Source organism: Dermacentor andersoni, chromosome 3 (assembly GCF_023375885.2).
Source record: "Dermacentor andersoni chromosome 3, qqDerAnde1_hic_scaffold, whole genome shotgun sequence".
Lineage (NCBI taxonomy): Eukaryota > Metazoa > Arthropoda > Arachnida > Ixodida > Ixodidae > Dermacentor > Dermacentor andersoni.
The window spans coordinates 208,404,143-208,548,321 of record NC_092816.1 but is presented as its reverse complement, the minus strand read 5'-3'; positions in this window follow the sequence as shown (position 1 = coordinate 208,548,321).

The window sequence follows — 144,179 nt, the reverse complement described above, 5'->3', positions numbered from 1 at the left end:
TCCAACGGCCTCACGACGAGAGCATCGACGTCTATCAATTATTTCAAGGATTTGAACTTCTTTTGACCTTGCAGGGCAATTAGGCTCATCTGCGGGGTGGGGACCACGGCAAAGGCAGCAGGACTCATTTCGGGAAGAACAGTCAGCGAAGTCTTTCGCGCTTCTTATTCCAAGGAAGGCGTCGTCATCCTCGTCATCATTCAGCGGCGGATCAATGGGGGCGCGTGATATGCAATCGGCATCATAGTGTTTTCGTCCCGACTTGTAGGTTACAGTGATATCATACTCTAGCAGTCTTAGGCTCCACCGTGCCAGCCATCCTTAAGGGTCCTTTAAATTCGCTAGCCAACAGAATGCGTAATGGTCGCTTCACGACTTTGGCCTGCCATGTGAGTAATGGCGAAATTTTGCTGTAGGCCAAACGATGACGGGGCATTCCTTTTCGGTTGTAGAATTATTGCATCCCGCTTTTGACAACGACCAGCTAGCGTAAGCTATCAAGCGTTCAAGTTCGTCTTTTCTCTGCAGCAGGACAACAGCGAGGCCTAGGCTACTGGCGTCAGTGTGTATTTCTGTATCGGCGTTCTCGTCGAAGTGCGCAACTACCAGTGGCGGCTGCATGCGCCGTTTGAGTTCTTGAAATACGTCCTCCTGCGGCGTTTCCCACTTGAACTCGACATTACCTTTCGTTAGAAGTGTCAGCGGCTCAGCGATGCGTGAAAAGTCCTTCACAAAGCACCTGTAGTAGACACACATGCCAAGCAATCTACGCATTGCATTCTTTTAGATGGGTTGCGGGAACTTTGTGATCGCAGCTGTTTTCTGCGGCTCAGGGCGGAATCAAGATTTGCTGATGACGTGTCCCAGTAGCGTAAGCTCATCGTAAATGAAGCGGCATTCTTCCGGCTTCAGAGTCAACAACCCTGATGGCTTGATGGACTCTAGTGCTATAGCAAGCCACCTAAGGTGATCGTCGAAATTTCTAGCAAGGACGACGACGGCATCCATATAAACAAGACAGGTCTGCCACTTCAATCCTGTTAACACCGTGTCCATGACGCTCTGGAGCGTTACAGACGCCGAACACAGTCCGAATGGCATGACCTTGAAACCGTAGAGGCCGTCGGCCGTGATGAATGCGGTATTTTCAGGATCTCTCTGGTCGACTTCAAAACTCACCTTCATCGTTCATGATCTAGGCGTTTCGCCTATCAAGACAGAGGAGTCCCTGATCAAAATTATCCCCAACTGCTCCAACAAAGACAGTATTGACATTCTCAATGTCTATAGTAGCCCGAATTTTCTCAGGCAACGATTCAAAACCATCATTACCAGATCAGTCAAAATGGCGGGCAACTCTCCCCTCATCGTGGCGGGAGACTTCAATGCCCCGTTTCACGGTCGGAAATACCCGTACAATACGGACAAGGAAAAGAGCTCATGGCAGAATACTAACCACCTCGGCTTCATGCTTGCAACCGATCCGTCATTTCCAACGAGACAAGGCACATCCACCAGCAGAGACTCTACACCAGAGCTCACTTTCACGAGGGAGATAGACACTGCCAAGTGTTTCAATCCCATGGTTGACTTAGGTAGCGATAATTACATAACCGCAGCCACCTGCGAAGTGGCTCAAAAGAAGCTACGTTCGCCCACCGTGCCAGAGTGATACCAGTTCCGTAACATCAGGCGAGAACGCGCAGCACATGGTGAAAAGCGAGAGTGCCTTGAGCAATGGGCTGAATCTATCTCACAGGCTGTGAGGGATTCTACCAAAACGATTCAGATAGGCTTGCAGAGTGAGAAAATGGACAGGCGGCTCGCATACCTGTTAGAAGCCAAGCAATCACTCCTCAACAGGTGTAAGGGGCAGCGGCTCCACCGCCGACTCAGAAAAAAGATTTCGGCCGTCAGCAAGCAGATTGAAGAACACTGCTGAACACTCTCCTGGCCGCACTGGGACGATCTGTGTAACTCGATCAACGGCCAGATGAAAACGGGGGGCAAATGGAACCTCTTCAAGCATTTCCTCGTCGAGACAAACGCCAACTCTAACCAACGAAGTAACTTGGCAAGGCCACGAAAGCCTCAACAGAAGACGAGGCCATTGCCAGATTGATCAGTAAATACCTTCCGAGAAAGACGAGCGACAACGTCAAGTGCCCGGAGTATCGCGGAAGGCCAAGTTCAATCTTGACCAGCCGTTCGGAGTCGAACAGATCAGAAGAGCTCTGCGCGACCTTAATGGAAGGTCTGCGCCAGGTCCCGGTGCGGTCACAGACAAGGCCCTTAGGAACCTCGTGGACGAGTCAATAGGATTCCTCACCGACGAAATCAATTGAGTATGGAGAAAAGGTGCGGTCCTGGAGCAGTGGAAGACTGCGCGAGTCATCCTCATACCCAAACCTGGCAAACCCCCCTAGCTTTTAGAACCTGCAGCCCATATCTCTCACGCCCTATGTGGGGAAGGTTTCAGAGCACGCCCTACACAACGGAGTCTCAGAATTCATCGAGGACAACGAACGGTCTCCTACAACATGGTGGGTTTCATACCCGGCATCTCCACCCAGCCCGCCATGAAGCTCACCAAGACTGGATATTGGACAACCACACCAGGGACACAATACCATCCTTGAGCTTGATCACGAAAAAGCATTCGACAACATTCTACACTCATTCATTCTCAAGGCTATCTGAAACCTCGACCTGGGCTCGTCCTTCCACTACTTCGTCTGGTCTTCCCTCGAAGGGCAGCGTGCCCTGCTAAAGGCCGGAGAGATCGAATCAGAGCAAATCGAACTGAGCCACAGGAGCACTCCGCAGGGGCCCGTAATGTCTCCGCTATTATTCAACATGGCGACGGTCGGACTGTCCGAGTGTCTGACCAAGATTCACAACATCGGACACACCATATATGCTGACGATATGACAATATGGTGCAGTGGCGGCAGTGACGGGCCGGTCAAAACCGCCCTTCAGGAAGCCATCGATTGCACAGTATGTTTTCTAAAGGATACGGGCCTCAGATGCTCACCGAGAATATCGGAGCTACTTCTATACAGGCCAAACAGGCGGGGTCTCAAGCCAAAGAGCTCGAAACCCCTGTCAGACAGCAGCATATCGCTACACACAAAGAACGGTGACCCAATTTGCTGGGTTGAGTCGATCCGCATCCTCGGCATGACCGTGAAGGTATCTGGCTCCAACAACCAGACGGTCCTCCAGCTCACCAAGACGGATAGCGCCCTTGGCCTGATCAGAAGGGTCACCAATAAACGTAACTTCCTGTGCGAAGACAATTTGGTGAGGCTCATCCATGCTTTCCTACTCTGCCGCTTTACATAAGTCGCAGCAATGCATAAATGGCAACGATATAAAAAAATTATGGGGTTTTACGTGCCACAACCACTTTCTGATTATGAGGCACGCTGCAGTGGAGGACTCCGGAAATTTTAACCACCTTGGGTTCTTTAACGTGCACTCAAATCTAAGTACACGGGTTTTTCGCACTTCGCCACCATCGAAATGCGGCCGCCGTGGCCGGTATTCAATCCCGTGACCTCGTGCGCACAGGCCCGACACCATAGCCACTGAGCCACCATGGCTGGTAATGCATTACTGGCACAGATCATAATGAGTTAGTCTGAGTGCCCTAATTAGGAAAGGCATCAAAAGTGCCCTGGGGCACCAGCACACAGAGCGTTTGCTCCAGCAGGGTATGCACAACTCGGTAGAGGAGACCGCGGAGGCCCAAGAGAGGGCGCAGATTGCCAGACTGTCGGGAACGACCGTCGGTCGGCAATTACTCCGCATTCTACCAATGCCGAAAGAGCGCCACTTCCGCAGCCTATCCAGGAATCGAGGAGAACAAATTAGTGTCTCCCCCATTCCGCGCAATATAAACCCACAGCCCAACATCGGAACAAGACGAGCCAGAACCTTGGCCCTTCTTCGCAAGGTCAAAGAGAACCCTAAAGAGAACCATTTTGTCGACGCTGCCCGCTACGGAGATAGCCCAATATACACGGCCGTCTCAGTTGACCACGCGGGAATAATCATCAACACGACTTCGGTCGAATGCGCCTCCTCAGGTGCGGCCGAGCAAGTTCCCATAGTCATTGCGTTAATCGAAGGAGAACGTCGAAACGTTTTAGCGACTCCCAAGCTGCCATCCGAGGTTTTCCGTCGGCTCCATCACCAAGGAAACGCACCGTATTCTGAAGGGCAAAGTGATCACCCGGCATACGCTAACGTGGTTTCCAGCACACATGAGGTCCTTTAAAGAGAGGCTCACCAACCTAAATGAGCTGGCTCACTCGAAGGCACAAGGTCTCACGTTCCGTGCCAATTGTAGAATCACACCAGCCCACGACACCCTACAGTGGAGATTGTCCCACCACCTACAACACGGTCACGCAACACTTTGATCTTAGTAGGAGGGTCTATCCGCTCTCATAAAATGAACTGGCAAAAGCGCATACAGCCACCCCCAGACTTTTGCAGATGGGGATATACCCCAACCCATTTTTTTTCACTCGATCCATCCACACAAGTATATTAGCATTGCGTGTCCTCAGTGGAGCGATTCAGCCAACTTAGAACAAATGCCCTGGGGATGCCCCTTCTTACCAGGCACGGATCAAGGACATCAGTCAAGATGGCATAACTCAATGCGAAGCCCCGACTACACTTTAAGCAAAATTACACACTTTTGCCAAACAACAATAATCGCATTTCCTTTCTTTAACGCGGCAAGCCCGGTGCTTCCAAGCCATTAGCGGCATGCTCATTATTAGCATGACAGAGCATTATCGACAGGAAAGTAGCGAGCGCATCGTTTTCATGGACGGAAACGCAAGCAAGACAGATGAGGACATTGTTGCGTGGCAAATATACACCCGAAAGGGTGTACATTTGCTTATGAGTGCACGGGAACCACATCTGAGCCGTCCAGAGAGCCCAGGATGCGGCGGCCAGGCTCGGCCTGCCCGTCCCAACGTGGGAATGGCCCGCTGCGCAATAATCGCGTATTTCAGGACTGTCAATAAAGTTGTTCCACCTATCCATTCATTTCGAAAGGGAATTTCGGTTGAGAGCATGAATTATTTCAAGAAAATTTTGAGAAATTTTTCTACTTGAACAAATAGAAGTACGAAGCTTACGAACTCGCAGTTCTGCACAAATAACAGATATTGCAGTACTGTAAGCAGCATCCATAAGACCATCTGATGCGGACAGATTTCATATGTCAATTAAAATCTTACTTGAATTCGTTAAATTATTTACAAAGGTTCGCAGAGCTCGACGCACACATTTCTCGCTTCCTTTAAAACAATTTGATATATCAATATTGTCCGCTTCCACATGTGCTATCCGCTATCACATAACTGTGATATCGTATTTTATTGCTGAGATACGGAGCTGATGACATAACAAAAAAATTTGCACCCAAGAATACCCACATTTTAACTTCTCTTGAATGTAACGCACCTCATCAAATTTGATGCAGCGGTTCGCGATAAAAAGGATTTATCATTTCCTATGTATTTATCTGGAGCCCCCGAGAGAAAAACAAAATGCATAGTACCAAAGCAAGCTAAACGAAAGAGGAATGTACTAATGAATATCCAGAACGTTGGGCGTACCTCTAACTTCATGTGGTAAAGAAAGTCGTCCTTACTTGTGAAACGCACTTCGCCCTAAGTTGGACGATGTCGTCTCCAATTAATCGATACGTGTTAATTACATGGTAAGCAGACACTGAGAATTCGCTCCATTGCAGCCACGAAACTTGTCGTCAAGCACACATATCTTCTTGAAGGAAGTCGGAGCCTGAACACCGTGCACATGTCCTGCCAATGAAACGTCCACGCACACAGACACACACCGCGCGCAGTACGAAACCTGCGCAAACATGTACAGCGCAGCAGGCAACCCACGAAACACAGAACCACTTAAAAACTTCTTGAAACGGCTACAAACGGCTACAGACGGCTTGGTCTATGATAAGACTGAAAATAGAATTTCTTCTAAACATAACCTCAGCACTTGGAATATGCTAGTATATATTCTATCTGCGGCAAAACCCAATACTGCTGTCACTAGAGTCTATTTTGGTAAACACATTCAGAACGTCTAACTCAAGAACTTCTTTAGATCTTTTTATCTCAAAGTGCATAAAATGCCAAACGACGTGTTAAAAGTGCGGTAACCGTCGGCCGTTGGGGTCAGCGAATAAAAGACGCCACAGACAAATCAAACTCGTTGGAAGCAACACAATAAGTTGGCTTTAATGTTAAATAATTTCGTGCCAGAACTTCAACAATCAAGGGCGTGTTATTTTTTCCATACGGGGCGCACACATGACGCCTGGAAACCGTTCTATGCTTGCGCAGGTACTGACAGCAGCAGGAGCGAAACGCCGGTGCTGCAGTGACCACACGGTGTCACAGACCCACTGCGCTGCGATCACTTCGGCGGCAGTCAAGTATAGGCAAGCTCCAAATTTGTCATACATCTCATTCCGTGTTGGAAACACTCGGAGGCAGAAAGTTTGAAAAAACGGCCACTGCCGCCACAATGTCTCGGTCGTGGGTTCGTTATGCCAGTTGTGCGTCATTCTAAGCCGTTCTCTACATTTATACTGAATATTAACTGGAGTCATTTAGCTATGCTGTTGCTGTTTGCCGTGTGTTTTGCATCAGTGCTTCGTAACACCGGCTGTATTGCGTGTTTTCGCCCGCTGCTTACTACCACAATGGCGGGATCTACGTTCGCCGCCTTCGTGTCTCGGTGCGTCTTTGTATGTCGCATGTTCGGATAGCACCATTTCCGGTAAGTGAACTACATTGAACTTCGTTTTTCGTCAACAATGTGAATATTTTAGGTGTTCCCGCGCCAATTCTTGATGGATGGGCTCTTCCGCCCTGCGGGTTTTCGTCATCTTTACTTTTATACGAGGGTTCTACTTGTGTTTGAAGGAAAAACCAGTCAAACGATTTCAACCCTTTTGCTTGTGTTCAGCACTACCGCGCTCCACGACTTCCGCAACATCAGTCAGAACTTTGCCCGGCTTGTTAGTCTTCGTGGTTAACGTAGCACGAACCAACCGAAGTGAGTACATTCGAAGACGATGCGCTGGCTGTAATCCTGAACCAGACTGAATTCGCCCTATTTTGTCTTTTTGTTCTTGCATGGGTTACAGCGTTGCGAGAGCGCGCACGTGTGTCAGTGACTATGCAGCTCGTAGCGTTCCCACTTTATGGCAAAAGAAAAATGTAACTCCAATGCTTACTTCATGTATACAATTCCAAATGCAATCGGTTGCTGATATACTTAGCCTTACGAAATTTAGCTGTAGGTATTCACTGCTATGTAAGAACTCACAAATTAACTGTGTTGTGTCGTAAGAGTATTCCATCAGCATCGTATGTATTCCTTGTGTTTTGTTCTAAATAAGCAGCAAAACGTTTAGCGTAGTAGGTGCTTCATCTTGGAGTGCAATCATGACTGCTTGGCGTTTATTAATGAATGGCAGTGACTGGGTCACCTCATTTGTAATTGAAAATCTGTCTTTCAACTGACTTGATGATCTCTTATTTTGTTCCTTTCACTCCATAGACGGCTGGACATCCTTCTTGCACCTTGGCGCTAGCTGGATGACGGGACCTCATCATGATCAGTGTAAGCCAACAAACTCTACACTCTCTGGTCCTCCCAGTGCTTCGTATATGGGTTAAGGCCAGGAAGCGCTTCGTGGTAAAATGGCTCGTTGGTATCTCACAAACGGGTATTTTTTGCACTGGTCCCTTATAAACTGCCACTATTATAACCAATTCCTCAGTGCCAGTGTACATACACAATTCTACTAAGAATTAGTTTCCCTAAGCCTTACAAAATTTACCTGTAGGTATTCACTGCTATGTAAGAACTCACAAATTAACTCTGTTGTGTGGTATGAGTATTCCATGCATGAGTAAAAATTTGCTACGAGAGTGTACATTACACCTTGCTTCCCTAATGCAAAAATGTATTCAAGCCAGTATGTGATAAGTTCTATATTCTGTTTTCTGTGTGATTTAGTTTTTTACAGGAATTTGCTTTACAGCATCAGCAAGCAGTATTACTTAAGATCTATGTGTGCTGTAAAGCGTATGCTTTGCCTCTACAATTGTCGTGCGTGTAGAACAGGCATGATGCTGAGGGGTCCAGCAGTTTGCAGAGGTGCTTTTAAAATTTTGTCATAACTATAATTTTACCTGTGCTGTATTTTTGTCACCGGTTTCAATAATGTCATTGGAGGTGTTATCAGAATTTTGCAATTTATTTGCCCTGGCCCATTAGCCTGCCCTTATGACTTTTCACTAGGTGGGCAATTATTCAGCAGGGACCATTACTTGAATACTCCTTTTGGTGTGCAGCGGCTTCTCAATAGCGGGTCATTGTAGATGCTCAGAATCACCTGAGGCTATAGATGGACTGATGAATTTGCTACTTATACGAATCACTTTGCACTTTCTCGGGCAAACAGCATATTAACATTTCCGAGACAGTGGGCGATGTTATCGTTTGATCACATCATCCAAGTTGATGCGTCATTTGTGTGAGGAATCGCCCTAAGCCAATTAGAGTCAAATTAAAATGTCAACAAAAGTGATTGATCCAGCTATGAGGATTGCTCTGGAACAATACTTTATCACCAGTCCTCCTTTGCATACTACCTGCTTACTCTGTACTGTGTGATGTGTGATAAAGTAGTGTTCCAAAGCAATACTCCTAGCTGGATCAATCACTTTTGTTGACATATTTATCCATGCTCACCTTTGTTGCTCTTTGTCACTCTTGTTAATTATACTTTCTGCATCTTTTCTAATTTATTAGGTAATAAAGTATCACCATGTGACATGGTGCGAAGTAGATGTCTTGCTGCATTTTCGCTTGCAATCATCTTTTGTGCATGAAAAAACTCATCGTACAGTGTATGAAAAAAATAACACCATATTATGATTTATCTTTCAGTTCCGGTAACATGCAGCGCGCAAGGCATTCGCTAATGGATGGTGTATCGAACTGGCCATTATTTCTGTATGATGCTGTACAAGCATGAGGAGTTACCTCACAAGGGGCACCCCCATAGTAAGTTATAATTTACTTTTAAATGAAACATAGAAATCAGAAAAAATATATATTTTTATTCCCAGTTAGAGTGGTTCGCAGAGTGTTTTTCCAGATGTGTATTATCCTTTATTCCTTAACAATTCATTGCAGCACAGCGTTCTGTTTCGTATACTGATGTCAGGCTATTGTGCCCCCTGTAGCTGAAACCATGTAATTTTTACCTGAACTGCAGCATCACTGACAAAATGTTTCCCTGCTAGAAACTATGTCAATTTGTTGGAGACCCAGCAGCGTGAAGTTTTGTCAATAATGACGTGTTTCATGCAGAGGTGTTCTTGGTCAGGTCAATGGGCATGATATCAATGGACAGAACATTGGCATTATATCAGCACACAATACAGATCTTGTTTTATTTCCAAAATAATTCTTACAAGCGGCATTCAATTGATTGGCCTAAGAAAAAGGCACTAATTGACCAATGAGGCTGTACTACGCTATTCCCATGGCTCACACCTTGAAAATGTACTTGTGCATCCCTCTATCCGACAATATAAACTTTCTTTTTCTGATGTCCGTGCCTCATTTAAAATAAATTGTAACTGTGGGCAAACCTCGTGTAGCTGTAACAGCTGCCACAAAAATTTGAGAGCTTGTCTAAACGAAGTCTTCAGCTGTTCTTGTCAAGCTGTCCATTAGCCAACTTTTAGCGTAACGTTGGCAGGGCTTACTAAAGTACTTCTAGACGTCCATGGCTACAAAATGTCTTGATCAAGACAGCTAATAGACTTTTTAATTACCCGTTTAAGACATCTTTTAGACATCAAATAGCTGGTTGCGTGTTTCGTAGGAATCCAGGCAGTGTGAAGGAAAACATGGAGTCATGTACACCCGTTTGTTGAAATTTTCTCTCACGCTGACGCAGCAGCGCCTTCAGCGGTGCCGTTGTTGTCTTTTGTCATTGCTGTCGTAAAAAGGTGCACGGAAAACAGGCAACAAAAATCGTCTTTATTTATCGAACTGCAAAAACGAAAGTTTAATGCATAAACATTATCTATATTCGTCGCTCTTGAAAGTGGCAAAGATGTAACAATCTGCTTTTGTTAAATATTTAGCATGTTGAGAAAACACACATTCGGTAGTTTCCCTAGATGTTTGATAACAGGGCTAAACTTTCACGTCGGTGTGACGAGTGTCTGTGTGACGGTGTGACGAGTGTCGGTGTGACGGCCGACGTTAACTAAGGTACAAAGCACCACCGCGAAGCCAACTCATAGGAACTTTATGCGAGAAGGCACCTCGCGACTTGTCTGGTTGTCGATTTCTTTGAACAGCTCCACCACGGCGGTTGACAGCCGGTAGGTGTAGAACCAAAGGGCCAGAATCAGTGCGGCGCCCACAGCGGCTGGTACGGCGACAACTAGGGCCACCAGGGAACGCTGCGCGAAGAACTGCACTTAGTTTTCAATTCTCCATTACAACTTGCACGCATCATGTAAGTCCAGCACACTAGCCAACATGTAGCATCTGTCTCAGTTAAGTCGGCGGTATGCTGCACAGAATGCAAAAATTTGAATATGAGGCACGACGTAATGAGGGAGAAGCATTCGGGGCGTAATGGCTGCAGTGTCCGGCTTCTGCGCTAGATGTGCGCTGTTCGAATACGGTCCTCAAATAACCTTATTGAATTATTTATTTTTAAAATGACAGTTTCGCCATAAGGGCAAAACAGTGAATGCGATAGCAACTGGTATTAATATTACACGAAGTAAGACTTTGTAAGGCATACAAAGTGGCCGTATGAGTTACAGTAAACCTAAGCTGGCTAAGTAAACACGCGTGGCGTGACGTGCCCAGACACACATAGAGTCAAAGGGCTCGATGTCCGTGAGTAGCATCGGCTAGAACTGCAGGGTCTTGATAGCGTTGTCACATAGCGTGGGCTTCGCGTTTCTCCACTGCGACACGGTCACGGCGGGCACGATATGCTTCTGCTTCGCGCTTTTGAATTGCGTTGTCGCTCATTAGACTCGGTTGCCACGTCTTGTCATGTCTCGTCACCACCGGCGTCGAGCTGTAGCATGTCCCTGCGTCTGGACCCCAGAATTGTCATCGCGAGTACGCGGGCCTGGCTTGCTTCAGTGCGATTAAAGTTGGTAGGAGCTCCTCGGCAGGCGTTCGAGGGAATAATGCGGGGTGTATGTTTGCGCCATGTTAAGGACGCTGTGCTTCGCTGATGAAACCACGCACCAGCAGGTTCTTTCATGGCTACTATACGTGAGAAAAGGGTGTCACAAGCTGGCAGGGTATGCATATATTCGGGGACAACATTTCTTGGCAATAAAGCGAAGGGTACAGACCGAAAGTGTGCGAGTGCTAGCTTTAAAGAGTGTGGTCCCACAATTGCGTCTGTGTTTTCTGTGTGAGAAATAAAAGAAACAGCATTGATTTATTTCTCACCGGAAGCTTTCTGAAAGAGACCGCTGCACGCACCAGGGAGATATTGATTCCTTTATACTTTCTACTTTGTCATATCATGTTTTGAACGTGTGAGCACGACGCACCTTTTACGTGCACCGCAAAGGCAAAACGGCGTCTACGCCTTGAGGTAAGGGTTCGTCACCTTCAAGGTCTGCCGTCGATTTGTCGCAGAAGCTTGTGACGTACTTCACCTACAAATCGCTGTCTAAGCGGACGAAGTAATTGTTATGCGACGTTTATGCCATGACCACTCGTGCCCATCCGGACTTCACCATCGCCGCTATGCATAAAAGAGTGAGCCAGCTGACCGGCGTGAGAATGCGTTCCGTGATTAAGATAAAAGCAGAGGCCCTTCGAGATCCACTGCTATCTCTAAAGCGGAGAAGACTGGGTTCAAGCGAGGAACAAGCACAGAGAAAACTGGAAGGACAAGAATGCAGCTGTATGACAGCTTCACGCTTGGTGCCTTGAGACGAAAGGTGCATTGATATTTCATGCGTAATGAGCTTCCTACGTCGGCGATAATCGCTAAGGGTGTGTCAACTGATCCTGACATGCAGATGATTGGTGTGAGTGAGCGGACTGTGCGCACATTGCTAAACGACATTGGCTTCGTTTTCGGAAAGACGAAACAGAACTCTACGATCTTGGAAAGGCTGGACATCATCGTGTGGCGCAGAAATTACCTGCATACCATGCGGGAGATGCGGAAGAAAATAGGTATGTTCACCAAACCCTCGTTCATTACGCTTCAATCTGTGGAATATGGCGGAGTTGAAGTAACGCCGTAGAACGTTGCGTCATAGAACGCGAGGCTGAAAAGCTAGTTATCACTTTTTTATTGTAGGCTCTTGGTGTCTCGCGACGCTGTCAATTTTTGTAGATTGGGAGACCTTCGCTAACGTGTATGCTAGAGAAGGAAGAGCGATACAAAGTGTGCGTACCACTTTCTCTTCAGGACTGCACTTTATAGATAAGACTTGGTTAACTGCGGGATACACAAAAGAGAAAGTGTGGGAAAACAGCCATGTTGCCACACAGAAAAACGCTTTCTCGCCAGGAACAATGACGGGTATTTGAGCTCCATCTGGCAAGGGTGGTCGCCTGATTATGCACCTTGCAGGCCGCCAGAAAAACTACGTAAATTGATCGCGCCTCGTTTTGTTCTGCAAGGAAGAATGTTTGTGATTACCATTCACCGATGGAGGGTCATCGTTTTGCGAAGTGGCTTATTGAAGAATTTTTGCCGAACATTGAACCGGCAAGTCTTATTGTCATGGACAATGCCAGTTTTCGCAGTGTTCGGCTTGTAAAGGCGCCATCTACATCCACTAAAAAAGGCGATATTCAGTCGTCATCGAGAAGCAAGAACATTCCCTTTTAAACTGACAAGCCAAACACGCAGCCGCTAAAGCTTGTCAATGAGCAAGGGCACAATTGTAATGTATACAAAACTAACACGTTCACCAAAGCTGCTGGCCTTATAGTTATAAGGCTGCCGTCGTATCACTGCGAATTCATTCCAATATAGCTAGTTTGGAGCTAAGTACGTGACCGCAAGAAACGCAACCGTTAACCTTGATGACGTAGAATAGCTTGGACATGCAGGAATTCGCTTAGTAAGCGATGCAAACTGGAGGCGGAACTGCGCTCATGTGAAAAAAATCGAAAAGTATTCAAGGGGTAGGGATGGCGAAATTGACAATATTCAAAGCCTGATAATGGAGCTTGACTTAGACTCGTGCAAAAGCTCCAAATGTAGTGGTAGTGAGAGAAGTGCCTGGGAAAACAGTCTGAATGTTTGCTTCTCTTCTTTGTGTCCTATTTGGCAAAAGGCCTTTAAAACTAAACTTCTCTTATGATTTTCACGACAGCTTTCTTCGCGCTCTCACTTTTGCAGCTATTTATGATCTTGTCAAACTTTGTTTTGTAGTTCATGTTTTTACTTGTGTGTCATGAATTTATTCTCTGCTGCTGACTGGAGGCGTCAAATAAAATAAAATAAAATAAAATATGTATTCAAGCCTCTCAAGCGTTCTTCCACTAATAAACTCTGTATTTTGTCTTGAGTTCAATGTAACTTCAGGCCATCACTTCAAACAGCGTGAGTATATCGGCTTCATCCCTGACGAAACTAACCTATCCTTATTTAAAAAGAAACCAAAATATAACACTAACTATGGCACGCGCCACATCATCGTGAACATCACTACGACATAACTATTGCATGCGCTGAAACGTTCCTCATAAGTTACTTTATTTACTTGAGGCCAAAACAACTGAGAAGTCTAACATCGTTGGTTCGCTATCAGAAATGGTTAATGAATTATGTTGTTCTTCCTTCAAGCATGCTCAGCTTAGGAAGGTTCACAAAGCGAAACTAAAATTCAAACGCGCGCCAAGGCGGACTACTTCGCGTAGGAGTACATGTGCTCGTAGCTTTCCCTTCATTGCCAAGAAAAGTTTTCCGCGAGGGTAGCTGTGTTAAAATGCGTCCTACCACGCAAAGCTGTATATCTTGAGGTGTTATAGAATGCAGTTGCTTCTGTCCACCAGTCTGTCCGATTGCAACACGAACATGCCTTAACATTGTTCGCCACCTCGCATTCAAATTCGGAGAAAAAAAGAAAGCTTACAGTCAGAAAAGTATTAAAAATAATAACTAATTATTTCTATGTGCAACTATTTACGACGACAAGAAATCGCATAGAGGGTTTAGAGAATTGGTATAGCAATAAAAAGTGCCAAGTGCCTGAACGCGCTGGCTTGCATGTGGTGAACGCTTGAGGATGTTCTATTTCGTCTTCCGACGCATGCGCCTATGGCTTAATCACTTTGCTTCTTAGCGCCGTGCGGCACGGGCACATACACGAGGGCTCTTCGAGAGTGGCTAGAGAAGACGATGTTGTCCGTGGTGCCCCGTGCTCTGCGCTCCTCAAGGGTTATTGCCGTGTCTTGCCGCCGTTACCAACACGTGAAGGACAAAGTCCCACAGTTGTATTGTACTGTGACGTCAATGGACACGCATATAAAATCTACCGCTTCCGAAAGCCTTTGAAGGAGGCTGAAGCAATTGAGCCGGTAGGTGGAATTTGTGCATACTACTTGTCTCACGTGTGGCTGCTAAACATGAAAACCGATCAGGCAAAGCAGACGCTGCTTGACGCCGGACGGCTACTGGCGAAGAAACGGCCGTAAATGGTGTTCCTCGGGACTCAATTTTAGGACCCTTGTTATTTAATATTTACGTCAATGATATAACCTGTCTTCCATTGAACTCACAACTGTTTTTACACGCGGATGATACTGCCCTGGCGATACCAAGTGAATCGAGCTGCCGCAGCGCCGTTTCTCCGTCCACTTTCTTTTGTAATTATATTTCCTAGTAGACCCTGGGAGTGTTAGCCAGCGCCACCACTGACAAATCTTGGCGGTGGATGTCGAACATCCTTTCTGCCGCAGGCGTCAAGAGAACGTGATCATCTTCGGCGAAGGCAACTCGTCAATAAACCCACACATTCTCCCTGAAGGCATCAATGTTGCCGGATTCGAGACCCTCTTTATGTAATAAACGAGAAAAAAGGGGGGCCGAGGGGCCCGATTTTGATTAGTCCTATCATAAGAAGCCAAAAAACACTGACACCAAGGACAACATAGGGGAAATAATTTGTGCTAGGGGCCCTTGACGGGCCCCTCGGTTAACCCCCTTTCTTCTCGTTCATTACATAAAGTGGGTCTCGAATCAGCCAACATTAATGCCTTCAGGTCAAGCGAGTGGGCTTATTGACCAGTTGCCTTCACCTAACTATATCACGTCCTCGTGAAGCCTGAGGCAGAAAGGATGTTCCACATCCGCTTCCAAGGTTTGTGAGTGGGGCGCTGGCTAACACTACCAAGGTTATCTGCAGTAGTAAAAAAACCTAAATACCCAAGAAGGTGGATGGGGAAACCGCGCCGCGCTTGTTCACTTGGTTAGAGCACCGCGCGTGTAAAGCGAAGACGCGGGATCGTTCCCCACGTGCGGCAAGTTGTTTGTTCATCCACTTTCATTGCGATTAATTTATCATTTATTTAATTCAAATATTAGGTACAAGTAATTTTCCCTATGTTGTCCTTGGTGTCATTGTTGGCTTCTTATGATGTGTCTTGACTGAAGTATACAAAAAGACTAAATAAACACCTGCCATCCTTTATTTTCTGCAAACACGGTCATATTGTTACGCGCGAAGGAGACCGTTTATAACCCTTACGGAAGAAGGGGACCATTTACTTTAAGTCGCGAAGGTGAGCGCAAGAGCGGTCAGCTGGTTGATCAACTCAGCGTCATTCTCCTCTTCCTTCCCCACTCGGGTCCGCAAGCACGTTCACCGGTCTTCGTTTCCTTCATGCGTAACATTCCTCTCGTCGCAGACGAAGCCCGCCGGGCGATTCAATCCATTTGTCGTGAAGTTAAGAATTTCAAGCGGGCGACATGCACCTCTTGTGTCTTGGCAGCTCTTCTACCACTCGCGGTGAGGCGAGCTATGTTATACGTGACTTCCGTGAGTCTGTTAATAATAACATACGGTCCATCCTAGGTGGCCAAAAGCTTTTGGCATAATCCGCGTTTCCGTACTGGAGTCCACAGCCAGACTAAATCACCAGGGCGATAGGTTACCGGACGGTGGCGAATGTCGTAGCGTGCTTTTGATCTGTCCTGCGATGCCAAAGTGCACAAACGAGCAATACGACGAGCTTCTTTGGCAAGGCAGAGAGTCTCGGCGACAGTGGGATTTGCATGACTACAGCAAGGTAAAACAGTGTCGATTGTGTACCGGGGTGGCCGTGAGTACAGCAGGAAGAAACGGCTATAGCCGGTAGCCTCGTGCTTGGCGATGTTTTCTCCAAATTTCTCCAAACCGCGCCTAATCTCGTTAGGAAACACACCAGTCTTGAATATCAAATAAGTTATATGCCACACCATATCAGAAATTAGGTGCACAGTTATTTAATGGTAGCAGGTAGAACTTAATCAATTCCCGCACTGATGTGTTTTAGGTGACATATCACCTTATATATTCCTTCTGGTGCTGTGGGGTAGTCAGGGAGATGATTAAGTTGAGTGAGTTGTGAAAGAAAGGGTGTAAAGGGCGTTGGCTGTTTGGATAGGGGAGTGATATTCCGAGTTATTGTACATAATTTTTTATACCTATTCTGGTGGAGAATTACTGTTTAAGAAGAAGTTGATGATGCTCCATTCCTATTTGGTATTATTGCCTGCTTGTAGGACTTTTCAAGATATAATCGTTTTGCCGGTTTTAGCGTGCTGTTTATAGAGTCACGTAACATTTTATATCGGGCAATTAGTTTTTTTAATAAAAGGCTAGTTTTTGTGTTTTTTGTACAAGTAATCGCTTTTGCGCGAAACTGCTAATACCTTTTTTACACATCCAAGGTTTGTGAGAGAATGCAGTGGTTTCTTACATTTTCTTTTACAAGTGAATTTATGAACAAGTGATATAGGGAGGATCAGGTAACAGCAGATTTGTTGAAGGATGGTGGGCAGATTGTTCTAGAGAAACTGGCCACCCTGTATACGCAATGCCTCATGACTTCGAGCGTACCGGAATCTTGGAAGAACGCTAACATAACCCTAATCCATAAGAAAGGGGACCCCAAAGACTTGAAAAATTATAGACCGATCAGCTTACTGTCCGTTGCCTACAAAGTATTTACTAAGGTAATTGCAAATAGAATCAGGAGCACCTTAGACTTCCGTCAACCAAAGGACCAGGCAGGATTCCGTAAAGGTTACTCAACAATAGACCATATTCACACTATCAATCAGGTGATAGAAAAATGTGCTGAATATAAACAACCTTTATATATAGCTTTCATTGATTACGAGAAAGCGTTTGATCCAGTCGAAACCTCAGCAGTCATGGAGGCATTGCGGAATCAGGGTGTAGACGAGCCGTATGTAAAAATACTGAAAGATATCTATAGCGGCTCCACAGCCACCGTAGTCTTCCATAAAGAAAGCAAAAAAATCCCAATAAAGAAAGGCGTCAGGCAGAGAGATACGATCTCTCCAATGCTATTCACAGCGTGTTTACAGGAGGTATTCAGAGACCTGGATTGGGGAGAATTGGGGATAAGAGTTAATGGAGAATACCTTAGTAACTTGCGATTCGCTGATGATATTGCCTTGCTTAGTAACTCAGGGGACCAATTGCAATGCATGCTCGCTGACCTGGAGAGGCAAAGCAGAAGAGTGGGTCTAACAATTAATCTGCAGAAAACTAAAGTAATGTTTAACAGTCTCGGAAGCGAACAGCAATTTACAATAGGTAGCGAGGCACTGGAAGTGGTAAGGGAATACATCTACTTAGGGCAGGTAGTGACGGCGGATCCGGATCATGAGAAGGAAATAATCAGAAGAATAAGAATGGGCTGGAGTGCATTTGGCAGGCATTCTCAGATCATGAACAGCAGGTTGCCATTATCCCTCAAGAGAAAAGTGTATAATAGCTGTGTCTTACCAGTACTCACGTACGGGGTAGAAACCTGGATGCTTACGAAAAGGGTTCTACTTAAGTTGAGGACGACGCAACGAGCTATGGAAAGAAGAATGATAGGTGTAACGTTAAGGGATAAGAAAAGAGCAGATTGGGTGGGGGAACAAACGCGAGTTAATGATCTCTTAGTTGAAATCAAGAAAAAGAAATGGGCATGGGCAGGACAGGTAATGAGGAGGCAAGATAACCGATGGTAATTGAGGGTTACAGAATGGATTCCAAGGGAAGGGAAGCGTAGCAGAGGGCGGCAGAAAGTTAGGTGGGCGGATGAGATTAAGAAGTTCGCAGGGACAACGTGGCCACAGTTAGTACATGACCGGGGTAGTTGGAGAAGTATGGGAGAGGCCTTTGCCCTGCAGTGGGCGCAACCAGGCTGATGATGATGATGACGATGATGGTGATAATGATGATGATGATGATATAGGTACAGTAAAGAAATTTTGAAAATGCTGTCTGAGATTCATTAAATGTTTTGAATTCAGACCAGTCTATATTAGCAATGGCAATTAGCACTGATGGCAATGGCAATGATAACAAAACGTTAGAAAGCAAATTTTATTACACTTTTAGCTTAGTGTAAGCAACTTATTGCACGCGCTATACGCTATAGTATAGCGTACGCTAAGCAGCGCACGTTTATTACATCTTTAGTTGCCCTGCTAGATGTTCCGATCTCAGAGGCCATATGCCGTCGTTGCGGCTATCTCCCGACTGGAGCGATAGTGGCGCTGACATCTCGCATGTTTTTTCGTTAGGCTTCGACTCGTTCGAAACGCGAAGCGATCTCGAAGACTATGTAAGGTTATCCACAATACTTTTTAATCAAAGTCGCCTGAGGCTAACCGAAAGCAGTGTACACAGCCATTTGCTACGAACGAGGTGAATCTAACAAAAGCAACGGCAAATTCAATTCGAACCCAACAGCATGGTCAGCCGCCATGTTTGCCGCAAACTACGCAAACCACGCAAAGACGCTAACGCTAAATCTGAGAAATAGCGTGTGTACGCTATACGCTATAGGTCGTTTAGCGTTCTGGGCATGCGCAGTAACGACCCGCTATATTATAGCGCACGCAATGGTATAGCGTACGCTAAACTAAGCCTGTCTAATAACGGCAGCGCGCGCTACGTTATGGCATCACAAGGACAGCTTTCACCACCACAGCCGTGCGAACTCCTATCTTACCTTCAAGGTAGAGTGGGTTTAACGTGTTGTGTAAAATCAAAGAAATGGAGTAATGGTTATAAAAATTCACGCAGAATCACCGACGGGTGTTGTCTAAGCACTCGTAAGCATTGGGCCACTTGCTCATCTCCATGCAGCCCGATGTCATTATCAATGTTATGAGACTTGATGCAACTAGTAAAAAGCTTATCAACCCTTATGTCATTATCAACCTTGTATGACTAAATCCGACCTTTGTGAAGCCTTATCGGTTGTTAACAATCATATCGAACTCCATCCGACCCTTATCAACCGTTATCAATGGTTATTAACATTATCGAAATTGAACCGACCATTACAAGCCCGTATAACTCTTCAATACTTTATCCATCCGCTTCGAGCCACTATCGATCGCGATGAGACCCATATGCACCCTCAGCACTCCTTATCAAGTCATTCACTGGTTCTCTGTCTATGCTGCGCGACGTGAAGTCCATAAGCCCTCATAGATCGGTGGCCTTTTGGCCGGTGAAAAACGCGCCAATAAAAAACCGTCCAGCGACAACTGAAGCGCAACGGCAGTGTGGCGTCCTTGGCATTAAATTTTCGCAAAGTCGTAATTTTCTTGATGTCTACAATGCCACAAGTCGGCACTACATATGGTTCTAGAAATGGCCCTTATTCCACTATCACCAACTATTTCAACAAAGCCTGCATTGAAATATAGTTTTATACACTACTTTGTTTACAATGAGTCGTCTTAGGTGAAGGACAAGATCCTTTTTTGGGTAGGCATAGAATTACTTACGCATTTCAAAACCACACATTTAGGCAGTCTATTCAAGTGACCAATATGCAAGGCAACATTTCTAATATGGTCATTTATTATTTTGTTAGAAATAAAATTCAGAGCTGCGGTATGAGTCGCATTGCATATGCATTTGATATTGACCACGCAGTCACACGCCAGGCTTCATTATCGCAAGCAGAACTCCACTTCATTGCTTTGTTGGGAAAAGCGCAGCTATTCTGACAAAAAAGTTAGTGTTGCCGTAAGAGCATAGCAGTGACAGCGGTGGCAAGGTTTAGCGCAGCGCTTGAACGTTTCGGGAGCGGTTCCAGCAATACTTGGTTGCGACAAGCTGTCGCGATGGAGCCCGCCAGGCCGCTGCTGCTGGGCAACAGTGGCGCTGCTGGCGAGGTGCGTCGCTGGCGCATACAGGGAGACCAACGGGAAATTGTCAGCGTTAGCGAGCGCCCAGGGAAACATTCGATAAGGTTAGATTGGCGATGTCTGCCCGTTCCATTCAGACAAGTGCGTGCGCTCGTGCCAGCAGTGGAAATCCTGTCTCCAGCACTGAGGTCATTGAGCCGATGGTTGGCGCTGCGTTCGTGTGGCTTGTTTGCTTTTGCAGCTAAATGCAACCTGCGGCTCTAGATACCCTCGAAACAGGGGCGGATTATCCAGCTGGGTTCAAAGGGTTCAAATCAACCGGGCCCTCCGGGCTTCGGGGGCCCCCCGAAGGCTTTACCGTTGAGTTGAACATGGTGCCTCCTTGTACTCTGATGTCGGCATGAAAGGACCAATTTTTGGAGCCAGATTGGTTCAGTTCACGGAAAAATTCATACGTGAAGTTAATGACACACAAGGAAAGTGAGTGTCATATAGACAATGCGTGCTTGACCTGTGCAAGCAATGTTCTCTTAGAACCTCAGTCATTCGATCCCTTGAAGAGCACTGCTCGGAACGGGCAACTTACTGGAGGAATGAGCTTCAGCGCGTAGTTGTTGTTGCTATATTTCCGGTAGAACGAGGGCTCTCTCCCAGGGGATCTGATGACTTGATGATGACTTGACGACTCTCTCCCAAAAAATGATAACTTCCTTGGGTGTCTTGAATTGATCGCCAAGTTTGATCTTTTCCTTGCTGTCCATTTAATGAACTTTGGGAACGCTGGACCGGGGAAAGACATCCTACCTCTCCTCAACCATGGTGGAAGACGTTGTAGAAGCTCTTGGAACCGATGTCCGAAAAATTAAATCGCTTGTGATATTGCAAGTGCCGAGCACTTCACTCTCTCGGTTGATTCTACACCTGATGCAAGTAACAGGGACCAACTTACAGTGGTCATTCACTACGTCGCTAACAAAGAGCCTGACGAACATTTTCTCGGGTTTTTACCTATAACCAGTCACAAAAGGGAAGACCTCACGAAGACAACGCTCGACTTCTTTAAAAAATCTTGTGAGTTAACTTCCCAGACTGTCGTTGCCAGTCATACGACAACGCGAGCAATGTGGCTGGCAAATACTCCGGCAAGCAGGCTTATTGAAAAATATGCAGGCAAATTTTATCCCTTGCGCTGCTCACTCTCCAAACCTGGTCAGGGCTAATGCTGTAGACTCTTGCGGGCAAGTCGTTAGTTTTTTCGGACTTGTACAGCGTATATACATTTTCTTTGCTGCGTCTACACATCCCTGCCCTGTACGCCAGGCTCATTTGAAACAAAACGTGACAGCGGTAATCCGAAAGCAAGTCTCAGACATGCATTGGCTCACGCAAGGGGATATAGGGAGAGTTCTCGTGGCAGGTTCTGAAGAAATCAACGCCACCTCAATGAAACTATGCGAAGATCATGATCAACGAGCACAAACGAAGCATGAGGCAAGTTCTTCACTGAAGGCAATGGCAACGTTGGAAACCACGCTAATGACCGAGATTTAGGATAGAGGTTTGCAGCGCTTCAACGCGACCAGCAAGGTACTTCAGAGCCCACCACTGTCATTGAATGCTGCCGTAAGCCTGATGACATCCTTGTGCAATTATGTATCCGGCTTAAGAGAGAGCTTCAATGAAATTGGAAAGCTTGCGAAGGAAGCGTCGGACAATGCTTCGTACAAAGCAAGCACGCAGCGAAAGCGAAAAGAATCGACAGGAGATGACGGCACTGAAGCCACGAGCATGACAGAGGCCACAAGATCCTTGAGCTAAGTTCCGCTGTGAAACCTTTTTCGCCATGATTGACACTCTCTTGCAATCTCTCACAGCTCGCTTTAGCGCTTGAGCTCGCACTTTGCTGTTATTCCAGATTGGAACTACTTTTTCCCAGTGCAAAGGTGCCTGCAGGCAATGTACCTCGTGAAAGGTACCCTTCTGATCTGGCTGGCACATTTCCTGAAGAGCTTGAGCAGTTTATTTCATTTGCGAGCAACAAAGGCTGTTCTTCTGTGGCAGATATGCTGAAACTTCTAATGCGTGAAAATTTTTAAAGTTCATTCCCAGATGTTCATGTTGCTGTTAAAATTTTTCTTGCTTGATGGTCGCAAATTGCACTGGCGAATGATCATTCAGCAAGTTGAAATTTATCAACAGGCTTCGACCAATGATGACTGACAGCCGCCGCAGCGATTTGTCGCTGCTGAGCGTGTAGACGGAGATTCTTAGGAGGGTCAATGTTGACGATCTCATCAGCAAACTGTTCCAGCGAAGCGCACGAGAGCGCTTGTAGAAACGCACATATCTTTCTTCCTTTTCTTAAAATATGAGTAAAAAGAGAAAACATATTAATACGTATGCACGCTCCATTTAAATGTTGAATTTCTGTGAGACGCATAACCTACTTTCTTTACTGAGTTGAAGTAGAAAATGTTTTGAAAAAATGTTAATTTATTCTGCAATTTAATAGCAGAAAAAGCATGTGCAATATGAATGTGCTTCCTTTCGTTATGAAAGCCTGCAAGAATGTAAGTTTATTACCTGTTTGAAAGTGAACAATCTGTGCATAAAGGAAACTATGTATAATTGTTTATTCGAAAATGTTATTAAAAACATTTACCCTTCTTTCAGCATGAAAAATACTATCCCGACAAATCTTAATGCTGTATATGTCTCTTCGTCTCCAGGTATAGTTGAATTGCGATGACAAGGTCTCCGCGTGCTCTGCGAGAAAGTAGACGCCCAGGTGATGTTCATAAACACTCCGGAGATTCTTCGAGTAAATACGGCATTTGATCTTTGTTGCGAATTCTAAAAAGCGTCAATCTCAAGAATGACGAGGGCGTGAGGCAGGAGGGGAGAAGGGTGGGGGGGAAGGGGCCCCCTTGCTTTTTTGAACGGGGCTATCAGCACTGTTAACCCGGCCCTGCCTCTTAACCACTACGTGCAGCCAACGCATGCACCATCGAAAGCTCAACAGCGCCACAATGGCGGCAGCGTCAATGGGCTTGGCGCGTCTTTTTAATTGTTATCAAATATCTATATAAATTATCTTGTAAATACGTGCGCTGAAGCCAAATATATATTGTACGCCGACGATGCCAGCATATTTTTTTCCGCTGCAGACTGTGGGCAAATCAGCCACATAGCGAACTCCGCTCTTGTAAAACTTCGGGAATGGTCCGTAGCAAATCAGTTAGGGGTTAACACCAACAAAACTAAGGCTGTGCTGTTTAGACTGAAATCAAAACAGGTAAATATAGGAACATAGACCTTATCTACGGTACCAGAAAGATAGAAATAGTAAGTAGTATTAGAAGTCTTGGGGTCCCGTTTCCGCAAAATACGCTATGGGATATTCATGTAGATTCTGTTTGCACTAAGCTGTCAACTTTCGTTGCTATTTTATCCAGGTGTAGGTCGATATTACCATTCAGCGTAAAAAAGCTGACATATAATTCTCTTTTTTTTACTCTCACCTCTCATACTGCTTTTTAGTATAGGGATCTATCACAGTAACTAACTTAACAAAGGTGCACATCCTACAAAAAAAGATAATCAGGCTTCTTTTTCATGACCCTACAATGCTCGTACACATAATCTTTTCATTACAGCAGATATAATGCCTCTCTGGAAATTATACAGCTATAGACGAATTGTTGCGTTTATGCGCGAATTAAAAGAAATTCTCAATTTTTTTCGCAACCTAGCCAAGTTGCAAATGAAGCCCACATCCTATACTTTACGTCAGTCTGAATACTGGAAGGTGTTAACTCCCCGTGCTAACTATTCCATGGGTACACTATCGCATATTTTGCCTAAACTTCTGAATAATCTGATTAAATGTGGATTTGATTTAGGGCGTACTCCAGCTCGTCAACTGCGCCACGTGATATGTTATGTCATTGAACAATTTTAATATTGATTGCCTTGTAATGCATTAAATCTAATAAATTTTGCGTTTGTATTTTCTTAAATTCCTGTATGTTTCATGTATGCTCCTGTATTGCCTTGTAGAGGGGACCATGGGCTCTAGTCAAGCTGTTCAGCAGCTTTTACCCACGGCCCCTCCATCGTTTTGATGGAAATAAAGCCTATTATTAAATTGGATGAATGGATGTGCGCATGCAAGGGATAGCGATGACTTCTTCGCAATTGAGGAAGCTTACAGATGGTATGCAAGACTCGTTGAGAAGAGTGCACATAGCTGTAACGCAGGCAGGACGTTGCCTCTATCGGAGATCTATCGCAAATGGTCTTTGACCGCTCGAACAGCGCATAACATTTAGATGCTAAACACTAAAGGCAGTGAAGATACATTGCTACACAGCCATGAACTAGTGCGACATGTGGCTAGGCGTACTATTTCAATATTGGCGCTTAGGTGGGCGTAAGCAAGTCCCCGATTATCTTTTCTATGAAAAATGGTCATTTCTCAAGTGCGCACAGTTGTTTATGATTAGCCATTTGGCGCTGCTTCCGCAGAGCATAACGCGATAGATTTCTTTTGTGCTCCGTTTTTCCGCTGAGTTGTTGCCTGATAATCGACATTGGTGTAGTCTTTTTCGTTCCTCCTGCAAGTTCTATGCATAACTTCTCCTTGAGAACTGGCAGTACTAAATGCTGTCCTCATTTTTGTTCGCATGTCGTTCTTCGAGAATTGCTCATAAGGGAAGCTGCCCGAACAGCAGCTAAGGAGAATAAGTGCAGCTTCCGATAGCTTAGACAGCCTGTTAGGAATTCAAAAGAAAAATTGAATGCAGCGGCATCGGGTTTAGTGGGTGCTGTGGCACACTGCCTGACAGTCGTAGTAGCTAACACTATGGAAAATTATTTTCGTCGCAGACATAAGTATGCAGTGGCTGTACCGGTCGAAATCTCTAAACGCTTGAAGGTACCACAAGGTTCGAACGTACCTGCCGGTCAGCAGGCTGTCTGGTTGCTAATGTTGCTACCAGAGATGCTGTGGAACCCGGAAGAACCAATTCTTGTTTTCTGGGGCATTCTTTGGTATCTCTACTCCCCGAGTGGCCTTCAAAGTGGGTAGTCACGCTCTGGAAAGCGAGTATTTTTGCTTGAGCCGAGAAAAAGAGAGATAATTGCAAACGCCATAAATCACATGTATAGATTTCATGTTTTCTTTTATATGCAGAATTGAGGAAGGCGCTGCTATATGTTGCATCTTCATTCAAAGCTTAGTGTACGAGCACTGGAACACCTGAGGTCATCAATAACTGCTAAAAGTATATTTTTAATCAAACTGTGCGCTAATACTTTGGAGGAAAAGTAAATGAGCACTAAAGAAAGAAGTTCAGCCAGGCACGTACCCACGATTTGTTTCAGGGGGGGGGGGGGGGGAGGAGGAGCCATCGGAAGGTAACTTTTCTGTGCAAATGCCGAGGTGGGGGGGTATCTTTACTAGTCCAAATGTGAATAATATCCACTGTTCGCCATGAAGAGGCGTAAACCCGCAAAAGAGAAATAAAATAAGGAGTACCTTGCCGTTATGCGCCTGTGAGATACACCTCTCCTTTGCATGACATATAAGAAACCACATCAAATGGACTCGCGCAGGAAATAAGCGCAGGAAAAACACTGCCAAGAACAAGTAAACAAGCTTAAGTGTAAAATAAAGATTTCTAGTAGCATTTTCTTTATTATATCTAAGAGAACTATAGAGATACATATATTTTCGAAACAATCACAGTTCTTTTGGATCACTCACTTACTGCTCTAACAAGAGCCATAATCGGCTCGTACTGTTATTGCGGAAGTAGCATAACCAGGTGTGGCCACCAGTCTTATACAAGAGCGTATGGTGCAGGACGCTGCGGCGCTAGACGTACTGCTCCCAGCGCGGAAGGTTAGAAAAGCACCTAAATAAGGTTAGCAGAGAAGTGGCCACGTCAGGCGGTTAGACTGATAACGGTAACAGCGTCATTCAAAACGCACGGAATCCTTCTCCACTGCCGGCAGCGTTTTCTCTACTTCCGTTTTAAATAAAGAAGTGTTTAACCATAAGTATTTTCAAAAACAATAGTTAACTTTGTTAATCTTCGTAATTGCATCCTGTTTGGATGTTGCCTCGGCTCTCTAGCTTGGTAGATCGCTTAATTTTTCAACTCCTTAGGATTTTTTTTCCAGTTGCTAATTTTGCATGAAAAGTGCTGTACAATTGGGGTAAAACTAAAGGAAGTAACGAGTGACATTCTTGTTGCTTATAGGTTTACGAGCAATTGTAGGGTTTGATGATGGAAGCAGTTTTCCATTATTTTATTTTCCACCTTATGTAACCTATATCACGGGTATAGGGTTCCGGGGATCTGCCAGCGTCGGGGCTACCCATCAGTCAAGGAAATAATAAAGAAAACGGGAAAGTTAAACGCAACTGGCGGAATCTCCGGCCGCAACTCGTTTCACGAGCACACAGACCAGCTGACTACGAACTGAATTCCTTTCCCGGTCCCTGAATCAGTTTAAAAAAGGAAGGTTAAGCTAATGAAGCAACAGCGATGCGCGTGACCGATGCAATAGATTGTGACAACTGAACGCATACCGAGTTCATCGCGCGGGCACCGAATCAACAACAAAACTGGGCTTCACCCCCTAGGAGATGCCGATAACTACCGCCATCCAAAAGGAGTGAACAAGGCAGCAAAATGTTGACCGCCGAATAGCTGTCAAGTCACAGAAAGAGCAGCGCTTCAAGGCAGGACACGAAGGAGGAACCACGCACGCACGCACGCACGCACGCTGCGCTGACACTGCATTGCTCCAGTTGCTGGTCAACGCAGTGTCTGTGGTCCCTCCTTTATGTCACGTCTTGAAGAGCTTCCGGTTCTGTGATAATGAACCGACTAGCCCTCCAGTCCATCCTTGCAAGCTGTCAAGTCTCAAGATTGATTTGGCGGCGCTTTAGGAATGTTTGTGAGGAGGGGTGGCGCGTGTGGGGAAAGTATGCCGCCTAGTTTCGGGGTGGGCCCTGGCCACGCGGGGCCTCTCTCTACACTCTGGGTACGTGCCTGAGTTAAGCTAGGCAGGTGGCAGGAATTGAAAACAGGAGGATGAAGTGCCGTGTCTGGCATGTGAGGACGTAGTCAATGCCTCTTTTGCAAATCTTCATTGAGCGTGCTTCAACATATTCACATGCGTACATTGTTTACCCTTTTCGGTGACTACGTTTAACCTGCTAACAAAAGTCAAAGTTATCGTTTGGTGCACAACACGTCTGCATGTAGTGGAAGATTCTCGAAGGTTGTCATAGATTCTATAGCAAAAAGATATATATCTGACCAAGTTGAGCGCGCAACCGTGGGACAGTGGCAACAGCGGGACGGACGTCCCGTGCAGTCGTTCATAGAAGGGTACGCGCAGCTACTTGTGCCGATCAAGAGTCGAGTACCTGAGGCATCAAACCGAGTAGTGTGACTGCACGGCAGACAACGAACAAATCTGTGGCGATTGAGGAAAAATTGCGAGAGAAATGTGTTATCATTACATATATTGAATGCTGTACGAACCTGCTGTTACAACCATTCCGTCCCATGCTCGATATATATGTGTATGTATAAATATATATATATATATATATATATATGTATATATATATATATATATATATATATATATATGTATATATATATATATATATATGTATATATATATATATATATATATATATATATATATATACGTATATAGAAACTGGATTTTTCCATGGGCCACACGTATTTAGAATGATGAGAAGCGCAACTTCGTGGTTATGTATGGTTTATTTACCGAACAGTGTCGGTCGGTGGACCAACTTTTTCAAGGGACACAAGAAATTATCGCAGCAGTATGTTTATATATTTAGGTTCAGAAAGACAAACGCGCAAAAAAGAACAAAAGGCCAGAAAGAAAGCGAGGGGAAAAGAAAAGGAAAGTAAAAGGCCTGACGGAGAGAGCCTAGGATCAAAGGGACCTAGGACCTTCGTAACGGGAGCAAAACGAGAACAAGCTAAAAGCGGGAGCTAACGTTGCGTCAGGTGTACTTCTCTTTTTGAAGCCTACACAGGCTTTCCTCGGCACGGTACATATAGGTAGGGTTCATCTCGAGGGGAGAGAGGGTAAGACGGGAGGGCGAGGCAACAACCCAGGGTGCGTTAGCGGCGACGGCGTCAAATTAAAAAGAAAGGTATGCTATTCAACGACGGTGAAGATATGTGCGGTATCGCCGCGTGTCAGCCGGTTGACATGTCACTGTATGTTTCTCTTTTCTTTTTCGCGGAATGGGCCTGGATGGTGTATGTGTGTGTAGTGGGGTGTGGAAGGGATTATCTGTTCCGATGTAGGTCAGTGAACTATAGTGTCTATAAAGGATAGAATAAAATAAGTCACACAAAATGAGGCTCATGAAATAAAAAATAATAAACTGTCGAAAGGCGTTTTAGTAACTGGCGTTTGGAACCGACCGTTAGAGAAGGTCAGGGACTCCCAGCACGAGCGTCCTTCACGAGAAGAGGACAAACCACTATATCGTTCCAATCCTCCTGTACAAAAACCCCTGGAAACGAAGAGGGAGACACTCGGTGACCTAACAGCTTATCACTTGGAGTTGGTAATAGTACGTCTTGAGGCGGGCGAAGTTGACTATGTCTCGTCCATGACGGCGCATGTCCGAAGATGGCTCAACAGGCTCCATCTCGTAGTTGACCAGGGATGTGCGTTCGACGATGCGGTAGGGGCCTTCATACTTGAGCAGTAGTTTCGACGGGAGCCCAGGTGCAGTGGAAGGGACCGAGAGCCACACAGGCGCTCCGGGGAGTAACGCAGGCACAGAACTGGTGTCACCACAACCAACCGTTAGAGCAGCGCATGCACTCTCATCACGAGCGGCCTTCACGAACAACAGCGCTGAAGAGGACGACCAACACTATGGTTCCAATCCTTCTCTATAAATGGAATAAATGTATAAATAAAATAACAAAATAAGGGGAGGTAAGAAAAGAAGGAAAAAGAAAAATACTCAGCAAATCAATAAGTAAGCTTGCCTATAGCTTGAATTTTACCATGCCGAATAGATTCTAAAGCTGCCTTTGAAATGTTTCTGCCTATTGGTTGCAATGTCTAGAACTTATGAATTAGATGTGCTTCTTTGTATTTCCTGTTTTGCACAGAACAAAAATTTGTCTGTAGGACATAGAGTTCCACAAAGTTATGACCTGATTAGTTGAAATGCTCAGCGACGGCTTTGGGAATCTTTGTAGCTGTTTCCGCGCGATGTCTACTTAACCTGACCTTCATTGATTGTCCGGCTTCACCGACATATTCTTGTTACAGAAGAAATATTCGATCATATAAATTACATCGGAACTAGTGCATGTAAGGCTAGTTTTCACTTCGTGTGTATAAATATTTGCCGTACTTTTAATTTTAATGTGACTTTTACGGTGCCGGCACGTTTTGCACCTGGGACGACAACATGCTTTTATAAACGGGGAATGATGTTGGCTGACTTGCGCGCACTAAAATATATTTAATGTTTCTGTTGTGGTGATGATAGGTAAGCCTTGGTACTTCTGGAAACGTTTTTCTCAAACGCTCGTTACTTTATAATATTGGGTGGTATTTTCGCAAGATGTCCTTCACCTTTGAGAGGGCATTTGAATATGTTGTTATAAAGGCTGGTTGTCTCTCACATTCCGATGCAGGCTGTTACTTAGCTAATTGAGACTGCCTCTCCAATCTTGACGCAACGTGATAAGCTCTGTCTACAGGAACTTGTGGATAGTTTCTTGTGGTGGCGTTGCTTTAAGGTAATTTACGTGGTGTATATAGTCGTTGCCTTCACGGCAGATTCTTCTCATTCATTTCACTTGTCAGAGAAAAATTGCTCGCTTGCATTGTCGCGGGCTGGCTAATATTGCTGGCTATCCATAGGCTTCCGGTAAAGTGTGATTCTCAGTTTTCCATTTTGTATGTAGACCATCGTGTCGAGGAATTTTATTCGATTAGAGGATTGGTGAGCATTAGATTACTTGGTACTCGGGAAACACCTGTTTAATTGACTAATCAGGGCGGTTAACGCACTTGTGCCATGCTCCCATAGTATAAATATGTCGTCAATATAACGCGGTTAGTTGTAAAGTTTTGAAGGGTAAGATTTTATCAGCTTTGCTTCAAGATGCCCAATGAAAATTTGGGAATACGTGGAAGCGAATGGTGTTCCCGTGTTAGTGAAGAAAGTTTGAAGGTAGTGAATAGAATATAATTCGATATAGTTAAGGCGTGAGACCTAACCTAAGGATTGACAGGTAAGCTTTAGCAGCGTGCGTTTCGCGATTGACTGGGTGCACTGCGATATCGCTTCAATTGCTTCACTCATGGGTATGCCAGTGTAAAGGGAAGTAGCATATAACGTGACTAGAATGGCGCGGTCGGAAAGGCATCGGATGGCGTTCATGGCGTCGATATTTCGAAGGCAGTGGGACGTCTCTTGAACAAAAGATGGGACGGTGGTGTGGATGTTTGACAGGTGGTGATTAATGTAGGAATATATCGTGTGGCTCGATAAGTGCCTTGTTATTACACAATATAGACCAACCTGGGATTTCTGCTGATAATATTTCTTATATGGAAATCTTATGCATTTTAGGAAGAAGATAAAAGCGGCCTTCTTTCGTCTTGAACATGGTGAAGCGATATTCAGATTGCGTAATTAGTTCCCTGGACCGGAGCTCCGCGATTGCGCTGTGCACAGGATGGCTGCAGTCTGAAGTTAGATTAGAAGGTAAGATTGGAGTTTTCTATAATGGTTGTTGTGGCTCAATTGTTTGGAGGCACCATTTTTGGACTTTTCTAGGGGCGAGATTACGATACTGCCGCCTTTATCTGCTGGTATTTATTACAATATGATTTCTTTCAGCGAATTTATTCGCCGGCGGCAATGCCGCGTAAACTCTAGAATTGCCTTTGTGATTAACTTTATGTATAAATCAAGGTCTTGGCGCTGATTGGCTTTCGAAGTCCATGTCCTAGGCTGTCTAAGAGAGTCTCTATCCTGTATTCCGATGTCTGCTTTATCGGAAAATAATTCCTTGATGCGCAATGCGTCTTCAAAGCTCCGTTATATCTTCGTGGAATTCGTAGTCATTTACTGTGTTGTTCGTTTTACAAAACGTTATACCTCGTTTAAAGAGATTTATATATTTATTCCACTGTATTATTTTACGCAAGCCATTTTCAGCCACTTCTTTTATCCTATCTCGAAAAGAGACGATAATTCACTGACCTCCAACGGAACAGATAATTCTCCCGCCCCTTACGTCGTCCAGCGCCTTCCATGAAAAAAGGAACCTACAGTGAACCGTCAACTGGACGACACACGGGGCTACCTCACATTCTTCCACCGAAGTTGAATACAACGCCTTTCTTTTCAATTCTGCAGCTTCACCGTTAAGACACCCCCGGTCATTGCCTCGCCCTCGTGCCTTACCCCTTTTCCCTTTAGAAGAACCTTACCTGTATATACTTCACTGAGGAAAGCATATGTCGCCTTGAAAAAGACAAGTCCGCTTGTCGAAACGTTGGCTCCCGCTTTTTTCTTGTTCTCGTTTTGTTCATGTTCTTAAATTTCCATATCCCGCCTTCCCGTTTTTTTGTTAGTAAAGAGGTTGTCCATGGCGCATTCGTCACCCCCCACATCACTGACAGCATATAGGTCGTTGACACGGTCCCCATTACGCGTGGTTTAACATGATGAATGAACACACAAGCCATATTTATGCAATGAAAAAAAAAAGCACGAGGACTATAGAGCTTACTCGTTGCTAACGGCATTATTCATGGTGAATTCGCGGGGTCATTCCCATTATCATTGGTAGTGTTCAGATATTCGACACATTTCCCACGACGGTCTGCAAGGGGCCATGGGGTAAGAAGCGTGAGATTTTAATTCGTGACGTGTTCTTTTACATGGGAGACAAATACGCCAGAAAATTGTGCTGTGTCTTGATCAAACGAGACATTGCAACATTAGTAGAATGACTGAAATAATACTAAGAAAGACAACGTTCATTTTCTCCCTGTATATACACTAGAATAATATTATAGAGTACCAGAAGAAGAGAAAAAAGAAAGATGCAGGCGGCGGAGTTAGTTCCGAGGACTACTAAGAAGTGATCGTGGCAGAAAACGAAGAGACAAAAAGAAGAAACATGCTAAACAAATCGACTGGTCGTGATTGGTCCACCGACCGAAACTGTTGGGTATGTATACCAAAGATAACCGTGAAGTGGGGCTCGTCATTTCTCTCTCTCTCTCTCTCTATATATATATATATATATATATATATATATATATATATATATATATATATATATATATATATATATATATATATATAGTTACAAGCACGGGAAAAGGTGTTTATGTGGGCGTGCGAGAGCGGAAACAGCAGGCTACGAACAGCAGGAATGGCCGCTACACAGTCTTCGTTCTCCTCTTCCTTTCTCTTCTTGCTCCCCGCGTCCCTTTTACGCGCTTGGACGCAACATACCTCTCCTCGCAGGCAAAGCCCACTGGGCGAGTCTCCCTAGAAGGAAGAAACTAGCTTGTCGTGGCGTGCATGATTTCAACCTTGCTACATGCGCGACTTGTGTACTATCAGAACGTCTGCCAGTGTTCGCTTAGCTGACTTTGTCGATGGCAACATACGGTCCATCCTACTTTGCCAGCAGCTTTTGGCACAAACCGCCCTTCGTTGTGGGAGTCCAAAGCCAAACGAAATCACCAGGGTAATATGCAACAGGCCGATGTCGTGCGTCATAGCAGGCTTTGGAGTTTTCTTGCGATGCCAAAGTCCGCAGACGCGCAAGTCTCCGAGCCTCTTCAACGAGGCATAGCGTATCGGCGAATGTAGGAATGTAGGATGTAGGAATGTAGGCGATGTAGGATAGCGTATGGATGTAGGATTAGTGGTAAAAATGGAGGACAGTGTCAAGCGTATACCGGGGCGGCTGAGCATATAGAAGGAAGAAGGGGCTGTAGCTGGTTGTCCCGTGTTTGGCGGTGTTGTAGGCGTAATTAATAAACGGTAGAACTCCATCCCAATTCCTATGATCGGACTCAACATACATGGAAAGCATATTGGTGATTGTTCGATTAGTGCGCTCAGTCAGGCCGTTCATTTGCGGATGATATGGCATCGAGTGCCTCAGGTGCGATTTACATAAACGCACAAGCTCTTTCACGATATCCGCCGTGAATTGACGTCCCCGGACGCTTATAATATGTCCATGTCGAAGAACAATAACGTGAAGAAGAGCGACACTTAGGTGGCAGTGGCTGATGGTATAGCCGCCATCTCGCACTAGCGTGTGAAATAGTCGACGCAGACAATTATCCAGCGGTTCCCCTTAGATGATTGAGGAAAAGGGCCTAACAGATCAATTCCCACTTGCCGAAGGGGTGAGATGGGAGGCGGCACTGGTTAAAGGAGACCAGATGGGGAAGTGTTTGGGCGTTTCCGACGTTGGCACTGTATGCAGGTGGCGACATACAACTCAACCGAATGTCGCATCCGGGCCCAGTAAAAGCGTTCTTGAATGCGATAAAGGGTGCGCATCGTCCCTAAGTGATCGGAGGTAGGGTCATCGTAGATATTCTGAAGGATTGCTAGCCGAAGACGCTCCGGCACCACTTGAAGGAAGCGTGCACCCGTACTTGAGTAGTTCCTTTTGTACTGGAGCCCATCACGTACACAATAGCTGCTTGTTGCACTTGAATGGGCAGAAGTGAAGGGTGGCTCCAATTTGGTGTCTGTCTGTTCTGCTTTGAACGCATTGATATCTGGACAAGCGGATGTCACAGAAGCGACGAGATGATCAAAACTGTCTGCGTCGCAGTCCGTCGTAGTAAGTGGCCTACGGGAAAGGCGGTCAGTGTCAGCATGTTTTCGTCCACTCTTGCAGGAAACGGTGAAGTTATATTCCTGCGAACTCAAAACCCAGCGCGCAAGGCGACCACAAGGGTCGTGAAGGTTCACGAGCCAGCACAGGGAATGGTGGTCTGTGACAACTAGGAGTGGCCGTCCGTACAAGTACGAGCGAAATCGCTGAACCGCAAAGATTACAGCGAGGCATTCTTGCTCTGTCACCGTGTAATTGCGTTCAGGTTTGCTTAATGAGCGGCTTGCATAAGCAATCACGTTCTGACGGTCCTCATAGCGTTGGACCAAGACGGCACCCAGACCAACGCCACTAGCATCTGTGTGATTTCTGTCGGCGCAGTAGAATCGAAGTGGCCGAAGATAGGTCGGGAGGTCAGCAGGAACTTCAACTGACGAAATTCACAATAGCACTCGGGTGTCCACTCAAAACGCGCGTCTTTATGCAGCAGATTTGTCAGAGGATAAGCGATGTCAGCAAAACCAGGAATAAATCAGCGAAAGTAATAGCAAAGACCCAGAAAACTACGAAGTTGCTTCACTGACTGCGGTGCACTGAATGCATCTACAGCTGCCGCCTTGGGGGGATCACGCCGCATACCGTCTTTGTCAACAAGATGACCCAGCACAAGGGTGTGATGGTCACCACAGTTACATTTCTTGGAGTTCAGAACCAGGCCAGCGTTTTTGATGCAGTCGAGGATAATATCCAGGCGCGTATTGTGCTTATTGAGTGTGCGCCTGAATATAACAACGTCGTCAAGATAGCACATACAGATGTTCCACTTTAACGCACGCAGAATGGTGTCCATGAACCTTTCAAACGTTGCTGGAGCATTGCAAAACTCAAATTGCATCACATTGAATTCGAATAATTCATCCGCGGTTATGAAGGCTCTTTTCTTCTTGTCTGCCGGGTGTATCGGGATTTGCCAATATCGTGAGCTTAGGTCCAGTGAAGAAAAATAAGAGGCCGAATGAAGGCAATCAAGTGCATCATCAATCCGGGGCAGCGGATAGAGATCCTTCTTAGTCACGGCGCGTAATCTTCGACAATCGACGCAAAATCTCCAGTTACCGTCTTTCTTTCTGGCAAGTATGAACGGAGCTGCTCAAGGACTCGAGGACTCTTGTATTATCCCATTTTTCATCATGTCACTCACTTGTTCCCCGATTATCTTGCTCTCGTTAGGTGACACGTGATAAGGCTCTTGCCTGATCGGGCGCGCAGATCCCTTATCGATAGTATGGCCTGTTCCCGACTCGGAAATCAAGAACGCTTTGTCCGGTTGAGCAAAGTCGAACATTGACAGATGCTTAGAGGCGTATCAAGCAACGTATGTCACTCCCTTGTGCTGAGTGACTTGTTGATCACTGACAGAAGATTTTTGTCTGAGACATGTCGAAGGTCAGCAGGTTCACACGGCGGGTCTGTTAGTACGGCTTGGGGTGAAGACGTGTATTATTCTGTAAAGTAGGCAGGTTTCAAGCCGTCTGGAAGCAGGACGGGTTCTGCCGATCAGTTGGCCCTCCACAAGCCAGCACGCCCATTGCCGATGGATAGCACACAATGAGGGACAAAAACGTTCTTCTTCACACAATATAGATGCAGTGGCTCTACGAAGGCATCGAAACTGTCTGGAACTTCACCGCGACACACAACCGGCACGCATACAGAAGTGGACGCAGGCACAACAGTATCTGCAGATACACAAACTTCCCCTTGATTGCAAGTCTCCTCTAAGAGCCCGGACGAACCATGGTCATCGATGCAAACTTCCCCCGTGCGACAATCGACGGTCGCACCACACTGTCGCAAAAAGTCGATGCCCAAAATCACTTTGTGCGTCGGTCAGGCAATAACTACAAATTCTGTCGCGAAAACTCCATCAGCCAAGGATACTTCAGCAGTGCCCACACAAACAAGGCGTGACGACTCGCCGCTCACACCACAAAACGCTGCAGCCTGGTCCCATCTAAATAAAACATTGCGCCTCAACCAACCTTTAAAACCGAGACTCATTACGGACACAGTTGCTCCGGTATCCACTAAAGCCATTGTTGAAACACCGTGAACAAGTACATGCACTTTGTTCTTAATCATAGCAACTGCAGGGGGCATTTTCGTCGATAGCACGTGTCGAGCGACCTCACCCCCATCGGCCGCGCTAGCTAGTTTTCCGGTTGCGAAGGTGAGGCGGAGCTGCGCACTTGCGATGGAGATTGACGTAAACGCGGTGCACGAGAACGCGGTGCACGAGCTTTCAGATGCCGGCGAGCGGCTCTGAAAGCTTCTCTTCCAGTAATCGTTGTCGGGAGCGACGCCAGCTAACCAAGAGGTGGTGTACAGCTGTTGAGTTGTCCTCATAGGAAGTGCGGTCCTTGTTGAAGACCCGGATCCACCATTCCACGTTGTTGGGCGACGATTGCAAAACCTCGCTATGTGGCCCGCGACACCGCATTGGAAACACACCGGCAGACGCCGCAAATTTCGATGTTCCTTAATGTAGTCACGGATGTCGCTGTCGACTGCATAGCCAGCAGGTGGGTTACATTCATCATGGCTAGGCATCGGCCACCGGGAGGCGTGCGTGTGGCGAGGGCGTTGGTCATAGTCATGATCCTGATAGCTCATGGTTCCTCTCGTTTGTGGGTAGACCTATACTCAACGGTCGCTTAGTGAACAATGGGTTGCCATGCGGTTGAAACGGCCGTGTTTATCATCTCGTTTGGCGAGTACGCACCAGCGATGTCGGGTGTGCAACGGTACATCTCTTCCTGATGGCGCAACTCTTCGCGAACAATCTGCCGTATTGTTGACGTAAGATCAACACGCGAGCTCGGGTGTACACGTGCCACCGTTGTGACATAAGCCAGGCGATCAAACTTTGGTATTATCCGTCGCATCTTCAGTGTTTAAAGGTCCTGCAGTGGCGAATGACCTCAGACATGGAATCCAAGCTTTCCTTGCCAATCAAAAAAATAGTAGACGTCGTCGGCTGCTCCTTTCAACAAACGTCCAACTTTGTCATCTTCAGAAATTCGAGTCGAAAATTTTACATAGACATAGTACTTCTTCAATATAAGTCGTACAGGTCTCGCCGGGAATCTGAGCTCTTTGACGAAAAGCTCCCATATATATATATATATATATATATATATATATATATATATGTATATACACCTTTGCGTCGGGCCAGAGGAATCGTTGAGGCATATCATATCAGAAAGAAAGAAGTGCCTGTGTAAGCGATGCGTCTGTTGTTTTTCGTAGCACATAAAAGCAAAGCCCTGATGGGTCGTGCGCTTGCGTGATCCTAGTCTGCTGGGTACTTAAGTAAGCGAAGTCTTTGCGTCTGTATCTATCATCTGTCCCGTCTTAAAATGGCCCTTACCAGTATTCAGTGGTTAAACCAACGAGCCCAGCAACAAATTTTGTTAACGTACACACACACACCTCCCCCCACGCGTACATTTTATATATATATATATATATATATATATATATATATATGTATGAACGCGCGAAGAATGAGGTTCCTTTTCGTATTGACGGTGTCTTCACCATGGCTTTAGTCGACACAGGGGCAACTGTTTCCCTCGTATGTGTGCTGTTTAAAAGCCTCCTGGGACGGAAGTTTACGATTCTTTGGGACCAGAGCACTAGTTTGCGTGTAGTGAGTGGGGACTCATTATACCCGATTGGTGTTTGCAATGTAGATGCAGATGTGTCCTTGGGTGGCCGAGTTTTTAAGACGCAGTTTACTGCTCTTCCCTGTTCCAACCACGGTGTGATATTAAGGATCAACTTTTTGCAATTCTGTGGTGCTGACGTTGACTGCCGAACGGGTGAACTCAGTGTGGGCGGGATTGTGTCGTCCGTGATCTTGGATGACTCTTCCAATCGAGAGAGTGTGTTTTTTGTTTCCCAGGACACAGTTGTGCCCACTTTATCTGTGATCCGTGTTTCTGTTGTTTGTTCAACTCGCAAGCCGTTTGATGTTGCACTGGGTCCTGTACATGTGAACTGCCTAAAGAAAAGTGTGTTGGTTCCGCATTGAATGGCATTGTTCTTGAATAGATTCACAGACCTGTGAGTGATAAATTGTTCTACTGAAGCGGTGGTGCGGCTTCAAGGCTTAACGCTTGCCACATTTTAAGAAGACTAGCCGATACCCATGGCAGTGCTTACAGAACATCCGGACACAGGAGTAGCCAGTAATATGCTATCTGTGGACTCAAATATCCTTTTTATGGTTGCTAAATCGCTCATTGATCATAAGCGAGAGGCATTGGTGACCCTCCTTGCGAAACACTCCTCGGTATTTGACTTCACGCCACACGACAGCCCGCTATCGATGCCTGCGTCTATGACTCGCCACCACATAAGCGAACAGCCTACGCAACCGATTCGGCATAAAAACTGTAGTGTGTTGCCGCAGAGCGCAAGATAATTAGCGATGAATTCGAAGAAATGCTAAGCAACGGAATCATTCAAGAATCATCTAGCCCTTGGGCAGCACCAGTGTTATTGGAGAGAAAGAAAGACGGTACATGGTGATGCTGTTTTGGTTACCGACACCTAAACACCATTACTAATAAAAATACGTGTACCTGCTTCCGCGAGTTAATGACGCGATCGATTGCCTTTTTGCTGCCTGTTACTTCTCTGTGAATCTGCGCTCAGGTGACTGGCAAATTCCTATGCACAGTGAAGATAAGGAAAAAAAGGGCATTTGTAACTCCCTATGGATTATTTCAATTTAACATCATGCTTTTCGGGCGCTGCAACGCGCCCGCAACGTTCGAAAGATTCATCGACACTATATTGTGCGGGTTGAAATAGGAAGTTTGTATGTGCTACCTGGACGACCTTGGGATCTCCGGGCGAACATTTAGTGAGCATAACAAACGTCGGCAGTTGGTGCTTAAGTGCTATAGAAGGACGGCCTTGTCTTCAACTCTAAGAAGTGCCATTTTCCTGAACGACAAGCGCTTGGGCTGGGACATCAGCCCAATGAATACGGCATACCACCAGATCCACAAAAGGCTGCAGCTGTATACGCATTTCAGGAACCTCAGGTCCCCCATTCCCGTAATTGCCGCGTGGACCTTCCGTTTACAATGGAGGAGCTCAAAGCGGCACTAGCTCTCTGCAGGCGCTCATCATCTCCGGGTCCAGATGGTATATCATACCGAGCCTTGTGGTATCTCGGAGAATCCGCACGGATAGAATTTTTAACTATTTACAACTCCTCATGGCAGGAGGGAAATGTTCTTGACGAATGGAAAGTAAGCCGCCTGGTGCCACTCTTAAAGCAGGGCAAATCCCCACTACAGCTCACCTCTTACCGCCCAATAGCGCTGGCCAGCTGTGTAGGAAAATAACGGAACGGATTATCCTTGCCCGCTTGAAATGGTACCTTGAACACTACAAGATTTATCCGAATTACATGGCTGGTTTGCGACGTGACCGCTCTTCCATCAACAATGTAGTTGATCTCGTTTCATATGTCCAGCACGAAAGGTCCCGTAAGAGTTTATCTGCAGCTTTATTCTTAGATGCGAAAGGGGCATACGATAACGTATTACATGAAGCCATTCTCGACGCTCTTGCGACGGTTGGTCTAGGTGGTCGAGTCTTCTTGTGGATTGCAAGTTACCTATCTGCAAGCTCATTCTATGTGTTAACTGACGATGGCCCAACTAAGCGGCGCTATACCAGCAGGGGCGTTCCTCAAGGCGGTGCTCTCAGCCCGACGCTATTCAACCTCGCTCTTGTTGGACTTGCTGAATACTTGCCAACTACCATCAAAATTTCAATATACGCTGACGACACCTGTGTCTGGACTTCGGCACTCACACGTCCTCAGATACGTGCGCGGCTTCAAAGGGCGGCACCTTTTACAATGAACTACTTGTGTAAACAAGGTCTCAGCACATCACCAGAAAAATGCGCACTAGCTGCATTTACTCGCAAACCGACGACGCCTTATATCATCTCAATCAATGGGCGGACCATTTCATACGTCAGAAACCACAGATTTCTTGGCGTAATTATTGACCCAGACCTCTGTTGGAGCCCGCATGTGGCCTACATGAAACGGCGCCTGACAGCAACTTCCCAGTTGTTTAAATACTTGACAGGAAGGACGTGGGGGATGTCAGTAGACGCAATACTGAAACTCTACAGAGCTCTCTTTCTCGGTTTTTAAGATATAGTCAACCTGTACTGAACAAGACCTGCAAGAAATATTCGTGTTCTGCAGGCAGCACAAACTCAAGCAATTAGAGTTTGCCTTGGGTTGCCCAGATGCACGTCAACAGAGGCAACTATCGCGATTGCTCTGGACCATCCAATGCGAACTCACATTACGGTGGAAGGCCTGAGAACGCACGTCAGACATTTCGCACGTACCCCCTATAACCACCTTGCAACACTACCTTCCGACAGGCACCAAGCATCATTCTATAAAACTATCGTAAAGTACGACAAACTTCCCTCGGGCTTCACCGCTGCATCTAAACCATCGATACCCCTTGGTGTCTTATCAGCCCCACAGTCCATCTCAGTGTACCAGAAATCGGGAAAAGCTCTGAACTGCCGTCGCCTGAGCTAAAACAAGCGTCTCTGCTTCTTCTGCGCGAGAGGTACGCGGACAGTGAACACATTTATACTGATGGTTCCACAAACATCCAGTGTTCGCCTGGTGCTGTGGTTGTCTCAGCAAGAGCTATTACCATCAGCTTTAGGACTGACCACCCAACGACATCGACATCTGCGGAACTAGCTGCTCTTCGCGCTGCACTTTTCAATCGGCAGCCACCTTGACAATGGTCAATCTTCAGTGACTCAAAGGCAGCCCTACAATCTGTGCTATCAGCTTTGCGTCGCGGGCCATTCGAACACCTCGTATTCGATATTAGATGCCTACTCCATGCATCACAGGAGAAAGGCCACCTCGTGACGTTTCAGGGGCTGCCAAGTCACTGCCGCGTCATAGGAAACCAAGACGCCAATAATTCCGCTCGGGCTGCTCTTGAACACGCACAAGAAGAGGCCATACGACTTTCACGGTCCGACGCAGCTAGCAGACTTTGAGTACTTGCCCAGGAGATCACGCTCTCTCTCTGGTGCACACCAAACAGCCAGACCAACCAGAGCAACCGTCAATACCACCTGCCCTCTTTGATGCATCTCTGTATGCCAACTGGACTCCGTCGAAAAGAGGCGACTCTGCTTTATCGCTTATGGCTAGGGGTCCCTTTCACGAAATCTTACTCATTTCGCATGGGAATGACCGACAACGCTTTCTGCAATGCCTGTCTTTGCGAGGAGACGCTGTAACACATCCTGTGCGACTGTCCTGAATATAACGTTCAGCGACAGTCCCTGGCATCCGTTCTAGCGCACCTTGACACTAGACCACTGTCCCTCGAAACGATTTTCACATTCAGCCAGCAGAAGGCATCGCAGCTGAAGGCGACGAAAGGACTACTTCGGTTTTTGAAAGAGACGGAATTGGACAAGCGGCTGTGACAGTAATATCGTGTACCACGCAAGAGTGATGGACTCTAACGGACGATGTATGTGCTGTGCTATGTGCGCTCTCTCTCTCCTTTCCCCATCTTTCATCCCCCTATCCCGCTCCCATGTGTAGGGTAGGAAACCGGTTAAGCTAAGCTGGTTAACCTCCCTGCCTTCCCTTCTCCACTTTTTTCTTCCTTCCTTCCTTCCTTCACGGCGTCAAATAAGCACGAAGCTTTTTAGGCTGATGCTCCTACTTTCGCTGATTCATTCCCACATTTGCTGACTTGGCCCATCCTCTGACAGGCTTTCCCCACAAAGGCGTTCCTCTTGAGTGGTCCACAGAGCGCGACCGTTCGTTCCGTAAGGTTCCTCTTGAGGTCCTGGCCTATTCTTCGCCACTTAGATCCCTCAGCATCAACATAGGTTCACGCCGACGCGAGTGCTGTTGGCACGATCGCTGTGCTTCTTCGGTGCATCAGCAAAAACTTGCACGCGATCCCCTACGCTAGCTGGTCGTCGACTCGCTCTGAACTCAATTATACAGTGACCGAGCAAGAGTGCTTGGCGGTCATCTTCGCAGCAACACGGTTTCATTCTTACCTCAATGGGTGCCCTTCACGGTGGCCACGGATCATCATTCACTGTGTTCGCTCGTGAATGTTAGGCACCCTTCTGGTCGACTTGCGCGTTGGGCTCTACGCCTACAAAAGTACGATTTTATTGATTCGTACAAGAGCGGTCGACTACACGCTGATGTTGATTGCCTCTTTCGGATGCCTCTTCCAACGACTGAATGCGACCTGGACAACCTGGATAAATACATCGCTTTTGTATCTCACTAATTTCCTGATACCTTGATATCCGAACAGTAGAAGGACGAGAACTTGCAACCGCTCTTCGAGACCGCACACGAGCCTTTAGTAAATAGCCGGTTTTGCCTACGTGACGGCGTCCTGTATAAGACCTACTCGACCACTGACGCGCGCTACCTTTCAGTAGTCTCCAAGGGCCTCCCCATTCAAATACTATGCGCTATGCAAAGCGGTCCACCTTCTAGCCATCTTGGCTTCACAAGAACGCTCTAAGTGCACAAGAGCACTTTTACTGGCCCAAGATGAGTCACGATACCGAGTGGTACATCGTCAGCTGCAGCGAATGCCAGCGTTACAAGCAACCTCCAAACACACTGCATGGTCGACTTGATCCAGTTGCGCCTTCTACGTATCGGACATGTTCGCATAGATCTCCTGGGCCTCTTCCAGAGATGGTCGAACTGCAATCGTCGGATTGCTGTGTTTGTAGACCACCTGACCCGCTAATGGGAGACGGCAGCGCTGCCATCGGTTACAGCACCAGAAGTCTCTCTTTTCTTGTCATATTACATCATTCTCCGTCATGGGCCCCGCCGCATGATAATCAATGATCATGGGAGACAATTTACAGCAGACGTTGTCGAAGTGACCCTTCGTCTGTGTTCATCTAGTTTCCGGCATTCGACGTCATACCATCAACAAACTAGTGGTCTGGTTTTACGTGCAAACGGAAGGCTCGCCAACATGCTGTCCATGTATGCTGACTCCGAACACAACAAGTGCGACACTGTCCTGCCTTTTGTCACCTATGCATTCAACACCCCAAGACAAGAGACCACCAGTTACTCACCCTTCTTCCTTATTTATGTTCGTCCGCCTTGCTACAAGCTCGACACTGTTTCCTTAATTCGCTCATGACAGTGACTCTATCACCAAGATCATCTGTCTAGCACATGAAAGGCGGCGCCTTGCTCGCGACGCCTTGCATTTCGAAAAAAACAGCTTCTTATGTAGGTTAGGTAATGCGTTTCTAAGCTACCTCAATAGCGAAACTTACCCGCCGCGGTGACTTAGCGGATATTGCCACGTAGCAGATGGTCTTGTTCAGCCGCTCCGTAAGACCATTCGTCTGCGGCGGTACACAGTTGTCCTCTTGTGGCTCGTCTGGCTGTATTGCCGAATGGCTTGGGTGAGCTCTGCAGTAAAGGCCATTCCTCTGTCGGTGATGAGGCCTTCTGGAGCACCATGTCGCAGTAAAATGTTCTCCACGAAGAAATTTGCCACTTCCACAGCACGGCCTTTGGGCAGAGCTTTCGTTTCAGCGAATCATGTGAACTAGTCCGTAGCCTTGACGATCAACTTATTTCCCGATGTTGACGTCGGAAACGGTCCCAACAAATCCATTCCTATTTGCTGAAACGGTCGGCAAGGAGGCTCGACCGGCTGTAGTAATCCCGCTGGCCTTGTCGGTGCTGTCTTGTATTGTTGGCAGTCACGGCACGTCTAGACGTAACTGGCGCCTTCGGCGGTCAGGCGCGGCCAATAGTACCTCTCTTGTAATCTTGCTAAAGTACGAGAAAATTCGAGGTGCCCATCTGTCTGATCGTCGCGCCGGGCGTGCAGGTCTTATGCGTGCCCGTTGCAGGTACAGCGAAAAGGTAGTTCGCGCGGAATGAGTTCTTTTTTTTTTGTTTTTTTACGAGGACGCCGTTGCGTAAAGAGAACGAAAACAATCCAGGCGTAAATCCCCTAGAGGCAACGTCGGTTTTGCCTTCTAAGTATTCCACAAGGCTTTGCAACTCCGGATCTGGTCGCTGCTGCTCGGCGAAGTCGTCTATGGTTATTGTCGTCGTCCACGTCGCCTTGCGGTGGCAGGTCAATAGCGGACTTATCCCGGACTTATACACCACGGTGATGTCGAGTTCCTGGAGTCTGAGACTCCATATCATGCTAGGTTACCGAAAGGATTCTTTAAGCTCGCCACCCAATGCAAGGCGTGGTGGTCGCCTACTACTTTGAAGTGCCTGCCGTACTTGTAAGGTCGAAAGTTTGCCCTGGCCCAAATTATCACCAGTCACTCTCTGTTCGTTGTAGAATGATTCGTTTACGCTTTTGACAGTGATCTCCTAGCGTAAGCTAATACGCTTTCAACTTCATCCTTCCTTCGAAAGTGCACAGCCCTGAGGCCTATGCTATTTGTGTCGGCGTGGATTTCAGACTCGGCGTCTTCGTTGAAGTGTGAAAGCTAGTGGTGACTGCAGTCATCGTTCCAGCTCTTCAAATGCGTTATCCTGCTCTGTTTCCCATTTAAATTTGATGTCAGATTTCGTGAGATTAGTTAATGACTTTGCAATTCTTGCAAAGTATCTTACATAACGCCCACTTTATGCACGCAGGCGAAGAATCTGCGCACTGCTTTCTTGATGACGGCCCACGGGAACTCAGTGAAGTCAGCTGTGTTCTTTGTGTACGGACGGACTACAGACTTGCTTATAACGTGCCATAGGAACAATAGTTCTTCCCATGCGAAACGGCACTTTTCCGGCTTCAGGATAGGTCCTGATGACTTGATCGCCTACAAAACTGTCTCGAGCCGCCTGAGGTGATCGTCGTAATTCCCGGCGAAGGCTACTATTTCATCCAAGTAGACAAGAAAGGTCTGCCACTTCAACTATGCTAACATCGCTTCCATCACGCGCTGGAATGTTGCGGGCGCCGAGCACAGTCAAAATGGCATTACCTTACACTAATAAGGGCATTCCGGCGTGATAAACGCGGTCTCTTCTCGATCCTTTCGCCGAATTCAATTAGCCAATAACCAGTCTTGAGATCCATCGACGAAAAGTACTTGGCAGTGGCGAGTCGGTCTTCTGCGTCGTCCATCCGTGGGAGAGAGCATACGTCCTTCGGTATTTTGTTCAAGCGGCGATAATCCACACAGAAACGCAGGGTTCCATCCTTCTTACCTAAGACTACAGGAAATGCTCAGGGGCTTTTCGACGATTGGATGATGTCGTCGCACAGCATTTCGCCGCTTCTCGTTCTCGCGGTGACACTCGGTAGTGACCGAGCGGATTCTTCAGTTAGGTGTGATGCTTTGCAGCTGGTGTTTTCCGAATCCTCCACAACGTAGAAAAGCAGTCTTTTTATCGTCGGAGAAGACTTTCGAGGTTTTGTTGCATACTCATAGGGAAGCTTGGATTTATGTTACAGACTGGTTCGGTTACTACGGTCGTCGAGGTAGATGCGCCAGAATTCGAGAGGACAAAAGCATTGCTGGTTTCCACAATTTCCTCGACGTATGAGATCGTCGTGCCTTTGTTAACGTGCCTGAACTCCAGGCTGAAGTTGGTCAGCATTACTTTCGCTTTTTTTCGGCGCAGTCGAGCGTTCACTCTTGCAACGCAAATTTCACGACCAAGGAGTAGACACTGGTCGCCCTCGATGACGCCGTCTACGTCTGCGGGTGTATCGGCGCCGACGGAAATGAAAATGATGGAGCGAAGCGGGATGCTCACTTGGTCATCTAGCATAATCAAGGTGTGGTGACTATGAGAGCACTCCGGTGCTATCGCGTGATTTTCGGGTAGCGTTATCGACTTCCACTTCAGGTTGATGATTGCGCCGCGTAGGGTCAGGAAGTCCATGCCGAGAATTACGTCTCGCCAGCACTGCCGGAGAACAACAAACGTCACAGGGTAGGTCCGGTCATAAACTGTAGTTCTTGCTGTGGAGATTCCAGGCGGCGTTATCGGGTGTCCTCCAGGTGTACGAATTTGAGGGCCGTTCCCTGCAATTTTGAATTTAAACTTAATGGCACTCGCCGCGGCTGCTTCGGGCTGTTGTGCTGGGCTGGTAAGCACGAGGTCGCGGGTCGCGGGTCACGGCAGCCGCATTTCGATGGGGGCGCAATGCGAAAACACCCGAGGGCTTAGATTTAGGTGCACGATAAAGGACCTCAGTTGGGCTGAATTTTCCGGGTTGCCCACTACAGCGTGCATCATAATAATATCGTGGTTTTGATATGCAATACCCTATAATTAAAAAACTGTTGACGGAAAATAATCCACTGATGACGGAGTAAACGGCTCCGGTGTCTACAATAGCGGTTACTTCGTGGCCGTCAAGATGCACGTCGAAGTATGTGGTACTTTGTCTTGCGTTGAGGTTATGTCTTGGCGTTGCATTACGGCTGCATCTCTTTGACATGTGGTTGGCACGTAGCGCCGTCTGGTCTTCTTTCGTCGGCGAAATTCTTAGCTTCTAGATTTCGGCAGGATGGCGGCGTGTCGTTGCTGCGTCGACGCAAAATTTCTTGAAGTGTGCTTGTCGGGAGCAGGGAGTCTTCGACGTTTCGACCTACAGAAGCCGCACCTCAATTGATTGCTGCTTTTAGTTTGCCGGGTATGGGATTGCGGACCATCCCCAGGCTGCTCCATTGTATGGTCGGCGCTTCGGGGACAGGTAGCATCCTGGGGCGGGTGCAGATTGGGAACCTGACGGCGGGCTATGACACCGTACGTCAATGCTTCTGGCTGCGACTGCAGCGACTGTGGGAGTCCGTGTGAGAGTTGGATCTCCTTGCGTACGACGTTGGCAATCGAAGCCACGTGAGGCTGCGAGGAAGAAAGCAACTTCTGAAGCTCCTCCCGCACGATGGATCTGATGGCCTCGCGCCAGCGTCGATTGATGGGATCGTGCATTCATTGACTTGCAGGTTACGCATTTCCAGAGTTTTCTCGATACTCGTGGCATCGCGAAGAAACTCCTCGAAGGTCTTCTGCGGGCTTCGTATCATTCCGGCGAAAGGTTCTTGCTCCTTACCATGCACGAGTAGGCGAACTTTCTTCTCCATGGACATTTCCGGGTGGTCGTGGTGGAATAGATGGCTCATTTCTTCTGTAAAGATGGCAAATTTCTCGTTTTGTTGCTGCACTCCGGCTTCCAACCAAACTTCGGCCATTTCTTTCCGGATGACGCTCGTGAAGGTCCTCAGGAAGAAACTGGGGAACATGTCCCACGTTCTAAGCGTCGACTCCCGGTTCTCAAATCATATCCTCGAGGCATGTTCCAAGGAGGAGTACACATGGTGCAGCTCATTCTCAGAGGTCTAGTTGCTGAAGGCTGAGAGCCTTTCGAAAGTCTTGAGCCAGATTTCCGGACCGTCCCACAAACCTCCGCGGAAGATAGGTGGCCCAGCGGGTTGTTGAAGCACGATAGAGGATCCTGAAGCTGTCATTGTTGCTTTTGGCTTGGTGACGATGTTCCAGGTCCTCTCATGCAAGCGTCCGTGCTCCGGGGGCAGTCCTGTCAGCCAGCGGCTACCTCTCTGGTCCTTGGCGAATTCAGTGCTCTCTTCTGGGTTCAGGCTGGGAACACGGCTTTGCGCGGCCGTCCGGTGCATGAAAGAAAACCAGCTCCACCAGATGTCACGTAGTAGTGACGGTAAAGAACAGAGTAGCAAAACTGTGAGTGACGAAAGTAAGTTTTATTAGGCGAAACTGCCCACAAAAGCAGGCTACACCCAAAGCAGAACGATAGCGAAAGCACAGTCGGTGATCGTTGAAATCTGATGTGCGGGTCAAGTGCGTCGGCTTTCATGTATGCGCCATCGAAGGTTTCAGGGTAATCGCTGGTGCCCCCGTGTCTTCCAGAAAGTACACAATTCGCGTCGCGCATAAAATCACATTACACGAGGTTAGGTAAGACCAGACTATGGATAGAACCATCGATAAAATTCCAGTAAGTTCCAATCACGCGGGTGCGTCTTGCGCTGAGTGGTAACTTCAAGTTGTTAGTGGGTAAAATGCAGTCCCCGAGAAAATAATAAATAAGTACACGCGTCAATATGGCGTAGTGCAGCTAAAACGAGGTCACGGGATCAAATACCAGCCGCGGCGGCCGCATTTCTATGGGGGCGAAACGCATAAACGCCCACCTCCGGTGCATTGGGGTACGTTAAATATCCCCTGGTGGTCAAAAGCGATCTGGAGTCCCCCACTACGGCGTGCCTCATAATCAAATCGTGGTTTTGGCAAGTAAATCCCCGACCCATTCATTCAATAGCGACACATTGGGACCTGGCGTCTATTCGCTTTATTGAATAATACTGCAACTTTCCGCCTCCAATCACCATCAGCAATAGCCTCTAGAATAACTCTGGAGCGTAATCTGCTTGTGCGGTATGCCAATTTCATAATATCAACAATTAGCCTAGTACTCTGTATCCCTGCATTTTCATTCGCGCCCCTCGTTACCGATAAGAACTCGCACGCGTAATCGTCCGTTGAATTACTTGGCGTAGGCTCTTCCCCTGGATTTCATTCCGTAAATCTTTGTAAATCCACTCTCACCGGAATGGGCAGACGTGATGAGGCACAGTCCCTGGCCGCGCTATGAGGCAGTTCGGCTTTGAAATCTTCACGTTCATCGGATGACAGCTCAGCACTGGGTGTATTGGTATGGTATGGTACTCCTTATGCGATGGCGCACACCCACTGTGGGGGATTGGCCAAGATTTGGGTGAAATTAGGCTATCTTTATTAAAAGACTGAAATTGGTAAAGCTAACTGGAGAAAATGAACAAAAATAAAATGTTTAAGAATTCAAGACAATCTCTTTGTAGAACTTATAAAATCCTCCACGGTTGAGCAAATATCCCTGTGGCACTTTCCAAGAGAGGAGGCTCCTAGGGAAAGGATATTTATAATTGAAAAGCTCAAACCAAGCTGTGTAAATCTTGATTCTAGATTTTTTCTTAAAGAAGTGAAACGGCGGCAGAATATGAAAAAATGATCTATTGTTTCATCTTCTCCACAGACTGGGCACAGAGGGGAGGGCACCAGACCAGCCCTGTGACGATAGAAGTTTAATTTTGGTATTCGGCAACGTAATCGGGTAAAGATGACTTCAGTTTTTCTGGTGTGAAAGGAATTTTTGGGCCAAGGGAATAGGAGGTGTCGATATTCTGAAAAATTAGCTACAGCTGGGTTCAAAAAGTCTTGAGTAATTGTGTATCTCCTGAATCTTGTAGTCGTCAGGTAAGCTATTGTAGGAAGTAATGGTAATACAGGGCCACTGAGGGCCTCTCTCGCGAGACTGTCAGCCATTTCGTTCATGACTAATCCTTTATGTCCAGGCACCCAAACCAATCTAATTAAATTTATGTGGGCAGGCACTAGAAAATGAAATGTACGTAAAAGGTTAGTGACACCATTTGCTGTGAGCGAGGAACATAAGGATAAAGAATCTGTTATAATTACTACCGCCGATGTTGAAAAATTTAGTTTGCGTAAGGCTAGAACTACAGCTAGAAATTCAGCCAAAAATACGGAATAGAAGTCCGGAATCCTGATTGCAAATGACCAGTCTAGAGCAGGAGAGAAAATGCCAATTCCAGATTTTTCTTCACACTGTGAGGCGTCTGTCGCAATGACCGTACTTATAGATAAACTCAATAAGTGGTCCTGTAATAAGCCGTTTAATATATTATAAGGGAGATGTTTTGCATTATTTGGGTAGATGTCATCATATATAATCTGTAGGTTCTCTCGCACATCACAAATAGGCGGTACCTCCCAGAGACGTACATTTAAGGGATTTATCAATGTTTGTGCGAAGACCACCTGTGGTGTATGAAAACGATGCCAATGTACTCCGAAGAAAAGTGCAGGCTGGGATATGAATATGCATTTCAATCTTGTAATAGGGGATTCATACAATTTTAATACTGTTTGCACCGTCAGTAACCGAAATCTACACAATATTGAGGGCAACCTGACTTCTTGGTGTAATATGTTATTGGCAACATATTTCGGTAACCCGCAACACAGTCGTAGGGCTTCCCGCTCAAGTAGAACAAGGGGACGTAATTTATAAGCTGGAGCACCAGAAAATAAAACACATCCAAATTCTAAAATGGGCCGTACATACATTTTGTATATTATTAAAAGTGGATCTCTCCGCATTCCGGACCGACTATTGCACAGCTTACGTAGCATACCAACTGCTCGCACTCCTTTTTTAACTATATGGTCAATATGGCCGAGCCAGCTGAGGGAACCGTCATATACTACACCTAAGTATTTCACCGACTCCACTTGAGGTATAGTCTCGAGGCGATAGGATATCGATATATTAACGGGATTGTTAAGAGGGAAAACCAATATCGAGCATTTTCTAACGTTAAGTGAAAGGCGAATTTTGTTTAACCAGGTTTCTATGGCGTTGAGGTAGTTTTGTAGTCGATAATATAGAGAGTGAATATCACTGTCTGATTCTTCTCCATGGCTGCACTTCTTTTTCACTTAATACATGCCGAGTTGGTCAGACTGCAATGTTTTTTTTTTCTTTTTTACCTAATCTTTTGTTCATGTTTCTTGTGGGTTCGTATTCATTAGTATTTTTGTTTTTGTAGCCTACCGAATTTATTCCCTGTCATTTTTGGTCCTATGTGTGTAGTCTGTCTCGTCGTTCAAAGGTATGTAACGTGGTTTAGGGCCTTCGTGTGAACATGAGCCGTGTAGCATCCGTAACGGTCAGCGGTAGAAAGCAATAGAGCGTGAAGTATTGCTGTAGTAGCCAATTGCTGGGAATAATATACTAATGAAAAAAAAGTAGCTGATTACCCGATAAAAATACGCAAAGCAAGTGAATCCGAACTCGTTGAACTGCGTCTGCAAAAGACACTTTGTAACCCTGAAATTTCGTTCGCAGCCTGCTGTAGCTAACTAAACACGCACTTTGGCGCGTTTCCGTCGAGAATGATTTTGTTTGATAAATGTATTTGCTGACTCTTGCATTATTATACTTCGTCGTAGACTCATGCGTCACGGTAGCCCATTGGCTATGGCATTGAGCTTCTGAGCTCGAGATGCTGAACCGAACTGACACTCGGGCCTGCAGGTTCAAGTCTGTGGTAACGGTGTTCGTCACTTTCTTTGTAGATGTTGGTCACCGCACGCCGACACCGTCTTTTACCATCCCCACAAAAATGGTGGTGGTTATTAGCTCTGCTATGCAAAAGGGTAAAGAAGATCAAGAGATCTTATTCACCCGCCGCGGTGGCTTAGCGACTTTGGTGTGGCTGAGCACGAGGTCCCTGGATTAAATACTAGCCCCTGTGGGCGCATTCCGATGGAGCGATAGGGGCGAAATGCCAAAACGCCCGTGTCCCGTGCATCGGGGGCACCTTAAAAGTACCCTGGTGGTCAAAATAATTCCCTGGTCCTGCCTCATGTCGTGCCTCATAATCAAATCGTGGTTTTGGCACGTAAAACGCCGGAACACATTCATTCACATCTTATTAACTCTATTTCATAAAGGTTGCGTTGCTCACTCCTTCACTTCTTGACAACTGAAAAGCTTGTGACAACACTACTGAAATTAGGTAGTGTAATGAAATAAAATGAGAGCAACAAAATGGCAGCAATGAAACAAATGCACAGCTCATCACCAGACGCATGGAGAGTACTCTATTTGTACAAGGTGCAAATTGTTGTAATACAGCACGGCAAATAGATCAGAAGAACTGCACACATGGCGAGATTGTACGCAGCAGCAAGTTGTTTTGTTTAAATTGAGAAGGCAAATGATGGACTACATCTTTGAAGCGAATCTTCTTTTGCGCCTTCCAGCGACTTTTCCACAGCTTTCGCTGCTGCTGCTGCTGCTTTCGCGGTATTACTCTCCGCGTCGGGAGGCCTTTCAGAGGTTTTATATATATACATGGAAAGAGCGCGGAACAGAGGAAAGAAGACGCGAGAAAGTCGTTCAGTCATTTCTTTCACGTCGCTACAATGCCTTTGGGCATCGCAAGAATATCCTGTCGATTTTTTTTATGGCAGTGGAAGTTGCGGCAATAGTGCAACGCCTAAACTCTGCGCTTGTACTTTCAGGAAGCATACCATCGACTGGGCCGTCTTCCCTCTGGATTTATCAAGTTTTCCCGTGCTGATTTCTGGACGCGGCAGGCGAGCTTGTTTGGACTGAGCGCGTGCTGCAAAGTCATCGACGGTCGCAGCTGCGGCTGCGTGGATTACAGCTGCGATCTACCTCCAAGGACATATAAGGAAGCTTCAGCAGCGTCTCGGATCATTTGGCAGTGGTAGTTATGGCAATAGTGCAACGCCTAAACTCTGCGCTTGTACTTTCAGGTTGGTTGTTTGCATCTTTGTTTTAGCTGCCTCAACTTTGTTTAGCCACAATGCTGCCATTGTCTTGTCGCTTTCATTTTCCTGAATATTTTTTTGCTTGCCCACACATTGTTACGTCATGCCTACGTGTCGAGAACTTGCCAAAAAATTGAACAACTGGAACAACATATCAACAATGGGATGGAATCCCTTATGTTAGAAATGGGCTCTAAGATGAAACTGAAATTGAACGACTTTTGTCTGTCTGAAAATGCCTCGCTTCATGAAAGCATTGACTTTATGAGCAACCTGTTTCATGAGTTCAGAGCCAGGCAGGATGAATTGACTTCGAACAAGTCCTTATTGGCCCAAAATGAAATGCCTGTGATACGGGTGGCTGATTTGGAGCAATATTCTAGGCTAAACAACATTGAAGTTAAAGGAATTCCTTCAACAAAGGGGGAGGACTGCCGAGCCATTCTGAAGCGTATGGCCGAAGTCATTGAGTGTCCTGTATCTGAAACTGACATTGAGACTGTCAGACTGACATCGTGTTCCGTCCAAATCATCCGATCATCATTTAATTGTTCGCTTTGTTTCAAGAGACAAGAAAAATGAATTTGTAAAGAGAGCCCGCAAAGCTCGGCTCCGTGTGACCCACCTTGGGTTTTCTGGCACAAACGACACGGCTGTTTACGTGAACGACCATTTGACAATCAGTAATAAAATGCTGTTTGCCAAAGCACTTGCCCTGAAAAAGGCAAAAAAAGTGGCAGTACCTCTGGACTGAAAACAGCCAGATCAAAGCTCGGACAGCTAGTGATAGCAGGGAGTTCCGTATTTCAGCCGAGTCGGATCTGCGCATATTCAAGTAAGAGTGCCTATTGTGCTGATTATACGTGCCTGGTCACTTTTTCAACGCTATGTCCCTTACGTATTCTCGCGAACTTCATTCTTTACTTTGTAACACTAATCCTTCACTGATTCATTTTAACGCACGCCGTCTACGAAATAATCACGACGGGATAAATAATTTTCTATCTTCGCTTGATCTTGATTTATCTTTTATTTGTGTTTCCGAAACGTGGCATTCTAGCGATGATAGTAACATGTATGGGTTTCATTCTCACAGTCCTGAATACTATCACCGTTTAAACAGAAGGCATGGTGGGGCTGCCATCTTTGTTTCTCCGCGCATCAGTTACACTCGCCGAAATGATCAGTTACACTCGCCGAAACTTTCACGTCGATTACTGCGAAACGGTATGGGTGGAAACTAACGAGCCCATCGAGGCATGTAGCACTAAAAGGTTTGTTCTCGGTTGTGTTTATAGGTCACCAGGTTCTAACGTTTCGGATTTCATCTATGCTCTTGATAACGTACTTAACAAACTGCTATCAGAAAATAAGAGTGTAATGATTGTGGGAGATATAAACATCAACTTGCTGGATGTTTATTCTAGCTTGTATACAGCCTACACTGACTGCTTCAGTGGCTACGGCCTTGAATCCCTCATTACATCGCCTACAAGAAGCGTTGGTGAGGGTTCTCATTCACTAATTGATCATGTTTTAACAACTTTAGACGTACCCATTTCGGCGGGCGTTGTCAACACTGACCTTACTGATCACTTTCCGGTTTTTGCAATCTTCGAAACACGTTTGGCCAACATCGTCACCTCTTACTTCGCTACAGTACTCGACACAGGTAAATTAATTTCTACCATTAGCTTCACTGACTGGTCAGATCTGAATTTTATTCAGGACCCTATAGAAGCTCTTAATTTCTTCTGCAATTTATTCACGAAAGCTATCAGTACTTGTTCTCGAACTGTGCGCTGTAAAAATCGATTTAAACGCCCCAATAATCCTTGGATGTCAGATGGTCTGCTGAAGAGTTTGCGCAAAAAAGATAATTTCTATAAGACTAAAAGACAACCATTCAACTGTTCTCTGAGAAATCGGTACAAAATATACTGCAACGTTCTTAACGGGACTCTCAGAGAAGCCAAAAGGCTTTACTTTGAAACAGCGTTCTTGCAGAATAAAAACAACCCTAAAAAACAATGGCAGTTGCTGAATGACTTTTTCAACAATGAGCCACCTAAGCTTATCTCTAAAATTCTACGCGACAATGTTACTTTTTGTCAGCCTGCTCAGATAGCAAACGCTTTTTCTGATCATTTCGCATTACCCGAGAGAAACAAACCAACAACTTTTCAGCCTAAAATAGAACGCCTGAGTCATTCATTTTTCCTTCATCCAGTCACGCCACATGAAGTGCTTTCTATTATGCGTAATCTTCGTAGCACAAGTCCAGGATTAGATGGTATTGCAGTGCGCCACCTAAAGCTAGTCGCTGATGCCATATGTGAACCCCTGAGCATAGTAATTAACCTGATCTTTAAATCTGGTGTATTTCCGCCATTGCTAAGGCGTGCGAAGGTTATACCAGTTTTTCAAAAAGGTAATAAAGAATTAATTTCAAATTACCGTCCAATCTCGATTCTTTCTTCCCTAAGTAAAATAATTGAAAAATTATTTTTGATGAGATTAAGCAAGTATTTGGAAAAATTCCACATAATTAAATTCTGCCAGTTCGGCTTTCGGTCTGGAAGCTCCACCAACTTAGCTCTACTTTGCTTAACTGATTTTATTAAGAATAGTCTTGACAATAATGAATTCGCTGGTTCAGTTTTCTTAGACCTTACTAAGGCATTTGATACTATTAATCACATGATTTTGTTTCGTAAACTGTAAGCATATGGAATAACTGGCCCTGCCATAGCCTTCTTAAAAAGTTATTTGTCTGATAGGGAATTTATTGTTTATGCGTGTGAAACTTTTTCCAGCTCTAAAAACTTAACCAAGGGGTACCACAAGGCTCAATACTGGGGCCTTTGCTTTTTTCTCTTTACATTAATGATATGCTAGACATCACTGACTTAAGTCATTACGTTCTATATGCTGACGACACAACTATATCTATAGCTGATAAGTGTATCTCTTCTCTAGTAATCAAACTAAATAAGACTCTTGACCACCTAATGAATTGGTGCAATGACAACGATCTAGTCATTATTCCATCTAAAACGAAATTTTTAGTACTCCATTCGCAGTAAAAGTCACTAATTATTCCTCCTTCGTTAACCTTAGGCAATCATTCTATTCAAATTAGCGACTCCGTTTCATTTCGAGGGGTTATCCTAGACGACCATCTGAAGTTTCAGCTGCACATCAATCACGTCAAGCTGGAGTGCGCTTTTGGTATCCGTGCGCTTATTAAGGCACGACACTATTTTTCTCATTCTGCTTTGCTTTCACTTACTTTGCGTTCATTCATTCACACATTAACTACGGATTAATCGTTTGGGGTAATACATATCTAGTGCTGATTGCTGTGCTATCGTTTGTTACCGAAGCTTTCCCTCAAGTCTAAATATTTTAAGGCAGTTTGTCGTGTGCGTATCATGGCTACGCACGCTTATATCGCATTCCGTTTCTCTACCACGGGTGCGCTTTAAAACCACGGCGCTGCAGTTTTTGCTTTTCTTTCCTTTCTTCTTCTCCGCCCTTAAACTGGCTCTCTTAACTACTACACGCAGAAACAAAGCAACAGCGCGCGCATGCGATCCCATAGATGAGATGAATATATATATATATATATATATATATATATATATATATATATATATATATATATATATATATATATATATATATATATATATATAGAAAACTATCAGTCATAGCTTTCGTAGTATAGCCCTCTGGGCCGTTTCCTTTTTTTTTTCTTTCGAAAGTAGTCCTATTAGGGTTATTATAATTACACGAAGGTATTTCGCCCTCGTCAGCAGCAGTCCTTGGTTCAGTTATTCTGGCGGCTAGCTTCCCACGCTATGCGTGCCGCCATCGCACCTGGTTAAGCTTTTCCTAGACGCTAGAGTTATGCTTTGTCCGCGCAACCTTGAGCGATCGGAAAGCGCGTTTTCCCCTCTTGGCCGGCGGAGAGGGGAGGCTTCGTTCCGGCCACGAAGCTCTCCACATCTCTGTAAGGTGCCTTGTGGTGGTCTCGTGCTGACGATGCCCTCTCGGTGAGCGCATATTTCCCCCCTCATCTTTTAAAAGGTTCAATACATACAAGCATTTGTCTCGCAAACCAGATTTTTTCAAGGGAATTTTCCACGTCTCAATAATTTCTCTCGTCGTATTCGAGTGCTGATTGCCGTGCTATCATTTGATAACGAAACTTCCCCTCAAGTCTAAATATTTTAGGGCAGTTTTTCTAGTCTCTAAATCGCTCGAGTTCGCTCTTCTCCTCGCGCGGCCATTTTTCCAAGAAAGTATGCCTTCCAACCGACTATCGCGGACAACATGAGTCTCTTCCCACGTAAGTGTAAGGCTCGGAGCAGGAGCTGTGGCGCTTGAAAGTAGCCTGGGGCCTGACGAACCAACCGACGGAGCTATCTTTCCGGGCAACATCGAAGGGTCACGAGTTCAAATCACCTGTTATGTTCCTTTTTTTTTTTTGCCCCTTTTTCTTTCTTTTTTTTCTTTCTTTTAATGTCTTTTCCTATATTTTATCACTGTACGGGAACCCTCATAAAAAAAAGAAAAAAAAAGCAAGATATATATCTTCAAATATGTATGGCCTCACATGAGCAGGTCATAAATACCAGGTTCTCTAGCCGAGTGCCATCCATGCGGTATAACCGAGCTCAGATTGGTCCACCTTGACTGATCAAATAGGGCACCACTGTAGGTTAAATTAGGCGTACAACTCCTGCGGTACCCGCCGTGGTTGCTCAGTGGTTATGGTGTTAGACTGCTGAGCACGAGGTCGCGGGATCGGACCCCGACCACGGCGGCCGCATTTCCATGGGGGCGAAATGCGAAAACACCCGTGTACTTAGAATTAGGTGCACGTTAAAGAACCCCAGGTGGTCGAAATTTTCGGAGTCCTCCACTACGGCGTGCATAATCAGAAAGTGGTTTTGTCACGTAAAACCCCATAAATTAATTTTTAATTTAACTCCTACGGGGACGGTAGAGTATCCGTCTCCAGTGCAAGAGAACCGTGATCCAAATCCCGGTGCCGCGCAATTCTCCACCGGAAAATACAAAAAAAAAACCGTATGTTGAGAAAATTGCACAAACAGGCCTGGAGTGCGGCCTGATCCCGGTGACCAGAACCGGTAACGCACTCTCTCACCAGAGCAGGATTGGCCACCCTGGTGCAGTACTTGGCCACACCCTCCTATATGTATACAACAATCGAACCCCGGCCCTCAGTCCCCAGCAGCCGCGAAGCAACTGACCACGGCGGCGGTCAGATCTGTGACGCTGCAGAGGGTGCTAAGAATACCTGGCACCGGACAGGCCGCCATTGGAATCTGAACCTGGCAACGTTTAACGTTAGAACGCTATCTAGTGAGGCGAGTCTAGCAGTGTTATTGGAGGAATTAGAGGGTAGTAAATGGGATATAATAGGGCTCAGTGAGGTTAGGAGGACAAAAGAAGCATATACAGTGCTAAAAAGCGGGCATGTACTGTGTTACCGGGGCTTAGCGGAGAGACGAGAACTAGGAGTCGGATTCCTGATTAATAAGGAAATACCTGGTAACATACAGGAATTCTATAGCATTAACGAGAGGGTGGCATGTCTTGTTGTGAAACTTAATAAGAGGTACAAAATGAAGGTTGTACAGGTCTACGCTCCTACATCTAGTCATGATGACCAGGAAGTCGAAAGCTTTTATGAAGACGTAGAATCGGCGATGGGTAAAGTCAAAACAAAATACACTATACTGATGGGCGACTTCAATGCCAGGGTAGGCAAGAAGCAGGCTGGAGACAAGTCAGTGGGGGAATATGGCATAGGCTCTAGGAATAGCAGAGGAGAATTATTAGTAGAGTTTGCAGAACAGAATAATATGCGGGTAATGAATACCTTTTTCCGCAAGCGGGTTAGTCGAAAGTGGACGTGGAGGAGCCCGAATGGTGAGACTAGAAATGAAATCGACTTCATACTCTGCGCGAACCCTGGCATCATTCAAGGTGTAGACGTGCTCGGCAAGGTACGCTGCAGTGACCACAGGATGGTAAGAACTCGAATTAGCCTAGACTTGAGGAGGGAACGAAAGAAACTGCTACACAAGAAGCCAATCAATGAGTTAGCGGTAAGAGGGAAACTAGAGGAATTCCGGATCAAACTACAGAACAGGTATTCGGCTTTAACTCAGGAAGAGGACCTTAGTGTTGAAGCAATGAACGACAATCTCATGGGCATCATTAAGGAGTGCGCAATAGAAGTCGGTGGTAACGCCGTTAGACAGGAAACCAGTAAGCTATCGCAGGAGACGAAAGATCTGATCAAGAAACGCCAATGTATGAAAGCCTCTAATCCTACAGCTAGAATAGAACTGGCAGAACTTTCTAAGTTAATCAACAAGCGTAAGACAGCGGACATCAGGAACTATAATATGGATAGAATTGAACAGGCTCTCAGGAACGGAGGAAGCTTAAAAACAGTGAAGAAGAAACTAGAAATAGGCAAGAATCAGATGTGTGCGTTAAGAGACAAAGCCGGCAATATCGTTACTAATATGGATGAGATAGTTCAAGTGGCTGAGGAGTTCTATAGAGATTTATACAGTACCAGTGGCACCCACGACGATAGTGGAAGAGAGAATAGCCTAGAGCAATTCGAAATCCCACAGGTAACGCCAGAAGAAGTAAAGAAAGCCTTAGGAGCTATGCAAAGGGGGAAGGCAGCTGGGGAGGATCAGGTAACAGTAGATTTGTTGAAGGATGGTGGTCAGATTGTTCTAGAGAAACTGGCCACCCTGTATACGCAATGCCTCATAACCTCGAGCGTACCGGAATCTTGGAAGAACGCTAACATAATCCTAATCCATAAGAAAGGGGACGCCAAAGACTTGAAAAATTATAGACCGATCAGCTTACTGTCCGTTGCCTACAAAGTATTTACTAAGGTAATCGCAAATAGAATCAGGAACACCTTAGACTTCTGTCAACCAAAGGACCAGGCAGGATTCCGTAAAGGCCACTCAACAATAGACCATATTCACACTATCAATCAAGTGATAGAGAAATGTGCAGAATATAACCAACCCTTATATATAGCTTTCATTGATTACGAGAAAGCGTTTGATTCAGTCGAAACCTCAGCAGTCATGGAGGCATTACGGAATCAGGGTGTAGATGAGCCATATGTAAAAATACTGGAAGATATCTATAGGGGCTCCACAGCCACCATAGTCCTCCACAAAGAAAGCAACAAAATCCCTATAAAGAAAGGCGTCAGACAGGGAGATACGATATCTCCAATGCTATTCACAGCATGTTTACAGGAGGTATTCAGAGGCCTGGAGTGGGAAGAATTGGGGATAAAAGTTGATGGAGAATACCTTAGCAACTTGCGATTCGCTGATGATATTGCCTTGCTTAGTAACTCAGGAGACCAATTGCAATGCATGCTCACTGACCTGGAGAGGCAAAGCAGAAGGGTGGGTCTGAAAATTAATCTGCAGAAAACTAAAGTATTGTTTAACAGTCTCGGAAGAGAACAGCAGTTTACGATAGGTAGCGAAGCACTGGAAGTGGTAAGGGAATACATCTACTTAGGGCAGGTAGTGACCACGGATCCGGATCATGAGACTGAAATAACCAGAAGAATAAGAATGGGTTGGGGTGCGTTTGGCAGGCATTCTCAAATCATGAACAGCAGGTTGCCGCTATCCCTCAAAAGGAAAGTGTACAACAGCTGTGTGTTACCAGTACTCACATATGGGGCAGAAACCTGGAGGCTTACGAAAAGGGTTCTGCTGAAATTGAGGACGACGCAACGAGCTATGGAAAGAAGAATGATGGTTGTAACGTTAAGGGATAAGAAAAGAGCAGATTGGGTGAGGCGACAAACGCGGGTAAACGACATCTTAGTTGAAATCAAGAAAAAGAAATGGGCATGGGCCGGACATGTAATGAGGAGGGAAGATAACCGATGGTCACTAAGAGTTACGGACTGGATTCCAAGGGAAGGGAAGCGTAGCAGGGGGCGGCAGAAAGTTAGGTGGGCGGATGACATTAAGACGTTTGCAGGGACAACATGGCCACAATTAGTGCATGACCGGGGTAGTTGGAGAAGTATGGGAGAGGCCTTTGCCCTGCAGTGGGCGTAACTAGGCTGATGATGATGATGATGATGATATCTATGTCATTTGTCTTCAGTCCAGCATATACAAAATCGAGCAATCCGTATCATCACCCACAGTTCACCGCGCTCTAATCCTATCGGCCTGCTTGAGCAGTACAAAAATCTGTGTATAAAAAGATTATTCAACTACAATTTAGCAATAATGTTTTATGAATTGCTTGATTCTCAGCTGACCTTTCAATATATTCAAAGCAGCTCCCTTAGAAATACAAACCCTACTAGGTTCGCTTCTAATTATAATTTTTTGTTACCATCAGTTCGCACTAACTATGGTAAAAAAACATCTGCATTCGCTACCATTACACTTTGATATCGTTTTCCTGTTTCGCTTAAAATACTACCTACATTTCAGCGTTTCAGAGCTTCGCTAAAAGACTTTTTGCTAACCTCTGATAATTTTTCCTAATAAATATTTGGATTTCCATAGTCCCCTAGCAAATAAGTATCATCCATTCTTTTTTCTGCTTTTTCTTGCAGTGTTCACGTTGCGCCACATTATTTTTCTCTTTGTTCGTTCTTTTTTTTTTGCTTTTTGCCTTTACCAATTGTATAATTTTTGTCACTTCCGTTGTTATTTCTGTTACACTACATCGATTAGAGCATAGTTTGTTTGTCTTTTCTTCTTTTTTTCTTTCGTTGTCATTTGCCTTTCTTCCAACTAATATATTATTATGCTATCCACTGTTATGCTGCCAACTATTTTACAATTCTGTTGTAGTTACTAATCGAGGGTCCCATTTTCAGCATCATTACTTTGGGACCCTCGTCTGTATATTACATTTATGTACCTAAGTTTTCCATATCAATAAACTTCAACTCCTGTCGACAGGGTATTCCCTGAGCCCCAGCAAAAGCAATGCAAAAACAGCATCGCTTACCTTTGTGCGAACTTGCAACGGTCCAGACAGGTGGTAGGTAAAATGGTAGAGAGGAGGTAGGGAGTAGGGAGAGGTGGCAGAGAATATATAGAATTGGTGCAGTCAAGAAACGATTAAATAACAGCGTTTCTACTCGCCGCTCACAGCTTCCATACATGAGGAAGGACGGGAGAGAGAAAAGTCCGCGTAAAAAGGCAAGCAAACGCTTTCAATATCATCATCAGCCGCAGCAGCCTGGTTACGCCCACTGCAGGGCAAATGCCTCTCCCATACTTTTCCAACTACCCCGGTCATATACTAATGGTGGCCATGTCGTCCCTGCAAATTTCTTAATCTCATCCGCCCACCTAACTTTCTGCCGCCCCCTGCTACGCTTCCCTTCCCTTGGAATCCAGTCCGTAACCCTTAATGACCATCGGTTATCTTCCCTCCTCATTACATGTCCTGCCCATGCCCATTTCTTTTTCTTGATCTATACTAAGATGTCATTAACTCGCGTTTATTCCGCAAGGGTACACGTTGAGGACGTGGGGCAGCAGACTCAGATCCCTCCACGGCCATGCTCCATGTCCTGGCTGAGGACCCGCCTGCGTTCGACATTTTTCAAATTGAAATTCAAGTTTATTTATCAGACAATATAGTGGAAGGTTCGCTGAGCTAAACGCCGCGAAAACGGCTTGACTGGGCCCAGGTTACGGTTACATTGCAGCAGCTATGCAAGGTGCACAGGCGGAGACTAAGATACTCCGTGAACAGGCAAAAATGAAAAACATGCAGATTACAATGCATAATATGTGGCACGCAGGCCTTGTTTTGTCGTCCATGGCACCGTACATGCTGACCGTCGAAGTCTGCGCACACCCCATTTCCGTGGTGCTGGACGCAGGGGCCCGCGTGTTGGTCAAGCCCGGGAAACTGTTCAAGCTTACTTTCCCCAGGGTGTCCGTCGATGCTTTGCGCTTTATGATGCGCAGCTACTCCGGACAGCTCTCCCAGGCCGAGGCTAAGCCCCAAGTCAGTGTTCGCTTTGGCGACAGGAAGGCAATCCTTCCACTTTAGTTAACCAAATGGTCGTCGCCGACGCTGCTGGGCCGAAACTCGATTCACACACTGGGCATTCATCCGCCTGAGTACCAGCAAGCCATCATGCATGTGGTGAGAGACGTCCCCAGCCTCCTGGCCGATTTAATGTCCATCTTCGAGCCACGGATGGGCACAATGGCCGGCACGCTCGCCGGCATCTATGTACCTGAGGTATCCCGGCTCCGTTTTTTGAAACGTCGCCCACTGGCGTTCGACCTGAAGGACGGAGTTACCCAGGAGCTGCAACGGTTACAGCGAGAGGGCATTTTGGGGCCCGTCAAAACGTCTGAGTTGGCTGCTCCCGTCGTTCTAATCCTCAAGTGAGACGGCTGTGTGAGGATCTGCCGGAATTTCACGGTTATCATCAACCCCGTCGCTACCATCGAGAAGTGCCCGCGGCCCCGGATGGTCGGTCTCCACTCAGCGTTGTCATGGGGACAGAAGTTCACAAAGCTAGACCTCAGTGGCGCTTACTTCTCCACATTCTTCAAGGATGCTTCCCCCCGGAAGTATGTCACAATATCGACAACTTTGGGGCTGTTCCAGTAAACGCGCTTACCGTTCGGCATGACACAATTGCAGCACGTCGGTCCCACGCTCAAGCTGCAAAAGTGCGTATTCCTGGCCCCCAGTGCTAAGTACCTGGGACAAATTTCCCAGACCGGCCTGGTCCCGGCCTTCCACGAAGTTGATGCTGTGCTCAAGGCGCTTCAGCCACAGAACAAGGAGCTTCAGAGCTGCATCGGCCTAATCAGCTTCTACAGCAGATTCCTGCCAAACGTGCCGGCGCATCTAGAGCCGCTCCATCTTCTGATTCGATATGGTCACCAGTGGGTCTGCACGAAGGAGCAGGACGTGGCCTTCCAGCGCAGCATGGAGCTAATCACCAAGGCTCCAGTGCTGGTGCACTTTGATCCGGACAAGCCTGCCGTCCTTAATGTAGATGCGTCGCCGTAAGGCATGGGATCCATCTTGGCGCACCGGGAAAAGGATGGCCAGAAACGCCCTGTGTTGATTGCTACCCGTCGGCTTCATCCCGCAGAGCAACGTTGCAGCCAGCTACAGAGCTCTGTAGTTACTGCAAGCGGGTCAACCTGGCGTGGAAATGACAAAGATGGTGACCCGGTCCCACGTTTGGTGGCCTGGCATGGAAAGGGACATCGCTCACATGATGCAGAGCTGCCAAGTCTGCCAGTAGCATCATCGGGCCTCACGTCGTTTAAAAGTCACCCCCTCGGCTGTTTCTACGGTGACCCTTATTTCGTCTGCATGTGGATGTTGGGGGCCCTTCAAGGACCGTTACTTTCTGGTAAGGCTGGACGCCTTTTCGAAGAGCGCGGAGGTCCTACTGTTACCACTCCATTAGCAGGCGTGCCCACTGCGGCACTGTGGCAGGTCCTCGTGGTCCAGTGGTTGCCGCACGGTATCGTGTCTGCCAATGGTCCCGCTTTCGCCAGCACAGAGTGCCCGGCCTGGCTGACGAAGAACGGAATCCGCCGGCTGATGGTTCCGCCGTACCATCGTGCTTGAAATGGTGCAGCCGTGTGGGTGGTGCAGATCATCAAGGACAAGCTGATGAGCCAGGCTGGGGAATTCCAGACGCAGGTTGCCCGGGTACTGTTCCAGTACCGGACCACGCCCCATGATGTCATTGGTCGCGCCTCCTTTGAGCCCCTGCTGGGCCGGATGGTCAACACGCCCTTGGACGTCCTGCATTTGGATCTCCGATCCACAGCGCTCCCAAAGCAGCTGAAGCAGAAGCTGGCTGCTTAGCTAGGGTGCCGTGCCCGGCCTTTGCAGGAGTTGGGAGCTCCAGTCTTCTCCAGGAACTTCCGCCCTAGCACACCCTGTTCCACTGGACAGGTGTATCTCCTGCCAGCGCCTCATCGCTGCTCGTGCGCTCACCGGAGGGGACCACGTGTCACCGGCTCGCCGACCATGTTAGGCCTCGCCTCGGAACCCGGCTTGCACGCTAGGCCACCACTTCAGAAGTCCAGCCCACAGGAGGACCAACGGCAACACCAGTCGCTGCCAGCTAGGCACCGCTCACGTCGGAGGCGGCAAACGCCGCCAATTCTGCGGCGCCCATTGGGCCGGTGTCAAGTCCGGCGCCACGCTCCAGGCCGGCGGCTGCAGACCCTCCGGATGGAGCGAGGCTGGCTCAGGCAGCACTCGGCGTTGCCACACCCGGCCTGTTGACACGGTTGCCCAGGCGAAGAAGTCCATTGTGGAGGCCGCCGCACCGTTACTCGCCTTGATAACAGGCGCCGTCGACCGAGCTGGGACGGCGGCAGAGCCTCGACCAGGCGTTTGCCTGTTTTGTTATATATACACTGAGCGCGGTCGTGTTTTGTTTGTGTTGAACAAACTGGAGTTAAGGCGTGTGACGTGGGATGTGACGCCCCTGAGACAATCTTCGATGGCCTGCTAGGCTCGGTAGGCAGCAATGATCCCCACACCAAATAAACGCCGACGAGCAATCCTGCTCGTAGTCAGTCAACGTTCACCACCACCACGCTGCGGAGCGTCTCTCTTACATAGGGTGCCTCGAGCCCCCCCTCCCGTTCAAGAACCCGAAGGGATCGTGACACTACGTAGAAAAACAAAAATGGTGGACACAAGTAGGACAAGTAATGTCAACTCACCCCTCTAGTAGTACAGAAAGCTCTGAAGGACGTAAGCATTCGCCCAAAACAGCAGGGCCAGGTGTCTTTAAGCAACCAAAGCAGTACACAAAGCTTCGCATACATCGAATCTCACAGCGCGCGGGGTATATATAATGTTTTTCGGCGAGTGCTTTGAGAAATTTAGTGGTATATGAGGGATTTCTTCTTTTTTTCTTGGTTGGCTCGAAGTGTTTGGCTTCATCATATAGGCATTTAGTGTGAGCCTGGACAGTAACATCTGCTTACGTCAGTTTTAAGGGTTCAACGCCTTTATTACAGCTTGATGAGAAGGGGTTGACCGAGGGGCCCGATTTTTATTCGTCATATCATGACATGACTTCTTATCATATTCATTACCCCTTGTTTTGTACGAACCAGTTCAATGCTTAACTATCCACTGTATGCTTACGTTTTATATTCATTTATTTATTCATTTATTTATTTATTTCATCAATCATAGGCAGTTTCGAAGAAGATATTTCGAAACCGTACGGTAAGGGTTCACAGAAACAGATGTGAGCAGGTGTGCTATTTCTGCGCGTCAGTGTACGCTCTCTCGCAGGTGTTTAAGTTTTGCACTTCGATTGTGGGCGTAGGAAACCTGCTTCAGCTCTCTTATATACATGCCAGAACATTTTTGTCTTCACATGGCAGCGTTGAACGGAAAAGTTGCATTGATAACTCGTAAGCGCATTCTCTAAGTAGTTTCTTCAAAACTAAGTGTTAATTGTGCGTGTTGGGTATATAAGTTCCCTCGTATATACCAGTGTTTTCTTCGAAGGAAGAGGCCAAAAGGGGACCCTTTGGTATCCGAGGGTTTCTTTTTTGCTTAGGCACAGCTGTACGAAAGCATTTAATGAGACCTTTCCTCCATGTAATGGTGGCAATATTATTGTATTTGTATTCATAATTATTATACGGTAAAGGTACAGTATACGATAATAATTGCACAAAATCGTTAGCACACCTGTATAGCGCCAGTCAACGACCCTGGACGCGAGTACATGAGTCGCTTTGCTGCCTTTGGGTCCCTTAAAGTTACTTCAGGAATGATAACACCTTTTATTTGATAAAAAATGTAAAAAATACAATAAACAAAATTCGTCAACGGGAGTCACGTGGATAATATTAATTTTGATGTAAAGCAGTGTTGTTGCGCAGGAGTACAGAACATTAGCTCTAATTGAGGGTGCAGCAGCACCACGCAGCAGCACGACGGCACAGACTCGAAGCGCCTCTCAAATCGCCTGAAACCTACAGAAGCTTACTATAGCACCTACGGGAGGGAAATGTTGGCCATCTGTTGCACTGTGAAGCATTTACATCTTTTCTTTTTTGATGGCGTAGCTTTTACATTCTGACCGACCACAAGCGTTTACCTTCGTTTTCAAGAATAACAGTTCATCATGCTTAGAACGTGAGCTTTAACAACTTTATTTATCTCCGAATTTTCTACCAGCGTCCGCCATATCGCTGGGACCGAAAATCAGACAGCTCACGCGCTGTCGCGAATCAGCGCTGTGCCTGCTGGCCCTGTGGATTTCTGAGCTCTACCTTCCACCCGGCAAAATTACCCCGAGCTGCGCCAATGGGAGGAAAAAGCTCGTCGTTCCAGCTTGCGGAACTGCCGCCTCACCACACAACAACATTGGTACGTGCGACACATCGCAGGCAGCTCCTCGCCCTTTCGTGCCACATCAGTTTCGGCCGCCAATAACGAATTTACTGCAAGGACTAAGCCATGCTGCCATCACAACGACACAGAGGCTTATCACAGCCTGCTTCCTCCGGCCAGGGATCAATAAAGGTGTTCGAAGCGTGGGTAAAAAGTGAAGCGTACCAAACAGCTCCAACAATCCTCCAGAATCTCAAGAAAAGAATTGCCACAGCGCTGGCCAACGTCTCAGAGGACATGGTTGTGCGTTCTGAACGTACGGTGAAAGATCGCGCGCTGTTATGTATTGGTATGCAATGCCAACATTTGAGCATTCGCTGTGAGCTACTCAGCGTTCCTCCAAAAATAAAGGAGTTCCATGACTGCGACCACAGTGCATGTTTGACTGCGTTTTGCGAAACCGCTACCTAAATTCCGGAGTGCAAAAGCAACGAAATCTTTTCAATAGCTACCGCGGTGGTATCACAAAGCAAACCACTTCGCATTGGGCAATATTTTCGCGGGGTCGCAGGTCAAGGCCGCACGTGGCGCTGGTGATGACAAGCCACATTTGGGTGTGCGAGGACGCTCCAGCGGATGATGAACACCGCTACGCTTTCCGCTGTTCGGGCAATAGAGAAAGAGCGGGGCGTGTGTGGCGCGTACCGCTCCCAAGTGACGCCGGCGCGTGGCTTTGCGGCGCTCAGCTGCCGCACGGAGCCCGTTGCGCGCGTCTGGAGAGCTCAGGCGCTTAGCGCTGTACCTCTGCGCGCAATTACAATTTTGCAAATCCTACAACCGATACCGGATGGACGCATGATCGTCTAAAATTTCCTCTTTGCAAGCAAGCACCAAAATAGAATAATTAAAAAGTTAATTAACAAATTCTGCTTCATTATTCATTATTAAATGGCACTTGCGACCCGTTTGATAGCGCCCGCCAAGGCCCCTGGTCACTCCGCTTAAGAACAACGATTCTACGTCCAAAAATCTATTATTTGAAATTTCTGAAAGTGTTCCTTGAAACCCCCTTTATTAAGTACAAGACGACTCGTGTTTCCCCTGCGCTGCGGTAGTATTTCCGTGAACACGCGATCGATTCCCGTGTCCGCGTAAGGGTGGTCTATTGTGGTGAGGTGTTTGCTCGTGAGTGTGGCCGTACGTGCTTCTGCTGCTGCGTGAGTGGGATACCCGGTGATTTTCGGTAACTCTCCTGTTTTCTGTAAGGCTGTTACGTCCGGAGGTGTGTCTTCTTTGGCAATGTACTGCAGCAGCGTCGCGCTCTTGCCAATGAAGCTACCACAATTCCACTGCCAAACGGTGATCCCTTCAATTCGATCATTCGGTTTTCTGGCCATTTTGATCCTCTTGTACCACTTGATGGATGGCTGCCTCTCTGTGTGGATTAACTCGCGGCTTCTTGTAGCGTTGATCGTATACAAGAAGGTGAAAACATCGTGGTCTTGCTTTATCATATGTCGGAGCTCGTTGAAACCCTCCTCCATTTGCACATGTAGCACTTGGAGGACTTTCCGGTTTTCCTGAATACCTACTTCGCAAGCCGTTACTCGCTTCGAAGTCCGGACGCGCAGTCAGAAACGGCTCGGCTAGCGTCTCAGTTTTAATTTCCTCGACCTTCTCCTCCACTACCGAGGCAGTGGACGCGCGCTACGGCGGCGGTGGCTGTGTTCGGGGTTCGGGCAAGCATTCTTGTCCTGGTGGCTTGCTACGACTTCGTTTCGGCTATCTATAAGCGCAGTTCCTGCACTAGGGCCGCAAGCGCCTGTACAGTGTTCGCGTTTGTGTCTGCGTCTCGTCGGACAGCAACTCGGCAAACCTGCTTTGCTCGTGAATGAATACCGTCGACTCTCCATTCTCAACCTGTCAAAACGTTTATTACCCTCCGCTGCCAAACCTAGCGCCCAACACATCGATAACTGAGTTGAAAAACACAAATGCAGGCACTTTTACCGGCTGCAACCTGCCGCTCTTAGGAAATGCTCAAGTGGCGCAACCTCCTTGCGTCAATAGGAAAATATCTTATCGGCGATTTGCCGTTCACGCCAATATACCTTTTGTGGTTCACTATAGCCCCGCCGTACTTTAAAAAAATGCGTATACGTTTCTACTTCGGTCTCCTGCGGACTAATATTTTGTTGCTGTTCGCACGAGATCCTCACAACATGTGCGCAATGAAGGACTAAACTACAGGGTCTAAAGTAACAATCCTGACAACGGCAGCAGCCGTGGTACTGAAAGAAGCTTGTGGCGAAAAATTTGATGATCTTACTTCAGTAAACTGGCACTGAGTAAACGAAATAAAATGCCATTTTTAATTAAAGTCGCACTCGCAAGCTTTTCAGAACATTTCAAGTGTCGAGGCTATGTATTCTCTCTTCAATCTAATGAGAATTAGTTTAGTGAACGTAAGCGCTCCAAAATGTGTTTTTGAACAAATGTCATTACGTTTTGTTGCGTGAAAACAAATTTATTGCATTATGATTGAATTGAAGTTGTGGTAACTGAGAAATTAGCTGTCTGAAAGGGGTATAACGTTTTATTCAGAACGATATATATATATATATATATATATATATATATATATATATATATAATTTATATAATTTCGTTATATATTTCTGATTTTTCATAATCAGGAATATGAGTGCAGCTCTATACGTGATTTGATTTAGCGATATAATGAGGCAAAGAACTTGAAAAAGTCATGTAGCAGAGTCGGCAATCGTCGAAAATCTGATCTGAGGGTCAAGCTCGTCGGCTTTTATACATGACTCGTCGAAGGCTTCAGCGTTCAGCGTAATTAGTGGTACCACTCGGCTTCCAGAAAGTATTATACATTTCTGGTCATGAGTACGAGTAAATTACGAAACAATAAAAACCACGACAAGGAAAAAAAAGCGCGAACGAGACCATACTAAGCAAAAAATCAAGCGCGAGCGACAGCTGACGCTAGCAGACAATAGTACCAAACGCGCGCTGCGGCTGAGACCATATTGGCCTCGAGCTCCACCAGTGGAAAAGCTGGCGCCACCGTCAGCGTGACGTGCTATTAGGGATCACGTGGACATAGCGGCCGCATCGGCTGCTTCGAGAGCGCCGAAGCGAGTTGAAAATTCATTGAAAACGAGAGCTTAAATTCCCTCGTACGTTGAGGTCCTCATTTAGTGGCGATATTTTCCCGCTTCGAGTGTCTCCTTTACAACGCTTGAAAGCACTAGAATAGGTAGTGGCTGCCTTTGAAGGCAGCAACATGGTAGGTTGCTGCTCGGTGCCGCAGTGCCGGACGTACGCAACGGAGCCCGGTGTCAGCCTTATTCACACGTAGCCGCAGGACAAGAAGCTGCGTGAAGCTTGGCTCGCGAAACACAAAACCGGCAAACAGTCATCGGCTACAACTCGGGTATGCAAGAAGCACAGACGCGAGGAAGATTTCTGCTACGGCGCCGGGTCTGCGATGTTCGGAAAACGCGCGCTGAGACGCTCGCCCGAGTCTGCTGCCCGACTAATGTCATGACGGTTTGGTCTATGAACTTGTCGATGCTATAGATACTGGCAAGTTCACTGGAATGGAAAGGGAGCGGTAAAACGCACATTAAAAAAAGGCATGGCATATGGTCATGTTTGTACGTGTTATGAATTAATGCACTGGATTACAAAAAAGAAGCAGCGGTAAGAAAAGACTCAGCCACGAGTTCGATCGTTCACAGCGGTAAAAAATCGCCTCTAGTGAATGCGGTGTTGCCTTAGAAACTTGCCGTAGAAACTTATACTGCGGTGTATATCGGCAATTATGACCATGTAAATTACAGAAGTCGCAGTTTCACGAGTAGCGAAGTACGTTTCCGCTACATTTCTGTGCTCTGCGCACACGCAGAGCCCTTTTGCGGCAAACACAATAGACCCCCTCCTCGCAATGTACGGCGCTGCCCCGGCACGTGGCGCGCCACTCGCCCCATGATCGCGTCCGCCTTCATGGCGCGTCGCGGCCCGGCTCTCCGTGCCGATCGCGACGTTTGCCTCGCGTAGATCGTTTGAGTACGCGGTGCGAACGGGGTGCGATAACGCTATCACGTTCCGCTCTTTAAGGCCAAGCTTAAGTGTTTTATTTTATTTGTCACTGTTGTGCTCGATAGCTCGCTTACGCCACCGCCACCGCTTGCCGCAGGAGCGGCCCATTTAGAGCTGCTCTATAGAAGGTGTGGCCTGCATAAGAGCATCTGTGGCTCGTGCTAGGGAGTTTCGATTCTATCCCTAGATCAGGCACGCTTTTTTTATATTTTTTTTTCAAATGCGAAGCGGTTTATGTCTTGTGTCTGGCAATTTTCGTTAGGTAGGTAAGTTTCTGTCTAGCCTGGGCACAGTTCTCCGATGAAAACCAATTCCATGGCAAATGGTGGGACGGAACTTCTGATTTCCAAAACAGTGGTGTCACGCTCTACCCAATAGGCCACAGTCAGGGGCTTAGCCGGCGGGGTGGGGGGGGGGGGGTCTTATGGGGCTTCAGGCTCCCCCCCGAAACTTTTTCGGGCTGTCATGCACTGCCGACGAAAACAACCTTCGGCCCCGAAAATCATTCTGGATTTTCTCTAGAATGTCTATTTCACGCTCGAAAAGAAGTTTCAACACGAACATTGCGAACTCGGGCTGCATTTCGAGGCAACGCCCATACACCGGGAGTCACATGACGCAAGGAGCTCCATCCGAGCACAAACTTTCGCGTGAGTCTAAATGTCGTACAAACATCATTCACGTGACCTGATCCTAGGTGCCTAGGGACAGGATCGTTTAGTGATATTTGAGAAGGCGCGGTGGTGGCGCCGAGCGACGCCATGGCGTGTTCGTCCTCGGCGTGATCGTGGCCCACTCGGACCGCGCATTGTTTAACGTTGCTTATGTGATTGTGCTTGCGGTGCTTGTGTGTTCGTGAGTAGTGGTGGTGCGACAGTGCGGCTTTCGCCTCGGTGAGTTCTGGCAGTAAAGAATCTGCGTTGTGTGACCCGTATAACTTCCCTGAGAGCTCAGCGGTGGTGACAATTGAAATGTCGGAAGTGGCCTAGCGCCTCGGCAGCGAAGTTCTGCGAAACCGCGATGTGGCGTCGCCGTGTCCGACTTTGCTCAACGGACATCGAGGGATGTGCTGCTCGCTACAAGTCATGTAAATGCGCCTTCGTCGACCGCCCACTGTTCAGCGCTGAATGTGGGCTTTGTGTGCTGTGCTTGAAACGAGTGGTGCAGCCGTGCAGCGGGGGCGGCGGAGGAGCAGAGTGGCTTAGGGACGCCATTTGCACTTTCACAGACATGTGCTCCCGTTTAGGGCTCATTAGCGGCTGTCGCGGGATTGTGGTGTGCTCCTTACTTAGTATGAAGTTTGCGATGCTAACACACAGCATGTTCACGTTTTCCGTGCTATATGTCATTTGCATAACGACTCAGTTGAAAACGAGGCATATGTCTGTGTTCTTTGCGTTTGTGTGTTGTAAATTACTTTATGTTGTGGAAGTTCTGGCAGTCTTTTTAAGCAAGGAGTACGAACGTAAATATATTTCTGTATGTCTGAAACTTTAAATTGCCCATGATACTCTTTACCACTGATAAGTGGGATACACGGCCTGTGTAAATCAGCTACCTTTTGTTGCGACGCTCTTCCGTGTGGCAGACTGATGCATGGTGCGCGTTTATTTCTCTACTGTTGCAAAAACCATTTGTTTATTCACTCAGTATAAATGTACTACTTCTTCACCGCAGTACATTTTAGTTACGCGATGAAACACCGGTGAAGCATACTAACAATGGGAGGGGGCCGCTATCACCCAGCATAGCATGTCCACTTAGGCGACCAGAGAGGTGGCGGCTGCGCGAGTGTATAATTAAAGAGCACTTATTATGTCCAGTGACAGTGGCCCCTTTCCATTTTTAGTATGCTTCCCCGCGGAACATTGGTGTGCTGCAAGAAAGGTAATCTTAAAAAGCGCAGTTATGCAACGTTTCTTTTGTAGCTTGCTACACCGCAATACAGGGGTGGAAATAAGCACCGTGCAGTAATCATACTAAGAGTGGAAAGAACACATAAATTTACACTGCTCATTATTTCCAATTGTGATATAATTTGCAAGTGCATCTGTGCTCGTGGTAAGCTTCATTGACAATTCTTTGTACATCACAAATTCATATTGCACGGAAGCTTACTAAAGCACATTTGCCATTATGGAATGCGTTATTCACTTTCAATGCAGGAGCACAATGCAGATTCATGCCCATGCTTTTGGCTGGACTGCACATGCTCCTTGAGAATTGATTCGTTGTTCATAAGTGCACTGGCACTTTACTCTAAACTGGAGGGCTGAAGTTGATATGGGAGCACAATTTTTATTAAGGGGACAAGATTTGGCCAAGATGGTTGCAGCAGTATTTTTTCTTCCAGGTACCTTTTCTACTAGGAGCTTCCATTGCAGTGTTTCGAGACTCTTTGTGCCAGCACATAGTGTATATAAATATCAGACACTGATTGGGAACATCACCTATGCTATCTGCAGTAAGCTGTGCACAGAAATACATAGCTATATATAGTAAAAAAATGTACCACGACCAGACATAATTAAAGAAGGGGGTGGGCTGCAGCAATACTAGGTGTTAAATAATGCTCTATCTTTTCCCTTGAGATTTCTGGTTTTGTGCTTTTTATTATGGATACCTCCACAGAAACCACGCGAGTGCCGAACTTTAGCTTGTGGGTTTCAGTTCTCATGGTTGTTACTAACAGAACAGTGTAATAAACGAACAAGGGCTTGGAAGCATCCAGTCACGTTGCTTGTCTCATGGAGTCACTTCACGAGCACCTCCAGACCAACGAGGAAGGGAGGTTTGTTGCAATCCCTTCTGAACTGTATTGCCACCAAGCCATCAGTGCTCCCAATGACAACTTTTGGACAGTAAAATGCTTGCACCGAGCAAATCTAAGAAGGAAGCATTCAGGATGTGCAAAGTTCGCCTTTTGAAGCTGGTAGCATTGGTGAAGCGGCTTTGCCTGTCTGCCATGTTTATGGATGCACAAAGATGATTTCCTTTTTGGGAGGGGTTGTTTCAGAGGTCGTTACATGGCAACAGTGAGGGGTATTTTAGTAGCAGAGAAGCTTGTCTTTGCCCACTGTCGCCCATGTGAAGTGCCTACTTTTTGGGTTCAATGTGCTCTCCATGCGTGCATGCATTTTTAGCTTGTAAAGACATCTATTACCACTTGCCTCAAGCTGGTCCTTGCTGGTGTTATCCAAGAAGGCATTGGGCAGTATGTAGATGCAAACTTATAAAACGCTGTTGATACCAGTGAAACCAGATTAATGGAGCTGCTGTTTTTTTGTCCACTCCATCCTTGTTTGTTACAATGAGCAGTTCTTTGTCCGAACAAAAGCCATATGTAGTTGGTCATGCATAGCTTATGCACTAAGACTTGTTGGCGTGTTATGACAGAGACCTGCCTAAGAACCTTAGCACAATGTCTGTATGTAAAAACCTTCTGATGTGTTGATGACTTCCTTCTTTTTATCACACTTTGCCTGATGAAGCCAGCAACTGGGCCAACAAGATGTTCAACAGGCTTCCCACTAGCTTTCCCAGCGTCTCCTTTACCAGGGTGCTGCTCATAGATATGTTTTCTTGACCTTCAATTGGCACTTCAAACATGGCCACACCTGCTCGACCTATAGCATGCGATCAAAAAAGTGCTATAAATCAAGTTGCTCCAAACTCATGACATGTCCTACAAGGCCTTGAAGAACACCCTCATTTATTTACGCCCTCATTATACTGTATGAAGCTTCGCATGATAAGTGCGAAAATTATTATCTCCTGGTTTTTTCAGTGTTATTCCTATCCAGCTTCCTGAAAGCTATCCTGAGTGTTTCAAAAGCAAAAGACTGCTGCCGGACAAGAAGTGCATAAATCAAGGGTCGCTATAACCACATATTTTACACAAAATAAAGAAGGTCACTGAGTGTACAGGCGTGTTACATCATATCGAACAATCTTGTTTTTCCCTTCGCGAGTAAACTCAGCTTGCCCCAAAGACACGGCCTGGGACAAACTATGTGCCAGATGCTGTGCCCCTGCAAAGCTGAAGATATCTACGAGATCCTGACACCCCGCAGCGGTTTCTACACTGGGCAAACAAGCTACTATAAAAACGACTGCCTTTACTAATATATTAATAACATGAAAATGGGCAGAAGTTTGGCTATTCATTGGGCCCAATTGCAGGTGCAAGCCACTCTTCCATCAGATGTGTGTTGTTCACGGAAACTCGATCTATACAAATGCAGATAAAAACAATGATGTTTGAAAGTAGTAGACTTGAAGTATATTCTGCACAAGCAGTGCTACCTGTAGCACTGGTACCTTATAGCCCCAATTCACGGCTGCACCACCATGCTAAGGTACTAGTCTTGAATTATTAACTTTTATTATATTTATGGTGGCCATATATTGTAAGTACATATCCGTATTGTGTGCAAGAAGTTTAAATGATGTCAACTATAATAGCCATTCCTCATCTGAAATACAACAGAAGAGCAAATATCGGCAACAAATTCTAATTCAAGAAGGAAGACAACCAATGCACAAGATAAGTGACAGGCTTCTTTTTATTGAAAAAAAAATGACACAAGCGTCACGCCACCAGCAGAGGGTAGCAATCTTTCAAGCTTGGATGACAGAGGTAAAACTTCGCAGAATGCTATACTCACACTCAAATGTTAAACGGCCTAGGACACAGAAAACAGGCACTGTACAGAATGAAAGGGCAGGACTCCATCCAAGAACACTATGGCACCACATACTTGACATGGTGCAAAAGATGTGTACATGCCCTCCCCGTAAACTAATTGAAACAAAATCAAAAACAAGGAAAACATTCCTGCGAATGCAATCTGCAGAGTCTGAAACAAAGAAAAAAATAACCCAAGAAAAGTTCCACTAAGTCTTTCAATGATTAAAATTGTCAGTCTGTCTCGTCACTTCTTAATAATTAGATTAGATTATGGGGTTTTACGTACCAAAACCACTTTCTGATTATGAGGCACGCCGTAGAGGAGGACTCCGGAGATTTCGACCACCTGGGGTTCTTTAATGTGCACCTAAATCTAAGTACATGGGTGTTTTCGCATTTCACCCCCATCAAAATGAGGCTGCCGTGGCCTGGATTCGATACCGCAACCTCGACACCATAGCTACTGAACAACCACGGCGGGTAACTTCTTAATGAACCTGCACAGCTGAGCAGGAAAGAAAGCCCAATAAGCAGGGCCGCAGAAAGTGTCCCCAAATAAATGTACCTTGCTTACCAAGGTACCTCAGGTTTAGTTGTGGTCCGACCTTGCACAATAATTGAGTATAAACTTTTCTTGTTTAGAATGGTTTACAGATAGGAAAAAATGACCATATGAGCACCAGGTGTATGTATAGTCTACGCACGACAAGCTACTGCTTTCTTACTTTTATTTTTTTTCTCTGCTACTATCCACGAGTATTTAAGTGCTTTAATAGCAGTGCTAACATCTTTTTGCAACACACAAAATTGGGCAATTTGTGGCATAAAGAAAATTGCAAATTCACTCATAATGCAGAAGCTGGTGAAATATGCATATGAAGCTTGCTTCATGCAGTGTTTGTACAAGTGAACACTTCTAATGCAAGTCAGTAATCTCCTTTAAAGAAGTAAAATAAGTAGGAGTCATATTTATTTGTGTGAGTCGTGCCTCCCAGTGTTGAAGTGGGAAGACCCGGCTTTTGTTCCTCTTTGATATCCAGACTTGGCCACTGATCTCCACCAAAACAACCCTTTAGCTTCTTACTGCTGCATTCGTTTTGGTTTTCTTAAATCTATATTTGGTCAACCCATTGCTAGGAAAACGAGACACCAACAGCCTCATCCAGTAAATCTGAGAAGCAAAGCACTAGAAGATTAATGAGGCAGATGCACCCATGTAAGAAGAAAATTTAACACAGGACTCCCTTCACATGTGGGAAGGTGATGTGTAAGAACTTGAAGGTGTGGACGCCAGCTCTATATACAGTATGCAGAGATCGAGCAGGTGTTAGTCAATCATGGCACCTGTTGGCTTAATCGCCCCCTCCAGGATCAGTATTCACCATGACTGTACCTTCAGCAGAGTGGCTGAAATGTAGAATTGTGGACTGCCAATCTTTTGATTGTATATTTGAATCCTCGCAGCACAATGAGCACTTTATTTGCAGTATTCTAGCAAGAACTTCAGGAATTCCAGTGATAACACCAGTATACATCAGAACAACCAGGGGATTTAGCCTATAGCAGCTATTGCTGTAAAAAGACTGGCATAAGCACAAAAATTCAGATGGGCACACTACATGCCTTTCTTCTGGTAGTGGTCCACTACTTTGGTGGTACAGTTAATGATCTCGAATCAGTTCAAAGAGCAAGAATTTAGCATAAAAAAAATATTACGCTTAACAGCTGTATCTACTTGCCATTTTGCCTATGCAGCTTTGTATAACCCTGTCGACACTTACCTAAAGCACATGAGTGGCATAATGAAAAAAAGAGCTTTTGATATTGCTTTGGAGAAAATTCATCTGTTTCGGACTAACAGTATATATACATACTGCACATACCTGCGTTCGGTATACCTTATCACCGACTGTTAAGTCACCTTCTTACCTCGTCAGCGAATCACTCCTGCAACCACGTGTGCTGGTCCGGGTTTTACCTGCATTTTCACCTGTGCAGTTGGTAACAGTCTTTGGCTGTTTACTGTAACTTCATATTTCAAACATTTGGTTGCATAAGAGGCTTTGGCAATACTGGCAACCCTAAGGCCTGGGCAGGCTTCACGAAAGGCCACCTGTGCGTCGTCGTTGCAAACTGTGTTCAGCATCCTTCTTGGTTCGACTGTGACTAAGAACCCATATATCTTTCCTCCGAAGCGGCTGCTATTGGCGATGCTTTGATGCAGAAAGAGGCTATTGTCACACGTGTCAGCCTTAGGCCCGAAACCAATCTGGCACAGGTGGAAATAGTCTCGTCTTTTCCAGATGGTGGTTCAGCCTCACGAGGCACATTCCTTCAGTCAATTTGCACTCTGTCAATGTGAGTGAGACTAATCAAAGGTTGACTATGGTGTCAATTTTCTCGCCGGGTTTCGGTAGTGGCATCATGACCAACTGTTTCCACTCTGTGGGGAATTCCAATATTCCAGATTCCATTGATTACAAGCAATAGTGCTTGCTTTCTCGTTTCAGCTAGATTCCTCAACATCTACAAGATGACTCCATCTTTGCCACGTACGCTTTAAGGGTTCACATGCTCGAGAGCAACAACAGGTTCTGCCATCGTAAGAAGGATTTCCATTCCCTCCTTGGCAAGTTGCCATTGAGCCGCGTACAACTCAGGTGACGGTCATTCACTGTGAGGTGGTCGGGGAAAGCATCTGCAGCTTGTTCCCGAAATTTCTCAGATGTGCACTGAAGATCGACCAGTATCTTTTCATTAGTATTACAGTATTCGGTTCAACCTGTTATAGCCTAGAATGTGTCGCAGCTTACAGAGACCTATACGTTCAAATGACGCGCAGTGGTCCATCCACAAGTCTCTGGCATGTTTCTTAGCATGACATCTTGCCTGCTCAGTCTTGTATAGAGCATTCATCAGGGTTTGTTGTGTGCAGCCACAATTTAAGTATGCAGTGCGCAGCTTGGCTTGCTCACGCCAAATTTGCAGTAGATACTTGTCGGGGCTGGATGTTGCTCCAGTAAGTTCTAGTTCGCATGACGCTCTTTGCAGTGTGTAAAGGATGCGTGTTGCTAGCGATTCTTCAACACCTTCACATTCTGCACACTCAAGTGTATCACGGAAATGGTCCCAGCCTGACACCCTGATTTTGCGAATGTGGCACATTTTCACCCCTACATCAAGGATTATATTGAATAATGGTCCCTGCCTCTTGGGGCAGAGTCGCACTGACACCCTGGATGAAGGCGCCAGTTGCCCATGCTAGGTAAGTGCACTGCCCTTCTGGTTTTAATGGAGGGTGTGGCAGTTGGGATAGTTGGTGTCATTCGTTAATTTGAGGTCTGTGGTGTCTGCTGTGTCAAGGTGGCATCCTCTTGGCCGTACGTCTTTGCATCCCCAAATTGGGTGACGCGCATAAGCTCACTTCAACTGAGTATTTTGTGTTCGGGTAAGCAAAATTGAAGATGTCAAACCAAGTGACGTCACCTCGGCTGCGGTGCCTGGCTTTGGCACAGAGGTAGACCAATGGCAAAACGGCTTCCTTTCGCTGCCTTAGTCTGCAGCACACCACCACAACTTTCTGGTGAGATATATGCTCATTCAAGCTGTTCTTTCCCTGCCCCAATTCAATAATAGCCAATTTTAGGAGGTGCAAATCAAGCTGACTTCAGAAGACTGCTGAGTTTTTAGCTACTTGTAGTAGCTTATTGCTTGGTTAATTTTCTAGTTGGGCATGACATGCTTTGTGCTTAAAAATGAACTTTTTAAAGAATTCTTAGAGTAATGTTAGGACAGGCAACTTACTGAGTGATCACTGCTTTTGTCGCAAAATGTGGCAGTGAGCTAAGCAGACGCTGTCACGACAGCGCAGTGTTTAGGTTGTATGCGTATAGAAGAAACAAAATTGGAGTTGTGAAGTTCAAAGCCCTATTTTTACAGCCTCTCTTTATACTGCTGACATTACAGAGTTTTAGATTAGTGGACGCAAGCAGCATGCGTAAACAAGAACCCTGTTTGGGTATTTCTGGTACCCATGTGGTTTGCATAACCAAGCATCACGAGTGGCTTTCATTCTCTTATCCAACACTATTATTTTCATTGTAAAGCAACCAATATTGCAGTAAGTCTGATCAACGTGCATTAATATGCTAGATATTTTTAAGCACTTAGGGTGTGTCGGTTGAGTGTTTAAAGCACATCCCCACACCCTTGACCACTAGAATTATGCTTTCCAGTATTACTTGCTAATCAATTCTTGATGTGTTTACATTGTTTTCTTTGCTATAAGATTAGTTCGACAGTCCTAATAAAATTGCTAAAGTGAAGATCTTGGCTGTTGTATTGGCCATGTCGTTCTAAAACTGTTAGGTCTGACACAGTCAAAGCATTTGGAAACTTTAAGAAGCTTCACCTCACTACACATGTGTATTGAGGTGGGACCGTTCAGCAGGGGAAAATAAAAATACCGGCAGAGTTTTCAAGAGCACCTGGGATTATTGTAAGGCGGCGGGGGCAGTATCTTCAGGTTAACGGGGACATCAAAGCTGGAACTAGGGCTGCCATACATCCTATCACTGCAATACACTTTGCATTATCGCATTAAACAAAGTGTTGCGCTGAAGGTATTGCAGACGCATATACACATTCATTCATCCCAACTTTGACCAGAACCCTGCGTCCCATTGCTAAAGCTAACTGCGCGAAAAACGGGCAGAGATGCAGCTGAACATCAGCTGAACAGTATCAGCTGAACATCAGCTGAACAGTATCAAGCTCCACCTTACTGTGTTTGTCGAGCCCTAAGTACCAATAATATTGTTACGTCGGAAGACGCAGATGAAAAGCTATATACAAGTATTTTTACAAGGAAATACGCCGCACTTGACCAAGAGGCAACAGCCCGCGCTAGCTTCTAATCGTGGTCGTCGTCGTCGTATTCACACTGCTCGCCTCTTCGTGATCGCAAATACTGTTCGGTAGCACTACCCCCGGCGGCAAAAGCGCCATCCCGGAGCGGCTAAAGGCCGGACTCGGAAGCAGTGTAGTAGGCCTTGAGCCTACTGACGCGCATGACGTCACTAGATGCCAGAGTAGAGGACGAGGTTGAACTCAAAGGAGCAATTTAGTACGTCACAGGCGTCACCTGGCGCAGCACTAGGTAAGGCCCTGTGTATCGCGAAAGGAGCTCATCTGAATGGCCGACGTGACGAGAGGGCGACCACAGGAGCACGAGCGCACCAGGCGAAAACTGCACGTCACGGTGGCGGGTGGTGTACTGACACTACTGAGTGGTTTGCGAGGCTGTCAGTCGAGTACGGGAAAGCTGGTGTGCATGGTCGACGAGGGCGATGGCGTCGCGCGCATACTCGCTTGTTGACATCGCAGCAGCAGGAAGTGCCGTGTCTAGGGGCAAGGTCGGTTCGCGACCATAACGTAGATAAAATGAAGAAAATTCGCGACGTCAGTGGCGCAACTGGTAGGGAGAGCCCGCATGATAGCGTATCGGGTGGCGTAATCAGTTCCGACGGTTGCCCATTTGCTCCCAGAGGATGAAGTGAGAAAGGGACCGAGGAGGTCTAATCCAACACGAAAGAACGGTTCTACAGAGACGGTGATCGGCTGGAGATGACCGGCAAGTAGCACTTGAGGTGTTTTCCGACGCTGGCAGGGATCACAGGCCGCAACATAGCGTCGGAAGGAGCGAGCGAGAACAGGCCAATAGAAGCGGCGGCGGACGCGGTCGTACGTGCGAGTTACCCCAAGATGTCCTGCAGTAGGTGCGTCATGCATCTCAAAGAGCACAGTCTGTCGTAGATGTTTTGGCACGACAAGAAGAAGATCAGAGCCGTCAGAGAGAAAGTTCCTTCGGTACAGAATGCCGCCCTGGAGGACATATCGGCAAACCGATGAGTCGGCAGGTCTAGAGCGCAGACGTTCGATGAGAGCTCGCAGCGATAGGTCTCGGTACTGCTGATCGGCGATGTTAGCGAAGGCAGACACAGGGGAAATGCCATTGGCGGTACTACTATCGGCGTTGTCAGGCTCGTCGACCGGGTATCAAGACAGGTAGTCAGCGTCCTTGTGTAGTCGGCCAGATTTGTAGATGACAGATAACGAATATTCTTGGAGGCCTAAGGCCCAACGACCAAGTCTTCCTGTAGGATATTTCAGTGAGCATAAGGAGCAAAGCACGTGATGGTCTGTGACAACGGAAAAGGGTCGCCCATATAAGTATGGGCGGAACTTCGCAACCGCCCAAACTAGGAACAGACACTCACGCTCAGCGATGGAATAGTGCGCTCCGCGGGTGAGAGGAGCCTGCTGGCGTAAGCGATAACACGGTCGTGGCCGCTCTGGCGTTGTGCGACTACTGCGCCAATTTCGTGACCACTGGCATCAGTACGGACTTCGGTAGGCGCAGAAGAATCGAAATGGGCCAGAACTGGAAGCGTTGTGAGAAGGTCGATTACATGAGAGAATGCACAGGCTTCGTTATCGCCCCACTGGAAAGGGGCCTGTTTCTTCAAAAGCTCGGTTAGTGGTCGTGATATGAAGGCGAAATTTTTGACGAAACGGCGGAAGTACGAACAAAGGCCGATGAAACTGCGCACATCCTTGGCACACTTCGGAACAGGGAAACGCGTAACAGCATGGATCTTGCCTGGGTCCGGTTGCACTCCGTTTGCGTTAACGAGATGTCCAAGGATGGTAATCTGGCGACGGCCGAATTGGCACTTCGATGCGTTGAGTTGCAGACCAGCTCGACGAAAAACGTCCAGGACTGCTGAGAGGCGCTCGACCTGCGTAGCGAACGTTGGGGAAAATACTGTAACGTCGCCCAAGTAGCACAGGCACGTGGACCATTTAAAACCCTCAAGAGGGGAGTCGATCATGCGTTCAAAAGTGGCAGGAGCGTTACGTAGACCGAACGGCATCACTTTGAATTGATAAAGACCATCGGGTGTTACAGAAACAGTCTTCACGCGGTCGAGATCGTCCACGGCAGTCTGCCAGTAGCCGGAGCGAAGGTCAATAGAGGAGAAATAGCGAGCATCGTGGATCACTAGCACCGTGGAGAAATAGCGAGCACCGCAATCAAGGGCCTCATCACTCAGAGGTAGGGGATGCACGTCCTTTTTGGTAACCCTGTTAAGGTGCCGATAATCCACGCAAAAGCGCCATGAGGCATCCTTCTTTTTTACCAGTACAAGTGACGCCCATGGACTACATGACGGTTCAATAATGTTCTTGGCAAGCATTCTGCGAACTTCGGCGTGAATAACCTTGACGCTCAGCCGGTCACACTCGATACGGGCGGCGATGAAGAGGAGGGGAATCGCCGGTATTAATGCGATGTTTGACAGCTGTACTTTGGGGCCAAAGGATGATCGTTAAAGTCAAAAATAGCATGGTAAGAATACAGAACGCGGTAGAGCTCACGAGCGTGCTCGGAAGGCATGTCGGGCGTAATCATTTTCTGTTAGTCGGCGATGGTACAAATTCGCCGATACTACAAATGCTGGTACAACAGCGATTGTAGAGGAGGACCGGCTGAATTGTCGTCTACTTCAATAGATGCTACTGAGTGATCCTCGAATGAGCAAAGCTGCGTCAGAGACATCCCGCGTGGCAGCACTTGTATCGTCAAGCCAAAATTGACCACTGGCAGGCAGATACAGTTCGCCGTAATAGATAAAACTGTATGAGGTACTGTGATCCCGTGTGTAAGGAGGACATCTTGCATAGTAGCCGCGATGTATTGACCGTCGGGGACTGGTGGGGATGACACTAAGTCAACGCAAGTCAGTGCCGAAGGTGGCAAGCGAACGAAGTCGATGGAACTGAGGCGACTGGGGTGTGGTTCAGCGGGATCCAGAACAGGCAGGTCAAGGCGGAGAGTACTGGCGGAACAATCGATGAAAGCAGAATGTGTGGAGACGAAGTCTAAGCCGAGGATGATGTCGTGGGGACAGTGGGCGATGACTGAATAGCACGATAGTGGAGCGGCGTCCGAAGGGAGTCGGCGAATAGGAGCGACGGGGCTGGGGAGAGCGAGATTGTCGTCGTTGGGGCGAAGGCGAATGATAATACGGGCGGTTCGGCACAGGAGAATCAGTGGTGGCATTATCGGAGCGTGCAGCATAGGGACGAGAAGGGCCACCTGTGGGGCGAGAGTAGGCAGTATAAGTAGACCGGGTCGGGGAACTCCACTGACTGCGACAGTGCCGAGAAATGTGTCCGATTCGATGGCAGTGAAAACAAATGGGCTTGTCGTCAGCAGTGCGCCATTCAGATGGGTTGCGGAAACGTGGTGAGTAAGAAGATGTGGGACGGGGCGGAATCGAAGAAGCCGGGTGGGTATCAGGGCGATGTGCCGTGCTGATGGTGTGAAGACCCATGTTTTCGAACTCCTGGCGGACAACTGCCTGGATCAGGGAAACCGTGACTGCAGGTGCGTTGGTGGGGCTGGAGTCGAAGGCAGCTGGATAGGCGCCCTCGATCTCACGCCAGACGATCCTGGTAACGTCTCCAGTGTTGTTGGGACAAGGAACGTCGGCACAGGAAGATGTCGCTGGGGTGTTGGGCAGACGGGCAAACTGCTGGTAGATGCGCCGGCTTTTAGCGAGTTCCAGGCGGTGCCACTTTTTTGCAACTGCATCCGCTCTTCGTGATCGCAAGTACTGTTCCGTAGCAATATTAGATATCTACTCTGCATTTTAGTTCGTGGAATTCTGGAAACGATGTCACTAAAGCTCCCTTATGTTCACAGCACTACGCTATAATTCACGTAAATTACATGAAGTAGCGCATAGCGCACTAGCACTGAACACGATTGAAAACAAGCGCTGCCCCTTTTCAAGGACGCGTGAACAGTTGTGAGCAAACCCTACATTAAGCATTATATTACTTACGTAATGTAAGTCGTGGCGTAGAACACGTACAATACCTCTGCCTACAAAGCCCGTCAAGTAAAGGTGCATGTGCGATGGGATGACGCTGCCTAAACGGGCGAACACGGCGACGCAGCTGCACAGCGCCAGTTCGGAGATTGCATTGCCGAGGCGCTACACCACTCGAATATTTGGATCGTCAGCACCACTGAATTCTTCAGAAGTACGGGTCTCACACCACCAGACTTCATCGAGACCAAAAGCCAGCATGCCACACCACTACTACTGCACGACTTTTCGCCAACAAATACTGAACCCACTGCGGTGCCATTAATGTCGGGCCGGAGCTTCAACGCGCCACGGCATCACATGGCGCCCCCGTTGTGCCTTCTCAAAAGTCCCTAAACGATCCTGTTCCTAGGCACCTAGGATCAGGTCACGTTAGGGATTGTTGTACGACATTTAGACGCACGTGCTGCCGCCGACGCCGCTGCCGGTGTTTCTTGTCGGCGAGATTGGCGCGCCATTTAAACAAGTATAAAGATTCCAGCTTCGTTGGGGATTTTATGTTGTTTTGATTAATGGACGGTTTGCAAAATAGTGAGCGCGATCTGGTGCACAACAAGGAAAGCTGCAGCGCTCTGCGTGCGAGAGTATGTGGTGAGAAAGCAAGTTTCATTTCTCGGCTTCTGCCTGGCCACTGCCGCGGCAACCACATGTGTTCACTGCGGTAAATGCAATTGAAGACGCCGTCACCCCGTTCCACATTCATGTCGTGGACCTCAGACTTCTCGAAGCGTACCATTCACACCGATCGCGTGTTGCTATAGCTACTTTCTATATATGCCACTATTCGCCAGGCTCATCGAGGCTCAGCACTGAAGAAAGATTAAGTTAAAATATTCGTTTGTTCAGAGGCTGCTGATGCCAGCACGGGCCTGATGCGAGCAACACGCACTCCTTCAACAAATACGAGAGCGCACATCGTCGAAACACACTGCCGATGTTTTGCCACGTGTCCACACTTGGTTTCGCAGGCTGGCCGCGCCCTGCGACTACCTTGCAAAGCGGCTCGCCTTGTTTGTTCTCTGATGTCGACAGAGTATGGAGCATTTAACCGCGAGATATCCGGACGCTCAAATGCCCACGAAAATAGACGCTTTAAGACTCGCGGCGTTTTCATTGAAAGTGCCGTCCGCTGCTGCTTCGACAACCGGGAGCTAAGCCTACACTCTTAAAAAAATAGAGTCAAAAGAGAGTCACGACTACCTCGACTCTCTTTTTTCAGTCCCTGACTACGTTTCTTTTCCAATGGGAGTCGCAAAATGAAGCCAGAGCTAACGCATGAAATGGATGACTCCCATGCTGCTTGAAGGGAGTCAGTGAAAGGCGTATGTGATGGTATAGGTTGCAACTAATATGGATTCATTTGTTCACTCAATCAAATAACTGATTGACTAAAGCAAAGAAAACAGCATAATATTTAACTACCCGAGTTCTACTATATAGCCGCAAAAAAGTAAAATGTGTTTCATGCAGTGCTGCATTGCTGAGTAATCAGCATAGCAAGAAATACAATTTGTTTTTTTTTTTCATTAGTCAGTTAAAAATATAAGCAGGATGGTACAACACCAAACTCCAAAAGTGAGAACACTGGATGGTATTTATATACAACACACTGTACGTGAATATATATTTGGTATATAAAAATATTTTCATGCAGGGAGAGAGTACATAAATATTCATTGAACATGCACAGAATAGAACAAAAAGAAATTAAAATATAACGCGAATATACACACAATGTGAATGGAACACAAACGGTGAAGTGCACTTCGTAGAGTCATCGTGACATAAGGCTAAGCAAATATTACTATATTTAATGACATAACACCAATTCACATCTGGAGACCACCTCCCCTGCCAGATAAAGATCCAGGCACTCTGGCAATACCTCATCTCCTTGCCGCGCCACACAGACTACATTCCCTTTAGATACCTTAAATGCATATCTAGGTCTCCTGAATTAACAAGTCCCATCTTGTCTAACAAGAACAGAACCTCGTCCTGAGCACTAAAAATACCAACGATCTGTGCAAATTGCGGGTCGTCTCCCTTGGCTATTACAAGCACATCTCCCACATGGTATGCCATATGCTCAATAGTGACTGACTTTGCTTGCCATACATTACCTGCAGGCAGACGTTCCTCAATGCATGTATATAAAACAGATCTTTGCACAGGTTTCAGGCCGGACATGGTGTGGCGTTGGTTGAAGACAATCTCACTAAATTCACAGCTTTGCAAATGTTGGTTACGCTCTGCCAGTGTTTTGAATATGTTTTTGAAGTTTTTCGTCTTTGATGCCACATTCTTAAAGTACTGGTGTTTATCCTCGAACCGCATACAACACACTTGTTTCAGTGGTCCGAAAAGAGATATCATACGTGGGTAGTGCACAAGGTAATGTAACTTTGGGATTATGCGGGCTCCTGGGTAGCGGGTAAAGAATGAACGGAGAAATTCCTGAATTTTCATCTCCATATACACAAGAGACTGTGAGGGAAGCTCATCAGACAGAAGCATATCTACAACTTCTATGAATAAGAGGTAAGCCTCCCAATCTACGTTTCCCTCTGGAATTTTAGAAGCTAAAATCTGAGGCAAAAGTATCAAAAGGCACCACTTCTGTGAAGCAGTGCCCTTTAGCGGGGCGTTGCCTCGTAGGAAGGCTTCCGTGGGTTGTGGTGGTCTGTTTGTAGGATCATTGCGGCCATAGTGGAATGTGCAAACTTCGTCTAGGTCCGATAGATCAAGAACATTATCTTGGAGCAGCCCTTTGAGTACATACTGCATCACAAATGGGAATGCACCTTCAAAGATGTCATGCATAATGTCAGGCGGAAGCTGTGATGTGACATCAAAGTTTGGGAGGCAGTCCATCGCTGACATCTCGTTTACGCCATAAAGTTTCTTGTACAGAAGTGGATTTAGTTTAACGGCTGAGAGGTGGCTTTCATGGAGCTGTTTTGTTCTTATTTGACACAATTCTTCCCTCATAAGGGATGCAAGATTTCTCATTTGTGCCATGCAAAAGCGACAAACTGCACCTCGTGAAAAAGAGCAAGTAAAGCCCCCAAGCCTCTTCATGGAAAGGTTATCTCCACAGCATGCTAGAACTAAAACCGTCAAGGACACTTCATATTTCCCTATTTGAACCATTATGCATCTCTCTTGCAGCTCCTTTAGTTCATGAAGCAATGGCCGCAGAACAGGCTCCAAGCCGTATTTCTGTACATCAGCATACTTCGCAAGGACGGCAAGATGCATAAATTTCAATTGAGAACGGTATTTCAGGTGTACATTCAGAAGTGTATAGTACACAGCCAGAAGCTTGTGCACATCCCTGGCAGAGCCGATTGGGTTAGCTATTTCCACTTCATCCATGTACAGAAGTATGTGAAGTATCTTAGCATTAGTGCAGGGGAGCACAGTGTTCAGCTGCTGTCTATAAGCTGAACCATCCCAAAAAGTGCGAAGTGTAGCACTGCCATCAACTTCAGTCCTCATAAGGTATTCAAAAACATGTTCACACTATACAAACTGACGTATGACACTGCCAACTGAAATGTACTGATATGAGGCTCGGTCATCACCTGCATAGGCGAGCTGCTGTGCCTCTGTATAGGGAAAGTTGGCTTTGGCGTAGCGGAATCGTTGGTATTCAGATCGAATCTCATCAAACAAGCCAACAAGAAAGTTGCAGTTGGGAACCTGTGTCAAACTTTCTGGCACAACACAGCCACATTCAATGAGTAGCTGTTTTATGTACCCGGCAAAATTTTGCAAGAGTGAGTGCACCAGAGATTGCACTTCCTGAAACAAGCTGTCACAGACTGAATATGATACTTTTCGGCTCTCGGATATGTTAAAGAACATCTTTGCCAGGCTTCGCAGTAAAGCCGGCGCGAAGCACTGCAATGTTGGCGGACCCAATTCTCGGTCAGACATGCCAGGTTGCGGAGGTGGCTTACTTTGCAGACCAGGGGAAGAGCGGCCGTCACTATCTCCGTCGGCCAGACAAGCTCTGGCAGCTAAATCAGAGGCATCATTGGGATCACAAATTCTTCTGAAACTTCCGTTGCTGAATCACTGTCACATGTTGAAAGCCATCGCTGGTGTTGACGGTAGACGTGCTTTCGAAAGCTTCCAACGATTTTGTAAGTGTTTTGGCAGCCTTCAATGCCACAAGTTATCTTGAAGTCTGGGTCCGACGCGTGTACTTCTCCTAGGTGCCAAATCACACGTGTGAATTTCTGTGCAAAAAATTGGCATCGCGGGCACCTAAAGTTACAGACGGAACTCACCACTCACTGAACCTGATGAAGCGTACCCGAGCAGAAAGGCGCAGCCCTTTGCGTCGTCTGATAGTAATCACGACTAATGCGAATTTGCAAATTTGCCAGCGCCCATGGGCGTCTTGCGCTGGAGTTCGAGGTATAGTAGCGGCTCCTGGTGGCGGCTCGGGAAACGACATCTGGATCGTACCAGCTTGGGTTGTATTGAGCCCTGGCTGTGGCGAAGCACGTTTCTAGGCCGAGTTTTGCGTCCATTCACACTTTTTTCTGCCCTGTTGCGAGTGCGAAAAGGCTCGTCACATCTCACAGACCATGCCGACCACGCTGCGAGCTCGCCGCAGCCTATAGTTTAACAAAAACGGACTCTCCGTGTGCCGTGGGACGTAATGCTGGGAGCAGAAGGAATCGGTGACGCCGATCCGGAGAGACCTAGCCCAGCCTCGAAAAGGCGTCACCGTCATTACTTCTGCGTCGTGGGCTGCTATGAACAAGAAGGCCTGAATCCCAACATCAGATTCTACCGTATTCCTTCAAGGCCTCACGAAGTGGAGCGTCGGGCGCGCTGCATAGCTGCAGTTCGTCGTGCTGAGTAAGCGAAACTTCGCGCCATGCTGACTGCTTCGCCTGTCTTGAAGCTTGCTTGATTATCTGCGTTCTAAATTTCAGTCTTTCGCACCTACAGTCCCGGCAGCAGACCGACATAGCAGCAGGCATGGCTGGTAATTCACGATTCGAGACCCGGCCACAGCGACAATTAACAATTCGACCGATGCGAAGTGGTGAAGTGACCAGGTGTGTGCAAATGACCACAAATGGCCGGGCTGATTCGGGGACAATTCACTACCCCACTACGAGCAGCACAGGTTAGAGAGTTAAATGTGCTCATACTTGACCTCAAGCCAGCATGTTGAGGCAGCGCAGCAAGGTAGTATTGATTACAGCAGATCGGTGTTCGAGCGCTGTCATTAAAAGCTACATCAAGCGAGCAGCGCACGAGCTCGCGCTGCAGCTCGATTCGCACGTACGTGCGAGCTCATATGCATTGCATCAGTTATTACCAGTTACTAAAAGGGACAGATGGCCGCTACGACAACGCAGGCATAACTACTTGTTTAGGTTCATGCAGTCAACAAAGATTGCGGGAGGCCCGCCGTTTTGCGGCATGTCGAAAGACCGCTGCCGTCGCAGCGCGTACGATTGTGCGCTCGAGCAGTTCGTACATTGCGGCGCGTACCGTCGTGTGCTCGAGCAGTTCCGTACACATGATGTCTGCTTATCGCTGCTGTGGATTCATTTATAGCAATCATTTCCTCGCGTTTGTGTGCCTGAATCTAGCAGCGTGCAAACCTTACCTAAAGTTCCACTTCGTACGCGACTCGCTTCACTTGCGATTGACACCGCGCTAAAACTTCGCCGCTTAATTCTCGAACGGCGTACAGGTATTCAGCACTGCATAATTTCTTGCCTTTATGCAGCGTGTCACCCCTGAAAAAATCTTCGGCGCCCGATATTCGCTGCAGGTCGTGATACAACACAACCGAAAGTGGCGGGTCCATATTGTAAACCTGCTTTCCGAAGCAGACGACCGAGCTTGGTACGACCCATTTTAGGACAGAGGGCGCTTTTTAGCACGTTTTTCGCAGCGCCCCCTGGGCAATGCAAGAGCCCCATGGGCATGCAAGCAGCTACCGCGACGGCGCAAATATAAACTTGTTACACCGCCTGCCGTCAGCTGCAGAAAGTAGCGTCTCAAGGAGGGCAGTCGCCTATTCCAGGAACGGGCAACACGCGGCAGCCGTCGATAAAATACAGCTTTCTGCAGCTGACGGCAGGCGGCGACACAAGTTTATGCTTGCCCCGTCACCGCAGCAGCTCGCATCCCCATGGGCGCTGGCAAATTTGCATTTTTTTCTTACAAACAGGGCAATTAACTGTGCCAAGTGTTATACTAAACAAAGTCGTAGCCGAAATGCGATCGTTCTGCAAAATTTGAGTGAGAACAGTGCAGCGGTGAGTGCAGTCTTTTTTCGAATACGCACAGCGAAATATTCGGGACCCTGTACAGTGGCTGACTTACGGCTTCCGTATTTACTTCGACTTTGGATTCACAACTGTGAAAAGCGCGGCAACGGCTCCTTGTAATCGCAAACCACGGCGACAAAAGGCTATCGAAACGCGAGTGGCATTTTTCTGTGAAAGCTGACAGCGGCGGCCGCATGTCGTCCGATCCGCCTTCAGCAAACTGCTCGCCGACCGATGCAGAAGAAGCAGTTTGCCTCGTTTCGCATGGGCCGTCAAAGAAAGTCGTGAGGCTCACAGGCGCCCGGAAACTCGCCGACCTTCACAAAAACCTGCGGACGGGTGGGTTCGCGCACCTGATGACAGGCGACGATCTTCTAATACAGGTGAGCGCAAAGAGGATTTGGTCACTGTTTGATTCATATTGGCAAAATAGCAACAGTATGCGTAGCGGAAATGTCGAGCACGATTAGTAACTGTTGGGTTGCCGCGCGTTGAACTGACAGATCGAGTGTTACGAAATTGCTGTGTCACTTCACTGTGCTGCCAGCTACTAATATTTTTGTTTCGTCACAGCCAGTGCACTTGACCTTAAATTGACAAGTGCAGCGCATACATGCCCGTACGAACACAACGTTGCTCAATTATAATTATTCCCGTGTCGAGGAGCCGCAAGAAAACTAGCCGTTTTCACGGCTTCCATCCTCTGAAAACTAGCGCGGTTGGTTTGGTAGTGATATTGAGGTCAGGTGTGCAATCGCTACCCTATTTGGTGGGGGAAAGTGAAGTACTAACAGCTTCAGTCAATGTAATAGTGCTTTAGCTAGTGAAACCGGTCGTAATATGCCATTTTCTGCAAATTCCTGCCGCGTTTATCCTGTAAACAGAAAAGACGAGGAAAACAGACTTGTTGTCTGCCTATTCAATCTTTGTCTGTTATCATTTGTGTGCTGCAGCAATCACGCAGCAATGAAGTTAAGTTGAACCCACTGAGGAAAAAAATTGATGGCATTTTCAGCAATAGGACTCTGAAAATTTTGTGAAATCAGCAATATGGTTCTATCTGTGAAATCATCTGCTCTTATACACTGATGGTTGCTGACATTGGTGAATGAGCTCAGCCTTGCATGATTAATGCGTCCTGTAGTTAGCTAACATATGGGCAGCAGGATTAGTGTCGTGCTGTGATGGCTCTAAATAACAAACCTTTTTGGCACAGTACCGCGACCATAGAAAAGGCCTGTTTAATTAATTTATGCCTGTTCAGTGTCCACTGCTTCACACTTAATGTGCAAAACTATCGATAAACGATCTGGCTTTGCTTTCAGATCTTCAACGACCGGTTCCAATGCTACGTCGACATGAATGAAAGCACCACAGTGCATGATGGAGCACTGATTAACTTGGTTGTCTCCCCAAGCAACTCCGAAGCATCAGAGGCACCAAGAAAGCCGTATGAACCCTGTCTTATCCAATCCGTACTCATGCATTAACTCTGTACAACATTAAAATCTGTCGTACGTTGGAAGGCTAAAATGCCGGTATTTGAGCAATACATTTAAGGGCCCCTCACCCAGCTACGTAGGCAATTTGCTTATATGCTGGAAGTTACGTGCCCTCTTGGGAGCGTTCTACTGCAAAAATTTTCAAACTGGTTCATTGATACCTTATTGCAGTGCCACGAACCCATGATTTCAGGAAGCGAGCGTCACCGCCAGAAAGAACACTTGGCTGTCACTTGCCAAGCCACTAGTGGAGAAAAAGCCGCATGTTGTTCCATACATGCACAAACTGGCCCACGATTTAAAGAAAGTGGCCTGCATGTACAAAGTACCTATTATTTTTTTTTTTGCTCCACAGAAGCTTACTGGCCTGTGCCCATGCATCTGAGACCCACAAAAGCTGACCATTTATGGTAAAAATTATACAAAGCCACATGTGACTTGCACGGTCGGTGTGGTGTACGAAATTCCACCTAATCTCAGCTGGGTGCATATTGGCCAGACAGGACGCTTCATAACAATCTGGCAAGGGAACAGGAGCTGTCTGTCAAGAATAAGATTAATACACTATTGCCTTTGCGCCGCGATTCCCGCACGTGTGAGCCAGATCTTTTCCATACCTGCATTCTTGGTAAAAGCAGATTCTCTGGCATAGGAATTAATGGAGGCCTGTTTCATCAACATGAAACGTGACGTCTGTGTCATCGATACATCTGTGGCTTTACATAGCACTGAACGGCAGTTTCTGTACTGTGTGAATGGATAATGATGCAAACTTGTTTGAGTATTGTGTGCAAACATATGTGCGCACACGGCCACCTTCACCTATAAATATGATGCCATCTGCTCTCAATAAAGTAGTTGCAAGTGACACTCATCCTTGTCCTAAAGCTTTTTTTCTGCCCTTGGTTGCATCTTAACTTCAGGGAATAAGCTCGTGGGAATTTAGTAAACAAATAAATGCATGCCATAGGGGCAATTCCAGCATGTAAAAACAAAAGCTTTTTCCCGTAATATGTTATGTATTTATGTAGTCCTAGTTCCACTTGTGTAGTATACCACTGTCCTTGTTCAAAATTGGAATGCTCTGCTACTAATAGATATGAAAAATGAGGTGTATTTGTAAAAACATAAAAACAAAAAGCTGCAATACATTTTTTTTTAATTTTGTGAGGTCCAGACAGCCCAAATATAACATGCTATATGAAGAGCTTAAGAAGCACAATCATGTTCATGACTCCTCAATCGTTCCATACCACCTTTCAAAGTCTTACCCGACCTTAATGTTTGTATCTATCTCAGTAGCTCAGATTTATGTAATGCTGAGGGAAAAGTCATCTTCCTGTTTGAAATAATGGCCATGTTTCACAAAAAAGAAACTTGTAATCGGTAACATGAACTTGCAAAGGCGCCAAGAAGTTATCAGAAAAAATGCATTGATTGTAGTATTAATTAGTTAGCCACCAGAAATGCGATAGGGAGTTAATGTTTGGATGAACACAAGCAGTCTAGTTTGTGTATTCGAGAACCAGAATGTTCAAATATATTTTTGTTCTATCATATCATCCTTCGCCTTTATCTGACCTACTTTTGTTCTGAATTTATGTTCCGAAGACTTAATGCTAGTCTGGACTTGGCACTTTATGACCCAATTTTTGTCCTTCACAAAGCAATACCTCTGTAGTCACTTATAGGTCGACAATGTAGCTAGCAACAAGTTTCCCTCAAAAGGAATGTTTGTAGGTGCATCATTCCGGTTGCTTTTTTCACCTTGGTGGGGGAGCTTTTTGCTCATGATACCCATGTTTGTGAAGGGACCATTAATGCGCCTTCCTTGTGCATGGTACCAATACGAAAACTGGGAGAGGGGTCACGTTGTGTTGGTAAGGAGGTATTTATATATGGGACGGTAAAATTCCTCTCTAAATTTTGTTTAACAACCCATTTATACTGTAATCAGTCTTGGTTGTCACAGTCAGTGATTTTTGCTGTTTGTACATCATATCCCGGAACAGCAATTGGCTCCATTTGCCACTGGCAAATGTGCCTATATTTGGCTTGTCACTAAATATAGTAGGTAAATTTGAGCGTGTGGAGTGATAGTCTCTGATACCATATCTTTCGTTTTTCTAGCTCTGTATTGTTGTTGATTTCAATGAATACTTCTCTTTTTAAGGCTGTCTGGTAGGGAAGTCGAACATAGGAAGAATGCAGTCAAAGGACAGTACAACGAATCAACGTATACACTGCCTCCGATGCCCATTGAAATTGCTGCACACCTCCGAAATGTCACAGCAGGAGATGTGCCTGACAATCTTGGAAAGAAAATAATTGAGCGGATTACCTACCATTTGTCATCTCAGAGAATGTAAGTAACAACACTTACCTGGATGCATAGGTCAGCAAAATAATGAGAACTCACTCACACTCACCGAAATTGTACTCAGCCGGGCTCATTCGGGCTAAGACTCACCGAAATTTGACTCAGCCGGACTCGCTGGGACTCACATTCAGAGATCAGTCTAAGCGAGTCGACTTGAGTCAGTTTGCCGACCTATGCCAAGATGTAAATAAAGTTGGGATTGAATGTACTTAATGAGAATTCATTCCACAGTAAAATCTCATAATTATGTTTGGTCACACATTTTTTTCAAGCTCGTATTGCAACATGAATGTTAAGCACGATGTTAATTAGAAAGGGTATTGCCCTCCATGCTCATGTGGTTACGTCACTAAGGCAAGTGGGAGGTGTCTATAATCAAAACAAGTTTTTGTTGTCTCATTCATGATAATAACTTAGTTGCTGCACAGTTCCCCTTGCAAACTCTCGACAAGTGAGGGGAAAAAATTGTTTCCCTAAAGCTTTGCATTGGAGCAGTGAGCAATATCCAAATTGTCTAGTGCCTTTTATGCATGCTGCAGTGTGTACAGCATTGTTGGTAGACAATGTTTTTATCACTGATAATTTGTTGACTAGCCTTGAATTATAGTTCACTCATTTTCTAACCCGCGAAATTTATATGTTCAATGGCTTTGTTGACATTGCAGCCCTGCGCCCATTTTTTTTATTCCAGCTAACAATACGAACCCTAAAATCTCCAGCGCTACATTTCATGCATGTATACAAACACCAAGTTAATTGGATGGAAAGAGTTGTGGCTAGCTGAATTCATACAGCACTGCGTGTGTCATGTGAAATTTGCGGGTTTGGTTACCACCAACCACATTTATTCTACTTACATTCCTCTTTATCCACAAAAAACAGCCACGAAAACTACAGAAAGGTTAACACTCAGTCGTAATTAATGCTGTACTTCAATATAGCAATATCCTCCATGGTTTCTTTGCCATGAGTCTTGGGTTAATGAGGGGGCTAGAATGATGCATTGGCTAAAACTTCCTTAGCTGCTGGTTACAGTTCTTGTAGGTAGTGTACAGCAAAAAAGTAAACGAGTACATAGACACAAGTGCCGACTGTCAACTCAGATGCTATTATCCTATGTGTCGAATTTACACAAGCGAGTGAAACAGCTATCTGAAAAACTTCTGGAGATAGAAACAAGAAAAACAGACAAGTGGGTAAAAAATGGTGAACAATGCAGAAAATCGAGGTTCACAAAAAAATTTAAGGTTGCATCCCAAATGCCGGCCATACGTGTCACTTCCAGAAAAACTTTAGCTCTTTTTCTGATAGGGCAATAAGAAAGGCCAAGGTCAGGCTTAAGATTCGGTATGTTTGCTCCACATAAGAGGTTGCGTACGAAATTTCTTTCATGCAGTGCTTGTCACATGCCTTCATTGGAGGTTGTGTGAACATGCATATAATGTGCCCATTGCAGAGTAGGCTTTTTGGCACGTCATATTAGCATGTGTGGCTGCACTCCTTGGTTCGAAAAAATGTCAGAAAGAATGTCAGTTATTCACAAGCACAGGGATGGTCGTACCCATATCATAGTTGAAGTAGCACAATTGGTGTGGGAACAGAGTGCACGCATCAGCAAGCCATTCATTGCCGTATCAGAAAAAGAGTTCAAGTTTCTGAGAACTGAAACCTATGGCCAGCATATTTTATGCAACTACATTTCTTCGTGTGTCCGTTAATGGTGTGCTTTGGTCACCTTTTTAGTAATTATTTTTCACATAGCTATATGACCATTTCGTCAATAAAACCTCCATTGGTAGTCAGTGCTTGCGTCTACGTCCTCGTTTAACCTTTGCACTGTACACGCAGGATAATGGATTAACAAGTAGCTCAATAAGCTGCCCTGCTAAATTCTTATAGGAGATGCTCTTTCAAGCTCGTATTCATGGCTGATTTTCCCTTGTGTACATATTTTCGTAATAGCTCATTTGAAATATTAATTAAAACATTTCATAAGATCTTATTTGGTGAAAGTATTTTAAGAGTTTCTGAACTCTGGTCATAATTATCAGTGTACCTTGGCTATTGCAGAACAAAGAGATTAAATGTTACCCCTGTCCTTTATCGAATCCATCCGATCAATGCTCTAACCTTGTTCTCGTCACGCACCTAATGCTTTCATGGTGCAGTTTACTTAAGTTCTCTCGTCTTATGAATCACAGTTCAACTGTTTGATATTATTTCATGGGAGTTGTTGCGCTACAGTGCTGTTGCATTCTTTATTTTTTGTGTATTGTTTTATGTAGAAAGTTGATGCATGCTTTTGTAAACATCAGGTACCCAAATAGACTGTACAATGTTGCTGCAAGGAGCCTCGTCAACCAGTACCCAGCACTGATGGACACATCGGACTCTGGCCATGTAAGAGCATTTTCTCATAACTTTCCTTCATTTTGATTTCTTTTGCACTTTTATATGTTAAGCATATCCCAATCACGGCGGCCGCATTTACATGAAGGTGTAATGCAAAAACACCTGTTTACTTAGATTTAGGTGCACATTGAAGAACCCAGGGTTGTCCAAATTTCTGGAGTCCCCCACTAAGGCGTGCCTCTTAATCAGACAATGGTTTTGGCACGTAAAACCCCATAATTTTTCTTTACGTTAAGTGTGCTGCCAAAGCCTTTCTTAGTACTTTGTAAAGTTTATGACCATCCTTGCTTGCGGTTGTTCAGGTCTGTGTGCTTTTGATTGAGTAGAGATGGGGTGGTTTTAAAGCTTTGCAGCTTAACTAAATATGAAGGTGTCAACAGCACCTCTGCATTTGGTATGCAACTTGCATGCTCAGCTAAATATATATTTGGTTAAATAATATATTTTTCTACCTGCAGCCGTTTCCTGCATTTAAGTTTTCACCAACACCAATACTGAAAAAAATTATCAGCTATTTTATTTAAAGGTGTGCTAAAATAGCTCACTTGGTACATTTTGGAACATGAAGGAAACAGTGCAAAAAGCAAGCTAAGATTAGGGCAACTCCATGCTTGATTGTGTACTGACATTGCAGTTTCTTTCATAACCTGAAAACTGGAAGTCATTGAAGTGTTGTTTAGGCATGTAAATTCAATTGCTTTCATTTAATTCCAGTTCACGTGGTATATGCGACTAAGGAACAAATACAAGAATATGCGAAAGCGAATGCCACCAGGATGCCCTGAAGGCGATGCGGAAAAAGCAAAAGCGAAGGCAAGAAAGGCAGGCGAAAGTTCTGGCTCATGCTCAACCTCTGGATTTCGAAGACAGGTGATAAGCTGCACGTTTGCATGCACATTTTATTCATTAGATTAACTGACTCTCCCTTCTTCGTTATGTGACTTAGTTAAAACATTTATTTGCTTCTCTTGATGTACATGTTCATATCATTTACATTTTTTCTTTAACAAATGCAAATATGCAATCAGGCTGTAGCAGCTATATCTGAAATGCTGTTATCAGAGATATTATAGGTGATCAAAGGAGCAAAATATCATATCGCATTGCCACCTTGAACCTAGAGTGAAACATTAGTTCAATATGTAGTGGTAGATGCATTTCCAGACCAGTAATACAGCATCCGTACTGTAATATATGTTGATATACATGCTAAGATGTAGCGAAACGTGGGTGGCTATGCTACTCTGACACTTGAGTTGTTTTAATCCTTTATTGATGAATGCTGCATACAGCATACCAAAAGATATTTATTTTTCTTGCTGATTTTTGGCATTGAGTAAGAAGTTTCTGGTTAAATGTCTTGAGCCAACACTGAATGACTGACAGCAAGTGTCATTTGTTGGTTTAGAGCAGGAACACAGGATGGGAAGGTTAGACATGCGACTCGCTTTCTTTTGAAAGCACGGTCAGAGGAGACAGATCGGTATGAGATCTCCGGCTGTAGTGATGTCAGACACACAATGTGAAGAAATGCACACCTACAGTACACCATATGCAAAGAGCTCTCTGTACAAATTCCAAACGCAGCCAGCCATATGTGGCTTGGGGAGAAGCCCACTTCCAGTTTTATTCCCCCATATTGCTAAAGGAATTTTTGCTAAATATTATTTTTTTTCGTTGATTATGCTTACTCTCGATGTCTTTTGCACATTTAAGTATAAAATAATTTGTTTTGTATTTATATGTGCAGTCATTAAAGGGTTAAAAAAATGAAGTGCTTCCAGTGAATGTGAATGTATAACTTTAGCGACTCTTGTTGCAATGTGTTGATCATTCCACAGTCTTTGTGAGACCAGGAAACAGGAACTAGGTAGAATGAAAATCACTCAGCAGTACCAAGAAGGAACCTTCAGCACTTATACGGTACCGCAGAATGCACTTCATCGACGCTGTGGCTGTGGTGTCCTTTTTATTATGTGGTCTTGATCCTACTATGCAGAAATATTTCTGCTTTGCAAGTGCGTTGCAGTACTTCAGTACTATAATTGCCTGCTGCAAAAGGAAAGTGCAAGTATTACGTAAGAAATCATGTGTTATGAGGCAGTCGCTAGATGTGGTATGTCACAACACTGAGTTGCCTGTGGCCACTGTAATTCGCTATTTTGTGTGGCGTTGTTAACTTGACAGAAGATAGCGGCCGTTATTTAATCAATAAAGAATACTACTTAATTCTGGCCCTTATTTAGAACTTTGTTTCATCTTTGTCAAGCGCGCAACTCGCTTTTGATGTTACTGAGATGGAGTGACTCCCTGCAAAGCAGCAGGGTAGTCCTGTTGATGATGCTGTCACTCACACTTACGCAGATTGTTTAGTAGGCCGTAGCTCAGGGCCATTCCCCCATAGAATCACAGCTTGCATTTCATTCATACATAATAAAAACATTCTGCACATTTCATGTGAAAATGTGACATTGCAGGGCACTATGCTATAAGTTCACAGCAGTGAGACCCATTATTTGGAGACACTTGCCTCAAATTACAGCGAAGTGAAGCCATGTACATTTAAATGTGTTCTGCCTACTGCGTATCCACACTAACCCAGTGTTGGTGTTGTCAGTTGTTGCTTGATCTTGGGTGAGTATGCTGGGCTTCTTTTATTTCTTTGTTTTTTTTGCTTTTCTTTTCATAAATGATTCTTTGCAAGTAATTTACCCATGACCTCTGTAGCACCGATACAGGCCTTTGGGTGTGATTACAGACAAATACTTAGAAAAACCTTTAGGCTTCCTCATTTACGCAGAGGATTACTATTTTTCTTGTGCATTTACACTAGTAGTACAAAATGACTGGGTGACTTTACTCACGTTCTAGAAGTATAGGAAGGCCTTTTAAATGATAACATGCAGTGCATATGTTGCTGATGCATAAGTATGGTAATTTTTTTCTCCTTGCCTTTAATTTTCCCACTGTTATGAAACCAAACTTTGTTATACTGTCTCTGTTATCTCGCACTTTCAGACTGCTCTGAAGACAGCATTTGAAGTAGATGAAGTCTTCATCTCCGAGACAACAAATGTTATGAAAAAAGAACTCAAGAAGGGAAACCCCGACATGGACAAAATAGAGGACGCCATGAACAGGACCACAGCTGCTAGGAGAGCAAACATAGAACAAGAGGGCATGAGTCTTGCCGGTCTTCTAGAGCTCTATCCAGCTTTAAAGCTAGAAAAGGAGGTGAGTGTACCTAATTGTTCAGCACTTTATAGTTTGTATTGTGAAATTTCTTCAATTGCCTCATTGGCAACTTTTATCTTGCATTATCATAGCTGGTTAGTTCAACTACCTTAATAATAGCTTTAATCCTACTGGGGAACCATTACCTGAGCCTTCTCTGAGCAAAAGTCAACACCAAAAAACATATATCCAAACATGTTCTTTACCCTTAGGTTATCTGTCTAAAAATTATTAATTCTAATACAGTACACAAGGCTTCTTTGCACTTCACCATAATGATAAAGCACATTGAGAAATGCAAACGTGTAATTTAAAAAACTGCTGGCACAAACTATGATTCTCACTCTGTTCCTTGCTGGGTTACTGTATGCGATCATAGCTCGACCCAAGAAATTGTCACCATTGCTGTCTACTCTTCCCATTTTGCTGTCTTGTGGCAGCTTAAATCCCCTAATTTATTTAAACTGCACTGTTTTTTCCACTTGCTGCTACAAAGCAGTAAACTGCCTCAGAGCTGCTCTTGTAAAATCCTGTGAGGACTAAGTATCCTGCAGCGTGGAGCAAAAGCCAAAGCATTTGCGTAGTGCTGGCTATCTGGAAGACACTTTGGTGCCTGTTACTGAGAGCCCATAAAAGAGGTAAAGGTGCCTGCACAAAGAAGCATGCCATGCACTTTGTGGATTGCAAGGTTGTTGAGGTGGTATACAATATTCAACTTTCATGTGGAAAATGCTGTATAGGCCAGACAGGGAGATGCCTGAAGGACCTCATAAGGGAGCACCGGACGATTGTCAGCACCCTAGCTGCAGCTAGTCACTTAGCTGATCAGTGCAACAAACACAAATGCTACCCATGCTTTGATAATGCATGTGTTCTAAGGCGGCTCCGTGGTCAAATTTATAGGAAAGTGTTTGAAGCTCTTTTGCGTACTGAAAACAGGTGATAGATGCGTAAGCACACCATTTTTGGCACTCACAAGGAAATTAGTCACGTGTCTCGATATGAACATTTGCATCAATGATCCGTAGTGGTTTATCATGTCTGGTTTTATTCTATTTATTGGCTTGTTTGCTCATTTATTCGTGCTTACACACAGGCATACTTGCTGGTCCTTGATTCATTAAGATTTCTCAGTTAAAAGTCCCACGCACTGTCCTATCCCTTCTCTTATAGAAATTCTTTTCACACTTATAATTATGTCGCTACAAAAGACACAGTACCAACTAGCCCAACTCTCTTCTCTAGTTTACAATTAGCTGTACATGCTGTAGCCCTCAAACAGTAAATATGACAAGTTATTAGTGTTACAAGCATGCCTGAATGGCATTCACTTACATACCATGAAGTAACAGCTAATAACTGCATGCTCCTGCTCCAGCGAAGCTACTTCAATCGAATTAAAAAGCTTTGTGACACTAACTATTGTAACAGTTGTGCCACCACTCACAGCACACAGCATTTCTGTTTTTAATCCTCATGGAATGTCAAGTTATCAAAGTTACATTTCCTGATGTTCTGCTTTCGATGATTTCTTATGCAGAGGAGCCAGCCAGAAACTTTACATTTCTCAACAACTGTCCTTTACTCTTCTGCAAGACTGTGCTTCACTCATTGTGACCACAAATAATCACATTGTCTTAGCAGTGATGTCTGCAAACTGACAGTAGCTTGGTACTGTTGACCATGCTCCTCATTGTTTCCATGAACTGGTTTCAAGCTATGTTTTAATTCTTACAGATCTGCAATGAATGCTGTCGCCTAACCGGTGTACCACCTGATGACGCATTGCTAAAAGCACTGAACGAGTACGGCGATGATATTCTAAATGCCGCAAGGCTCAAGCGAGCAGCGCAGTCAACTCTATGCACTGTGCTGGCAGAAATGGCTGTGGAGAACAGAATTCCGAGAAACTGTAAGTCTTTATGGCTCAAGGTCATGCGTTCTTCTAGTGGGCCAAGCACACAAATTCTTTTCCTGCAGTGTATTTCAGTTAGTCCATTGCCAGTGTTTATAAGCAGCTTTGGAAAAATAGAAGTTTGAGGAGTCCAGGGATATATGTGCCATATTAAAATTTTCCTGCATCAGCACACCTCATAATGTAGGTGCATAGTCAGACTGAGCACATTTTCCTCCTATTACACTGTTAATTGCTGTGCCATATAAAGTTCCGCTAGCAGTGTTCACTGGCAATCACCCTTTCAGTCATAATGCTGTCTTATCAAGATGCAGCTCTTAAATGTCCTGGTAGCAACTAAGTTACAAATATTGATTATGACACTGATTATGAATGTAAGTTTCTGCTAATGCTAAACGGATAATCACTGAAAGGCAAATAATGCCAAACAACAGTATCTCAAAAACATAACACCATGTTTCACAAAAAGGCAGAAGTGTTGCTCTGTATCATCGCTGTTATTTAGTGGTTTTGCTTTTATTAGAAGGACCTTAGATCAATAACAGTGTCACCTACTTCTCTAACAATTTCAATTTATTTTCGTGAAATAATGCATCTAGACTAATATATTTCACATACAAATTTTTGTGTAACGGTGATGACTGGCCTGACGTCACTTAAATATCATCCTACAGGCTGAGATTTCTTCTGAGTTTGCTTTGTATTTGCAGAAAATTTTGTGCATATTGAGGCCACACACAGTCATGGCTGAAGGTATAAAGTAATGTGTTGCTCATGAGCTATATTTCAGCTTTAGTTAAGGAAGCCACAAAGCTATTTGAACATAAGACCTATTTTCATTGAATAGCTTCTGCTGACTGCTAAGGAACCGTAGATGATGATGTTTGAGGTTTCGTGGCGTAAGGGCCAGGTATGGCCAAAGAGCACCATGCTAGTGGTAATGAATATGCAGTGGTCTGAGGGGTTCTGTGAATTTATAGTGACGTGGCTGTAGAGAGGCCTAAAAGAGTTGGTGTAAATTGCATAAAATGTGCACGTAATAAAATTATGGCAATGATTAATGACGTGTACTATGATCACTAAAATGCATTAAGAAAGAATGATGTATTATATAAAATATGCGAGATGTTAAATTGCTTACAGCACTACTGCCTCGCCAGAGCGCTTGAACCACAAGGGCCTAGAGGCATGTGCTATTCAAAATAATTATCGCAGCGGCATCCTCTGAAGAGAGGAGGCGCTACGAACGTGTGGGGCTAATAACATCAACACAACGTCTTTCAAAAAACATAGGACTGCGTTGGCGTCAAAGAGTGGTTCTGGACCAAGTAACACAACAGGATGAAGGGGGATGTGCTGCCGGTATGCTAAGGGAAAATGTTTCTTTCTTTTAGATTCAGCTTCCCGACACTCGAGTAGGGCGTGGAGGACGGTCAGCCTCTCCCCGCATCTACCACAGGTTGGAGGCTCGTTTCCCGTGAGTAAAAAGTTATCTGTGCCAAATGTGTGTCCTATTCTTAGACGACAGAACAGGACATCTGTCCGGCGGGATATTGTTACAGGTGGCCAGCAACCTAATTGTGGCTTTATTACATGCAGCCTGTTATTTGTTTCCAGGTCCCACAAGCGTTGCCAGTAGTTTCGCAGTTTTCTTCTTAAGAAAGGCTTCAGGTCTGTGACAGAGACCGAAGCAGTAGGATTAATTGTATGCATTTAAATTGATGTGGCCATCTGGCCCGCTAGAACATTACCCTCGATGCCCCTATGTCCAGGCACCCAGCATATAATCACATGTTGGTTAGATATATGTGCTTTGCACAGGACAGAGTAGAGTTCATCGATTACCGGAATTTTCGTATTTACAGAATGACATCAAGGCCTTCACAACACTAAGGGAGTCCGTATATATAACTGATTTCTGGAGTTTTGATTTCTTTATATGCTTTACAACCGACAACAGTGCGTAGGCCTCCGCCGTAAAGATACTGGTTTCTGGATGTAGTACATCGGATTCCGAGAAGGATGGACCGACGGCTGCATAGGACGCCCCGTCGCGTGACTTCGATGCATCTATGTAGAACTCCGTGCAGGAGTATTTGTACTAGAGTTCTCGGAAATGCATTTGGATCTCAATCTCTGGAGCATGCTTTGTGACTTGCACGAAAGATATATCGCATTGTATGAGCTGCCACTCCCGAGGAGGTAGCAGCTTGGCTGGATGCATTAGGCGGAGCTCGAGGAGTGGGACATGCATTTCATCACTAAGCTCCCTCACACGCAGCGAGAGAGGCTGTATTACGGAGGGACGATTATGAAAGAGTGTAGCATATGTCATATCGTTAATGGTATTAAAACACGGATGTTGAGGATTAGAGTGGACTTTCAGAAAATATGTTTGGCTGATGTATGTTCTCTGCAGATGAAGTGACCACTCAGTTGATTCTGCATATAAACTTTCAATGCGACTTGTTCTGAAAGCTCCAATGGCCAGACGGATTCCCAGATGATGGACCGGATCTAGCATCTTTAGCGCGCTCGGGGCTGCAGAATGATAGATCACGGCACCGTAGTCCAACCGTGATCGAATGAGGCTCTTGTAAAGATTCATTAAACATTTCCTGTCGCTGCCCCATGTTGTGTGGGATAACACTTTAAGTAAGTTCATTGTTTTTAAGCAATTGACCTTGAGGTACTTTATGTGTGGAATAAAAGTTAATTTAGAATCAAGTATGATGCCTAAGAACTTGTGTTCTTTGCTCACAGGAATTCGCTGGCCATACATTTTGATACTGGGTTCTTCAATGAGCCCTCTCTTTCTTGTGAAAAGCACACAAGAACTTTTGTTGGGGTTTACTTTAAATCCGTTTTCTTCTGCCAATTTGGACACTTTGTTCAAGCCCTGCTGTACTTGCCTCTCACATACTGTAAGGTTACAGGATTTGAAACCTATCTGTATGTCGTCTACGTAAACAGAATAAAAAATGGCTGGCGGTAATGAAGGACGAAGGGTGTTCATTTTCACGATGAAGAACGTGCAGCTAAGTACACCTTGAGGTACACCAGTTTCCTGTATAAAAGGTCGCGACAATACATTGCCGACTTTCACGCGGAATGTACGGTTGGACAAAGAGCTCTCTATTAGGACGAGCATATTGCCACGAATGCCAATTCCCGACAAGTCTCAAGATTCCATAGCGCCACGTAGTGTCGTACACCTTCTCCTTATCGAGGAATACGGATAGGAAATATTGTTTATGTAGAAAGGCGTCACGAATGTTTCCCTCAATGCGCACAAGTTTTCAGTTGTGGACCGCCCTTCTCTGAAGCCATACTGAAAGGGATCGAGCATATTGTTGAGTTCAAGGAAATGTACAAGTCTGCGAATAACCATTTTTTCAAAAAGCTTACAAAGACAATTCGTAAGAGCTATCGGACGGTAACTTGCCGCCAAGGAAGGGTCCTTACCCTGCTTAACAGGGACCACAATCGCTTCTTTCCATGTGGATGGGAGGTATCCCGTAGCCCAAATAGCGTTGAAAAGTGTGAGTAGTGTAAGTTTGGTCTCAGTATGTAAGTTTCTGGTCATGTCATACATGACTCTATCAGGTCCCGGTGCAGTGATTTTGAATGTGTTCAAGGCAGCTCTCAACTCAGCAATACTGAAAGGCCGGTTATAAGGTTCATTCTGTCTGGAGTTTCGTATTATTGGCTTACATTCTTCTATTTGTTTGTATTTCAAAAAGGATTGTGAATAATGGTTTGAACTCGACACGCTCTCAAAGTGTTCCCCAAGTGAGTCTGCCTGATCTTTCAGTGTTTCACCTTGTGTGTTTACCAAAGCAAGTGAATATGTTTGTCGCCCTTTTATCCTATTAACCTTGTTCCAGACTTTGGCCTCATCTGTATACGAGTTGCTACCGGATCAAAACTTCTGCCAACTCTCTATTCTAGCCTGTCGGCGTGTTCGCCTGCCTTACGATTTCACTTTCTTAAAGTTAAACAGATTCTCCGCAGTGGGAGAGGCGCGTAGAAGCCCCCACGCTTTGTTCTGTTTCTTACGAGCGATCCTACAGTCGTCGTTCCACCACGGGACACGCCGTTTGCATGCCAAGTCATTTACTTGTGATATACATTTAGTTGCGGCATCTATTATGAAGGCTGTAATATATTCCACAGCAGCATCAATTCCTAACGAGGACATGTCATCCCATGAAGTACTACTGAGAGTTCGGAATTTCTCCCAGTCACCTGTATCAATCTTCCACTTAGGAGCCTGTGGTGGATATTCGTTTTCTTTAGGTGTTCGTAGCAGTATGGGGAAGTAGTCGCTTCCGTAAGGATTGTTTGTAACTTCCCGTTCGAGTTCAGGTAGAATAGAAGGAGAAACTATGCTAAGATCAATTGAAGAAAGGATTTGTTGGCAAGACAGGTTCTTATTCAAAATGCACGCACTAGGAGAGAAAAGGAATTGTTCAACAAGTCGTCCTCACGCATCTATACGAGGGTCGCCCCACGGGTAGTTGTGTGCATTGAAATCGCCAAGAACAATATAAGGCTCTGGCAATTCATCTATGAAGGACTGAAATTCATGTTTAGTTAATTTGTAATGTGGGGGTACGTAGAGCGAGCAGACAGTGATAAGTTTGTTTAGCAGAACAACTCGAACCGCCACTGCCTCAAGGGCCATTCGTAGCTGTAAACGTTGACACGCTATGCTTTTTTGAATTACAATTGCAACACCGCCCGGTGATGCGGTTGCATCATCGCGATCTTTGCGAAAAGTAACGTACTGTCGAAGAAAGTTTGTGTATTTTGGTTTTAAATGTGTTTCCTGTAAACACAGCACTTTTGGATTTTGTTTGTGGATGAGTTCTTGCACATCATCAAGGTTTCTAAGGAGACCTTTAACGTTCCATTGAATAATTTTTGTATCCATATTGAAAGTAAATAGGTGCTGTGTGTATGGAAACGGAAGTGATGCCTTAGGTTACAGAGCTCTTTCGAGGTCCTGTAACGGGGGCTTTGCCCTTTCTGGAGCGTTCGAGGGAGCCTCGCCGCTCCTTAGGCGTTTGGTGCGCCTTCTGGACAGGTGTAGTGTCCATTGCCTCTTGTGAGGCGCCGGACACGTGCTCTTGCGAGCGAGAAGTTAATAGGGAGAGTCCCGCCTTGGAGGGCAAGACCTCTGCGCCCACCAGCCCGGAGGTCGATGAGGCACCCTGCGGGATTTGGCTGCGCCGGCTGTTGCCAGCGCTGGAAGGGGCCGGGGAGGTTGGGGCAGCCTCGGCTGCGCCCACCTTCGGGGTCGATGGTCCCCTCTGCTGTGTTGAGGGAACAGCGCTAGCTGCAACCGCCGCGGGGGCAGATGGCGTAACTTCCGACTCACTGACTGTGGGTCGGACAGCCGCCGGAGGCCGTTGTGACGCTGCCCCCTTACGCGCCACATCGGCAAAGCTGCTCTCAGACAGGTATGACACCCACCTACGTGCCTTCTTGAACGATATGTTTTCTTTGACTTTGATTGTCTCAATCTCTTTTTCTCTTTTCCAGGACGGGCAGGACCGCGTGTATGCGGCATGCTCGCCATCACAGTTGACACAATGTGGAGTGTTCTGGCATGTTTCGGAGGAATGTTCATTGTCACTGCACTTGGCACATGTCAGCCGGCCTCGAAGTTCTGTGAACTGTGGCCGAACCTTTGGCACTTAAAGCATCTAAGAGGATTGGGACGTATGGCCTAACACGAAGTTTGATGTAACCGGCCTCGATGGACTCGGGGAGGACACTTGAACCGAAAGTGAGTATCAGGTGTTTCATGTTGATCTCTTTACCATCTCGCCTCATCTTAATTCGCTTAACATTTATGACATTCTGCTCACTGAAGCCCTCCAAGAGTTCAGCTTCAGTGAGCTCTAGCAAGTCATTGTCCGAGACAACGCCGCGGATGGTGTTCATGGTACGGTGCGGGGTTACTGTTACTTGGGTCTCCCCAAATGACACTAGTTTCGGCAGTTTCTCATACTGCTTCTGATCGTGGAGCTCCAAGACGAGATCACCACTTGTCATTCTCGACGCCCTATATCCTGTTCCAAAAACTTCAGTCGAACACTTCGAAACAAGGAACGGTGAAATGTTACGCACTAGTTTGTCTGGCTTTTCTGAGTGAATCACGTGGAATCGAGGAATGTTGTGGACTTGTCGTCCGAAAAAGTTAAAGAAATCTTCGGTGCGCCCTCGTTTCTGAGGGCGATCAGGTAGTTTAGGAAAAGCATTTTCCATGAGTATAGTTGGGTTTTCGGCCGCGATGCCAACCACCCATCATGGAGCCCAACAGGGGGACGTGACAGATGTTCCTGCAAGAGAAACCCTGCCAACTCCAGCTGTACATCACTGCTATAACCAAATACAGCAAAGCCAAGGCTGGCCAGCCACACAAGGTTAACCCTTGCCGCCAAGACGAATGGAAGTAAAAGGAAGAGAGAAGAAGACAGGAAAGGTCAAAAGTGAGAGAGAAAGACGAAGATTTGAGTAGTGAGATAGGAAAAGGCGACTGCCGTTTGCCTCCAGGTGGGTCAGTCTGCAGGGGCCGTCTATGTGAAGCAGAGGCCAAAGAGGTATGTTGCCTCCGCCGGGGGGCCATAAAGGTCCAAACACCCAGCATTGGCTCAACCCCCAGAATCTCCCTTTCCCCAGACACGGCTAAGCCGCGCACGGCTACACGCGGGAGGGTCCAACCCTCGTATGCTCGGCTACGTGGTGTCGCAACACATCAAACGCCTGCTGACGCAGACGCCCCTGCGGGGAAAGGAACAGTAGAGGGCGTTATAGCTGCAGTATGGTACGCAGCATAAGATTCACTCTCAATTGCTTAAAGTGAAACGCACTACTGAGTTACGAGGAAGCATGGCAGAATTGACAAACATGATACCATTCATTGTTTGTTATTGGAGCTTAATAATTCATTTCACTTCAACATGTTTAACAAAGTAGCCCCGTATTAAGGTAGGAACAGTACTAAGGACACAAATTGAAGGCACACAAGAAAATGACACATTGTGATGTAAATTTTTTTTTTCTATGCGTCCTCACATAATCCATGTCCTTAGTGCTGTGTCTGCCTGAATTGGAGCAAAAAACTAGCTGATGTGTTCGTATGAACTAGCCCTCTCCTTAAGCTTTTTAAAATTAGGATTACATATTTCTATGAAAACTATGGTAAGTTGAATCAGTGTCTCTATTTTATGCCTTTGAAATACCTAGTCATTGCTAAAGTTTGCCTAAAACAAGAAAAACAAAGAGCAATGTGAAATGAATAAGGAAGGTTTTCATGTTCGATCCAACCATAGAAAGCTTATGGTTCAACAAACATGTTTCACGGTCAACCATTGCCAAGGGTGATGATAGTTAACACATCCAAGGTCATATCTAATAAACGTGCATAAATGCTGAGCGAGGTGAATATAAGGAAATAGCCTCCATCGTAGCCTAATTGATGTGACATCACATGTGTAAGGCAGGTTACGTGGCAAATTGTTTGTTTGTCAACTTGTCCATTTTCTTAATTAGTTGTGCATTTCAATAAAATCATATTTAATTTTCCCAGTGCTTTCCTTGGTCTAGATATTCGTTCGCTTTATACAGTCTTGATTAACAAAGTCTGGCCCCTTCGTTCCCCTTATTTTTGTTTGAACCACTTGCAGTACACTTCCAGAAGTAAGCATCATACATCAAATGGCTAACCAACACATCTTGCAAATATCCTTATTGTAGACAGCTATATGCAGTTACTATTTGTTCACTTCCCATTTAGTACTGGATGGTGCCACCGAGATTTCTGAAGTGTACGGCTGTATGACTGTACGAATCTTATAAACTGTTAGTGCTTGCAGTTTTGTTTCACTTGCTAATTTACTGAATAATTACAAACAGCGAAATTGGTCAGCAACTGCAGCACTTTCACTGGTGTCATTTTTCTCTTCAGATGCAAGAGGCGTGGGCGCTCTGATGGTTCTGCCATTCCTTGTCAATGAGCGAGCGGGCGACATGTTCACAAAAATGGTTAGAACCTTGAGCTGTCAGCATGACTAAGTACATAATGTCCGCACGGGGCCATAAAGATGATGTAGAACTGTGAGGAAATTTGGGAGCTAGAAAACCACTAAGAAAAAATTGAAGTCTAGCCTTAAATTGAAATTGCCTAATCTTGTTAAACTTAATTATTAAGGCATAAGAAGTATCAAGTAATTTATCCTCGTGCGCAGGCACTTTATCTATGCCATTTTATGTACTAGGATTATTAGGGTGACCTTTTGCTGGGCTTTGAAAACATTGAAAGCAACCAGGGAAACCATTCATGCTCTCTACCTAATAGGCATTATCAAAGAAATTATATTTTGTTGTGCAATCATCCATGGATACACATATGATCTTGCAATAAGTTATAAAAATTGAACTCAGCATACTGCATTTTTTGTAGCACACTAATATGGGCACTTCGGCTTTTGAAGTAAATGCTTAGAACTGTTCTCTCCTAATTTCTTGTAATACCTTATTTTACTTGCATAATGATCCACTTCCATAATCATCGCAGCCCTGAATTTTGTCCTCAAAATTTGATTTTGTTCCTTTCCTATGTAATGATCGCACCCCGAACTTTCCGTAGCGATATGTCGTGCGCCAAGTCTAGCTAATGATTATCGCGCTTAACATCTGTCGAGTGTTGTCGAATGCTACGCGAACAACTCTTCAAGACATACCAAGCAGTCTGCACGCCCGAACATTCTTAAGCAGATGCCCCGCTTCGTTCCTTTCATCACTTTCCGCACTTGCATGAAAAAAAAAGCTACAACCAAGCTCGCCTTGGCTTTATTATTTGTAGGCTTCATAATGGTTGTGGTCAACAACAACAAAAAAGGTACTTTTCAATTCTTCTCACCTGCACTCGTGGGCACGCAACCAATCGCGAGTGGCTATGATAGTAGCCACGTTTACACTGATACGTTAGAAGCGTACCCTATTCATATGCCGATGCTTGTAACACAGCTAAGCTATTGGCCCACCCATAGTGGAAGCATGCCGTATCAAGATAGTAGTGAAGACAAATGCCACAGTTTCTGCAGCGTGCCCACCAAGCGTTTACGTCACTGGCAGCTAAGCGCGCCCATCTCTGTTTCTGTTCCCTCAAAGTAGTCCTGGCTAGGTTATTGCCGCAAACTTGCCGATAGTAACAATATTATGCATTACTGATACGGAAGAAACTGCGTCAATGCGCATAATGTACTCACGAGAAGAAAAAATCGCATTCGGCATGTCTGGCTTGCTCCGCCAGCCACCATTTTTGTTTTGGTGTCCCGCACTGTTACAGTGGCAGCCGCCTATTTATTGACCTGTTGTCATTCCGCAGAAAATGCGGGATGCAAAAAAAATGTTTTCTTTTCGCAGGAAATTTAACCCGCGTAATGATCGCACCACTGAATTTGCATCAATTTTTTTGGCAAAAAAGTGCGATCATTTTGCAAGTAAATATGCTATAACAAACCATTTCTCCCTACTTCAAACAAAAACTTACACTTTTGATCTTTTGCACTGCTTAATTTTTCATTTGGACAACCCTTAACTAAAACGAAAGTCAGTTTTTTAATCTGTCACTGAGCAACCCCAGTTGTTTTTGAGCACCAAGAATTTACCTTATTTATACGTTTGTTTTGCAGACACCAGGACAGGAGTTTGTCCACGCCACATTGCTGTACACTGGCGACAGCCCCATGTCTTCCGAGGCCATGTATGTGAAGTGTGAGGATGTGTGTGTTGATGTACTGGACTTCACTGCTGGTGTAGTACTGCTATTTTCTATGTACTGGGCGTTCAACATCGAATACGTCAGCTCTGCAAAGCAGACGCTCTCATTGCTAGAGCACATGATGCAAATCAAAACAAAAACAACAAAGCTAGGCACCAAAGCACTTAAAGTCCTAACAACATTGTAAGCACGGTCAGCTGCAGCAACTAAAAAAACAGCACCCAGTGTTGAGCAAGCTGTTGAGCAGGCTGAGAAAGCTAAGCCACCAAAGTCTGAGTGTTCTTGGGATGCACCTTGCTGTATCCACGTAGCCTCTTCTTCTTTAACGGTCAGGCTGTTTCCCTGTTCTTAGCCCTGGATTATACAGCTGAGGAGTGCAGTAGCCAGCCAAACCTAAAACTTTCTCTTGTTTTAATGTTGTTCATAGTTTTTATTATGGTGACATAAAGCGAATACTCACCAATTATATTTTTTTATAAATAAAATTATTTCGGGGCTAGTATGCATTCCTTGTTTGCAAATGACAGGAGAGGCAGTGGCTTGGTTCTGTGCAGGTGAGGTGGCGGAGAGCGCATGCATAGATGTCAAGCAGTCTATCGTGTCACTTCTATCGCTTAGCATATCATCTTAAGATGCAGTGATTTTAGTAGTAGTTGCGTTGGTAATACAGTAGCTATAATGAATGCCTAGTCTTAGTCTATAGAATTACCTATCGTCTCCTGGTGTTTGGAGTGTTATCAAGGCAAGTGTCTTTTCAGCAGAACCAGAACGTTTCTTTTGTGAGCTATGCATACTTGCAATTGCATAAATGTATGTATTTTCTGCCGGTTTTAGTTCTGTTTTAGTTCTTTTTCTTTAGTTGACAATTGCTTCTCCATTGTGTTAGCGTTACTTTTGCTTGTTTTCTAATTTATTACTGGTATTTATTGTTTGTCATTCCGAAAATGAGGCCAATTCTTTGGCCCTAGCAGCCCCTCCTGCTAGGGCCAAAGAATTGGCCTGCAGTACGGTTAAATAAATAAATAATGTCTTGGGAACAGGGTTACATTTGGCGACTTCGTGCTGATGCTGCTTTAGGCACTTTTCGAAGTTGTCAGATTTGCCAGTGTACAGTGAATCTCATTTTTTGCATAGGAATTTATACACGACACCAAGGAAGTTCGTCACGTGCACCATTTCATTACTTAGCTTGCTGAAAAGGACATGCACCACACTAACACTGCAGTCATTCAACACTCTGGTAAAGGTCTCGCTCATGCCACCTGCATACAGGATGGTAGCACGCTTGCTTTTATTTGCCACCACTTGGCGGATGGGCGCCAAAGCATAACATTATTGTTCACTTAGCAGTTACAGAAGCCGGCCGTTATTTGCCATGTCATTTCGCACCAAGATCAACTCTGCTTTCTGCCTTTAGGGTTCGACCGAAGATGGCAAAGCAAGGTTCCTAGCGATGAGGTGACCGAGCATTTGGTGGCCCTTAAGGTTTACAGAATCTTGGAAGAACGCTAACATAATCCTAGTCCATAAGAAAGGGGACGCCAAAGACTTGAAAAATTATGGACCGATCAGCTTACGGTCCGTTGACTACAAAGTATTTACTATGGTAATCCCAAATAGAATCAGGAACACCTTAGACTTCTGTCAAGCAAAGGACCAGGCAGGATTCCGTAAAGGCTACTCAACAATAGACCATATTCACACTATCAATCAGGTGATAGAGAAATGTGCGGAATATAACCAACCCTTCTAGATAGCTTTCATTGATTACGAGAAAGCGTTTGATTCAGTCGGAACCTCAGCAGTCATGGAGGCATTACGGAAGCAGGGTGTAGACGAGCCGTATGTAAAAATACTGAAATATATCTGTAGCGGCTCCACAGCCACCGTAGTCATCCATAAAGAAAGCAACAAAATCCCAATAAAGAAAGGCGTCAAAAAGGGTGATACGATCTCTCCAATGCTATTCACGTGTTTACATGAGGTATTTACAGACCAGGATTGGGAAGAATTGGGGATAAGAGGTAACGGAGAATACATTCGTAACTTGCAATTTGCTGATGATATTGCCTTGCTTAGTAACCCGGAGGACCGACTGCAATGCATGCTCACTGACCTGGAGAGGCAAAGTAGAAGGGTGGGCCTAAAAATTAATCTGCAGAAAACTAACGTAATGTTTAACAGTCTCGGAAGTGAACAGCAGTTTACGATAGGTAGCGAGGCACTGGAAGTGGTAAGGGAGTACATCTACTTAGGGCAGGTAGTAACCGCGGATCCGGATCATGCGACTGAAATAATCAAAAGAATAAGAATGGGCTGGGGTGCGTTTGGCAGGCATTCTCAGTTCATGAACAGCAGGTTGCCATTATCCCTCAAGAGAAGAGTGTATAACAGCTGCGTCTTACCAGTACTCGCGTACGGGGCAGAAACCTGGAGGTTTACGAAAAGGGTTCTACTTAAATTGAGCACGACGCAACGAGCTATGAAAAGAAGAATGATAGGTGTAACGTTAATGGATAAGAAAAGAGCAGATTGGGTGAGGGAACAAACGCGGGTAAATGACATCTTAGTTGAAATCAAGAAAAAGAAATGGGCATGGGCCGGACATGTAATGAGGAGGGAAGATAACCGATTGTCATTAAGGGTTACGGACTGGATTCCAAGGGAAGGGGAGCGTAGCAGGGGGCGGCAGAGAGTTAGGTGGGAAGATGTGATTAAGAAGTTTGCAGGGACAACATGGCCACAATTAGCACATGACCGGGTAGTTGGAGCAGTATGGGAGAAGCCTTTACCCTGCACTGGGCGTAACCAGGCTGCTGCTGCTGTTGATGATGATGATGATGATGATGATGATGATGATGAAGGTTTACAGAAAGAAAATTTAGGTATTTTGACATGTGTGGACTTGCGATATACCATGGTGGCAAGGCCTTTTATGGTTCATTCCACGAGAACATTAACGGATGCAGTATAGCTATTCTCAGGCTCTTCCTGTTCTCCTCTAAACTGGGTGCTCTGCTTACAAGAATTAAGTGCTCCTTGTGATCACAATATGTGCTCTTGCTAACGCTTACTGTGATGTGTGCATATCTTTTATTGAATAAAATTTTTACAAGTTTTTAACAGTTGTGCTGTTCGTGCAGATGTTTACCGGAGCAGACAGAATTTGATGCAAACATGGTGGCAGTGCAAACGTAAACATTTAGGAGGTGAGACAACAGTCTTTTTTGATAGTTTGGATGAAAGGATGGCCAAGAAATTGCACGTTTGAGACATTATGGGATGTACCTACTATGCAGGCATCACAGGCATATTAAACTGGCAGTATTTGTCATGCCGTGCTTTGCATTTATATGGTCTTTAGGCATATTTCTTCCGTTGGCATCAATGCCGTTTGAGTGCTTTGATTTGGTGAGATTGTAAATTGGTCATTTAATGTCAGTATTCCAATTTATTTCTTTTGTCCACGTATGCCTCCATGGCATATTGAAATAAATGGGCCCTTTGTCATGGCAAAGAATTCAATTCTTGCTCAAATGCCTGAAATGCTAGAATACCTGATAATCTTGGACATATTGTAGCTGTTCATTGTGCCTTCTAAACTGAAGCATAGTGTTTCTCAAGGTTGGCAATTGATTCCAGTTGAGCAAATCAGACTGTTGTCTTCTGTTTTTGCCACGTATCGTGCATTGATGCGTTAGAGGTTAATACAGTTATAGTAGTGAAATTTTTGCTCTTGGTGCTTCACTCACTGTAGCGTTATGGGCTCAGTGTTTTTTTTTTGTTGTTGTTGTTTATAGTATTACAGTTTACCATAACATATAATGGTGGCTAAGAGCTGCAGAATATCTAAGCATTTGTTGCACATGCAGACTAAAATCTATTATGTTGTGAGCTTCCATCTTAGTGTAGAGATAGTCTATTGACTACCCAGACAGAGGTCACAGCACTTGCTGCAAAGTGTTCGGTTAAGTACCAGGAGGTAGTTTCACCAACTCTTGCCATGGTAGTCATGTACACCACCATCGTGAGTCTTCAGATGACTACCCTAGGAAGGGTCATTGTTGCCATTCCAAAGGGTACCACTGACTACCAAGGGGTACTTGCATGGACCACTGAGGTAGTCACATCAACTCCTGCTTTGGGAGTAATACATACACCTTAGTAGTTCTTGCGGGCGAGTCACCGGTACTGTGAGGGAGTCACCCGCAATGTATTTCCAAGAGAGTACGTGTTACCACCCAAAAAGGTAGTTTCACCAACTCTTGCCATGGTAGTCATGTACACCACCATTGTGAGTCTTCAGATGACTACCCTAGGAAGGGTAATTGCTGCCATTCCAAAGGGGTACCGCTGACTACCAAGGGGTACTTGCATGGACCACTGAGGTACTCGCATCAACTCCAGCTTAGGGAGTAATACATACACCTCAGTAGGTCCTGCGGGAGAGAGTCACCGGTACTGTGAGGGGAGTCGCCCGCACTGTATTTTCAAGGGAGTACGTGTTACCACCCAAAAGGTCATCATATGTGCGACGAGCAGATACACCCCGAAAAGAGTCCCTTGCGACTACCTTTTTTTTAAGAGTGTACCGGCTCAAGCGATCGGCGGCTTTCGACAAGGTCAGCGCTCCGAGCATGATGCTCCGCTGAGGAGCTTACCGTACGATTATAATATGGCCCATCTGCAAGAAAGCAAAGTTTCAGGGAGCTACTTGCCATATTACGACGGTCCTTTTTCGCGTACGGTAAGTACACGAAACACTCAAACGGCGCGCCGTTCTCTCGATTGTATGCACTAACTTCCACCGATGAAGACCTTGCTCGCTGGCCGTCGGTGTCGGTGGTTACGAAGAAGCTTCTGCTACCAATCGAATGCATAGTTTTTTGCGAACTCTTCAGTGCATGCATGCTTATTAAGAGGCTAAATAAAAATACATTTGGATAACTCTACACTATTGGCAAAAAAGGGCAAACCAGGCGAGCTCCGTCGCACGGTGGTCGCTCCGTGCTTGCTGTCGGCGACATCAACTGCCCTCGGATGGTGTGTTTCGATCACTTCAGTGGCGTAGTAGTGGGTGCTGATTGTCATATGAGGCGCACTTTCGACATCCCTTTATAACATTTATTATAATCACATGTCTCCGCCAACTGACTGGCACCACTGCGCTTTCGCAAGCGCTGTCCGTCCTCGCGCATCTTGAGCTCTCCACATTCCGGCAAAATGCGGCTACGTTTAAGGGCGTCTCGAAGCTGGCAGGCCGAAATAACCTCGTGACGCTGGCATATGACGATTCAGTAGCCGCAAGTAGTGCGATGAGAACAGCCTCTGCGAGGGGCGGGCAAGTTTTGTGCTGGGATGGCATCTCCAGCCGTTGCTTATCCATGCTATTTTCATCGGCGGATAGCTCTTCTCGGACGGCAACCGAAATAAACTCGTGCTCCGCTTGCTCGTTAAAAAATTAAATTAAAACCTCCACACAACTAACCAGCTTTTTCACGGAAATACCGCTATCAAAACCACCACAAACCGGCGCCTCAAGGTATGCTAGGACTGCGTTGGTTGATCGTCCGCTTTTCGTATCTAACCATGTTGTCAACACGTAGAGGGCGCTCGTGACTGCCGTTTTTGCGCATGCGCAACAGCATTTTGGCAAACCGCCCAGTCATGTCAAGCAGGGGAACGATGAAGCAACACAATACAAGCAGAAGTAACTATGCCCTCCACGCGTCTGCGTATACGTGTCGTCACAAGTCAGCGCAATGTGGGATTCCGAAACTTCTTCTACAAAAGCCCAATGTGGCGCAACGAGACTAAACAGTGGCCTCGGATCGTCGGAATCACGGCTTGAGGGACGTGGGCACTGTAGTTGCTATCATCGGCGATATATCTGGAAGCGGCATCAACCCGAAAGTGAGAGATAAAACGTCTTTATTGAAGATTCCCCGCTGAGTTTGAAAGGGAAACGGAGAGGCTGGGAAGCTATAGCCCGACCACGACATATTCAATACCACTAGCATGGCGCTCTTTGGCCACACCTGGCCCTTGCGCCATTAAACAACAAACATCATCATCAAGCTATAGCCCCGCAAAGCGCCCCAGAGAACGCGAGAAATGCCACTCGTAGAGATGGAAATTTTGGCCCCTATGTGTTTAAGATGCCTGTTGAAAGTTTTCGCATTATTCGGGCTGTTGCATTCGAAGGAGATTTTCTACATGTAAAAAATAGTTTTACATGTCTACTGCATGTTGCTGTTTCTTTCAAGCATCCATATAAACAGTAAATGCAACTGGCACCGATAGCTGCACTGAACTGGAAAACAGTTTCGACGTGTCGGTTAAAAAATAACTTTTTTTTTCGGAAATAATTGCACATCCGAGCAATGCTTGCAATTCTACTAATCCACACTTCGTTCATTCAAGCTGGTGACGACGAGTAAACAGACTGAGTAAATTTGTTTTCTACCGCATCATAACATCTCAGCTGGAAAAAAAATGTTCACCTGCTGCAGAAAAAAATAGGTGTTTTGATCCATCTATCTTCGTCGAAAAAGGACGTTATAAGAAAAGTTACATAAGCAAAGGCTCAATAATATTCAAAGCAAGGGATATCACTTATTGTCCAGTCGGGAATCTGCGTTATAACATTTGATGATTGGTCGACAGCTTATAGGCTGAACCAAGCAAGATTTGGTCATTGGAGATCCGTTTTTTATGTAATGCATATCGCGTGAACACAATCTCATTCAGAACAAGTGGAAGCAAGCTGAACCTAGCGATAGAGTGTCACGTGCGTCGGTGCACTGACTCCTTGCTCAATGGAAAAATATAATATAAACAGAGGAGCAAAAAAAAAAAATAATTGCGACTACGACACAAAAAGCAGTAAGGTTGTGCATATTCGCAGAGGAACGAATATACGGGCACATTCAACACAGACGCTTTGATATATGTGCCCATCTTTTTTTAAATATGTCGGCTGAAAAGCAAAATACTTTCACAAAACGTTTGCATTTCTCTCACTTTCGACACCTCTGTATTAGGCCCTCTCAGGCCTTAGTATGAAAAGGCCAGAATTTCAACCAGTTTACCGAAGAAGGATGCAGAGGAACGGCTTTCTAAATTTGTGGTTTCGGTTTCCACACCACCAGCGCCGCCGCACCCAACGAAGAATGACCGTGCGCCGCCGCCGATGAATAACCCGGCGCCGCGCCGATTACGCCACCGCCGCTGACATGAAACGAACCCCATGTCGCCGCAATGACGCATTTGCCTTCTCCTGGCATCCTCGCGTCAATGGTAAGCTCAACGTACTTAGCGGTAGATTTAGCTTGCCGGTAACATCACACTCGATTAAATTGAGACTAAACGTGCACATGTGCAATGGGCCAGTCATATCACTGGTTCAAACCATACGTTATTAAGCTGCCTTCTATGTGCACTGGTGGGAATTAATGGCCAAGGGCTTTCTAGCTGAGTCTGTAGCTGTGAACAAGAATTTCGAATAGTTATCGGCGGAATGCTATTCGTGCACATCAAAAATGTTTCATAAATAAAGGGAAAATCAGACATCCACCCGTTCCTAGCAACTGCTACAAAGAAAGCCCATGCGGGTCCCTCGAAAGAAACACCTCGCAGTTTAGGAAAGATTCGCCCTGGTCCGGGACGAATTTAGCTCAGAGGCGGTGGTCCCGGGTTTGCGTCCCGGACCAGAACGAATTTTTCTTCAACTGCGAGGCTCTTCTTTCGCGGGACCCGTATGGGGTTTTTTTGTAGCAGTTGCTAGGAACGGGTGGATGTCCGATTTTTCCTTTATTAATTACTTATCTCCACCTTGCGGGTTTACGCAGAACCATTACGTCAAATCAAAAATGGTTCCCGAGCACCGGCGCGCACCATTGCTATTATTGTCGAGGATGATAATCGACGTAAAGGAGGTGTAAATAAGCCAAATAAAGGCACTAGAAAACTCACGGCATAGTGACGTGGAATGCTAATAGCCAAAGAAGCAATGTCACTTTCGTTCTAAAGCCATTCGACTAGTAAAATGGCTGAGCTACAAGTCCGCTGCGTTATGAGCACACACGGATAAATGCAACACAGCAAAGCAGCTGATAACAAAAAGCCAGGAAGTTTCAGTTTCCTGATTGCACCATGATACAGCTGCCGTGCCGAACGCGCGATGTGCTCGTAGTTGGTTAAAGAACACCTCTCCCACCAAGGCCTCGTCGCCAGTACGAAGTATGAATGCGTGACGCACCACCAAAATTTAAACTGAAAATATGGCGTTTTACGTGCCAGAACCACTTTGATTATGAGGCACGCCGTAATGGAGGACTCCGGAAATTTCGACCACACGGGGATCTTTAACATGCACCTAAATCTAAGTACACGGGTGTTTTTCTCATTTCGCCCCCATCGAAATGCAGCCGCCGTGGCCGGGGTTTGATCCCGCGACCTCGTGCTCAGCAACTCAACACCATAGCCAGTGAGCAACCGCGGCGGGTCCGACGCACCACCAGGGAATAATGGACCGAGCACGCACTACTAGGACCGAAAGAACATCCTAAAATACGCCCAACCCGTTATTATGGCGCACATAACTTAATGGCGCAGAGCGCCCATATGCGCTATATGGAGGTTTCTGAAAGCGTATGAAGTCAATATGACGCATATCATCCGGTAGCTGCTTGCACGTTGCAGCATGAACTGACACATGTGAAGACGTGCTGCAAAATGTTTTCTCGGCGTGGTATAGGTATGCCGTGCGCGATCTGCGACTACGTTTACCTGAACAAAAGATGCATTTTCGAAAAGTACTTGAAGCAGCATGTGTGTGATGCGAAAACGAAAAATCTCGCTTGCGACGTACTTGCGGAGGACGTGGCAGCCTCTAACCATAATATTGGCGTTGGATAACGCTTCCCTTAGCGCCATGAATCTGCATTTGACGTCAGAATCCCGAGTGCTTCCTATCAGACTACACAAAAGGCTGAATCGCAGCGATGGCATCATTCCGCATGGCATATGCGTAAGCAAGATGTCTTGGTCGAATTTCTAGCACTTACTGTTTGCAAACAAAGCTACGATACATATGAGTGGTAGCTCATATGAGTCATATGCTATCAAATCTTTATAATGACGTTGAAGGGAATCCGAAACTCATTATATTCAATACTGTCCGTCACTGTACTGCATGCGTAATGGTCACAAGTTTCGAACTTCCATAGAAGGCTGCCTTGCAGCCAGTAGAACAGCTACATGACCACGTGCGCTGAACAGAAAACAGCGAAAGAAATTTCGACGCCCTCAACGCACAACTTCTTAGCATATGACACGATTGCGTTTACGATAGCTGACTTCTGTTTCAATGCGATGGTCTTTCGTTTCCGCTTTCAGTTGGCTTGTCTCTAGCATCGCGAAATGGCGGCGCGGTTGAATAGGTTGCACGCTGCGACGCCAACAACGGTTGTCGCGTTCGAGCAGCACGTGCCACACAGAGATGCCTGGTCTGCGAGATTGCACTGGTACCATATCTGAGGCCACGCGTAGCTGCAGTAGCTTGTACGGTGCCGCAGTCGGAGTAATTGCGATGGCGATATGAGTATCCGTTTATGCGCAGCTACGCGCAGTGGTGAGAAGCAACAGTGTTCTACGGCGCATTCAACGCAAACCCCCAAACGTTTTGGCACCGAATGTGTGCTGAACCCCATGTAATGCGATTGAGCCTGCAAAGGTCGAGCTTTTCTTGCTTCGGAGAAAAATCAGGTTTGTATTTCGGAGACAAATAAAGTTCGGCAAATCTATTGGCAGGATAATTTTACTTGATTGAAACAAAATTTTAAAACGTGGATATCTACGGAGATTTCAAGGGGGATTTCCCTTTCTTACATCCAATAATCGTTGTCCCGTTTCGTTATATCGAAGTTTCACTGTAACATGTATTTGTTAATATATTCTCTTACCTTCTAATTACAGGCGACAAATCTGAGCTCAAGCAACATTAGGAACAAGCTATATTGCGTCTTCGGGCATCAGCCTGTGGAACTTTCTTTGTCAGCTACCTCAATCATGACCTGACCAATGTGTAATAACACAGTCACAAAGGAAATTACTAGAAGGTGCTTTAGAAATACATTTTGCTTATGTAGTGGTGTTATTGATTTGATTTATTAAAAGTTCTTTGAAACCTTTGGCCACTTAAGTGCTTCCTGTGTGTGATAATTATTCTGTATGTTAAGCATGGCTTCGACACGTGGGTTGTAAGAAATGGGCCATAGTCATTGGTACTGTCAGTACAGCGAAACTTTTTTTCAATATTGATACATGCATACTGCGTGTTTCTTGTGGACGATGCACGCGGGCGCTCCGACTAAGACGGCGAACGCTTGCTGGCTCTCGAGCTGTCGGCTCAACTGGTCAGCACTGCAATTATCGTCTGTAAATGTACTTTGTACATAGTCTCCAGTTCCCAATCCTTCGTTCGCGCAACGTTTTGGTTGAGGGTGCCGTTCCCCGTCCTCGCCACGGAGCTCCGCAGCGGCCGCACCGTCCCGCTTTCCGACATGGCTCCCGGTGAGGGCATCGCGTCTGCTTCAACTCCTGCGACCCCGACAACAACGTACGTTACGGATACCGATCCCCGCGATCGTGGCATATTTTCCGGCCACGATAATGTCGACGTTGAGGACTGGCTCAGCCTGTATGAGCGTGTTAGCCGAAACAACCACTGGGACCCTACCATTATGCTAGTTCCGAATACTCGAGAACGATATCTCCAGCTGGGATGCTTTCAAGGAGAAGCTGAGCGACTTCTTTAGAAATCCCACCGGTCGGCAGTTGGCTCCTAGAAAAGAGCTTGTTACCCGAGTTCAGTCTTCTACTGAATTGTATGTCTCGTAGATAGAAGACGTCTTCGCTTTGCGGGAAAGTCGACGAGAAAATGGCCGAGGTTGACAAAGTCGGCCTCATAGGGATCGCGGACAACGCCTTCAACTTGTTGGTCTTCAACAATGTGTCCACCATCGACGTAATTATCAAGGAATGTCGCCGCTTTGAGCCCCAAAGCCATCTAGCAAAAATATAAGGCCACCGCATCACCTCCTCTCCTTGTCAATACGTCACGAGAGTTGTATGGTAGCCGCGGATAGGAGAGTGCGCGTTGTGAAAACAAATTTTCTCCGTGACTGCAACGCTAGAGCGGCATCGCGTTAAGCTTTTTCTAGATGGCTTTGGTGGGGCATGCTGCACCGTACACGCGATTGCTTTTGTTCGATTGTGCGTGGTTCGTCGTACACGGAAGCGCAACGATGCCTGGCTGTTGTCGCGCACCAAACTGTGGAGGACCAAGTGTCCGAGTGCATGGGTTCCCATCTGTACGAGCGATTCGGGCAACATGGACGAGAGCTCTTCCTAGGAAGGACTTCTCGCCAACAATGTACATATTGGAAAGCATTTCTTCTCTCTGTTGCTATTCTTGGTTTACAGACGAACAGGTTTCGTCAGCAAAGTGCGCAACGTATCCGTGCACGCGTGCACAACAGATGGGTCTCTGCACCTGTCGACGCGCTTCTGAATTCTACATTTTGGTCAAGCTTCATATCCATAATGGCTTTTATTTTATTTCACCTCTGTGAAAAGCATTTCTTGCCATAGGATTACTTGAAGACATCTTGCACGGACATCAAGAAAGGAAAAGTGGTCGCAGTTGCCATGAAAAAGCCTCGTCTCAAGAAAACTGCAATTCTGAGCTCGTTTCCCTATTGCCCTGCCTATTTATTGCGACCACAAGCGTGCGTTCGAGAAGCGCCGGGTGCGCAAAGAGCGCTCTTGGAAGCCGCATCATTGCAAAAAGCAATAATGCTTTCAGAGCAAGCCCAAGCAGAAGAGGACGCCAGAAATGTGGTTGGTAGTTTTGTTGACATGCTGAAGGCCTTGCGAAACTTTTAGGGTTCGGACATCTGGACAATAACGAACAAGGGCTCCAAGGATTTCTTTCTGGACTTGTCACTTCAATCTGCTCCTGCAGTCCCTACTTCGGTGATCGTGTCCCAAGACCTGCGCGTCGAAGTATCTTTTGGTGAAACGGGTCTGAGGAAGTGTGGTGATGTGTTGGTTCCTGAAAAGCTGTCCGACGAGAGAGATTTGAAAAGTGCGTTGCAGATCATCGAACAAACACATAAGGATATCAGCACTGAGCGTTCTGAAAAGGCCCGTTATCTACTGACATTGGTTTCAACGTTGCTAGAGGAACCTTATTATAGAGGGACCTTACCGGCGTTCGCTTGAGATTTTGTGGCGAATGGACATGCTTTTCGAGGCTCCTTGGCGGCGACGAAATCATAAGTTTTTGTGCATGCTTTGAGCTTGCTTCTGTTTTTGATTTGCCGGTTCCTTTTCCTTTAAATTGTAATTGGGTGGTTTTCTTATTTCCTTTCTTTGTCTCGTATTTCGTGCGCGCGGGTGTGTTTCGTGTTTTTCAGGATGGTTAGATCGCCCTTTCGCGCCACGTGCTTCAATACGTGCAGCCGGCGGGGACGTTGAGTTATTAGAGAGACTAATAGCTATTAGTAATAGTCGCGACTACTAATAGTTGAGTTGACTACTAATAGACTACTAATAGTTGAGTAATAGTTGAGACTAATAGCTATTAGTGGTTTTACTGTGCGTGTTTTGGTAGAAAAGTGGGACCATGGCCGCGTGGTTGAGCGCGTGGAGAGCGTGTCATATCTTCGGCCTCCGCAGCATTGATTGCTTTTGAAACAGTGGTGAGACTTGCTGTGCGACATTTTGAGGATTTGGATCCTGTGGGTATCTGTTTTTACTAAAAGGCATGTGCTCTGCATTATTATATTATTATAGTATTTGCATCAGAAAAAGACGTGCAATACATGACAAGAAAGCCGGGAAAGAAGGCAGTGCGCAGGGGGTCCCTCAAGGCAGATGAGGGGATATATGAGTATGGAGAGGGAACCGAGTCAACCTGCACACATTGTGATGTCCATCCTAGGCTGCAGAAAATGGAGGCCATCCAAGAAGAGCTTGTCAAGCAGGTGGAACAGCTAAAAAATAAGCTAAACCGGGAGCGTGATGCACGGAAGGTAGTTGAAAAAAGACTTGAAAAAAGTAGCCGAGGAAAAGCTGAACAGGGCTGCCATTGTGAACGAGAATGTGCGTGACAATGGAAAGCAGTCCCGCAACATGGGAAAAGCAGGGGAGCAGGGGACAATGCCCCTTGTCGAGTCCGAATCACGCGGAAAAGGACAAAGGGCAGCAGGGAGAGGTAGGAGAGTGAAAGGGTGATTATCGCCGGCGACTCAAACCTGGTTGGGTGCTCAGAAGCAATTGTGAGAGGGTGAAAGGCGATAAAAGAGTGGCGGTAGGGACATTTCCAGGGCGGACACTGGGTTCTATCATTGAGCGAGCAAAGAAAAGCTCGCGGAAAATGCCCACGTGCGCAACATTGTCATAGTAGCTGGTGGGCTAAATGACGTCTTGAACAGGAAAGGGACAGGACTAGCCCAGCGCTTAGCGAAGGGGGTAGACGACCTGCGCGAGCTATCCCCTCAGGTGCAGATCGTGGTGTGCACGGTGGCGGAGGTGCCTGTACGTGACAGTCACGTACAAAGAGCCGTAATGGCTGCTAATGAGGCAATATGGAAAATCAGCCGAGAGAAAGGCTTCGAAGTGGTCGAAGTAAACAGGGAAGTGAGAAGATGTGGGGGTTTTAAACGAGACGACGGGATCCACTTCAATTACAGGCGGGCACGAGAAGTGGGCTGGCGACTTGATGGTCGCGCTGTTGCTTTTGTAGGAGACCCGCGGGCGCTCACGACGCCAGAATAGATAGTAATGACGAATGTCCCCTAGGGGAACCTCAGAAAAGCATCGCCGTCGACAACAGAAAACGGAGGAAAGCAATAAAGAGAGCTCGCCATGCAAAAGCCTAAATGAACATGCAAGGCGGCAGAAGAAAGGAAAAGTGGGCAGATATTGAGGAGCAGTTAAATAAAGGACAAATAGAGGTGTACGCTGTGACAGAAACACACCTTAGAGACTCAGAAGAGCCGCCAGTGATTGAGAATTATGTTTGGGAAGGGTGCAACAAAACTAAGTCGGGAAGAAAGGGAGGGGGAAACGGAATGCTTATCCCTCAGGGAGCTAAATGGAAAAGAGTAAATTCAAAATGTCAAGAGCGTCTTTGGTCATTGGGTACAATAAGTGGGAAGAAAGCTTGGCTGGGCGTTACGTACGCGTGGACCGGAAATAATTGCGCCGAGAAGAATAATTAACAGTTAGTGAAATGCATAAGCGCTGATGTTAATGGTTTCGGGAATGGTGCTGAAATTATCCTATTAGGTGACAAGGATGCCCATATACAGGATTTAGATGGTTAACTGACAACAACGGGAAGTCAGTGCTAGACCTTTGTGAGCAACATAACCTCGTTATCGTGAATACAGGGCCTAAGTGTGAAGGGCAGATCACGTGGAAAGTGGGAAACTGGCAATCCACCATTGATTGCTGTCTGATCACAGAAGGAATTATTGCTAAGTTGAGAGAAATGGTCATTGATGAGGAAGGGTATAGCACCATAGGGAGTGACCATGAACGCATCATGTTGAAAATGGGACATGTAGTTGGGAAAGAGCAATGAGTGCAAAATGGGCAGTTCGAATTTGAACGCTGAACAAATAACAAATATCGTCACTAGGGTCGAGGAAGAACTTGGCAAATGGCCAAATAAAGAGTGGGGATATAGTGAGCTTCTAAGTCTAATAACGACAGAAGTACGGAAAGAGAAGCAATATGTTCGTTGGAAAGGAAAAAAAAACGAAACGCTGGTGCAACAAGGAGATGCGAGAACCGATTGCCGAACGACAGAAAGCATCCCAAGACCACAGGCAGGCAAAGAAGGCGCAGTTGCCGTAGGAGGAAGTAGCCTATAAATAGAAAATATACCGGGGGAAAAAGTCTATGGTTGAAATACTGGTGCAAGCAAAATTAAAAGGTGAACGTGAACGTTGGTTGTCAGAAATACGTGAGAAAAAGAAGGCCCCACCTAGAATACTTTGGAACCACATAAATGTATTAGGCAGGAATTCAACAAAAATAAGCAACATATCCTAGACGAAGATGAAAACAATAGAAGGAGAAGCGGCAATAAAAAACGCCCCAGCATTAACAGCCGAATCTTTCCAAGGCAATGCCAATGTTGTATTTGAAGAAAAAAAGAGCATGAAAGAGACCCGTGGAAAAGGAGCCGGTGCTGACAAATTTAAACTGGAAGAAAGCCGAAGAGAAATTCCTTAGCGCACAGCCACAGGGCTAGATGAGGTTCCCGTTAGGCTAATTAATGAACTAGGACCAAAAAGTAAGGAAACTCTGGTGAAAGCAGTAGAAAAGCTTTAAAAGATAGACGAATATCAAACAGCTGGCGACAAAGTAGAATGCATTTAATTTATAAAGGTAAGGGTGAGAAAGATGGAATTCACTCGTATAGACCGTTGACCATAACATCGGTAATATACAGGCTAGCAATGCAGGCAATAGAATTAAAGCTTCAAGCATAGGCAGAGAATAATGGCACTTTTGGAGAGCTTCAGGATGGCTCCAGAACAGATAGTTGTTCAGACGATAACTTATTTGTTCTTACTCAGTCTATTCAAATATCAAAAGTAGAAAGCAGACCGTTATATGTGGCCTTTTTAGACATTACAGGAGCCTATGACAATGTAGACGGCAACATTTTGTCGGATATTCTGGCAGGGAAAGGCTTAGGTGACGATTTCCTACAGCTTTTGAGAGAGATTTACCTAGAAAATACCGTTTGCGCTGAATGGGAAGGGATGAGGAGCGAGGAGAAAGTTTATATGAACAAGGGACTGAGGCAGGGGTGCCCTTTATCCTCACGGCTGTTTATGATGTGCATGGCGAGGATGGTGAGGACACTAGAAGGTAGTAATATCGGTTTTAATCTCTCATCCAAACAAGCGGGTACAGTAGTAGAGCTGCAGCTTCCAGGTTTATTTTATGCAGACGATATTGTGTTCCTAGCTAACAAGCAAAGTGATTTGCAACGTCTGGCTAATATCTCTGGACAGGAAGGCAACAATCTAGGTTTGAAATTTAGTGTTAGAAAATCAGGTGTTATGGAACTCAATGAAAACAGTGGACAGTGGCGATACAGGGCTAGGAAATGCCTTGGGTAGCAGAATATAAATACCTTGTATATGGATAAACGAAGGCAATATATATATGGAAACACAGGAAAAAGCGATAACAGTGAAGGGGACGAGAAATGCAGCCATAATAAAGCACAGAGGACTATGGGGATACAATAGGTACGAGGTGCTCCGAGGTATGTGGAAAGGGTAATGGTTCCAGGACTTACTTTTGGAAATGCGGTTGTTTCTTTAAATCATGGGTACAATCAGGACTCGATGTGAACCAAAGGTCAGTGGGTCGCCTCGCATTGGGCGCTCACGGGAAGACTACAAATGAAGCTGTGCATGCTAATATGGGCTGGACTAGTTTTGAAGTGAGGGAAGCTCGCAGTAAAGGTGAGTATGAAGAACGACTGAGGAATATTAAAAAAGTAAATGGGCTGGGAGAGTGATTAGGTATCTGTACAGGAAAAACATTGATTCACAGCGGAGGAAAATAACTAGGAAGCTTACCAGAAAGTATGCGACCCAGCAACAAAGAACGTCAAGTGGAATGTCAGAGAGGCCGAAATAATCTCATGGGTGGCGGCAATGGAAAATAAACCTGCCATGAGTAACTACTTAAGATGAAAAAACGAAATCAGGAAAAAAAATTTCTGATAACTAAAAGGCAAGCTCATTACTTTTCGAAGCGAGATCGGGATGCCTTAAAAGACGCACCTATAAAGCGAGATATAACAAGGAAGAAGAAGCATATGCTTGCTGCGGTAAAGCTAGGGAAACTATGGAGCACGTTTTGTTAGAATGTGAAGACGTCTACCCAGCGGTCGATTTAGGCACCACTGGCCTCCTTGAAGCTCTTGGGTTCAGCGAGAACAGTGGAAAAGTAAACATGGCCGCAATAGGCATTAGTAAGGGGCGATTGAAGGATTGGTGGAATAAAAGTAGGGAAACGACAAAAAACGGAGTCGTACAAAAGCACAGTTCGCAATAGGGGATCAGAAAATTTGGTTTTGCGAGTTCATAGTGTTTTTTTTTTTCTTTATTGTTTAACCTTGATAGGACACTAGACCGTATGTTAACAAGAGCTTGGTAGCGCAACCCACCGCCCCGTTTCAAAGGGGACGCTCATGACATCCATCCATCTACCCATCCGTGCTCCAGCACTCCCGGTAGTCATCGCAAAAAGAGGCACGTCTTCGCCGCCCGACGACCCACTACCCTATACCAGCACACCATACCACGGCGTCGCTCGGCGCCACCATCGCGCCTTCTCAAAAATCCCAAGCGAACCTGCCTTTAGGCACCTAGGATCAGGTCACGTGAGGGATTTCTGTACGACATTTAGACGCACGCCGCTTCTTCGCATTTACCACCATAGAGAAATAAATTTCAACAAGAGCGGACACTCCCATAGAGGCCAGCGGATGGACGGAAGGTTGTAGCGTCCCCTCTGAAACGGGGTGATGGTAATTGCCACCATGCTGAGCTTTTTATTTTTGTTTAGCTGTGTTGTAAGTTATTGAAATTCGCCATTTTCTTTAAATACTTCTTCCTACACTTTTAACCTTATGTCACCTATCGGCTTTTGAGTCACCAATCTTCCAATCGCTTTTTGCTAATTTCCACTGCATATTTATTTACATGACTATTGTTGTCTCTAAACCCTAGGGCCTCACGAAGCGTGACTGGGCCCGCATCGACATCGGGATGGATACCATCACATCTTAGTATGAGGTGTTCTATTGTTTTTACCTATTTACCACACACAGTACATGTCTTCTGTATCATTAAATTTCTTCTTATAGCTCTGCGTTCTAAGACATCCTGAGCTAACTTCAAAGAGTAGCTAGGGCACTGCCTCTTGAGTTATCATAAAACGCTTCCTTCCTGATCTGCTGTTTCCAGTATCGATATTGTTCAACATCATGCTTTTTTCCCACTGAATTTATCCAATTTTTACCTTCCGCATTTTTAACCTCTCGTTTAATGATTTCTCCATCCTCGTGTCTGGCATACTTACTGGTGAGCTTCCTAGTCCTTTTCCGCCATTGTGAGTCAACGCTCTTTCTATATAGGTACTTAAATAGCTGCCCGCCTGTTATCGTCCGATTTCGTCAGGCGTTTTTCGTATAGGATTTTACTCTGAGCTTCCCGTGCTTCGAACGATGCCCAGCCCATATCTCCCGGTACTGCTTCGTTTGTGGTTTTTCCGTGGGCACCTAGTGCTAATCTTCCAACAACTCTCTGATTTACTTGTAGTCTCTACTGAACTTCTGCCCTCAAGCAGATGGCCGCATTCCGGAAAGTAAGCCCCGGCACCATTATTCCTTTCCAAATACCCCTCAGTACTTCATACCTGTTGTACCCCCACAATGCCCTATGTTTCATTATCCCGGCATCTCTCCGCCCTTTCGCTATGAGAGACTGTTCGTGTTTTCCGTGTACATCTGCCCTTTGTTTATCCGTACCCCCAGATATTTGTATTCGGCCACTTGGGGTATTTCGTGGCCTTGTATTGTAAGCTCCTGATCAGTTGAATCGTTGAAAAACATCCCACCACACTTAGCTGTGCTAAAACTGAAACCTAGACTGTCTCCTTCGTCTCCATAATAATTAACCAGAGTTTGCGAATCTTCCTGGCTACCTGCTAACAGTACAACATCGACCGCATACATTATACCCGGTAGTCGCTGCTCAACAACCTTTCCGCCAAATCGGTACCACATATTATACCCTAGATTGCTTCCTTGTAGACTTCTTTCCATACTTATCATATAAAGCATGAACAGCAGCGGTGACAGAGGGCAACCTTGCCTTACTCCTTTGTGTACCTCGACAGTTGTCGCACTCTTAATTCCTTCCCATGTTATTTGGACATTATTTTCTCAATTTCCTGTAGGAAATCAATTACCTCATGACCGACACCTTCATCTTTTAATATGTTCCACAGGATTTCCCTGTTCACATTGTGGTATGCACCGCTTATGTCCAGGAAAGCTAAATACAAAGGTCTATTTCCCGCCTTAGCTATTTCTATGCACTGGGTAAGCACGAACAGGCTATCATCTAAGCACCTACCACTTCTGAGCCCGTTCTGAAGTTCACCGAGTATTCTATTACTTTCTACCCATGACTGCATATTTAATGTTACCGCCTGCATCGCCAACCTATATATAACTGATGTTATCGTAATTGGTCGGAAAGATTTTAAGTTTGTCTTATTACCTTTCTCTTTATAAATAAAGTTCATTTTACTCTGTTTTCAGCTGTGCGGAATTGCCTTATTTGCTATGACTGCCTAAAATGCTTTTATCAGCGTTTCCTTGCTTCGTGGGCCAAGTTCAATTATTAACTTAGCTGGAAATTCGTCTGTCCCTGCGGACATGCATTTTGGAACACTTGCTTTCGCCTTTTCCAGTTAGGATTGGTCATTTCTAAGCTTTTTTTTTCTAGTGTGCTATCCTGTGTTGCTCCCTCATTTGGGGCGATTACCCTATCGTCTTTCCTAAATGACTCAGCTATAACTGAACCAATGTAGTTCACAGCGTCATCTCCCTCGAAATATTTTCTTTCGGCTTCGTGAATCTGTTCCTGATTTCTGTGATTCGCTTTACCCAGCCAGCTTATACGGTTCCAGAATTTTCTTGACCCCGCTTTAGTTGCATCGCGAACTTCAGCCAGCCGGCGATCAGAGGACTGCTTTATTTTAGCCTGGACGAGGACCTGCGCTTGTTTCTTTTGTCGATAACATTCCTATTTTTGGCCTATTTCCTATTCCGATAAGTGCGCCATCTTTGCTTCTCTGTGTTCCCGAGATGCCCGCCGTCGTTGTTCGATGACCTCTCTAATTTCCTTTTTCCACCAACTTCGTGGCTTCCTCTTTCCTCTCCAGCGGTTTACTCCTTTTACTTCTTTTATTTTTGTCCTAATGAGTAGTTCTAACTGATTATAATCCCACGTTTCCATGGGATGTTTCTCCATTGCTTCCTCTATGAAGGCCGCTATTTGCGCTATTTGTTCGTAATTTAATTTTGAGTACTCTTTTTGACTACCCTGCATTTCTGTTTTGAGCAGGGCTCCCAACATAAGACTAATAAGCTTATGATCACTTACGAGGCTGTACTTTCCCCCTTCGTCTATTTCAATTTTTGCGAGCTTGCTGTGCATCCCCTGCGACATTAAGTAGTCAACGGTCGTTTGTCTGTTATGGTATTCCCACGTGATTTACCCCTCACACTTAGTTCCTCTATTTACTATAACTATGTTGTGTCGCTCACAGAAGTCTAGCATAAACTTCCCGTTACAATATGTGTATCCATCCAGATCCTCGATGTGGCCATTCATGTCGCCCAGCAGACAAATATCGGCACCTTTTCCAAAATCCTTTATATCGTCATTGATACACTTCACTAGGTCCTTGTTCTCTTGCCGGCATTTGTCCACAGTCCCTAATTAAACTACTACTAGCCATGCATTTTTACCGCAATTGTACCTGATACCCAGACATATACTTTGCAAGTTGACTTTATCCTTTGCCAATTTGTTCCTTGATGTATCAGCATACCTACTCCTCCTCCCTTCCTCTCCATTGTTGATCCCTTCCCAGACGTAGCCTTCAATAAACTGTGGGTCCTCTAGATCCCTGAGATGTCTTTCGCATAGCGCGTATACACCTACTTCTTCGTCCTTTAACTGCTGTTCTATTTCTAACCACTTGGCTCTCTTTCTACCGCCTTGTATGTTTATGTACCTCATCCTGGTATCAAATTTCTTTTATTGCGAAGCAATACTACTTTAGGTCGCACTTCAGCCCGTTCCGTGGCGGGGCGGTGGTAGGCACCATTGACCTTTAGCGTGACCTCGCTGCGTAACGTCACACCACGTGACCTAGAGTGATGTCACACCAGCTGTGTAAAAACGGGGCCCCATCTCACGCGGTCGCGAGGCGAGGCGGTAGCCACCAACGGCGGCCTAACTCCCGCTCCTCTCACCAGGGGCGCTACGGTCAGAGTGGGCATATCTTACGACGCGGAGAAAATGGAGTGTTACCGCACCGTCGGCCAATCGATACTGGAAGATATTGTAATGGGCACGCTGGTGAGGGAAATGTTTGTCGGCATACACGGATTCGACGGATGACTTCCTCTTAGATGATTCACTGTAAGCCGTAACACTAGCATAACCCAAGAATACCACCAGCCATACTACCACTTGATCCGAGAATAACACACTATTGCTTCGCAATCACCAGGCTTAACCAAGCTAAGCCACGGCCGTTTTATTGTAGTTTTCTTCCTGGACTACCTAGTGGCCATTTTATTGGCGCCAGCCTTAATTATTGCACTTATTACATTGTTTCTACCTACCCCTACTCCCTGAGCCGCAGTGGACCCCCTAAAATGCTCCTGCCCGGCCTGCCAGGCGCCAGCCGATCTCGGCTCCTAGCCTTCCATTAAAGTGGATGCCATTTCATGTAAATCCTCGGCCAAAGCCTGCTCTATGCACTTCTCTGTTTAAGTCTGCCGCTTCAAAGCCTTTCTCCTGGCTTAGCTTTCTTATCTCTCGATTAACAGCCACAACGTCCATGGTAATTTCTCCGTTCCGTCCTTGCACCTCCGGCACTGTGCATACCACGATCTGGACTTGCTGTGCTATCGCCCTTAACTCGTCAACTCCCTCCGCTAAACTGCGGCTTGCCATTCAGGGCATCATCTAGCCCCGCCGCTAACACTACCAAATTGCGTTCTGCAACATTCTTAGAAAGCTCGCTTTTTGTCTCTCTCAGTACTGCGTCCATTGTCCCGCCTGGGAACGCCTCGACTGCTACCCGCTTATCACCCTTTGCACGCTCCATTATAGCTATTTTGCACCTACTCATAATTGAGTCACCACCGATAAGTACTAGGGTATTCCAGATTATGCTGCCTCTTATCATTGACTGTGACCTCATTCTTTGGGGTTAGCTTATTCCCCTCCTCTCTTCGCGCCCGCTGGCGCCCCTGTGGCTGCAGCGTCGCCTCACTCGGGGCGTGTTGCGCTGCTTCGCTATAACTACGCCGATTCACCGGCGGCAAGCCGACGACCGCTTGCCTCCCTGCCTTCTACTTCGCCTGTAGGGTCTACCCTAATTTCTGGGCTTTTGCCACCGGCTTGATGTCCCGACCCGCCTCGAACCACCTTTCCAGTTCAGCGCTCCTTTCCCTCTCTTCTCCAAGCTCGGCCATGGTCCTTACTAATTGCGCGGCCTGGACCGCTTCCACCTTGGCCAAGTCGTCGACTTTCGCCTGCAGTGCTACCCGCTTCTCCCGCTCCTCCCTCAGGTCTGCTTTAAGCCCTTCGAACTTGGCTGCCTAAGTTCCTTCCAATTTTTGGACTGCTTCCCGGACACACTCGCACAGCCTGCACGTAGAACTGGACCCCTCCGCGTCTGCTAAACTCTGGAAACTGGCCTCGTCGAGGAAGCACCAGCGCAGGCACTCGTCGCATTGCACTTGCTCCCCGTACCCCGCGGGCTGCCCTTTCTTCGGTTTCAGCGATAGGCCTACAACCCGAGGCTCAACGAGCAAGTCCGCCAAATCACTCGAGCAAAGCCGACCTCGACCGCTATCCCAAACAAAAATAAATATTTTGCACTCCATACCCCATGTAAGAATTACTTCGAAGAGCTAGCTCAGATAATTAAATAAGCCTATCAAATAGGTCCCGCCTATCCCCTAGGCCTAACGGGGGAACCGCCGGACCTAGACAAAGCCGGTACGTTTACAACTCTTACCAAGAATTCAAAATTTTTCCATGCAAAAGAGAACACGTTTTGGTATATTGACCTAACAGGAATATTTCGTGTAGAGGCGAAACCTGCGTAAGTGGTGAATGAGCGGCATTACAGATAAATTCACTTTTGCATATATTTCGTAGCAAATAGACTCCTCCAAACAATACCATAAAATCTGAAGAAAACATCCGATTTTCAAGCATCCCTCCCTTCCCGTAATTATTTCCTGCGCTTAAAGTGCACAAATACACGGGTGAATGCGCGTTTCCAAAAAAACTTGGCCTCAGTCAACGCGAATGTACATGCACGCCAAGTACACAGAGGTGGCTACAACACAGGCTTTCAGCCAGACCATGTTACACGCTCGCAGAGTTCCTTCTAGTCGCACTCAAGACAGATTCCTGGGTGCAAATCCTGTTTTCAGTCGCTCAGGAGACAGAAATGTCAAGTTCTTGAGCTCCTCAGTGTTATCTTTTACGCGTCCTGCCGTCGCAAGCAACACACTCCCGTGTTATCACTCTCGGCAATCACTCGTCGCTTTTCCGACAAACTTGAGTACCGAAATAAGGTATATCTTGTTGCAGGGCCATGAAAAGCGTCACAAACTTGTCCCACTAACATTCAGTACACGCAAAACTAACTCGCCACGGCCGGCTTGCTTTTTTGCTAACAGCTTCGCAACTCCAGGCGCGGCAAGCGTGCCTCAAAAGTACTCCCAGAGGTTACGAAATGAATTACAATAATTTTTTGGGTCAGAGAATGCGTCACGAACTTATTGCAGTAAGATTCAATACACGCGAAACTGCAGCACACAGCCGAGCTTCTTTTCGCTAACTGCGCCACTACGCCGAGCGCGGCCACTGTGCTTGAAAAGTACCCCAAAAAAGTTCCCCAAAAAGTAGCGAAATTAGTTACAATAATTCATGCGGTCAGAGAAAGTGCCAAACTTGTCCCGGTAAGATTCAGTACACGCGAAAGTGCATCACACGGCCGAGGTGTTTTTCGTCGCAAAGCCAGCTGCGGCGAGCGTGCGCAAAAACTACCGAAATAAGTTATAATAATGATTGGGCTCATAGAAAGCGTCGCAAACATCTCCCAGTACGAGTAATTAACTCCAATTAACTAGACCTGGACGGCGGTGCTGTTTTCGATAACTGCGCAACTATATAGGTTCAGCCTTGTGCAATAAGCCAAGATGTGCAAGTGCGTCGCAAACTGTCAAACACAATTCCTCAACTTGCTGTAGTCCAGTAGTGCAGCGGTGCCGTGTCGAAATGCAGACGGAACACAAGAGAACGCCGGGAGCCCAAAAAACGGGCTACATCCAAAACAGACAGGTCGCCAAGCACTCGAGCTTCACATGCGCAGCCAGCCTCGCTCGCTCCTGTGGCATGAGGAGGCACTGGTCTGGCGCATGACGTATGCACGCGCGCCTGGCGTGCCGCTAGCTTGCTGCTAGCTTGTTGCTAGGCAACGTAAGAAAAATAAGTCACAAAGTATAAGTTCATTCACACGCAAAACATTTTTAGTTTAGTGGGAAAGAATAAAAAGAAAATAAAACGATGTCTGCAAGTTTATTTCACATTCTTTTTTTTCTCATGCTCGCGTCAACTAACGGATGGAGTTATTACTACGCGTGACGCCTTTCCTGTTGCCAGTTTTTGCCAAGTGTCCCCTCTTGTTGAATTTTTTTCTGTGTTACCATCATGATGTGGACTGTGGTTACCGTGGTGTGTCGGCTGCTATATGCGCTCGGTTTTCAAAGCAACATTTTTGTATACCTAAAGGTGCTGCCCTCAAAAAACAATGCTGGCATGAAAAGCTGCCAATAAGATTGTGACTATTTCATTTAGGCGACGTCACTGTTGAACTAGCGTAATCTGGAAGCTATTGCGCGTATGGGACTGTGTGTCACGGTCTCAGGGTGGTAAACACTACGCAAGGAACGTTTGAGTTAGGTAAAGCCTTTATGGCACATGAGCATAATAAAAATACATATATCCAGAAAGCACGCGTTGCCAACCCAATGGCAAAACCCTAACATACGACAAACTCTATACAAAGCTAGTTATTTGAAAATATTGTCTTAAGTCCTCGCACACGACGTATTATGAAGTAGAAAATATTTACATAAAGTCTATCGACGTGGCCATGTCACCTCGTCGTCGCTTCTTCCGACGACACGTCGTTGGACCCGCCGATGCGTCGTAGACTTGACGTCGCTGTGTCCGACGTTCAGTCCACGATTGCCCTGGTCAGGGGGACAGGAGGTTGGAGTGACCTAGGCGCCTGGATCGCCCGGTCAACTCAGCAACCCGCGGATTGTAGCCGCAGGGAACCCGGGAAGCGGCGCCGTCACCCAGTAGCTGCGGCTTCCGGTTGGAGGTCCCTTAAGCTCGCGGGTCGTGGCTGCTGCAGCTGAACTGCTTCCACTGGGTTGGCGCCGTCTCCACGATCCACCCGTCCTGTTCGGCCTCCAGCCCCTTCTCCTCGCCTTCGTCCCACAGCGTAGCTGGGCCGTTCTCTTTGACTACATGTCCCTTCTCCCATTGGCCAAGTAGCTGCGCGTGCACTTTGGCGCTTCTTCTTCTGCTTCTATATTGTATGCTGTTTATTAGTACGCTCTTATTTTCTATCTTCTTTATTTCTGCTACCGACTCCTCGTGTCTTCTTGTTTTCTTTCTTTCTTCCTTTATTGGTTCATGAAACTGTGCAAGCCGTGTATTGTGCGCTGGCTTGCAATGCAAGATTTGAGTATTTCACGGCGCCACCCATGAACAGTATGAAAGAGCCGTGTAATGGTTGAACTGCCCATAATAGCAATGCGACTCCCTCTGTTAAGCGACGTTACAGCTAGCTTGTAGTCGTGTCCCCCTATATGCTCCCGCAGGGAGCAGAGTTGCGCAAAGGCCCGTCGTTATGTTCCAGCTCTGCAGTGAAGCCACTGCTGGCGCGCGCAGGAGGCAAATGCCGCGCGCGCGGTGTTTCATTTGCTTTTCTATCTGCTGGTCGCGAGCAACATGCGGCAATTATTCGCAAGGGCTGCGAAAAATGACACTTTTTAATGCAGGCTACGCTCGAACGATTGGCGTAGCCGGAGGGGTGCCAACCCTCCGAAATTTTTAGATTTTATGTCATATATATGTAATATATATGTAATATATATGTAATATGTAATTATGTAATGTAATAGGAATATATACACGCACATATGCAAACACACGCACTAATGTATACATATAAGGAGTGGGACTCCCCTCGATATAAAATCCTGAGTACACCCGTGGCTCGAACAGCTCAAGAGAGGGAGAAAACATTTATTCGGACCATCGAGGTGGTTGCCCTTGAGGTCGAGTGGGTGGTGTCCTCGTTCCAGGACTCCACTGGCCATGGCTGCTCGACGTACTTGCTGGACAAGAGCTCCTTGTCCCGCCAAGGTATCGCCCGTCAGCTGTGCCTCCCACCGCTCAAATGACGTGCTAGGCGTCTTTAAGTGTTGAGGTTTGCCCCCGCACCCACACGAGGTGTGAGAGTGTAGGGCGTGTGTCGACGTTCCAGGGGAAGATGCCGCGATATGTATGTGGGAGCATTTTACTGTATCTGTGTAGGTTTGGAAATTTGTTGGTCTGAATAAGTCGGAGAGCTACGGCATCTTCAGTGCTGAGCTTTCTGTGAAGCAGAGGATAAATCCTGCGGTTGAGTCGCCGGATCTCGAGTCGGTCGCAGTAATCGGACGGCTCAAAAATTCGCGTGCAAACGCGCATTAACTTGCAACAAAAAGATGTGCAATGTTTTTCAGCGTGCATATGGAGTCTTTTCGCGGAGGCCGAAAGGCAAGAAAAGTTTTAAAGGGTGTTTAAAGAAAACCTGAAACGTGTTGTAGACAATTATGTTAGCACATTTTGGTTGCCGACACCAGACGAAGTTATGCCACTGACCGTTAACCGTGATGGTCATTGATCAGTAGCCCACTAACCGTCGTTCACAGCTGCTCTACGCTTTGGAATATGCGGTACAGACACGTAGATTTAATAGCATTTCAAATGTTAACATGCGCACATTTTATGCAATGCTTATTTCTACGATTCATACCGCCAGCTTAACAGCTGCTTCGTAGCAGCGAACCTGCAAGTGGAAAAAGATTCAAGATGCACGAGCTTCTAGATCAAATTTATTTCGTACAAGGAATCGATGAGCAATGGCTGGTAGCAGCAGGGGATGAGTGCTAGTACTTGGAGCCTTGAGGAGCAGAATTCAAAGCCACTGGAAATACAAGCTATTAAGAGTAAGAACACGTTATTTTCTATTGCACTAATCAGACAAAATAAGATGGCAAACTTCCAGAGTAATTATTCACACATTGCACACTGTAATATGACAACACATCTTTATCTCTTCATACTGCTCAAGTTAATTTAGTTTAACACAGGGCTTATTAAAAACTACAAAAAAGAATTTTACATTCCTCAGGTCGACTAAAACTGACAGAACAAGCAACATGTTACGGCGGTAAATACTAAAGCTATCTCAGCTGTCTCATTAGCGGCAGTGCACGACGTTTTCCCTTACTACAAAATAATGAACACCGGCACATGAAACGACTTTACATGAAAAATCAGGACGCCGACAAAAAATTAAAAAAATGCAGTAGAGAAAATCCAGGGTGCAGCGGGCAAATTGTATCTGCTAGTATCTACAGTGTTTTGAACACACTGTTCTAGCGCCAAATAGTCAGAACAATCGTACAAGCAACAAAGCGAACTGGGCAAGTTGACAAGGGAACATTCTAATGGTAACATTCTCCTTGTAGGCTGTGCAGAGAGTGAAGGATGTGGACGCACTTCGGAATCAACCTACGGTAAACGTTTACGAGTGCCAGCAACTCTCGGAGCGGATGGTTTTTTGGCTAAAGAAACCGTCGTATTGCTTCGACCTTGTCCTGATGTGGTTACACTCACGCGCTTGAAATGCTGTGGCCCAAAAATGGCAGCCACGGTATCCCGAACACGCACTTGGCCGCATTGATAACGAGGCCGTGCTCTGCCAGTCGCTGTAGCACCCAGCGTAGATGACTCTCGTGCTCTTCGGGAGCCCATGCGGCTAGCAATCAGCAGGTCATCCAGGTAAACCTTGCAGAAGTCGAGGCCCCGGAAACGCCATCCATGAGCCGTTGAAAAGTTTGGCCTGCATTCCGTAAGCCTAAATACATCCGTCGAAATTCGAACATTCCAAATGGCCTTGTTATTGCAGTCTTGGGAACATCATCTGGTGCCACAGGTATGATATGCTCTCACCAGATTTATTTTTGAGAAGATGTTAACGCCATGCAGGCAAGAAGTGAGGTCGTGTACGTGCGGCACTGGGTAACGGGCCAGTACAGTGACACGGTTTAGTGCCCTATAATAGCCACAAGGACGCCAATCTCTGCCTGTTGATTTGGGGACCATTTCCAGAGGCGGCGCATATGAGCCGGACGAAGGGCGTACTAAGGGGAGTTCCATCATATGCGGAAACACCTGTCGTGCTAGCCGTAGCTTTTCGGGTGAAAGACGCCGTGGCCGCGCGTAGACCGGTGGTCCTGGGATTTCTGTGTGATGCTGAACATCGTGTTTCACTTCGGCGAATGCCTGTTGCTGTCGTGTCAGCTCTGGGAACTTTTGTACTATGGTGGAGAAGCGCGATTCTCCGGACGGGCGGAGTAATGTCGGGCTGACAGGAGAACGCAAACACGGCTTGCCTTCTACCACTGCACGACATACAGGATCCTGAAGCCGTTTGTTCCGAAAATCAACCAACAGACTGAAGTATTGCAGAAAGTCAGCGCCCAATATGGCTAACGTAACATCAGCGACGCGGGTGTGGCTTCTGACCTCGGCGCCTGTCCCTCTATAATTTTCAAGGTAGCGACACCTGCCGCGTGCGCCACCCAGGAAGTTCCTGTAGCAGACAGCACCCACGCTAAACCGCGGCGCTGCGGCATTCGTGAAGTGAAAAAATATCTGCACACGCGCGGAAATAAAACCTACTGGTGCCTGACTGGGGTGAAAAACGAAAGAAGGACCCGAACTGCTAAAGCTAGTCCTTTACTATCAAATGAGTGCTGAAAGAAAACCGCTCAAGAGAGCGGAATGAGGGCTTGATCGCCTCGATTCCGCATGTTTACATTTCGTTCGTTTGCGCTCAATCACCGCGCGAGCCTTGGCGATTGCTTGCACTTAATCCTGTTTGCTCTGTTAATTCTTTTGCTTGTAAGTGTGCTGCGTACACATAGTGGTTACTCTGAATGAAGAATTTGTGTAAAAAACAAGGCTGACAGTCGCTTGGACCGAAAAGCTTTCGACACACCGTCGCTGAAACATGCGACCCTCACGGCAACTAAACAACATCCTGTGTGTGTGTCTGTGTGGAAATGAGTGCACGTAGTCTTCTTGCCGCTGAGTGTGTCTGTCGTGTAGCGCGTACACGACGACTTGTGTCTTGTGGCTCAGTGCTACGAGCCAATGCAACTGCCATGACATTCTGAAGCGGCGGTATGGACCGTGTCAGCGAGTCTTCTCGATCGTGTTTGGGCTGCCAGCGCGATCTAATCTCGCGGCACACCGACATCGAGCGTAGTGTGTGCGCGTTTGTGAATGCGGTTGACTGTTCTCGTGAACCGTGCGACGCCGCCACGTAAACTTGAATCATGACGCGCATTGCTGTGTCTTTGCCTTTTCGCCTACGTGCACGCTATAGCCCTGCAAGAATTAGAGGGTCCTCATACGAAACGCACGCGGATTGGCTTAGCTATTACTGAACTGTGTTTTGCTGGCAATCCGTGCATCGCTTCTGGCGTTTTTCTTATGTTGAATTGTAGTGAGGTGCTTTTCATCAGTAAAGGGCGTCGCCGATTACTGAAATATCTTCGAGTGTAAGGGAAACGTGGAAGGAACGAGCTCGCAGCTGTATGTAATGTACTTTGATATATTGTATTATAATTTATTATTTGATGGCCAGTAGCAGTGGTTACTCAGTAGCTATGGTGTTAGACTGCTGAGCACGAGGTCGCGGGATCGGATCCCGGCCACGGCGGCCGCATTTCGATGGGGGCGAAATGCGAGAACACCCGTGTACTTACATTTGGGTGCACGTTAAAGAACCCCAGGTGGTCGAAATTTCCGGAGTCCTCCACTACGGCGTGCCTCATAATCAGAAAGTGGTTTTGTCACGTAAAACCCCATAATTTAATTTTTAATTTAACTCCTGCGGGGACGGTAGAGTATCCGCCTCCCGTGCAAGAGGACCGTGATTCAAATCCCGGTGCCGCACAATTCTCCACCGGTAAATACAAAAAAAACCGTGTGTTGAGAAAATTGCACAAACAGGGCTGGAGTGCGGCCTGATCCCGGTGACCAGAACCGGTAACGCACTCTCTTACCAGAGCAGGATTGGCCACCCTGGTGCAGTACTTGGCCACAACCTCCTATATGAACACAACAATCAAGCTCCGGCCCTCAGTCCCCAGCAGCTGCGAAGCAACTGACCACGGCGGCGGTCAGACCTGCGACGCTGCAGAGGGTGCTAAGAATCCCTGGCTCCGGACAGGCCGCCATTGGAATATGAACCTGGCAACGTTTAACGCTAGAACGTTATCTAGTGAGGCGAGTCTAGCAGTGCTATTGGAGGAATTAGAGGGCAGTAAATGGGATATAATAGGGCTCAGTGAAGTTAGGAGGCCAAAAGAAGCATATACAGTGCTAAAAAGCGGGCACGTCCTGTGCTACCGGGGCTTAGCAGAGAGACGAGAACTAGGAGTCGGATTCCTGATTAATAAGAACATAGCTGGTAACATACAGGAATTCTATAGCATTAACGAGAGGGTGGCATGTCTTGTTGTGAAACTTAATAAGAGGTACAAAATGAAGGTTGTACAGCTCTACGCCCCTACATCTAGTCAAGATGACCAGGAAGTTGAAAGCTGCTATGAAGACGTGGAATCGGCGATGGGTAAAGTCAAAACAAAATACAGTATACTGATCGGCGATTTCAATGCCAGGGTAGGCAAGAAGCTGGCCGGAGACAAGTCAGTGGGGGAATATGGCATAGGCTCTAGGAGTAGCAGAGGAGAGTTATTAGTAGAGATTGCGGAACAGAATAATATGCGGATAATGAATACCTTTTTCCGCAAGCGGGTTGGCCGAAAGTGGACGTGGAGGAGCCCGAATGGTGAGACTAGAAATGAAATCGACTTCATACTCTGCGCGAACCCTGGCATCATACAAGATGTAGACGTGCTCGGCAAGGTGCGCTGCAGTGACCATAGGATGGTAAGAACTCGAATTAGCCTTGACTTGAGGAGGGAACGGAAGAAACTAGTACATAAGAAGCCAATCAATGAGTTAGCGGTAAGAGGGAAACTAGAGGAATTCCGGATCAAGCTACAGAACAGGTATTCGGCTTTAACCCAGGAAGAGGACCATAGTGTTGAAGCAATGAACGACAATCCTATGGGCA